This window comes from Leptopilina heterotoma, unplaced genomic scaffold, assembly GCF_015476425.1.
Source record: "Leptopilina heterotoma isolate Lh14 unplaced genomic scaffold, ASM1547642v1 Lhet_234, whole genome shotgun sequence".
In the NCBI taxonomy this organism is placed as follows: Eukaryota; Metazoa; Arthropoda; class Insecta; order Hymenoptera; family Figitidae; genus Leptopilina; species Leptopilina heterotoma.
Window position 1 is genome coordinate 419,650 of NW_025110951.1, and position 136,771 is coordinate 556,420.

General features: G+C 29.8%; 6 protein-coding genes and 1 long non-coding RNA gene across 13 annotated transcripts; 5 read left to right on the forward strand and 2 right to left on the reverse strand.

The window, feature by feature from the left end:
• Positions 1 to 282: 282 nt before the first annotated feature.
• LOC122502543 lies at positions 283 to 54,536 on the forward strand. Its single transcript, XM_043612655.1, has 2 exons — positions 283 to 873; positions 53,755 to 54,536. Exon 2 carries the CDS (start codon positions 53,800 to 53,802, stop codon positions 54,196 to 54,198), a length of 399 nt encoding a protein of 132 aa, XP_043468590.1. The 5' UTR covers positions 283 to 873; positions 53,755 to 53,799; the 3' UTR covers positions 54,199 to 54,536.
• LOC122502557 (flocculation protein FLO11-like) lies at positions 9,336 to 40,049 on the forward strand. Its single transcript, XM_043612672.1, has 3 exons — positions 9,336 to 9,368; positions 10,089 to 10,329; positions 36,751 to 40,049. Exons 1-3 carry the CDS (start codon positions 9,336 to 9,338, stop codon positions 38,292 to 38,294), a joined length of 1,818 nt encoding a protein of 605 aa, XP_043468607.1. The 3' UTR covers positions 38,295 to 40,049.
• Positions 54,537 to 56,411: 1,875 nt separating the features above from the next.
• Positions 56,412 to 59,360, forward strand: LOC122502544 (28S ribosomal protein S5, mitochondrial). Its single transcript, XM_043612656.1, has 6 exons — positions 56,412 to 56,701; positions 57,212 to 57,304; positions 57,552 to 57,908; positions 58,121 to 58,351; positions 58,440 to 58,639; positions 58,873 to 59,360. Exons 1-6 carry the CDS (start codon positions 56,629 to 56,631, stop codon positions 59,266 to 59,268), a joined length of 1,350 nt encoding a protein of 449 aa, XP_043468591.1. The 5' UTR covers positions 56,412 to 56,628; the 3' UTR covers positions 59,269 to 59,360.
• A 3,744-nt stretch (positions 59,361 to 63,104) lies between these two features.
• On the reverse strand, positions 63,105 to 106,454 carry LOC122502563 (baculoviral IAP repeat-containing protein 6). Of its 7 annotated transcripts, none has more exons than XM_043612688.1 (37): positions 106,177 to 106,454; positions 101,335 to 101,654; positions 100,443 to 100,687; positions 98,087 to 98,426; positions 92,973 to 94,554; positions 90,696 to 90,873; positions 90,069 to 90,287; positions 89,277 to 89,709; positions 88,903 to 89,047; positions 87,587 to 87,737; positions 87,001 to 87,225; positions 86,340 to 86,871; positions 84,557 to 84,727; positions 83,720 to 84,016; positions 80,458 to 80,754; positions 80,079 to 80,290; positions 79,771 to 79,927; positions 79,275 to 79,466; positions 78,832 to 79,046; positions 78,293 to 78,546; positions 77,701 to 78,073; positions 75,579 to 75,717; positions 75,289 to 75,448; positions 74,570 to 74,945; positions 74,201 to 74,330; positions 73,916 to 74,083; positions 73,364 to 73,762; positions 72,242 to 73,208; positions 71,196 to 71,906; positions 70,109 to 70,665; positions 68,772 to 69,975; positions 66,261 to 67,970; positions 65,897 to 66,117; positions 65,545 to 65,784; positions 65,240 to 65,428; positions 64,645 to 64,779; positions 63,105 to 63,529 (listed from the first exon to the last, which is right to left on the reverse strand). In XM_043612688.1, the coding sequence occupies exons 1-37, from the start codon at positions 106,352 to 106,354 to the stop codon at positions 63,218 to 63,220; spliced, it is 14,334 nt and encodes a 4,777-aa protein (XP_043468623.1). In that variant the 5' UTR covers positions 106,355 to 106,454; the 3' UTR covers positions 63,105 to 63,217. The 7 variants fall into 7 exon arrangements, with proteins under 7 accessions (XP_043468623.1, XP_043468619.1, XP_043468622.1 ...); XM_043612684.1 differs by having other exon boundaries at positions 74,201 to 74,357; XM_043612687.1 differs by having other exon boundaries at positions 75,579 to 75,720.
• A 1,783-nt stretch (positions 106,455 to 108,237) lies between these two features.
• LOC122502550 (elongation of very long chain fatty acids protein 4-like) lies at positions 108,238 to 111,424 on the forward strand. The gene is made up of 4 exons (XM_043612665.1): positions 108,238 to 108,450; positions 110,039 to 110,307; positions 110,608 to 110,910; positions 111,040 to 111,424. The coding sequence occupies exons 1-4, from the start codon at positions 108,405 to 108,407 to the stop codon at positions 111,208 to 111,210; spliced, it is 789 nt and encodes a 262-aa protein (XP_043468600.1). The 5' UTR covers positions 108,238 to 108,404; the 3' UTR covers positions 111,211 to 111,424.
• LOC122502551 lies at positions 110,223 to 114,899 on the reverse strand. Its single transcript, XM_043612666.1, has 2 exons — positions 114,317 to 114,899; positions 110,223 to 110,339 (listed from the first exon to the last, which is right to left on the reverse strand). Exon 1 carries the CDS (start codon positions 114,871 to 114,873, stop codon positions 114,319 to 114,321), a length of 555 nt encoding a protein of 184 aa, XP_043468601.1. The 5' UTR covers positions 114,874 to 114,899; the 3' UTR covers positions 110,223 to 110,339; positions 114,317 to 114,318.
• Positions 114,900 to 115,062: 163 nt separating this feature from the next.
• Positions 115,063 to 116,469, forward strand: LOC122502552. The gene is made up of 3 exons (XR_006301643.1): positions 115,063 to 115,233; positions 115,667 to 115,933; positions 116,066 to 116,469. It is a non-coding gene; the product is annotated as an uncharacterized LOC122502552 (long non-coding RNA).
• The last annotated feature ends 20,302 nt before the right edge of the window (positions 116,470 to 136,771 follow it).

A 136,771-nucleotide genomic window follows, 5' to 3' on the forward strand; every position in this document is an offset into this window, starting at 1 on the left:
CTTTTGCAAAAGGAATATTTTGTGTATCGTAAAAAAAAGATATTTAAATAAATACCGATTTCGCGGTAAAAAAAAACCTGCTTTTTGGAAAATAGTATTGCGCATGCGCGAGCGCCACTTCCGCGTCACATGATTACTTGGATTTTGATATAGTTTTCCGTTGAGTTTATAATTTACTTTATATTTTTACATATTTAGTGTATATTTATCAATTTTGTGAATTATATAAGTTATAATTTTAATATTTAGTCATCAATATTACAGACATACTCATTTGTCTATTTCTCTTTATCATTTTATTCTCATTTTTCTTATTTGTGGAAAATCAGTTGAATTAGTTTGAAAAATACGTTTAAAATGTTAACATTGATCACGTGACCCACAACAAGTGTCATGGCGGACGGCAGTAGATTTGCGTCGCATCAACCACATGTTTGTAGTGTTTAATTTCCAAAAGTAGTGTTTAAATATCAATAAATCATATCGAAAATAGACGAGTAGTGCTTACAGGATTGTGTGAAATTATTTTATTGCTCTCGATTCACTCGATTGTTATAATACAATTCGTCAAAATACGAAACCTAACCTTACTTTTTTTGTCAGAAGAGGAATTCGCAACAATTCGGCCTGGTTAGTCTTTTGTGTCTTTTTCGTCGAACTAAAGGAATTCAAGTCTTAAATAAATTACAAAATTGAGAAAATTAGTAAATTTGTGTAATAAAGTTGCGACAAAATGGATTAAATTATTATTTCTGTCAGCAAAGCGTTGGCACAAGAGCGAAAGAGAATTGTTCACCTTTTCGAATCGATTGATTGTCAATTGTAAAATCTTCAAGTTCTCGTCTGGTTTCGGATACAAACGACATACGAAAGGTAAGAAATACTGTACAAAATTTAGTTTTATTATTATAATCAGTTGCGTTCTTAGCTTGTTTTTCGAATATTTCTTGTTTAATTTATTTTTCATTGGAATATTTTTCATTTGTTACGAATATTATTTTTTCGAATATTTTTCACTTGTTACGAATATTTTTTGTTCGCTACGAATATTTTTCTTTAGAATATTTTTTAATTGTTACGAATATTTTTCTTTAGAATATTTTTCAATTGTTATGAATATTATTGTTTCGAATATTTTTCTTTAAACAACAAAAAATCAACTTAACTCCAAACAGTGGAAATTCTTTATTTCGATCCAAAATTGCGAAAATTCGTACAAACTCATAAAATTAACAGAATTTTCCCCACAATACACACATTTTTTTTCAAATGAAAATTTATACAAAAGAGAAAAGTCGGCAGTTCAGTGATCTAAACGAGCTTCCGGCCATATAATATTGATGGTCGATCCTGTCCTTTTCGAGTCCTTCACTTTTTCCTTAGAGAAATATATGTCATGTCCTTGCTGAGAGCCAAGTGTCGAGACGGCACGCCAAACTCAATGAATATACACACGTCGTCGTTTCAAGTCATTCATATATTATATCCGCAGGTTGCCTCGTGTGCAAACACAAACACACATTCGACATTTACACTATAAACAATATTATATTAATGTTGCGTGTTTCGATACCAACGCATAACGTAAGTAAACGTGCGCGACTATACGCGCATTTACTCTCCAACAATTGCGCAATATTCATTGCTAAAGGGGCAATGAGAATCCCGTTTCTTGTATGCATATTATATATATTTTTTTATTTCTCGCGTTTTTGACTCAAGGCTCTTTTTATTAATTTCTCACTTTTGGGCCATTTATAAAGTACGTATGAGACATTTTAATTAATTTTACACAATTATTAGTTAAAAGTATGAAAAATTCAGATTTTTTAATTATTTTCAAAAGTTTTTAATAAACTTCTTGACATAAATTAAAAATAACAAAATTCTTTGCAGAACTTCAATTACTTTTGGAAATTTTAATGAAATTTTTCGCAAGAATTTAAATATTTTAGTTAAATAAAAATAATCTTTGCCATAATTCAATTATTTTCAAAAATCTTAATAAAATTTTTCGTAAGAATTCAATTATTTTCATAAATATCAAAACATTTGCAGAAATTCAAAAATTTTCAAAAGGTTTGGTAAAAATTTTTCGAAGGAATTCAATTATTTTTTTAATACAATTTAAAAAAAATTATCGATAAAATTTTATTTCAATTCCATGAAAGTATTAAAAATTTTTGAAAATAATTGAATTTTCGGATAGAATTTTAAAAAAATAATTGTTACTGTAAATTCTTCAAAATTATTTTCATCAACTCAATTCAATTATTATTTTCTATATAATTTGTATAACTAAAATTCATTTTTAAATAAATTTTTATTAGAAAATTCTACGAGAATTAAATTATTTAAATACAAAAATAAATAATTTGTTGAATATCTAATGGAATTCCTAAAAAGAATTTTATTATTTATGAAATCAATTAAATTATTGCGAAGAAATTTATAAAAAAAAATTGAAAATAATTGAATTTTCAAAATAAAGAATTTTATCGACAAATTTTTATACTCGTTTTTATATATATAATTGAATTCATTCGACGAATATTAATAAAAAAATGTTTCGAAAAATTCGATTAAATTTGAATTAAAAATAATTGAAATTCTGCGATAAGTTTTATTATTTATAAAAATAATCAAATTTTTAAAAAATATTTATTATTTATGAAAATAATTGAATCCCTATAAAAAATTGTATTGTTTATGAAAGTAATTGAATTTCGGAGAAAATTTTAATTATTTATAAAAATAATTGATATTTTGACGGAAATTTTAAAAAAAATTTGAACATAATTGAATTTTTGCGATGAATTTAAAGTAATTGAATTTCTGCAATCAGTTGTAACTTCTCCAAAATTCAATTTTTTAGAGTTTTTATCTAAAATTGAATTATTAAAATTTTAAACTCATAACCAATTTATTGAAACATTTAATGTTTTTTTTCAAATTGAATTATTACAAAGAATTTAATCAACAAATCTTTGAATAATTGAATTTTTTCCACGAATTTTAATAAAATTACTCAGAATAATGGCATTTTTCGAGGAATTTAATTAAAATTGTATTAAAAAATAATTGAATTCCTGTAAAATTTTTTTTCTTTATGAAAATAATTAATTGTTTGCGTAAAATTTTATTTGATTATTTTTTAAATAATTGAATTCTTTTGGATAATTTTATTAAAATAATAGATATTGAAAATCATTGAATTGAGGAAAATTTTTGAATGTAATTAAAATTTTGCAACAAATTTTATTAGAATTTTTGAAAATAATTGAATTTTGGAGAAGAATTTAATTATATTTATAAAGATAATTGAAATTTTGCAATGAATTTTATGGAAATTTTTGAAAATAATTGAATTTAGGAAAAGAATTTTATTTATTTAGAAAGATAATTGCAATTTTTTAACAATTTAATTTCTACGAAGGATTTTATTAATTTTTGAAAATAATTGAACTTTTGTGAAGAATTTTTGTTAGTTATAAAAATATATTAAAAATTTAAACTAATTTCAATTTTCAGAAGAATTTAAATTATTAAAATTTTTCCAAAATTATGCAAAATTTTAAAATTTGTAAAATAATTAAACTAAATATTAAAATTAACATAAATTGATAAAAATCGAACTGCGAAATTATAATCGCCCATGAAAAATATATACAGTTGAATGTTCTGAAAATAAGAAATATTTTTCAAATACAGAAAGTTATTTGAAAAATATTGATTTTATATTATTGTTTTCAGTATATAAGTATAGGTATTTTCTTCAGTAAGTGTAAAAATAAAATGCATGATTAATATTAATATATATTGTGTACAATAGGCAGCCAAGGTTGAATTCTTTATCTTGAAACATCGTTTTCTTTCATTGTTGATAAAATTTTTTTTCTTTTTGTATTGACTCTTTTTTTTATTTCATTCATTTAGTCGCATGTATTTTTTTTCTTCAATCAATTGTGTTTATTTTTTTACATTATTTTACATTCCTTTTTTTTACTTTTGTATTTTTTTATTTACTTATTCTTTGTTTCACTTTTTAATTTATTTTTTAAATTATGTAAAGAATATTTAATTTATTCTTTAACACTTAATTATTCCTTAAATTATTTAAAGAATAAATTAATTTTTTAATACAAAATAATAATAATAATAATAAAATTTTAAAAAAATAGAAATAATGTTCAATACAGTGGAACGAAAGCGCGAAGCAAGACGACAACAACAGGAAATATTATTGTGGTCCATCGATTAAAGAACAATATTTTCCGTATGTCTATTACACAATATTATAAAATTTTTTTCTTTTTTTTTTCTTTTGCATTTTATTTTATTTCTATCGCATTTTATTTTTCCAATAATGTAAGTCATCCTTCCGTGAATGAGGAAGCAAACGCCTCTTTTCATTCGAGGAAAGGATGATGATTTCGATAGAACGTCGTCTGATGTTTCATGGGTCAAATACAGAGAAGTAGAAGAAAAAAAAGTGCCATATATATTGGGCTAGATCAATTTTTTTTCTCTTTCTTTCGAAAGTGAGCCTGTAATTCAATACTCGGGTGGAGACCTTGAGCGTCTTCCCACACAGGAGAGCGAGTATCACGTGCTAAGTATAGTTCTACATGCCGCCTTATTAGCTTAACTAATATATATAAATTTCTTACTATGACAATACTGTATTGTCACTGGGTGATGTGCATCGATTCTGCTCTGTGATTGATGCATCCCACGTAGCGTTCGGGCAAAATTGCTCGTTTTTATCACATTAAAAAAGAAAAAAAAAAAAAAAAAAAAAAAAAAAAATTGGGTTTCGCTGTAGAAAATTAATTCTTACTTTCAGCCCAGTTTTTGACTAACACCGGTTACATTAACAACATTTTTGACTGAATCCTAACCTTTAAGAGAATTATTTTAGTTTCATTACAATAAAAAAAGAAATTTTTTTTTTTTTGATGTAGAAATTCACTATTAGTAATTTTCACTAATTAATTAGTAAAAATTACCAAAATTCACTTAAAACTTTACAGTATAGGAAATTTTGTTAATTTTCTCGAAAAATTCTATAATTATTACTCGATTTACTTGTTCCATACGCGCGTTATAATTTAGACGAATGTGCATTATTTTTTGAATAGGTTTTAATTTTGTGCTCGCAACTTGAGCTGAGGAAAAATAATAAAAAAAAAAACACGCCCGTTACTTTTGTACGCGTAGGCAAATCTAGACCGCATCGCATTTAACGTCTACGCTCGACATTTTAATCGACAAAATACACTCTATAAGCATATTAGAATTTTACGACAGCCGACTGAAATCTGAGCATATGGTGAGCTTATTATCATTACGTAATAAATTCGAAAACGAGAAAGTCTTTTCGAAAAAGGAGAAAATAGAAAAATAGTATTTTAATACTTTCCCATGAATTGAAAAAATTTGTCAATGGAATCTAATTTTTCCTGAGTTACCTGAAGGTAGCGTCGAAAAGTACTATTTGGAGTTTTTAGAAGTGAAAACGGCATTAATTTGAGGTCTATTATTTCCCTAGGGAGTAAAAAAGTTTCCAGAGAATATTTTTAAAGTTAAAACCTTTGAAAAAAAGTGTTCTGTTAAAGAAAACAAATATTTGTCGACGCTTAGTGTCAATGTCAACTTTAGGGACGTTTTACTCCTTTATTAGAATTAACTAGAAAGAGAAGAAAAGAAAAGAAAACAAATGGGAAAATTGTAAAGAAGGAACGTGATTTTTACACGATTTATAAGAATTGCTGGTATGTGGGAATTAGTGCGTGCAAGCTGAACCAGAAGTTGTTGTGAAAAGTCGGAGTGCATATTCCATTCCCATCGAGACTTAAGTTTAGATTTTAGATTTACCGGAGAAGATCCATTTCACTCGTCTAGATTTAACGGAGTTTCAGGTCTGTATTTCTAACGTTCTTTGAGTATAAAAGAATCACTAGATTCGGTTTTTTCGTTTTCGAAATACGTTTATTTAAAAATACTTAAAAAATAGTGTTCTCTAAACACATGAATTAGTCCCAAACTATCTAATTAATGTTCCTGAAGTTGGCGTCGACAATTATTTTTTTCTCACGAAACCGATAAAAGTAAAACAACGTTTTCGTTGACACTTTTTTAAACGTAAAAACTTAAAATTGTTTTATTCTTTTCTTTTTTTTTTGAAGAAAAATGGGTTTTTGACACTAAGCGTCAACGCTAATTTTAGGGTTATGGATTGACGCTAACTTTAGAAACCTTAATGAACGTTAGTAAAGTAAGCGACGACGCTAATCGTTAACAAATACTTGTTTTACGAAACCGAAAAAAAAACAACACTTTCGTTGACGCTTAGCGTGGAAAACTTTTTTATTTGGTTTTTTTTAGAAATATCACAAATTTCGTTTCTTTTATTTACCATGTAAGTTAAAAATAAGTTCAGAGAACTTTTCTAAACCTAAAAACTTAAAATTCTTTTATTCCTTTCTTTTTTTGAGAAAAAAATGGGATTTTGACACTAAGCGTCGACGCTATAATTTCACGGTGATGGATCGACGCTAACTTTAGAGACCGTAATTAACGTTAGTGTCGTTAGCGTTGACACTAGTTGTCAACAAATACTTCTTTTACAAAACCGAAAAAAATAAATTAACGTTTTCGTTGACGCTTAACGTCGAAAATTATTATTTGGGGGTTTTTAGAGACGTCACTAATTTTGCTTCCTTTATTTACCTCAGAAGTTAAAAACAAACATCGAAGCTCTTTTCTAAACCTAATAATTGTTTTATTCTTTTAATTTTTTGCGAAAAAAAGGGTTTTTGAAACTAAGCGTCGACTCTAATTTGACGGCTATGGATCGACGCTAACTTTAGAGACCTTAAGAGAGGTCTCTAAAGTTGACATCGACGGTTAGCGTCGAAAGCTGCTTTTTGTTATTCTTAGAGAAGAAAATATCAGCTAAATTTGCTTCTTATTTCGTCACACTAAAAATTTCACCTCTTTTTTTACGTCCCTGAAGTTGGCGTCGAAGTTTAGCGTCAAAAAAGGATTTTTTGGCCCAAACGAAAAGAAAATAGTAATTTTTCTTAAATTTTAGGTTATAAAAGAACATTGAAAAATAATTTTGCTCTTCAGGTGAATAAAACAAGTTAAATTAGTGATATTTCTATCTCTAAAAACTCTTAATAATAGTTTTTACGGCTTAGCGTCGACGCTAACTTCAGGAACGTTTATTTCTTACCTAGAAAGGTAAAAAGTTTTTCTAAATAATAGTTTTAATTTCTAAGCGTCGACGCTTAATTGAGGGACATCATTCTTTCATCTATGAAGGTAAAAAATTTATCTAAATAATAGTTTTCAACGCTTAGCGTCGACTCTAAGCGTAAAAACATTCCCTATGAAAACTCTAAATAATAGATTTCAAAGCTTTGTTTTGACGCTAACTTCAGGGACGTCTCTCTTTTACCTGTAAACTTTAAAAAATTCTCTAAATAGTAGTTTTCAATGCTTAGCGTCGACGCTAACTTCAGGGGCGTATTTTTTTAGCTAGGAAGGTAAAAAACACTTGTCTAAATAATTGTTTTAAATTCTTAGCGTCGACGCTTAATTGAGGGACGTCTTTCTTTCATCTATGAAGGTAAAAAATATCTCTAAATAATAGTTTTTAATGCTTAGCGTCGACGCTAACTTCAGGGGCGAAATTTTTTCAGCTGGAAAGGTAAAAAAATTTGTCTAAATAGTAGTTTTAAATTCTTAGCGACGACCCTGACTTCAGGGACGTGTTTATTTCATCTATGAAGGTAAAGAATTTCTCTAAATAATAGTTTTTATTGCTTAGCGTCGACGCTAATTTCAGGGACGAATTCTTTCAGCTGAGAAGGTAAAATATTTGTCTAAATAATAGTTTTAAATTATTAGCGTTGACGCTAACTTTAGGGCCGTTTTTTTGTATATAAAGGTAAAAAATTTCTCTAAATATTAGTTTTCAAAGCTTAGCGTCGACGCTAATTTCAGGGACGTCTTTTTTTCACTCATGAAAGTAAAAATTTTGTCAAAACTACTTTTTGAACCTTAAACCACTGGGAAAATTTTGTCATTCTGTTCGGTTGTCGTAAAAGAAAATTTTTTAACGCTAAATTCAGGAAACTAGTGTTTCTTTTCGGTCACTAACAATAGGTATTGTTGTACATCCGGTAAAATTTAAAAATGTATTTAGCAAAAATATATCTCCGTAGTGCAGGCGAGAATTGAGGTATAGGTCGTGCTAAAATTTTTCGTTCCACCAAAAGCGGAACTACGCGAAAACGAGATAGAAAATTAACATCCGTTTTTTTGAAAGTATTTTCACACACACACAGACACAGGGCCCCGAATAAACAAGTTTCGTTCCTGGTCGCACAATACGAGCATGAATGAAGTATCACGTCTGGCCTGAGGGAATGGCGTCCAAGTGTGGGTGTAGTGGGGGTTCGGTCGTGCCGTCGTCTACCCTAGGTGCTGAAGTGTCGTGGGGCGAGGGGGGCGAAAACATCGAACGAGAAGTGCGCATGCGCAATGTACCCCACCCACAGAAACCATGGAACGAAGCAGCGACATCGAGGAGTTGAGTTGAGCGTAGCCGGCGGTCGAACGCTCAGAAACGTAGAGGGCAGGTCGCGGGTTGGAACTCTACATTGACTCGCAGGGAAACATTTTTTTTCCCTCGCGCCCGTTGTAATAAATTAACCTTTCAAAGTTTCTAGTTTTGTGTTTATATTTCGTGATCCTGATTTCATACTTTCGTATTTTCATACTTTAAGTGTTTTCATACTATCGCATTTTCATTCTATCGTATTTTCATACTTTCGTGTTTCTCCACTATTTCGTGATTTCATACTCTCGTGTTTCGTGAGCACTCTTTCGTTTTGTGTTTTAAGTTTTGAAAAAAAGGAAAAAGAAATCAAGTGAAAGGAAAAACTAGTGAAGTGAGAGAATGGATTAGTTTTTTTTTAAAGCTTTTGTGGAACTGTTTTGGTTCGAAAGGGTGGAGGGCGATATGAACCGGCGAAAGTAGAAAGGAATCGGGAGTGAAAGAGAGAAGAAGAGAGAGGGGGGTCGGAAAGTGGTGAATACGGCCCTGGATGAAGCACAGCGACATGGCCGCCGAGGCCAGCTGAACTTGTCTCGCGCGAGGTCTTAGGCTTACCTCTTTTTTGTTCAAATTACTAGCGGAGAGAATTACGAGTGAAAGAAGAGGAGGAAAATACAAGAAGCTGAAAAGGATTCTGTTAAAGGCTCAAGATTTTCTTCTTCAAGAGAGAAGAGGAAAAAATAGGAGTCGCGGTGAAACGGAAGGAATGAGAAAAGAGGATCGTGGATCTCAAAGTGAGGTGTGTGAGTGGGAATAGAAAAAAAAAAGATTACCAGTGGCGTGGAACGGATTATTGAGAGTCGCGAAACGTGGAAGGAAAAGGGGCGACAGAGGCGCGAGTTACGCACCTGTCGGTGGGGTGCCGCTCACCAAGAGAGAAGAAGGAAGCGGCGGTGTGGGGGGGAGAGAAGATTTTACTTGAATGTTGTGTCGAAGGGGAGGGGAGGGTTAACTCTGTGAGTTTTTGGCGTGCGTGCCTGCGTGCAAGCGCGAGCCTCGTCGAGAGGCGATGCTCGACGAGGACCAGATCGGAGCCCTCTAGTTCCTTCTACTTCTTCTTCTTATTCTTGTTGTTGTTCGGCGACGTTGGTTGTCGTCTTGTTGGTGCAGTGAAGTCTTCGTCGTCGACGCCGTTGCCGCCGCCGCGTGACACGAATGCGGGAGTGCAAGAGAGAGGGAGCTTTGGCCGCTGTACTCGAAAAGAAGATCGAGCGAGCAGGCTATTTCTGCGCCCGTATAAAATAAGCAGTGAATGAAGGAAGACGACTATTCATTGGAGGACAAAAACAGGATTTGTGTCTAGTGCGCGGTTCATTTTTTGAAGCAGAAAAAAAGTTGTTTTTTAGCAGTGGATCTTTGAATTATTTTTGGAAAAGAAAATTGTGTGCAACGAAAAAATTAACGCGGGTGGTGGAGTAGTGTGAAGGACGTTTATTCGGTGTAGTAGGTGCATTAAAAGTGTGGAAGTGTGGATACCTTGGACTGTCCCCCGCCCCCGGCGCTGCCTCCGCGGCGCCCACCTTGGCCCCCTAACAATCTGAGTCCCTCAACGCTGAGGATCCTCGGATCTTCAACATCATCATCATCGGTGCATCAGGTTCAGCAGCATTTGCAGGTGCACGAGCTGCCGTCCCCACCTCCACCGCCGCCGCTGACACCGCCCAACTATCCTGCGCCCCCACGGCCTCCAAGTCGCAACGGTGAGTTTTTCTCTTTATTTTGTTCTCTAGTTTGCATATGTTCTATCCTCTGGTTCTCTAATGTTGGCCAAGCCTTAAGTCATTTGAGAGCAGGAAGATTTTGTCCTCTAATGTTAGCCTAACAGTTAGCCTAAGTTTAGGCCAACATTAGAAGACAAAGCTAAGGCTTAAAAGAGTCATTTAAGAAGAAGATTTGGTTCTTTAATGTTAGCCTAACAGTTACCCTAAATTTAGGCAAACATTAAAGGACAAAATTCTAAGACTTCCGAAGTCAATTAAGGAGAAGATTTTGTCCTTTAATGTTGACCTAACAGTTAGCCTAACTTTAGGCCAACATTAGAGGACAAACCTAAGGCTTAAAAGTAATTTATAAAGAAGATGTTGCCTTCTACTGTTGGACCAACTTTCGGCCAACATTAGAGAACAAAATTCAAAGGCTTCTAAAAAGTTCATTTAAGAAGAAGATTGTGTCCCCCATAAAGAAAATCGGAATTCGAATCAAATCGCAAAAAGCAAAAAGTTACAAATCGTAATCGCAATCAGAATAACTTATCACGCTCATCGGAAATATACTTATCATTCAGGCATTGAGAATTCTCAACGCAACTGACTGAGAAACATATAAAAGTATGGCTCGAAAGATATTACTAATTGCAAGCACGCGCAGGCACTTTGAGAATCACAATTATCTTGATATCATATATGCAGCAAACATGAACTTGAAAGGAATGTAAGATGGCATCATTTACTTTGTCTATATATATTATTGTCGAGGACTTGAAATCATCTTCACAATTCCTTTACAGAGTCGAAAAAATTATAACCATTCTTTACTAAATGCAAAAAGTTTTTCTCTAACTTCTAAAACTCTTCATCCATTTGCGATTTTTTGTTTTTGATATCTTGGTTAAAGATGTTAACTGACGATTTTTGTATTTTTAATAAAATTATAGTTTTTTAAGGATTTCGAATTGGGACAAAACGTATCATTGTTGCACCAATGACACGTTTTGTCCCAATTTGATATTCTTAGGAAAGTTGTGATCATCATCAAAATTAACAGTACCGAAGTGTACGAAATTACACATTAGAATTCGGTTTTTTTGGGTCAAAACCGTTTTTAGTTGACAGTTTTCTTGAAAGTATCTAATTGATACTGAAGCGGATCAAGTTTGATACTAAAAATTTGGATCAATTTTTGATTTGATACACATTTTTGGTATTAATTCGTTACAATTTGATACTATTAAAGTTAACAGTGTTAATAAGTGAAGGTTTGATACACAAAAATTGGTTCCTACTTGTTCTAAATGCCAAAAACTTTTACAGTATGCGACGGCACAAAAAAAATTCTAAAATCGTTTACATCTTGAAACCGAAATTATTTAAAAGTAGCTTATTTTTAAATTTTAAACTATAGGTCAACTATTATAGTTATAACTTATAACAATAGGCTGAGTCATAACTTTAGAACTGAAAATAAGACACAATTTAAAAATATTTTTTTTTCCATCTGTATTTGGGTGAAGAGATTTAAAGTCTAAATTCAAAATACATAAAAAGAAGTTCATTACTGTTTAAAAATTAAAAGTAAATAAAGTAGATACTTATTTAAAAGTAAATGTCAACATCTTAATGTGAATGCAATACTCAGTTCTAAAGCCAAAAATAATACTTTAGTTTCATTGAAAAAAAAAGTGAATGAAATAATCTTTTCTAAAGAACATAGTAATGAACATACGGGAAGACTGTGTGGTATGAATAACTAATTTTGCTGGTTGGCAAACCTCTATATGTGCTGCCAAGATAATTGTGTACTTGTGCCAAGGTTCTATCGAAAGTATTAAAATTTTGAATATTTAATATATATTTAAATATTTTAAAAGATATTTTCCTACTTGGAAAATCTTAAGATTATTGGGTCTTCTTATTGACATGAATATGGGCCTTAATCTTATTCTCCCCTCCTAAAAATGACATTTTTTTATCGTATATTCACTGTGAAAACAAATAAGATACAAGATACTTGAAATATTTTCAAAAATAGTATTTTGAGGGCATTAATGATATTTATTGAAAATTATATTTTATCTCCAAAAACGGATGTCAAATGTTTTAATAATTACATGTTCATTTGGATAATCAACAATTATGCTAGTTACTTATTAATGACGAATTCTTCCGTAATCCGGACTTTACGAGACTTATCGTTAATGATCTTTAAATTTTTCATTGTTTCGTGTTCTATTTTTTATTACTCGAAAAAAACTGGATATTTAAAATAAAGATTTGCCGTGTTTGCACAAAATACGTGAATCATATAATAATTTAATTGATCAAAATTTTTGATTCAATTTGGTATTAACTTGAACTATTTTGCTAACAATTTGATACCTTATGTCCCTAACGTTAGCGTCGACGGTAAGCGCCGAAAACTGTTGTTTGGGGTTTTTTAGGGATAAAAATGTCACTAATTTTATTTCTTTTATTTCAAATGACAGTTGTCGACGCTAATTTTAGGGACATTATTAAATTAGTTTGTTTTGTACTTATTTAATCTTTTATAGTTGTCTTTATAAACTGTATCATGTTTTACTGAATTTTTAGTGAACAAATTACTAAGAATTAGTAAATTTAAAAATTTAGGCTTAGTTTTAAATTTTACTACTTTTGAATTAGTGGGTGACTGTTCTAGTTTAGATTCAGAGAAAAGTTATTGTTAATATCTGGATTTAATTTCTTTTTCTAATTTTAAATATCCAGTTTCCTCCGTGTGTGCAATCAGAGAGTAAACTCTGAGTTATTAAAATAAACCACAAAGTTCTTATTTTAGCCCATTTTAATCCATTTTTGGTTTCTTCGAATTCGAATCAATAAAATTTGCTCTGCGTACAAATATCAGTTATTGGAGATAAAATATACTTCTACTATTTATACTTTTTAAATTTAAATTTGAATTAGTGAAACGTCCACTTATTAAAATTAGAAAAAACTTCCAGTAATTCATGTCACTGAAGTTAGCGTCGACGCTAAGCTTTATCTTGTTCTTCTAGAATAAAAAACTATTCACTTTTTCTCTTAGTTTTTAATTTTTTTTCCCTTCAGTCAAGAAAAATACTTGACTTCTACTTCTGGAATAAAGAATTATAGACTCGTTCGTTTAGAATAAAGAATCATACACCTGTTCTTCTCGAATAAGCGAATAGCGTATTAATTATTCAATAAATTATTATTGAAGCAAACCGCGAGCACACATTGAGCCTTTTGATGTAAGACCAGTAGGTTTTCTCACACCGGCAGTTCATACACCTCTAAACTAGAAAGTAAAGTCTGGCTGGTTACTTATCACCTCAGATTTACAATCGGTTTACAACAGTATCATAATCGACCTTTCACGCAACTATATAATGTCGAAATGTATGTATATATACAACAAATCTCTATACACATTCTTATTAAGAAGGGAATTAAAAGTTTTTATCATTTTTATCCTCTGTAGCAATATACATTTATAGAAAAGTACATTTTGTACTAAAATGCTAATTTTATTTTATCAATTTTTGGAAAAAATAGCACCGATACCGAGGTGGAATTTTGTGAATGTTTCTTTCTTTCTTTTTTTAATGGTTTCCTAAGTGACGACGATAAGTACTCCATAAATCTTGTTTGTCAAAGATGTGGGTGTAAATATACGAATTGAGTATCGTTTCGTGACTTGTCGTGAGTGAGGAAGAGGGGAACGGGGGGAGAGAGAGACTTGTGTGTGACAATGTCGATGAGAGATGGTAGGCAGTGAATGAAAACGTCAAAAGAGATATAGAAAGTTTGTCGAGAAAGTTTTCCACTCGTTTTGGTTTGTGACTCTAATAAGTATAATACGTATTGGGTTGTGCCTCTCTTTTTCTCTCTCTCAATTCTATGAGTGTAAATCGGGCATGATGGTGTGCCATCATGCGCGATTTACACTCATAGGATTGAGAGAGAGAAAAAGAATTATGTGTAGATGTGCAAATGTGCGTATTTAAGGCTATATGTGCTTGTATATGTAAATATGTGCGTATTTGAGTCTACATGTGCGTATACATGTATATGCGCGTATATATTTGTACATGCGCGCGTATAGGTGCACATGTGCGTGCATATAAGTCTATATGTGCATGCATAAGTGAATATGTGCGTATATGTGCATATGCGCCTGTATATTTGTATATGCGCGCGTATAGGTGCACATGTGCGTGCATATAAGTCTATATGTGCGTATATGTGCATATGCGCTTGTATATTTGTATATGCGCGCGTATAGGTGCACATGTGCGTGCATATAAGTCTATATGTGCGTATATGTGCATATGCGCTTGTATATTTGTATATGCGCGCATAAATGTGCATATGCGCCTACACATGTGCATAAGCGCGCATATACGCGTATATGTGCGCATATATAACCGCGAGTGGGTACATGCGTGCTTATATGTGGGGGCACCGATTCTTTCTTGAGAAATTCAACGTGCCACGCATCGACCTACACAGAAACACGAACACACGTACTCCTCTCGATGCCAAGTCGCATGAATGAAACCACGATTTCCACGCTGCCCATATAGGTATGCACGCGCTTCTATGGACCGCTCCTCCTTGGTCGCGAAAGAAATCTTGGGGGCCGGTTTACGAGACGCAAAAGTGTACACGCGAGACGCAGGGCCGAAGCTCCTTTTTATATATATATATGTATACATATATATATATATACATGCAGGTGGAAAGAATCGCTTTGGCATATTCGTGCTCGGCAACTTCGTCTTCTTTTGCGTGGGCGAATCGAGGTTTCTTTTAGCCTCAAGCACATCGTCTCTTGGAACTTGCAAATTGTCCAAACCCAAAGTGGGAATTTATTCTTCGTATTGAACATTTTCAGTGGTTTATCTTGTTTTCTACTCGCAGTCGACTTGGAATTTTCTCAAGTATTCTTTATAGGATGGGGATTATTTTTCACGCTAGTTTGACTCTATTTTTTGGTTTTTGAACTTTTCTCACACCTTCGAATTGGTTTTGTACTCTTTTTGAGAATATTTTACTCTCTTGGCACTGTTTTATACGGTTTGACACTATTTTGACTCTATTTTAGTGTTTTTGAACTTTTATCCCTCTTTTGACACTATTTTAAACTCTTCGTCACTATTTTTAACTCTTTGACACTATTTTAACTGTATTTTACTTTTTTCAAACTTTTATCCCTCTTTTGACACTATTTTGACTCTATTTTGAACTGTTATCCCTCTTTTGGCACTATTTTAAACTTTTCGTCACTATTTTTAACTCTTTCACACTATTTTGACTCTATTTTACTTTTTTTGAACTATAACTATTTAAACTATAACTATCTTTTAACACTTTTTTTAAAAAAACTTTTAACACTATTTTGACTCTATTTTACTCGTATTGAATTTTTATCCCTCTTTTGATACTATTTTGTACTCTTTGACACTATTTTATACTCTTTGACCCTTTTTTATGAACCTTTTACCCCATTTCATACTATTTTGAACTTTTTGTCACTATTTTGAACTCTTTGATACTATTTTCGACTTTTGAGACTATTTTGTACTCTTTGGCACTATTTTGAATCCTTTTGACACTATTTGTACTCTTTGACACTATTTTATGCCCCTTTTACCCCTTTTTACACACATTATTGCGAAAACTCTTGGCAAAATTGAAACATAAAATATTAAATAACACTATAATTTATTGAATAAGAAATTTGAGAGGAAAAATTGTTCTGCGAAGAAGAAACAAGATGTTTCACGTTGTTTACAATATATCGCTCTCTCGTTTAGCCTCGAAGGAGGAAATTGTTTATTTATAAGACTACGGGTCGGTCGATCCACCTCACGATTAATTTATCAGACGGTTTCAGGAGTAAACGAAATCAGACATTGCAACGCCCTTTTATTGTTAAATTTAAGGTTCTACAGTTACTGATGTACAATTGGCAAATTTCTTTCATGAGCGCATCTTTTATTTTTATTTTCAAATATCATTCATATATTGTTAACATCAAAGAAATTGAATTCACAACTAATTGAACTTTAATATTTTGTTTGATTTCGAATCAATTCGGTTCAAATTTGAGTTTAACTTTTTTTTTCCATTTTATATAGTGTCAATTTGATCAAAATTTTGGTTTAATCATTTGATCTATTTTAATGTCAATTTGAACATATTTCGGTTTAATGATTTGATTCATTTTAGTGTCAATTTTGTCCAAATTTTGGTTTAATGATTTGATCCATTTTATTGTCAATTTGATCCTAATTTTGGTTTGATGATTTTATCCATTTTAGTGCCAATTTGATCCAAATTTCGTTTCAATTCAAAATTTTGTAACAATTCGGTTCATTTGGCATCAATTTTTGCTTCAAAACATGGTACCATTTTGATACAGTTGGATATCATTTTGAGCCAAAGTGATACCACCTTGAGTCAACTTGGTACCATTTTGAGTCACTTGGTAACATTCTGATACAGTTTGGTATAATTTTGAGCTAAATTGGTACCATTTTGAGTCAACTTGATATCATTTTGACAGAATTTGGAATACTATTGATAGTTTGTCTACTATTTTGAGTCAACTTGGTATAATTTTGAATTAAATTGGTACTATTTTGAGTCAACTTGATACCATTTTGATACACTTTGGTACCATAGTGAATCAACTTGGTACCATTTTGACTCAACTTGGTACCATTTTGAGTCAACTTGTTACAATTTTGATACAGTTGAATATCATTTTAAGCCAAATTGGTACAATTTTAAGTCAACTTGATATTATTTTGACAACATTTGGTATAATTTTGATAGTTTGGTACAATTTTGATAGTTTAGTATAATTTTGATAGTTTGGGTACAATTTTGAGTCGTCTTGGTTATATTTTGACCGGATTCGAATTTGTTTTAAGAAAAATCGTAATCTACACTTGGTGGTAATCGGGTATGATTTTATAAAACGAGGAAAGTAATTCAAGACCGAAGTTATAGAGAGTGTATACGGGCATGCGCCACAGTATCAATGTTTGCCAACCCCGTTATCTATATTCCCCTTCGTCCTGTCTTGTTACGTTCTTTTTCTAAATTTTCTTCAACATCTTTCTCGTATCTTTTTCCCTATTTGCCTCTTCTTTTTATACTCAAATAGCCCATTTTTGTATGTGAATCAAAATTTTAATACTCCCTTGCTCTTCTAATTGCTTACAGATATTTATTCTTCCCCCTCTTGAAATTTTGTTTTAAGAATAAGAAATCCACACCGTCTGTGAAGAAATTTCTCTCTCTCTCTCTTTCTTTCTTTCTTTCTCTCTCTCTCTTTATTTTTTGTTATGTATCTCTCATTCTCAAAACAGATATGACCACATCGAGAAAAAGTTTCTCAACTTATCTCTCTTTTTGAACGTGACGATACGACGATCCAAATACTTTGCTAAAGTGGAAACAACTCCGGAAGAGTGTGTCTCTAATAGACTTCCTGTTTTTTTGAATTTTTAAAAAAATTATTATAAAAATGAGAATAAAAGAAATTTTTTATAAACTCCAGTGTATTAGATACTTGAATAAAGAGGAATTATATTTCAGTATTCTTTGAAGGAGTATCTTATTGATGAGAGATATATTATTGGGAAATAATTCTCGGTTTTTCAAAAGCACGCGCTTTTTATCAAGTTCCAATAATAATGTGTTCGTGCTAAAGAAACGGTGGTGACCATATGCAAATTGTGCGAGCGTAACCAATATATTGTACACGTATACGTTATGTAAAGTTCAAGCCGGACGAGCGAGTGACGCTGACCTATAAATCATTTTAATTGTACGGGAATTTTTTAACAAATATTTTATCTTTATTTACTGTTTATTCGACTATCGAGAGTAGACGCGAACATACGATAACCGGAAAAGTAGTATAATTAAGTGATTACAGAGTAAATATTGTTGTTAATGACGAGAAATAAAATTGAGATTAGCTCTTCATCAATGAGCGAACTACTTCTTTTTTGTCACCGTTGAATTTCACATTTTATGTTGTCTTCAAATTTTCGCATATACTGATTTTTGGTTTAGTTTTTTGATTGTTAGCTTTTAAGAATTTGAGTTTAGTTTTTCATAGTTTATTTTTTAAGTTCATGTACGCTTTTTGTCTCAATTTGATATCCTTCGAAAAATTGTGTTTATAGTTTAATTTTTAGGTTTATAGTTTAATTTTGATAGTTTACAGTTAATAGTTTAGTTTGTATAGTTTATTCTGTACTTTACAGTTTTTAGTTTACAGTTTAGTCTGTACTTGACAGTTTTTAGTTCACTGTCTTTAGTTTAGTTTGTACTTTACAGGTTTCAGTTAAGTATTTTTTGTTTAGCCATTAGTTTATAGTCATTTAAAGCTTAGCTTTTAGTTTACTGTTTAAAGTTTAGTTTTACGTTTTAAGTTTAAAGTTTAGCATTTACTTTACAGTTTAGCTTTTAGCTTCTAGTTTAACTTTTAGTGTGCAGTTTAAAGTTTATCCGTTAGTTTGCAGTATACAATTTATTAATTTTTAGTTTCCAGTTTATAGTTTAGCCTCAAGTATGCAGTTTGAAGTTTAGCTTTTAGTTGACAGTTTAGCTTGAAATTTACAGTTTAAAGATTAGCTTTAAGTCTGCAATTTGAGAGTTTAGTTCGCAACTTTGAAATTCATCTTGACATTAACTGAGGATTTGATGTCATTCGTGAAAGTGCCGGCGCCGCTACTGCGAGATGCGCTTTTGAAATTTCCTCCTGCATACGCATAAAAGAGCCAAAAATAGTTTTTTTGACGTGTGTTTGTGTACGTGTTCAGTGGTGCCAACCGCCGTAGTCGCGTTGAACACAGTGGGTGTAGGGTGTCATACGCGTGCACGCGGACGAGTATATTCCAATAGGTATGTATGTACGAGTGGGTGGTTGGTTGGTTGGTTGGTTGCTTTGCTGGCTGGCTCTTGGTCCGTTGGGTGGGTGGAGGAGGCCCCCCAGCCATATGGCGTCCACATTCCATCTCGAGTGAGCTGGCGGCCACAAGACGACAGAGATGGAAAGAGGCAGAAATACACAAGCAAACGAGAAAAGAGCAGACACACAAACAGTTGGGACGAGTCGGTTACCTGCGCGCAAGTTCGGCGAGAAACGACCTTTCCTTGGGACCTCGACTCACCTCAAGGGGGAGCTCTTTAAAAAAACCTTTTTCACTCTTTTCTCTTCTTTCTCTTTTTCACTTTTTTCTCCTCTTTCTCTATTTATTCTTTTTTCTCTTGTTTCTTTATTTTCTGTTTTTCTCTTTTTCACTTTCCTTTGGTTAACGAGGGAAAGAAGTAAAATTAGTGACATTGTGATCCCTGAAATCCTAAAATAACAGTTTTCGACCGTATTGACGATAAAATAACAGTTTTTGACCCTATCGACGCTTAAATAACAGTTTTCGACCCTATCGAGGTTAGCGTCGATCCTATCGACGCTAACCTCGATAGGGTCGAAAACTGTTATTTTAGGCTTTTAGGGGACATGATTTAAAAAATCGCTTAGTTTCTAAACTTAGATTGAAGTTTTTGAAATAAATTTATTTCACATATGGAATATTCACGAACATTAACGAACTGCGATCTTGTAATCGTCATTGCATTCAATGACAACTGACGCAGTCGCATTAGAGGTTTAATGTTGATTCACAATTCCCTGCTCCTCGTTGCAAGCACGTAGTGTGTTTCATTTCACTCGCGCACTAAAATTATCCGATTACAAAACTATTGAAATTCACAGCCACGGTTATTTTTTTGGCCATTTAAATCCAAAGCAAAAATAACATCTCAATCATATTTCTATAATTATCCAATTACCACTTTTTTTTGCACTTTCCTACTTTTTCCGCAATATACTCCAAATAGGAAGTAAAGCAATTATTGTTTTTCTTTAAAACTTTTTCGTAGCTACAATATATTATATATATATATATATATATATTGGAGGGTAGAAGAGACCGACGTAGCACGCACGCACGCATACCGCATTGGCGACGTCTGGAGGATATCCGGTGTTGCGTGTCCCTTCAGTAGTACCCTTTACTTTCAAAAAATTTTCTCACTACTCATATTCCATCTCTTGCGCGAGTACCGGTACTCTAACCCTTTCTTTTTTTTGTATATATAAAAGTTCTCTTTCTCAAGGATATGGGAATTTCTATTTTTCAAGTATATAAATATATTATAAATATATCGTATAGTAGTCGCAAAAGTGCATGTATACGAATTCACATGTTTTGAATACGAGATTTATTTTGAGAACAAGGTCGGTAAGCAAAGATTAAGAGAGAATTGTAGGGGCACGTATTATTACTGCATATACGTGAACGCTGAGATGCTTTATTGTTGGTTGTTTACTGACTGCCAGTTGGTGCCTACTATATGCTCTGAGTTAGTAGCTATTTACTTATTGGTTGCTAATTGATACTAATTTGCAGGTATTAACTATTAATTAGCAACTACTACTACTGCTAATTAGTATTACTACTACTATTTAGTATTATTAGCACTACTATTTAGTATTTCTGCTACTAATTGATATTACTCAGTACTACTGTTACTACTTACAACTACTGGTAGTAGTTATTACTACTGGTAATTATCAGTTTTAATTAGCAGTTCCTGTTAGCAGTTGGTTTGCAGTTGACGAACCCCCTCCAAGAAACACAGAATCCACCGATTTTGGACCACTAGATTAGAAATATTATTATCATTTCGAAGATATTTAAACAAGATAGTATTTAATCAGTCGTGAGTATACGCAAGATCTTAAATAATATTTTATCGTTAACTACTGTCGACGTATGCATAACCTTTTAACGAGTGTGTAAGTGAATAAAGAATAAGAAAGAGGAAAATTAGGAGTAAGAAAGAGGGAGAAGGAGGAGAAAGAGTAAAAAAGAAAGAGAGGGTAAGAGTAAGATAGAGAAAGAGAGTAAGATAGAGAGAGAAAGAGAGTAAGGAAGAGAGAGAGAGAGAGAGAGAGAGAAAGAGAGAGAGAGAGAAAAGCATAGAATGACGATGAGGATTTATAGTTGGCGTTCCTTTTATCTTTCGACACCGCGTATACACACAGGCGTGCGTGTTTTCTTTCTCGCGTGCGTAACGGCGATGCCTTTGAATGATGATGATCGTCCCGAAAGTACGTCGACCGAACTCTGCGCTGTGGCTGCTTCACACGCCTTCGGGGCTTACACTCCAACATCAAGGATATTCACCATACATGGCAATAATGTCGTCACGGTAGATTTGCCAATTACCTTAATTCATCCATTAAAAGTTTCTATAATTCCCTCTCTCAATGTACTCATTTTTCCCTCTTAAACTGCTGCTGTCTGTAGAATCACTTCTTTCCTACGCACGCCTATACTTCCGGATGCAGAAAACACCGAAACAAATTTGATGATTTCTTCTCCAGATGAAGAAAACATGAATCGATTGCCATGATTTCTTCTTTATTGGGTAGAAAAAAAAACAATTTTAGTCATTTCTTCTTTGGATGAAGAAAACACGAAAAGAGCCAGCGACTTTGGGTCCAGAACTGGCTAACTTCGTCAGCCAGCCCTGGACCCAAAATCGCTGGCTACGAATTCGCGCCAGTGTGTATTGAACGATTCGGCAAACCGTCAAGTAGTGCTGTATGTGCGCACGTATGTTAGTTTGTGGTTCGGTTTGTATTTGTGTCCCCCTGCCAGCCGGGGTAAATAACCGCCCATACGGGCTCTCTCGGGTAGCGGGTAACTGAGCCTCTCTCTCTTCTCCTTGAGGCCTCCACGAGTGAAAAGTCTGTAAACTGGCAACAGTGTTGGTGAACGTACGTGCGGCGAGGCAGTGCAGTGTGTGCGTGAGCGCGTAACCGCGGGAGCACCACACTCACACACACAATGCATACAACAACACCAACAGGTCGCCACTGACTGGAATCACGCTGTCACACTGCGTTCAAGAAGCCTCCTTTACTATACTTCTCTGGCCACTTGGCTGGTTACCCCCCACACTCCCTGCCCCCTTTGGTCCCGAGCCTCCACTCGTTGGGGCCCATAAAACCCCTCGTTCGTTTCACTCTCTCCCTCTTCCTCTTTTTTCTCTCCTTCTCTGTCTTTCTCGCTCTTTTTCTCTCTTTTCTCTTACTCTCCGTCTTTCTCTCTTTTTTCTTTCCTTCTCTGTCTTTTTCTGTCTTTTCTCTAACTCTCGGTCTCTTTCTCTCTCATGCTCATTTCTCTCTCTCTCGCTCCTTCTCTCTCTTTTCTCTTTCTCTTTTTTCGTTTTTCTCTTCCTCTCTGTCTTTCTCTCTCTCTCTCTCTTTTCTTTCCCTCTTTCTAAAAAGAGTAAGAAAGACAGAAAGAGAAGGTAAAAAGAGCAAGAAAGACAGAAAGAAAGAGGAAAACGAAAAAAGAAGAGAGAGAAAAGGAGCAAGAAAGGCAGAAAGGAAGAGAAAAACGAAAAAGGAAGAAGAGAAAAAGGAAAAAAGAAGAAAAGAAAAGAGTGAGAGGGAAAAAGAGTAAGAAAGACAGAATGGAAGAAAAAAGAGGAAGAGAATAGAGCGAGAGGGAAAAAGAGCAAGAAAGACAGAGAGAATCTTTGACGTATACGTTACACTGTAGTTTTTGTATTCAATCTTCAGCACTTCTTGATCCTAAGCAATTTCTGCATTCTGCAGATAAAAGCCTTTAAATACCTTGAGCCACAAATGGATTCTATTAATTGTCATCACTGTCAAGTTGGGACTCCATCTCTTGGGTTAAATAATTTTCTTCCAATTAAAGACAAAAATGTAGGATTTTTCCTGAAAACAGTAAATCACATGTCGTACAAATAATCTTCGGGGCCCACGCATCGCAGGAAGCATAAAGTTGTGAGGAATGAAAGAAGGATGAGAGAAAAAAAAGGAAAAAAAAGAGGGGGACAGAGATCGAAATGGAGATAGGGGGCACAAGTAAAGAGAGAGAAAGAGAGAGAGAGAGGAAAGCTTGGAAGGTGATGAGGTAGAAGAGGATAGGATAATCGGGAGAAGAAGAAGGAGAGGTCGCGCGTTATTTTAGAGGTTGCTTGCGGACGTGAGGCGCGAGGAGTCGCCAAGTTTTTTGCCTTTGCTTCTCTCTCTCTCTTCTTTTTCGTTTTTCTTCTTTGTCTTTTTTTCTTTCTTTCCCTTTCTTTTTTTTCTCTCTCTCTCTCATTCTTATTTCTTCTTCTTACTCTCTTACTTTTCTTCTTTCTCTCTTCTTTCTTCTGCAATTTTTCTATTTTTTCTTCTTTCTCCATTTTCTTGTTTGTTTTTCTCTTTTTCTTCTTCTCTTCTTTCTTCAGCATTTTCTGTATATTTCCTTCTTTCTTCTATATTTTCTCTCTTTTCTTCTTTCTTCAGTAGTTTCTCTATTTTTCTTCTTTTGCTTCTACATTTTCTATTTTTCCTTCTTTCTTCAGCGTAATCTCTATATTTCCTTCTTTCTTCAGTATTTTCTCTCGTTTTTGCACTTTCTTCAGCGTATTCTCTACATTTCCTTCTTTCTTCAGCATTTTCTCTATATTTTCTTCTGTATTTTCTCTATTTTCCTTCTTCCTTTTTCTATCTGTTTGGAATCAAACGAGAAAGAAAGAGGAAGAAGAAAAAATAGAGAAAATGCACGAAAACGAGAGAAAATGCTGAAGGAAAAATAGAAAAAATACTGAAGAAAGAAGAAAAAAGAGAGAAAGTGCTGAAGAAAGAAGGAAATATACAGGAAATGCTGAAGAAAGCACGAAAAAGAGAAAAAATGCTGAAGAAAGAAGTAAAGAGAGAAAATATAGAAGAAAGAAGAAAAAATAGAGAAAATGCTGAAGAAAGAAGGAAAATAGAAAATGTAGAAGCAAAAGAAGAAAAATAGAGAAAATGCTGAAGAAAGAAGGAAAACACAGGAAAGCAAACAAAAAAAAGAGAAAGAAGAAGAGGCAACGAAGAAAAATATAGTGAGAAAGACAGTGAAACAGAGTGAAAAAGAGAAAAATAGTAAAAAGGAGAGAAATTGAGTAAAAAAAACAAGAAAAGGAGCAAAAAAGAGAAATATAGTAAAAAAAAAAAGAGAGTGAATGAGAGAAATAGATTAAAAAAGAGAGCGAGAGAGAGAAAAAGAGTGAAAAAACAAAAAAATTAATTGAAAGAGAGTGAAAAAGAGAAATAGAGTAAAAAAAAGAGAGCGAGAGAGAGAGAAAAAGAGCGAGTCCAACCCCACGCGGCGATTCACGTACCAGATGTTCTCTCCCGTCTCATCATCAGGGAGAATCTGTCCTCTCTTTTGGTCGCAGAATAGAAAATACAGAAGCATCACTTGTCGGCCTCTTTGATCTGCGTCTCGTAGTTCAACTTGTTATTGCTCAACGATTATTTGCTCTGTGCTCCTTAAGTGTCTCATTTTGTGCGAGAATTTTGCGAAACCCTCGGGAGAATGTCACCGAAGAAAGTATTCACCACAAAAGCTATTTAGTGTTCTTCAGTCCTTAAATTCCTCTATTTCTGATGATTCCAAATATTCTAGTCATTTTTTCTTGAAATTAGCTGTCGAAAGTTGAAAGTTAGTATTTTGCCAATTTTCCTTAGGTCGAAAGTCGCATACACGTTAAGCTAAATTCAAAATCAAAAAATGATTCAAAAAGTAATTTAAGTTTGAATTTTTTGAATTTTGTTTGAAATTCGAAAACTCTGCTGGCAATGGGTAAAAAGGTAGTGAATCGGATTTGCGAGAGAAGGTAAAGGATATCTGGTGCCTTTGACCAGAGAGACTGTTTACATACTTGAGATGCGAGACGGAGTCTATGTTTTTCGAATGACTCGTAAACACCATCATGTTTCTTGGCACACAGCTTCTTCGCAAAACTCCTACTACTACAACTCTACTACCCGGCAAACTTGGCCAAGAGATCTCGTTTGGGTTCTCTGAGGAAGCATTTTGATGTTTCGACTCGTATTAGACAGAATTCTGGGATTAACTAATCTCGGCCTGTCTTGCTATTTGGGGACCGCAGGTGAAGGACCTGAAGATTCGAGAAACGCTTTCCATCATTCCAAATTCGTTTGTCAGCCAACAACAATTTTTTTTTTTTTTCAAACAAAAAAAATCCTCTTTTATGGGAGAATGACATTTTTTCGTATTATCAATTATTTATTCGTGATTTCTTGTAATCTTCGTGAAAACCCTTTGAACTTTCGTAATTTCTCAAAAAATAACCCTTAGGGTTTTTTTTTTTTTAAAATCACGAAAGTTTGAAGGGTTTTTTTTCAAGGTTTTAGGATCATCTATTGACATCCGAATGGAAATTAGTGATGATGAGCATTGAAAAACCATGATTTGACACCCAGGTGTACACCCAGGCTAATTCTTAGGTTCACACCTTGATTTATTCCTGGGTTCCCACCTAGGCTAATTTTTACTTTCACTCTTAGGTTCATTCCTAAGTTTACACCTAGGATAATTTTTACAATTACTCCTAGGTTTATTTTCAGGTTTGCACCTAGGCTTATTTCTAGTTTTGAACCTACGCCTATTACTCGTCTTACTTCTAGGTTCACACCTAGACTTATTTCTAATTTTAAACCTAGGTTCACTCACAGGTTTACACCCAGGCTTATTTCTACTTTTACACCCAGGCTTCTTGGTAAATTTACTTCTAGGTTTACACCTATAGCTGTATTCCTAGTTTTACCCCCAGATTAATTCGCAAATTTACTTTTAGCGATTTACTTTTCCAAGCTAGAAATTATTTGAGCTATAAATGATGTAAACCGCTTTGAAGGGAAGACTCAGAGTGTCGGTTCTAGTCTGCAGATGTTTAGTTCAAGAGTCGCGGAGCCAGCAGACCAAGCAAAGAGTAGTGAACGAATGAAACGAGCGAAACCAACAAGCAGTACCGAATTAGTAGTTTTCAAAACCCTGTGCATCGTTCTCTAAATTAAAAAAATATTAGTAGGGGTTTTTTTTTTAATTTTTAAAAGTTTTTTCAATAATTAAAAATTTGCAAATATTAATTCGCATGGTTCCTGTTTCGATGTGTCTTATTGAGGTACCCACACAAACACTCGTCTCATTCTCGATGAATGAAGACAAGTTTTCTTTCTTGTTGAGTTGTAATCGGATCCGTCAAGAAGTTGATAATCAATCCATCAATTATGTGAGAGAGTTTCAGGACCTCGGGAGGTGGGCAGTAATGTAGTTTACCAATAAGGAAATCGAGCGTCCCTGGGAAAAGCTAAATATGGCGAACAGGCGAGATCTCGAGTAGTGTGTTCTCTCTCTTTCTCTCTTTTTCTCTCGTTAGAGAAGAACAAAGATAGAGAAATCTCTCTTTCTCTTTCCTCTCATAGAGAAAAAGAGAGAGAGAGAGAGAGAAATCTCCTTCTCTCTTTTGTTTCAGAGACAAAAAGAGAAAGAAAGAAAAGAAGAAAGAGACAAAAACAGAGAAAGAGAGAAAAGAAGAAAGAGACAAAAAAAGAGAGAGGGAGAAAAGAAGAAAGAGAAAAAGAAGAAAGAGGCAAAAAGACAGAAAGAGAGAAAAGAAGAAAGAGGCAAAAAGACAGAAAGGGAGAAAAGAAGAAAGAGGCAAAAAGACAGAAAGAGAGAAAAGAAGAAAGAGGCAAAAAGACAGAAAGAGAGAAGTAGAAAAAAGAAGAAAGAGAGAAGTAGAGAAAAGAAGAAAGAGAGAAATAGAGAAAAGAAGAAAGAGAGAAAAAAGAAGAGAGAAACAGAGACAGAAAGAGAGGAGGAAGGCGAAAAAAGAGAGAAAGAGACAGAGCTGAATGGAGACACTGTGTGTGCGGAAAAAGACAGGAATTACAACAGAGTGCGTGAGAGAGATGGAGCTAATCATGAATGAACGTTTGCACGACAAAGATAGAATTAACGAGTGGGATAAATATAGAACATCGTAGCATGCCAGAAGAAGATGTCCTATACTGGTCTAAAGACGCTACTATACAACATTTGTGTCTCTTCTCTAGATAGAAGAGAAGCAGAAACACACACACACTCTCTTTATAAGATTGAATCGATTCTGCGCGCGAGTCGATTTCGAGAGTAAGGAATCCGGACTATCAGGGTCGAAGGTCACTTGAACAGCTACTGGGTACGCAAGAGTACTGTTACAATGAGCCGCGAGCACTTCTTGTGAATGAATTGATATTGTTGCTGTTGTTATTCTAGCCATCGCTCTGTACTTATTTTTCTTTTATAACTCGCGCTCAATTGCAGTATCATTCTTGGATTCTTAATTGACTTTTGGCATCGCCGATTGGCCAAAGACATCTCTGGACTGTTTTTCAGTTATTTGTGTTCTGTATTTTGTTTCGTTATTTCTCTAGTATTTTCTGTACTATACTGTCCCTAGATTAGTTTTAGTTTCGTGTTTTCTCTATAGTATTTTCTGTACTATGCTGTCCTTAGATTACTTTTAGTTTCGTGTTTTCTGTACTATGCTGTCCTTAGATTACTTTTAGTTTCGTGATTTCTGTACTATGCTGTCCTTAGATTACTTTTAGTTTCGTGTTTTCTGTACTATGCTGTCCCCAGAGATTACTTTTAGTTTCGTGTTTTCTGTTTTATAATGTTTTCTGTACTTATGTCCGGAAAGTATTTTCTATACTGTTGTCTCTTAAATATACTGTCAATTACGTGTTTTCCGTAGAGTATTTTTTGCAGTTGTCCCTGGAATATTTTTAATTTCGTGTTTTCTATAGTCCGTAGAGTATTTTCTGAATAGAATCCAGAAACATCTGTATTGTTTTCGGCAGAGCATTCTTCCTCCAACTCCGTAGAGAATGGATTAATAAAAGATATGTCGGATTTTGAACCCAATTGCCGATGGGTCAACAACCGATGGACTTCATCGCTACTGGAAAATATTGTTCGAGGCCAAATGAAAGTTTGGGCATTCTTTCATGTTTTGAAAAGTTCATCTATACACTAGGATTCTTTAAATTCTTGATAAAATAGTTGTTTAATTTCGTCACTCGTGCTTCAATCAATAACCTCCTATCGCTACGAAAATCGGAATATGTTGTGTTGTAGTTGTGAAAGAAGCTCTAGTTGTGCTATTTACACAAGAATATTAGTTGTGCCATTTGTAGAAGAAGAAGAAGAAGAAGATTAGGTGTGCTGTTTACGGATGATGATTAGTTGTACCATTTACAGAAGAAGATTAGTTGTGCCATTTACAGAAGAAGATTTCTTATGTTGTTTACGGATGAAGATTAGTTGTGCTATTTACAGAAGAAGATTAGTTGTGCTGTTTACGGATGATGATTTGTTGTGCTGTTTACAGATGATGATTTGTTGTGCTGTTTACAGATGATGATTTGTTGTGCTGTTTACTGATAAAGATTAGTTGTGCTCTTTACGGATAAAGATTAGTTGTGCCATTTACAACAGATGATGCTGTTTACGGATGAAGATTAGTTGTGCCATTTACGAAAGATGATGCTGTTTATGGATAAAAATTAGTTGTGCTATTTACAGAAGAAGATTAGTAGTGCTGCTTACGGATGATTAAAGAAAGATTCAATATTAAAAATAGAATTCTTAGTTTGCACTTTTGCATCAGGGGTGTTACCACCCCTGATGTAAAAGTGCAAACTAAGAATTCTATTTTTATAATTCGAGATGAGTCAGAGTAGAAAGTAGTTCCAAACTCTTTGGGAGAAATTATTTCTTCTTTTTTTCTGCAAATCAAATAGTTGTACAGTTACTATTCATTGTAAATACAAAGAACTATAAAGTCATGTTCGATATACAAGGACCCTGATGTCTTCTCATATACGTTTCACCTATAAGATTGAAGAGCAACTCAACGAGTTTACCTGTTTGCGCGTGCGCCGATTGCGGCAGTCGACCTTCCTGTGGGCCTTGCTACACAATACAAAACTAAAAACATTGACTTCTTTTCTTTTTCATCTCTTTCAATAAACGTCTCTGCCTTTTTTCTTCCTCCTCCCCTTCTTCTTCTTCTTCTTCTTCTCTGTGGTATTTTCTTCCATCTCTTATTTGTTTCTAAATTTTACGTTTTTGTTGTTAAAAATAAATTAAAAATGGGTGAGTGTTAAAATTGCCTGAGTGTTAAAAATGCGTGCGAGTGTTAAAAAGATGTTTGTACAGAAATTTCTCGTGATCTCTTTGTGTACGCCATTTGAAATACAATCTAGCCACTTTCTCGATAGACTTGTATGTATAAGTTCCACTCGGCGCAAAATGAGTTTTCGTAATGTAGGTCGGTAACGGTTGTAACAGTAGCAGTTGTATATAACTGCGATTCAATAATCATACGCTCTCGGTTTCAAAATCTTTTGTTCCAATGTACGTGATGCTGTGAATTTCATTTTGTCAAGTTGAAGTTCCTCCTTTCTTGTTTCGGTCAAGTTCGGTCGTTTTCTAACCGAATTTCTTTAGCGTCTTGTGCTTTCTTTTTACGTCTTTTAGCGTCATTTTCTCTATTTTTCTCAGTTTTCAGTGTTTTTTCTCTCTTTTTAAAAATGATTTCTCTATTTTTCTTACTTTTAGCGTTTTTCTCTCTCATTTCACTCTCTCAGCGTTATTTTTTTTTAACTTTTTAGCGTCTTTTTCTTTCATTTTATATCTTTTAGCATAATTTTCTTTTTTTTTAGAGTCGTTTTTTCTATTTTTCACTCTTTTAGCAGATTTTTATTTTTTCCCCATTTTTCGCGTCTTTTTTAAATTTGTTCTCTCTTTTCAGCGTCTTTTTCTTTCTTTCTATAACTTTTGGCGTCATTTTTTCTAATTTTCCCATTTTAGCGTCATTTTCTATTTTTTAGAATCGTTTTCTCTATTTTTTACTCTTTTAGCGTCTTTCTCTCGTTCGGCGTTCTTTTTTGTACTTTTTAGCGACCTTTTCGTTCTTTTTATATATTTTAGCGTCATTTTTTCTCTTTTTATTGTCGTTTTCTCTATTTTCTCTTTTTGATCACATTTTTCTCTTTTCTTCACTTTTAAGCGTTTTTTCCTTCTTTTTAGCTTCTTTTTCTATTGTTTCTCTCCTTTTAGTGTCTTTCTTTCTTTTTTACATATTTTAGCGTCTTTTTAATTCTTTTTAGCGTCTTTTTTTCTTGTCTTTAATATTTTTTTCCCTCACTGTTTTCTTGAATGTATCAGATTGATACATAAAATTTAGATCAATTTTTGATTTGATCCACATTTTTGTATCAATTTGTTATTTCCTACTTTTAAGTTAACACTTTTTTACTGAAGAAGACGCTAAAAAGAGGGGAAAAGAGAAAATGACGTTAAAAATAGCTTTAAAAAACGCTATTTTAGCGTCTTTTTAAAAGAAATTTTTTTTAAAAATAGCTAAAAGACGCTATTTTAGCGTCTTTTCAAAATAACTAAAAGGCCCTATTTTAGCGTCTTTTTAAAAGAAATTTTTTAAAAATAGCTAAAAGACGCTATTTTTAGCGTATTTTTTCCTTTTTCCCCTTTTTAGCGTCTTTTCCAGTAAAATACTCGTAAATTTCGTAAAAAAGAGAAAAAAAGACTTTTTGAATTTTGAAGAAAACGACTTTTTCTCTTATTTCGCCCTTTTTAGCGTCTTCTCTAAGTAAAATACTCTTAAAACTTGTAAATCGCTAAAATCCGCGCAAAATTTAAGGTTATGTTTCGCCTCGAAATAAAAATGACAGTTTTGTATATTTTAAAGAAAAAAAAAAAGAAACACTGAGAAGGAGATTTCCCACCGCTTAGCTCTCTATCTTTATAGCCAGTGTACGATGTCGATTATACAGTCTCTCTATCTCTCTCTCTCTCTCTTCTCTTTCCTTCTTCCCCAGTGCTATGAAATATCTCTCTTTGAAGAAATTGTGATGATGAGTCGCGTTTCGAATCTGCCGCCGAAAAATAATGGTCGTTGCAATGTCGTCATCTCGTCACACTATTAAAAAAAAGAAAAGAAAAGAAGAAAAAAAATAGGTGGGGGCGACACGAATGTACACGCAGTGGTAATGCTTTCATTCAACTCGAAACTTGAATGATAGCTTCCATCCATTCATAAAAAGCTCAAGGCGCACGATTACTTCGTGGAGAACTCGGCAGATGGCGCCAGGTTCCTGCCTCCCTAGCTTGATACACCTCTTTTCCTTTCCCCCCCCTCTCACTTTTGTGACTCGCCTCACATCCTCTTCTCCACCCATTCCTCCCAACCTCTCCTCTCTCTCTCTCTCACTCGACGTCGACACTAAACTCACGAGTCAGTCGCCTGTCGGCTGTTGGTGTGCGTGTTAATTTTCAATTCTTCACTCGCTAAATTCCACTTTTTTTTTTCTTATTTCTTCTCTTTAAAAAAAGTATTTTTTTTTTTTTGAAAAGTCTTCATATTGGACAATAAAATTTTGAAATTTAGTTACTTTTGCCATTCGTGTCTGGTTTTGAGAAGAAATTGTATCTATTATTAAAGTATTCTCGTGAAAGGTGTGTCTCGTGTGTGGTTGGGAATAAAAAAATATATTCTTGTAGTTCTTCTAGTGGTACAATTCAGGAAAAAATTCTCCTCTCTAGTCATTTATTCCGAACATTGTGAAATTGGTTTTTTTTTTGTATTTTTAAAAAAACAAGTTGTAGAATTATGAATTTGTGTTGTTCATGGATATAAAACACTGTTTTGGATTAATAATTGGCTCATGAATTTCTCGTAAGTAGTTTTGTGAAATATTTTGCGAAAAAAAAACGAAGAAACTAGGAATTTAATAAGAAAAAAAGAAATAAAAATTAGGTACAAATTATTTTCGGATCCAATCGTAAATTTTTAAGTTTAAAACGTTCAGTTTTGAAAGATTTTTAAAATTTTAACTGTTTCGAATTTTTAAAACTTTCCTGAAGTTTTTAAACGTCACTAAATTTAGCGTCGACGCTGAAAGTCGAAAAAACTAAAATGAAAAGGAAACCTTTTTTTTAACTTTTAGGTTCAAAAAAAGTGCCGTGAAATTATTTTTAACTTTCGTGGTGAATGAAAGAAGAGTGAAGTTAGTGACATTTGTGAAAACCCCAAATAGTGTCGACGCTAACTTCAGGGTCGTAAAATTTCAATTTGTTGAAAATATTTAAAATTTTAGCTGGTAAATTTATTTATCAAAAACTGTTTGAATTTTAACATGAAAAAATTATTTCGGTTGTTTGAAAATGATTAGCTCTAATAGAAATGCTTCATTCTCAAGGCTAACTTCACAGTTAACTTAATATTTATCCGTTGGGTAAAAATTATTTTCAAATTCAATAAAAACTTGACTTTTAAGTGCTGATTTGTTTGGATTATTTCGAAAATAGGGAATTTTTTCCTAAATTTCAAGTAAATTTTGAAATTAATTAAGGACCCTGAATTTAGCGTCGACTGAGTGTCGAAAAACTTTTTTTCTCTCAAAAAGTGAAAAGAAGAAAACAGTTTAAAGTTTTTTAGGTTCAAAATGTGCACTGAACTTATTTTTAACTTTCTTTTATAAAAGAAGTGAAATTATTTGCAAGTTAGTCGAGACGCTAGTTTTTCCCATTTTTAGGTTTTTTCCTTCAAAAAAAAGTAAAAAGACTAAAACAATTTGAAGTATTTAGGCTCAAAAAGTGCGCTGAACTTATTTTGAACTTTTTTTTAATAAAACAAGTGAAATTAGTTTAGAATTTTACCCTAAATTAGCGTCAACGCTATTTTTCGCATTTTAAGGTTTCTTTTTCTCAAAAAGAAGTGAAAAGAGGTGAATGAAAGAAGTGAAATTAGTAATATTGACATTTGTAAAAACCTTGAGCAATAATTTTTGACGCTAAATCGTCGACGCTAACTTCATGGCCATAGTAATTACAAAAATACTCTCTAAATCCGAATTATCGAAATTTCACGGATTTCCAGAGATAATTTCAAAAATGTCAATTCTACTGAAGAGTCAGTGAAAATTCACTAATTTCCAGCGTGTAAACGTTAATTAGTGCTTTACTTATCGCTTTTTTAAAGATTTATAGATACATAATTACAATTTTTACTAAATTTAATTTAACTTTTAAGTAATAAGTGAACTCGGTAAATTTGAATTAATTAATTAGTAATTAGTAATTAGTAATTAGTAATGTTCACTAAATCCGCACTATTTCATTAATAAACCACTAATTCAGATTTAGACAGTACAAATTGTAACAGGCCTGAATTGTAATAAAAATTGAATTTCAAGAAGAAATAAATAAATTCCGTTCAGAACTTTAGGATCATTGATATAGTTAAGTAATCGGATTGAGTCAAATAAATTTTTTTCCACTGTAAATTAATACTATATTTAAATTTAAAAAAGAAAGATTGAAAAACACTTGCATTGACATGCACACAGACTGCTTTCGAAGGACGAGAGACAAACCGACAGTCAATAAAGACAGACAAGAGATTCATTCGTGCAGAGATTGCACCGTTATGAAGAAAAAAAAGAAAAGAAAGAAAGAAATAAGGTTTATGAACGGATGTTCTGTTCATTGTTTTATAAAGCACAAGACGATAAATAACAGTGAGCATTATGATAAATCCGTTGATTATATCAACGTGGGTTGACGTAATTAAATTCAGAGATCAATGCATTACGTAAAATGATGTCGAGATTTGGGTGTGCATAATACTATTTTCAGAAACAGAGTGGGCGTTTTGTTGGTTCGTCTGTGCAACCGTCTCACTCTCATCGTCTTCGTCGTCTTCGTTGTCGAAGACGAAGACCAAGACGACGACGATCACGATGCCGTCTCGATCGTGAGATTCAAGTAATGCTTTTAAAACCCAACGGTTCATCCAATGGAGTAGGCGCCCAGGAGTCCGATGAGCGCCCACGCGTAGACGCCAGTCTAGTTTGATCGTGATTCTCCTCGTTTAACTTTAGGAATTTCACATTCTAATTCAGTTATAGTTACTTTTTTTCTTTGCTTTTATTCTCCCGAGGGAGTCGAAGAAATGCTTCCTCCATCAGAAGTATTTCTTCTGCTGCGAAACTAGATTCAAAACATGTTTTGGTTTTGGTCCAGGCTCTTCGATTTTTGATCCAGGTTTGTCGATTTTGATTTAGCTTCTTCAATTTTTATGCAGGTCTTCGATTTTGATTCAGGTTCTTCAAGTTTGGCCATTTTGACTTAGGTTCTTCGATTTTGATTAAGCTTTTCGATTTTGATCCAGGTTTTCGATTCGATTAGCCAAAAACGCAGTTGTGTCCACCATCAGCAACAACTTCCCATCCAGAAAAATTAAGAAGCTCCGATGCAGCACTCCTTAAGGCCCCACTCTCCAATTAAACAAATTTCATATCTTGCATAATTAGATAATATCTAAATCGAGACCAACTTCACAGAGAGGGCATTTAACAGCATGTGGGGTCTTGAGCGTCTCCACTAAACAGGTTCACTATCATCGTCCATCAGGACAAGCTTTCTACTTTAAGTTCCCTGCATTCCCGACATGTGTGCAGATATATAATTCTTATTAATATATTCTCGAATTGAAAACCGAGAGTTGAAAATTTCGATGTGATCTCTGTGTGAAAGAACATTTTTATCGCAAGGTGCTTCATCGGCTAGTCGACGAGAAGAAGGAGAAAAGGCAAAAAAAAAACCTGACGTGGCTTCTTGGGAATTGTAGGTTACCTGTTGTCGGGATTCTTCTCTTTTTTTTGACAATGAAACGAGATCAAACGAACCTCCCAAGTATAACCATCTGTCCAATATAAGTTGGCTTGCGTGCATCTGCTTCAATTCTTGAAAAAAAGAATCTCATTCAGAATTCGAACTGACTTTACCTGAAAGTTCGCCTCTCCGAGACATTCTTTTGTCGAATATTATCCGCGCCCGTCCCCTCTCTCTCTCTCTCTCTCTCTCTCTCTCTCTCTCTTTCTCTCTCTACGATTGTATAAGATTCTTTCGACGAGATATACGTGCAGGCATGTCCTGCGATTCTTACTTCTTTACAAAGAGAGAAGAACGAGTAACGAAGAGAGAGAGAGAGAGCCAGGTCATCTCTGTCGCGCGATCACTCTTGGAATCTGCTTTGCCTCCATTTGTATAATGTTTTGAACGCCGGATGCATTCACACTCGGAGAGAACAGCGATACTTGTTATTTATTCCGTTTCCTATAATCTGATTCTTGGTGCTTTCTAAATCTGCTTTTGGGATCGGGTTCTTTACGCTGGTTACGATTTTTACTCTGCTTGTGATTTTCACACTGGTTAGGATTCTTAAACTGGTCGCACATTTGATTCTTATTGCAATTTTTTACTCTGGTTACAATTTTCACACTGATTACAATTTTTACATTGGTGACAATTTTAACAACTTCTTTACTTGTTCGAATGCTTCTAATTAGAGTATTTCTTTTTTGAATGTTCGGTAAGGTTTCACTTTGGACGGTTCTTTACTTTCCTTTACAATAGACACTTATTTAAAAAACTTACTTTAACTTTACCCCTTAACTGCCATGACAAAGATTTTGGCCGTCAAATTTTTGCACATTTTACAGTGAATATATGATAACTAGCCGTAAATTAATTAAATTATTGGCTATTTCAGTGAAGTAAATGCATTATGATCCTCCTCAACATTTAATACCCATCAGGATCTTCCTAAACATATAATGCCCATCAGGATCCTCATAGACATTTAATGCCCATCATGCACCTCAACAATTAATGTCCATTATGATAGGTATTAAATGTTTATAAGGATCATAATGTCTACTAAATGTTGAGAATCATGATGAGCATTAAATGTTTAGGAGGATCATGATGGGCTACTCCTCCTAAACATTTAATACCTATCATGATCCTCCTAAACGTTTAATGCCCATTATGAACCTCAACAATTAATGTCTATTATGATGTCCATTAAATGTTGAGGAGAATCATGATGAGCATTAAATGTTTAGGTGGATCATGATGGGCTGCTCCTCCTAAACATTTAATGCCTCTCATGATCCTCCTCAACATTTAATACACTGTTAAAAATCTGACCCCAAAAGATTTAAATGATGTTATTTCAATCTAGCAATGGTGAATTCTTGCATTTCATTGGTTCAAAGTTTTCAGTGAATCTAAAATGAAAGTATTCACAGTGTACCTATCATGATATCGATAAACATTTAATGACTATCATGATAGACAATAATTGTAGTGGAGGGCATTAAATGTTTAGGAGGATCATGATGAACTAATGTTCATCAGTATGAGTAAATGCAGTAAATGTTGAGTAGGCTCACGACGGGCTAACGCCCATCATGATCCTCCGCAACAATTACAGCATTTACAACCGATTTATCATTACAAATCATCTTTAATGTTTCATGAACATTATCTAAATGAATTTTCGTTTCGTTTGTTTTAGGTGGGGATGAAGCGCGCGTCGCGAGGGCGGGAGGAAGCGGTCGCGGAGCACCCTGCTGTACCCTCGCTAATGGAACGCCGTCGCCAAGAACGTTACCTCCTCGCGCGGGCTGGGCAGTGCGTACGACAAATCCAAGCCACACAACGCCATTTCTGCCAGCAGCAGCATCATCATCAACAACGACATCAGCATCTGCAGCAGAGGCTGCAACACAATGGGGTAGCGAACGAGCATTGTGTTCGCCGCTCTCATCAAAGAGATTACCAATTCCGAGTCCAACGACAGCAAGGTCAGACACATCCGCCACGAACGCGAACGTCAGGCAGCACAACGACAACAGTCTCCTTACGAAGCGTACCTTAGCTTCTCCCGGTACAACCACAAGAAGCTACCGTACCGACTGTACGGTCCCCATGTCGCGGACTGCAGCATCGCCGCCATCGCGGCCGCCGTCCTCCGCCTCAACCAACAGCAGTCTGGCCCGCGTACACGGCCACGATCACACCCGACCACTTCCGCCTCCCCGACTGCCGGACACCACGGCCCTGCCGAACTTCACACCTCTAACCATACCCCTCGCGCCACTCTCGTCCTCCAACAGCTTCAGAAGCAGAACGCCCGTCACGAGTGTCACGACGAGTTCGTCGCGAGTCCCAAATGGCGACGCCACCATCGACACGGGCACCAGCACCACGAGAAATCGCTCCTCGAACGAGTCACCCAGGAGTGCGGTGGGCGAGGTGACGCTCACGGTGCCGCGGCCCGACGGCGACCGCATTGCCAACGAGTACGTCGAGACGCCCTTCAGACCGATCCTCCTGCAGACGCAGGGCCGGACGTTGGCCGACGCCCAGAAGTGTCCGAAGACAGAGAGGCGGCTGCAGCAGCAGCAGCAGAAGGCCGCGCAGTACCACAACAGTCAGCGGCACCGGCGGCAGAACCACCTCCTCCAATCAGCGGCGCCGGTTGGGAACAACGCAATCACCAAACAACCAGTGTCCTTCACCAAGGAGCCGGCCAACGCCCTCGGCTCGCCCAACTCCCGCAGCACCGACTCCACCGGACTCTCCATCATGTGCGACTTCTGCGGACGCTGTCGCTGCGAGTCCTGCCGGGAGCCTCCACCTCTGCCCAGCCGCTGGCTCTGCGACAACTCGTGCTTCTGCTCGGCGGAAACTGTGCTGGACTATGCCTCATGTTTGTGCTGTGTTAAGGGTTTGTTCTATCATTGTGCCGACAGTGGGAGTGGCGTCGAGTCGGAGAACGGAAATTGTGCCGACGAGCCGTGCTCGTGCACTGGCTCCAGGAAAACGGCCCGATGGGCCTGCCTCGGAGCACTCACTCTAGTGCTGCCCTGTCTACTGTGTTACTGGCCCTTCAAGGGCTGCGTGGCGGTGTGCGAGGCCTGCTACGCCAGGCACAAGGCTCAAGGCTGTAGGTGTGAACCGACGACGCTGGGGAGGCATCATCCCGGCGTTGGTGTATTGAGAGACTCAAGGGACCCTGAGAAACGACTTCTCGATCCCGTAACGCCCGAGCTGTGAATTCTGTCAAAAGTGAGTGGTTGTTTTTTTTTCTTTTTTTTTTTTGTTCCAAGGATTCTGTGAAAATTCGCGAGTGACCAAGACTTTGTCTCGAGTGTTTTTTGAAAATGAACTTTAGAAACGAATTTTTTAAATGAAAGTCGGTGGGACAGTGTATTGAAAGGAGGTTAATTGTCGGAGAGCAGTGTTTTGAATGGAAGTTATTTGTCGGTGGGACAGTGTTTTGAAAGGAAGCAATTTGTCGGAGAGTTGTATTCCGAAATGTAGCAATTCCTCGGAGAGCAGTGTTCTGAAAAGAAGTAATTCGTCGGGTAGCAGAATTCTGAAATGAAGTAATTCTTCGGAGAGCAATGTTCGAAAAGAAGTCAATTTCTCGGAGAGCAGTGTTCTAAGTGGAAGCAATCCCTGGGATAGCATTTGTAAGACATGGGGTCAAGTCGTCGGAGAGCAGTGTTCAGAAAGAAAGTAATTCCTCGGACAGCAGTGTTCTAAAAGGGAGCAATTCCTCGGAGAGCATTGTTCTAAAAGGAAATAATTTCTTGGAGAGCAGTATTTTAAAAGGAATTAATTTCTCGGAGAGCATTGTTCGAAAAGGAAGTAATCCTTGGGATAGCAGTTGTCAGAAATGGGTCAAGTCGTCGGAGAGCAGTGTTCAGAAAGGTAGTAATTCTTCGGAGAGCAGTGTTCTAAATGAAGCAATTTCTCGGACAGCAGTGTTCTATAAAGGAATTGATTTCTCGGAGAGCAGCGTTCTACAAGAAATCAATTTTCTCGGAGAGCAGTGTTCGAACAGGAAGTAATCCCTCGGAGAGCAGTGTACCAAAAGGAAGTAATCCCTCGGAGAGCATTGTTCTAAAATGTATCAAATTTCTCGGAGAGCAGTGTTTTAAAAGGAATTAAATTTCTCGGAGAGCAGTGTTCGAAAAGGTAGTAATCTCTCGGAGAGAGGTGTTCAGAAAGGAAGCAATCCCTCGGAGAGCAGTGTTCAGAATGGAAAGCAATTTCTCGGAGAGCAGTGTTCGGAAAGCAAACTGTTTTTGGCAGTTAGTACAAGAGTTGTTGCTGTTGTTGCATTTAACACGAAACAAAAAAAAATATGATCCGATAGACTTTTTTTTTTTGATGTTTAAAAAACACGAATGTAATGTTGAAATATTTATTATTCTCAGCAGGCGTAAAAAACAAAAATAGTACAGGGAGAAACACACCAGGAATACGCGCGATTCGTATGCGATGTGCCCCCAACCCATCCCCCCCCCCTCGTATACTCTCTCTAACGACAAAAACGTTTACACGCATAGATAGTCTATATTTTATAAATATTATAAATATTATATATGAAAGAAGCAGAACTAAAATTATATATTGTATATTACATTTGTATAAAGAACAAAAAAACTTTTCTACAGTTAATTTATTCGAGTGCGTATCGCGAGTATAATCACATGGCAATGGAGAGAGAAAGAAAGAAAGAGAGAAAAAGAGAGAGAGAAAATAAAGTAACACTCTTGTTGTTAAATCTCAAGAGTTTTGGCGAGATTACTTGGAGTCTTGAATTTTTTTATAAAGATCATTGTGGTACGGGGGAGGAAAAAGTTGATTTTTTTACCTTCTTTGAGGTGCGTGAATTTAGCGTCAAAAACTATTTTTTTGGTTTTAAGAAAAAATTATTTTTTGTGTTTATACTTTTTTCTTTTCTCTTTAATTTTTTTAATTTTTACGTTCTATTTTTTAACATTTTGGAAACTTTTTAACTACCAATTTTTAACATTTTTAATTATTTTTAAAAAATTTTTTTAGCTTTTACTTCTTTTTAACATTTGTTTTTATATTTTTAACTTTTACGTCTTTTTAAACATTTTACTTACTTTTGCACTCTATTTTTATTAAAAATAAGTGAGAAGGTAAATTTTTACCTTATGAAAATAGTTGACAAACTAATTGAAATTCAATTCAAAATTAAAAAAAGAATTGAAATTTTATTGGATTAAATTCAATTATTATTGATTAATTGAAGCAAAAAATAATTTAAATTCAATTCCAAATATAAATAAATTGAAGTTTTTATCATTTAAAATTGGAATAAATTCAATTTTATAATTGAACAAAAAATTAATTGAAATTCAATTTAGAATTTATTAAATTGAAAAATAATTAAAATCAAAATGAATTAAAATTTAATTCAATTAATGTTTAAATAATTTCAATTCTTAAAAATTGTACGTAAAAAATAATGGAAATTCAATTAAAAATCAAAATGAATTGAATTTTTATCGATTCAAAATTGAAATAAATTCAATTTTGAATAAATTGATCAAAAACAAAAATTTTTAATTTAATTCAAAATTAAAATGAATTGAACTTTTCGTTCAGTAAAATTTGAATAAAGTTAATTTTTAATTAACTGAATGGACTAATAGTGAAAATCAAAATTAATTGAAATCTTAATCAATTGAAATTTGAATAAATTCAATTTATTGTTGATTAATTGAAGCAGAAAATAATTATAATTCGATTCAAAATTAAAATTAATTGAATTTTTAATCACCTAAAATTGGAGTAAATTCAATTTTAGATTAATTGAACCAAAAATAATTGAAATTCAATTCAAATTGAAAGTTAATTGATTTTTTTAATCATTGAATTTTGAGGAAGAAGTAGATTTTTTTTTCCTTCCGCAGTAAGAGAATTTTTTTTTTTTTTTTGCTTCCGATGTAAGAAAATATTTTTCGACGCTAATTTCACGAGGCCTTTTTATTTAGTCTGTTACCCCACTCTACTCTAGAAGAGCAAAGTGTACGGTACCAGCTTTGACAGAAGCTGTATTGCAACCGAAACTAATCATCTCGTTTTTTATGAAATCCGCAAGAGAGCAAAAAAAAAAAAAAAAAAGATTTGATAAAAAACGAGCTAGGTCAAGTTGCTCGGCCCCCTTTCTTTTTCGTTCACAAACTTATTCCAAGTATCTCATTCACTCGGGAATGTGTGTGCGTGTTTAGAGGGTAAATGCAAAAGAAGCGTGTGTGTAAAAAATGAAAGAGAGAGAAAGAATAAACAGAGAGGATCTGAGGGAAGGAAATGACGGTCGTGTTGACTCTATTAATTTTTTTCCAGTATTATCTAGTCTTGCGAACGTTTTGTCAACGTGAAACTGAAAATAGGCTTCTATCGACCAAACGCGAGTGCAGAAAGGACGAAAAAAAAATAAAAAAAAAGGAAGAATATTTTCGTCGAGCCTTTCTCGCAAGTCGGGGTCAAATATATATTTGTATTGCGCGAAGCTGTGAATGTTGTGCGCAAGATTCTGACTTGTAAATGCAAAGCCAATGTGCCGAGCATATATATAAATATATAAATATATATATATTTTTTTTTGTAATAAATTATCATACGTATTTAAAAAAATGAAAAAAAGAAAACGAATATGTAATTCTAATTTAATAAATTATTCTCCGTAGGTCTCTCACGCTTTGGACTAAAAAGAATAAAAAAAAAAAAATTCGGACTGAAGGGACTCAAGCTTTAGAAAGTGTATATGTGTGAATGTGGATGATGCGATCGTTGCGCCACCCCGTTGCGAGAAAAGCCCCACCTGAGCGACAAAAAAAAAAGAAAAAAAAAGTGCACTAATTATTTCTCGTTTCGAATTGTCGAAATTTTTCTCTTTGCAAAATATTTACTGTATATCCTCAGAAATTATAAACAAAAAAAATTTCTCTTTCTAACAATAGTCAAGCGTCGATAGTGAATTGATGAGCTTGAAAAATTAGGTGGAGCAGCGCATAACAACAAAAACAAAATACAAACTACTATACTCTGTATGCGGACATGTTGATGTATAAAAATAAAAACTAGTTAGGTAGAGTCCAAAAACTTGAACGGCGAGATTTTCAATCGCTACGATTGTTTTTTGTGTCTACAAATGTTCCTCTTTTCAATAAACAAAATTTAAATAGAAATAAAATTTATATTATTATTATTAATAATATTAATAATAATAATAATTCAATATATATATTCAATAATATATAATAATTCAATTCCAAAATTAATTGAATTATTCAATTGAAAATTGAATAATTAGAATTCAATTCAAAATTAAAAAGAATTGAAATTTTAATCAATTCAAATGTTTAAAATTCAATTTTAAATTACTTAAAATAATAAAAAATAAATTCAAATTTAAAATTTAATCAATTAAAATTGAATAAATTCATTTGTCAATTAATTACAGTAAAAAATAATTACAATTCAATTCAAAATTAAAATGAATTGAATTTTTGATTATTTAAAACTAGAATAAATTCAATTTTCCATAAATTGAACAAAAAATAATTTAAATTCAATTAATAATTCAAGGAATTGAAATTTCTATTAATTAAATTTTGAATAAATTCAATTTTCAATTAATTGAAGTAAAAACTAATTGAAATTCAATTTAAAATTGAAAAAGAATTGAAATTTAATCGATTAAAATTGAAATAAATTCAATTCTGGATTAACTGAACTAAAAAAATAATTGAAATTTAATTTAAAATTTAAATGAATTGAATTTTTTATTCATTAAATTTTGAATAATTTCAATTTTGAATAAATTTAATTTTAAATAAATTAATTTAATTAAATTCAAAATAATAGAAATCAAAATAAATTGAAGTTTGGAAATAATATCAAGAGACAAAAATAACAATTTTTTCCCTTCGAAGTTTTCTGTGAGCAAAAAAATTAAGCAAAAAAAGAAAAATAAATTGAGCAATAAAAAGTAGAGAAAAGGAATATTTGTTGAGACTAACAATTTTTACAAAGCGAATCATTGACAGGCCAACGAGATTTCTGTTAAACAGAGAAAAGAAAAAAAAGAGGCTCGCCGAAAGAAATGAACCTTCTATTTAGCTTTTAAGTCCTACACGCTCTGTATATGTCTTGTAAATATATACTTGAAAAAAGTCGACTAAACGAAATTGTCATTCACATACCAATTTCTTAGCTTAAGTCCATAATAACATTTTAAGTCTGCGAATGCCAAGAATAAAACAAAAAACAAAAAATATAGCATATGAAACAAATTATTGTAGCAAAGAAATTCTCTCCTTTCTTTTATTTTTCAAATTTTTAGTTTTAGTCAATGTTTAATAGACAAAAAATCGTATTTTTTACATAAATAAAAATAATTTATACTATTTATTTAATATTTACACTATCGTTCATTTTTTTCTCTTTTCAAATTACTTTTACTACAATATTTAATAATTTAATTTATTTTCCAAGTATTTTAAAATTATCTTTTGGTTTTGAATTTATATTTATGGGATATATTTATGGAAATTTTATTTTCTATATTATAATTTAAGTTTATAATTTTTATTACTACTTTTAAAAAGTAAGTATAAAAGTAAGTATAATATTATTATTTTATAAATATTTTTGTTTTATTTTATTAGGTACTATTTTTAAATTTTTTGCTTTTTTATTAGTTTTTTATACTTTTTTATATTACTACAATTTTATATACTTTCTTTTATTATTATTATCATTTTACTTATATTTAATTTTACTATTTTATTTTACTTGTTTAATTTTATTATTTTATTTTACTTACTTAATTTTACTATTTTCCTTACTGATTTAATTTTACTTTCCAACTCCTGGAAAGGAGATTGTTTTTATTACAACTATTAAAAAAAAATTGTTTTAAACTATAAAAAAAATTGTTGATAAATAATAATATTTATCAACAATTTTTTTTTATTTTTATCCTTATATTATTTATTGAGAAAAAAACTAAAATGTCTAAAAATGATTTAGAAAAAAGGATTTAACTTAAATTTTGTTCGTTGGTTGTTTTGCCTTGAGCGATTGTAAAATTGATGGAGGCAAGTGAATGGAGCTGGTTAGTTTTCGGCGAGGAATAATCTTCATTGAAATCTAGGAATCTGACCATGCTGGCTTTTGAGTCTGTCTTGAATCCCGTAGAACGAGGAGCATGAGAGCGGACGTGACGTGGCTCTTCAGTTATATATCGTGGCTGGCAGGGTCCCTTTTATATACACACTCCGATCCAACATGTATACGTGTATCCTCTTGCAGAAAAGGCCTCAACAAGAAAGAACGAGATAATCGAACGCAGAGAAAAAGAAATCTTCATGGCAGGAATTGAATGCCAAGAAACGTACTTGGGTGTCAATTATTTCACTTTTTAAATATCACAAAATTTTAAAAGAGAAAAAAATTTAGCAAACTTAATGACTATTTAATAATTAAAATTCAATTCAAAATTAAGAATTGAAATTTCCATTCATTAAATTTTGAATAAATTAAATTTTCTATTAATTAAAACAAAAAATAATTGAAATTCAATTCAAAATTATAAAGAATTGAAATTTTAAAAACTCAATTCTGGATTGTTTCAAATAAAAAAATTAAAATTCAATACAAAATTAAAATGAATTGAATTTTTAATTATATTTAAAACTAGAATAAATTCAATTTTCCATTAATTGTAAAAAAAAGAATTCAATTCATAATTAAATGAATTGTGATTTTAATTCTTGAAAATTTTAATAAATTAAATTTTCAATTGCTTGAAGTAAAAAATAATTGAAATTCAATTAAAACTTAAAAGTAATTGCTAATGTTTATCATTAACATTTGAATAGATCCAATTTTAAATTGATTGAAGTAAAAAATAATTGAAATTCAATTCAAAATTAGAAAGAATTAAAATTGGATTAAATTCAATTAAAAATTAAAATGAATTGAAATTTGAATAAATTCAATTTCGAATTAATTGAATTTAAAAAGTAATTGAATTCAAAATGAATTGGAATTTGAATAAATTCAATTTTCAATTAATTGAAGTGAAAAATAATTGAAATTCAGTTCAAAATTAGAAAGAATTGAAATTGGAATCAATTAAAATTGAATTAAATTCAATTCTCGATTAATTAAAGTAAAAAGTAAATTAACGAAATTTTTATCCATTAAAATTGTAATAATAGTCAATTTTCGATTAATTAAAGTAAAAACTAATTTATATTAAATAAATAATAAATAGCAAACTTAATAATAAGCAGAAAAGCATAATAATAATAAATAGTGAACTTAATAATAGTAAATAATAATAAGCATAGTAAACTTAATAATAAATAAAGTAAATAGTGAATTGTCGCGTAGGAGCATTTGCCGTAAGGTCGAAAGTCGCTTGCTACATAAGCGACTTTCGCCTCAACGGCAAATGCGACTCGTTCTTGCGACGACAGCAGAGTAATAAATAAATAAATACAAATAAAAAATAATAAAAGATATTTTCAGGTTCAAAAAGTAAGCGAGGAAAGAAACTTGGGTTATTTCTTTTCTTTCTTTTTTTAAAATAATGATCATAAATAATTATTGCCTGTTGAATGTATATAGTGCGGATTTGTGGGGAGAGAGCGAGCCGACGATGGTGGAACCACCGGAAATGCCAGTTAGGCGAGCGGACTGCATCCGCTCGAGTCGGGAATGGATCTATAATGGTGGATAGTGCAGCCTCCCTTTTATAGAACTGCACCGTGTTTCACGTATATATACAACAGCCTCTGATCACGAAGTCCCTCGAACTAAATCGGTCTTGTCCGAGGAAAATCGCAACATTACGAATATCGTTTCACGGAAGTCGGAAACCGGTTCGGTTCGGTTCGTCTATGTATTTTTTCTAATAGCAATGTTTTGAAATCTCTTTTATGATCCATAGTTTTGAAATTTTGATCCTAGTCCACAGACATAATATGAGATAAAAAAGTTGAGGACAGAGTCAAGCTTCAGTTTGCTACCAACCGGAAGTTGATATCTTAAATACTTGAAAGGTTATTGTCATTTCAATGATGTATACAAGTTTACATGTTGAAATGTTAAAATCGCTATAATCATCAATAACGTTCTCAAATTTTGATCCTAGTTCTTACGCGTAATGAGATAAAAGTTAGGGATATAGAGTCAAGCTTCATTTTAGGACCAACCGGAACATATCATTACTTTCTGCGAAACTTTTCAAAAACTCAACGAAGTAGCATTAACAGTACGCAAAACTCTTGTTCGCAAACATAATTATGTTATTACAACAACATAGTATTAATTAAAATTCAAACATTCAAACAATCGCTGAAGAAATAGATCATTAAGGAACATTTATAATAGAGACAAGTTCAAGAAAACAGAAAGAGAGATGTAAATTATTCAGTTGGTTTCGTGATGGCATTTGACAATAAGCTGTCTATATAGAGATGCTCGAAGAAACGATGAGCAAAGAGGCAGAGAGGAAGGGGGCGGGGAGGGAAATGTTTCAAAAAAAAGGTGACGAGCGAGAAGTGAGGTGGAAGGTTGATCAGAGAAAGAGATCCCTTCGAAGAAGTTTCGTTTCTTCGAAAGAAGGGAAGACGAAAGGGAACCGGCTTGTTCTGTGAAGATACAGAGAGAGGAGTGCGGTGACAATGCGCACCGATGGACGTCCAAACGAGAGAGAACTGCTGCGGTTTTTAAAGAAGAAGAAGAAGAAGAGGAGACAGGTTCGCATGAAATCGCGCAAGCAATTTCGAATTCTTTCACGGCGTCGCGTTTAACACCGACTCCCTTTTACCCTGCTTTGACCGTCTCACTTTTTCTCTCTCTCTCTCCCCTTCCCTTAATACTTCACCCGATCATTAAAATCGCGATAAATTTTATAATCATCCGTGGTAATTAAAACACTTTTCTGTCGCATCATCCACGTGGCGGATTTTCCAAGGATATCAAAATTGAGACAAAATGGGGTTTTAGAAGCTAGAACACTAGAAGCTAAGGCTAACTAGCTAAGCCTAACTAGGCTCTTTTTTTAACCAGCAGTTCATTTTTTATTACGAACCATATTCAACTTCTAATGACTGACTCATATATATGAATCGAGCAAGAGAAAATGTTTTCAATGAAATGTTTAGTTACTACACACACACACAATCGCCTTCGATAGACTTTTTATTAATGAAAATTGGGCCATGAGCCAACTGATCACAGACAACGTCTATCAAGTGACAGCTCAACGGGCGTTATTTATAATGACATACACAAAGTATATATTTGATCCAGAAAACAGGATGTTGTGCTTGATTTCGGCATTGGCGGAAGTAAAATAGAGAACATAAAAACCAACATCAAGAGAAGGGGAATTTATATCCTCTCTACAACTAAATAATTTTATCTCTTTCCCAAACATCTACTATATCAATAATTCATTTTCAATTACTCACAGTTCTTCTATCTCTCACTTTTATCGTCCCACACCGGAAGTATTTCATACAAACGAATGGAATTTGACCTCATGACTTGACTCACACGACAACTCATCCTCAGTTGAATTTTGTATTTTAATGACGTCCAATAATCAATGCACCTGCAATATAAGGAAAAATTAAAATTAAATCCAAGACCTGTCCGAAAGTATATTTGTTAAAATGTGATAATGTCTTATTATAGTCGCAAAAAGATTGCTAAAAAAAATTGGTCAAAAGGATGGCGAATTATTAATTAAATATATTGGGACATTCCAAATTATTATTTAAACTAAATTCTATTTTAACCGTCGATATCTAATTTTTTCAAAATTTTGACCCCTTCCCCCTTTTAAGCGTTACGTAAGATATGGTCGATCCCTAATCGATAAGATAACAAACGGTACATAAAATAAAAGACAGATACATAACCTATAAAAAAATAAAGTAGATAAGATAAAAAACAGGAGATAAAATAACAAATACTAGAAAACATAACCTACAAATAACAAAAGTAGATAAAGATAAGGTTAGGAAACAGTAGATAAAATAACAGACAGTAGATAAAATCACGGATGAAATAACACATAGTAGATAAAATAACAGATAGCGGATTTAAAAAAAAACTAAATAATAAACAAAGTACGGAAATAAAAGGATTTTATATAATTTTTATGATTTTATATAAATTTTATATGATTTTATATAAATTTAATATGATTTTATGATTTTACATAAATTTTATACGATTTTATATAAATTTTACATAAAAATACCTTCTCATGTAATGTGAATAATATAAAACTAAATAAAATGAATATGGTGAATTTAATATTTCATCAACAGTGTTTATAATTATTGGGAATAATATGATTTCGCGAGAAAAGCATATAAGAGAGTATATAGTAGTAGAACGAAGAGAAGAGAGTAGTCTCTCAGTTCTGTTATACGTTCTCTTCATGGCAACCGTGTGGCTCGTGGAACAGAGGAGTTATTAAGTAGCGGATGCGACGGGCTAAGAATAAGAAGAAAGAAAAATAACCGCTTACCCGCTCTCGGTTGTCACGTGACCGGAAGTACTCCCCACTCCCATCCACATCCCATGGTACTCCCTTCTCTCTATACGCAAAAAGAACGATGAAGATGACCTTGCCTCACCCTCTATCAAGTCAAAGAGAGACTTCTTTTTACATCTCTTATACAAACAAAATATTTAATATATATATATATATATATATATATATATATATATATATATATATATGTACCAATTTTCCTCCTGTTAATAATTTCCACTCCCCCCCCCCCTTCTTCCTTGACTGTAAATAATTAATTAAAACTATAAATTCTGTTTTCTCTTCACATCGGGTATTTTAATATTTTATGATGTCTTATATTTCAGTATATAGGAGTATAGAAAATTTTTGACATCAAATGAATAGGTATGGGACCTATTTTAATAGGTATGGTACCATTTTAATAGGTATGGTACATATTTTAATAGGTATGGTACCATTTTAATAGGTATGGTCTCTATTTTAATAGGTATGGTACATATTTTAACAGGTATGGTACCATTTTAATAGGTATGGTACCATTTTAATAGGTACGGTACCTATCTTATTTTTGGAAACTTTTTTCTGAATTGGAGTTTATAGAAAGAAAAACGACACGGAATGACGTGGAGAAATTATAATATGTATATATATAGAGAAGGAGAGAGAGAGAGAGAAAAGAGTTAGGAAGCAAAAGGGAGAGAGAGAGAAATACGTAGAAAGCTAGTATCTATCTATCTTTATCGCATGTGTCTCAGTGAGTCCTTCTCTCGGTGTATATAGCACCCGATGTTTTCGCGTCGAGGCATGCGCCAAGATCTATATTAAACCCAGCAAAGAAGCAAACAGTCGCTCGATTGCGAAACGACTCTTGATATTTTCGTGCGGCGGCAACAAGTAACTGCTTCCGGTCCAAACTTCCCCCAACATTCACCCCGCCCGCCGTCGCCGCCACAGTCAGAAACTAATCCCCCAGCCACCCACGCATTCGTCAGGCCACAACGCTTTACAAACTAACACACACCGACCATTATATATTCTCTAATATATATTTGAAAAAAGTATTCTAAAAAAATTTTTTTATCTTTTATATACTCACCCAGAATGTTGCCACCATATTCATCCTTTAATGTTGTATCAATTTTGACTATATGATAATATGTGACGCTCCACTGTGAAAAGGATCCTAACTTCCAATTAAGATTAGGCACTGAGCCTAATGTTATTTGGGAGATTAGGTTCCGTTCACCGTGTAGAGTCACGTTTATAGTCAAAATGCTTCGAACCATCAAAAACCTGCTGAAACAGAAGAAAAAAAAGAAAAAATTAGTGAAGTGAATACTAACAGTACCTAAAAGAACTGATACTAAGATAATTCACCTAGATTCGGCTAAGGTCCTGGTGGCATGTGGACTAACCAAAAAGCTTCATCAGTAAGAAAAGGATAGACATACATTTGTCTTTTTCTAACTAATAGGATTAATAGTTAATCCGAACGGCACCAGGACCTTTACCGGATCTTAATTATCTTAGCTGACAGCGAGGCTAAAAGTAACAAAATGGTTATTAAAAATAAATATTACCTTAAACAGTAAGAATAGAAGTTAAAAGTAAATAAATAGTAAATGTAAAAGTTACTTACAATAAATTACCAAACGCGTTTCATCGATCCCATTCATTTCCAATTTCGCCTATATATACTTTAATTGACATCCAATTTTCATAAGCATTCAATTTTTCCTTTTTTATATTCAATTCCCATCGTGCTTGGTAAATATCACGATTTTCTAAAAAGAATTTGTTTAATCAGCATTTTTAATAATAATATATACACAACTTTGAGAATCGAATTGCATTACAATCGGTATGTTTCATAAGAAATCGATCGCTGTAGAAATACCTCTCTTTCTTCTTCTCCATCTCCTTCCTTTTTTTTTTTTTAATGTATCGAATACTGCTGTTGTTGTATATATATACCTATATATACTCGCAAAGACAATTTCATTGAAGACATTTCGCGGAATCCAAGAGGCAACTTCGAGTTGTGCCACGTTTCTTTAATAACTCACACGGTGAATGAAGTGAATATATATCTTGCACGTCATGTTTCTTGTCTGTAAATGAAAATAACGAGCATTATAGTTTATTGCAAAAAAAAAAGAAAGAAAACGAACGAACGGCAAAACAAAAATCTTGAGTAATTTTTTCCTCGAATTTTATAATTCCAATTGCGAATGAATATCTTTTTTAAAATATTCTCCTCGTGTGGTTTTTATTATTTGATTTTTAAATTATAATTAAAAAAATCCAATTTTTCGTATGTAAGGTATATAAGAATATGTTAAATAAAATATTTATTGTAGGCGGTGCGATTGAGAAAGTCAGAAAGCGCAGTGGACTTCTGCGCATACTATACTCTTAGCAACATGCGCAGAAGTCCATTGCGCCTTTCTGACTTTTTCGATGCCACTGCCTACTCAAGAGCATATGTTGTTTACGTACCCCAACTATCTAAATTACAACTCCTTTTTCCACTGTGCGCATTACTTTAAAAATTTATCAATTAACCTTATTGTCAATACACATACTAAAATATTCATATATTTGTGCGCATGCGCTTTTTAATATTTACAATATCGCTTAAAATTGTACTGCAAAATTTTTTACACCGATTGCAATCACAGTAAAATTATTGAATTTTTTCTTCTTAAGAATAGAATGAGCCTTCGCAAAAGAGGGTTATAGGGAGGAGAAGGGGCAACTGACCAGGTGTGCGCACGTGGGGAGACCCGCTTCGCGCCCACGCTTCTTCGCTTCGAGAGAGGCTTTACGAGTTCTGTGAAGTCCCCTTCCCCCTCCCCGCCTCTCATCTCGTGCCCACATCATCAGTCCCCTGCGACCAGATCCACTTCTTCCTCCATACTTATTTTGCATTTATGTACCACTGCAACTAAAGGGACTTTTGGTCAATATATTTAAAAGAATACAAGCGCGCAAAATACCATCGTTGCCTCTTATACTGACGTTCGTGCCTAATATCCGCCCTAAACCTTAAATAATATAACTAACATCCGCCCATAATCCAGTGATTAAAAATTTATCAATTAACCTTATTGTCAATACACAAACTAAAAAATATAAATGCACTCTAAAGAAAAGTAACTCATGAGCAAAAAAAGTTTTAGGTTATGTTTCGCGTATCTCCATAGAACTTGAAGTTAATTTTTAAAAGAGAAAACTAATAAAATTAATGATATAATTAAATGTAAATGCTACATTAAATGCATAATGCATACCCTGTCTATATAATAATGAGAGAAAAAACTGAATGCATATAACGTTTGTTTATATATATAGGTAGTGTAGAATGCAATTTAAATTTAGTTTTGTGCAATAAAGGAAATCAGAGGGCGGATAAAAAAAAAGAATTCCATTATAAATATGTTCTGGGAAAAAAAGTACCGCTAGTCCGCCGATCGGAAGAATGTGCCCCCTGTGTATTTAATTATAAGGAGTGTAGGCGCGAGGGAACTGCAAGAGATTAATAGAATAATGAAGATTATTGTGCGCTTTATATACACATTTTTCTTTTTTCACAATTCTCGCGAGTATTTTGTGCCTCATTTATGTTCATAAAATATATATATTCTTACTAATTCAGCTAGGACGTACAACTTAGTGTTTAGTTATTAAAACATAGTATATTACGTTTTAATATAACTAAAATTAAGTATATAATTAAAATATACTTTTTTGTTTTTGTATTGACAATAAGGTTTAATATAACAAATTTTTAAATTTGCACGACCGAATGATCATTATACAACCCTTAGTTGGTTCTGCGTGATGCCAAACTTTTGTGTACTGCATATCAAGTTTAACTCACCCAACTGCGATTTTAGTTATTAAAACGTTTTAATATAACTAAAATTAAGTATATAATTGAAATATACTTTATTGTTGTTTGACAATAAGGTTAAATATAAAAAATTTTTAAATTCACACGACCGAATGATCACTATACGTCCTTTACTTGGTTCTGCGTGGACTCCAAACTTTCGTGTACTGTTTATCAAGTTTAATTCACACACTGCAATTTTTCTGAAATAAATAAAATACAGAAACTATTAAGATAAAAGTGACACAAACATAACCTAAAAATTATTTACCTCTCTCTTTGGAGCGCAATATAATTACCATTTATTATAAAGTAATGAATAGATTTTAACGTAATAACTCAGGGGAGAATTGATGGATATGAAAACAAAATGAGAAATATGAAACGAAGGGATAAATAATTGCCGTATATGGATATGTTGGAGTATAAATGTTAAATGTGGGGGGAGAATAAGGGAGTCAGGACGATATGGTTGAGTGAAGGGTATATACCGGAGGCTGGAGGAAAAGACTTTGCGCGTGTAACGCGTGACCTTGCCAAGGTCACGCAGCTTGAAGAACAATGCCCAGGTGCAACAAACTTGGTTCGTATTCGGGCCCAAGGCTCTCGACCTGTTTCAAGTCCTCTGAAATTATCAAAACTCTCTCTTCAAAAAAAATAAGACAAGTAAACATAACTTAAGAACTGAGAACCTCAATACCAAAAAAATTAGTTAAATACGTTTATACTGTTTTCTACTGACTTTACTGACAATTAGATGATTAAGACGTTTTTTTAGGTTAGGTTACGAGGCATAGAAAAGATCTGGTAATTTCGGGCAGTTTTCCACTTTACCGACGTAGGGTATAAACGTCGATAAAGTGGAAAACTAACAAAAATTACCAGGCATGACGTCATAGTCACTCGAGCAAAAAAAGAAAATCTTTCTCAAACCTAATAAACGATAACAATAAAAATAAAGAAGGGAGAGTGTTAAGAAAAGAAAAAATTACGTAATACGAAAAATATCTTACACTAAAAATATATCCCCTTTCTTTTATGAACTCCTTTAATTGCGCTAATTTCTACACTCGACTGGAATTAATTGTGTCGAGTTTCATTATATTTATACGTGTGTATAACGAGAACTTAGTTTGTATAATAGTAATTCCAATTGTTTCGTGCTAAAAAAAACTTTTAGTAAACAAGCCAAAGAGAAATGACGTATTTTTTTCTTTTTTTTGCAGGAAGCTGGTCATTAACCCACTTGGAAGAAAGAAGACCAGGAAAAAATGTTACACTCAATGATGGAAGTGAAAAAAAGGAACATGGCAATACAAATGAGGGATATGGAAATAAGAAGAAGAACTGTGGAAATAAGGAAAAGGAATATTGAAATACGAGAGAGGAATAGCGAAATAAATGAAAAGAATACTGAAATACAAGAAATGCTTATGAAAATAAAAGTAAGGGATATGGAAATACAAGAAAGGAATATCAAAATAAAAGAATTGAATATCGAAATAGAAGAAAGGAATATCGAAATACTAAAAAGGGATTTAGAAATTAAAAAAAGGGATTTAGAAGTACAAAAGAGGAATGTGGAAAGAGAAAAGATATATACGGAAATAAGAAAAAGAGGAGTGGAAGCACTGAAAAGGGCTATGGAAATAAGAAAAGGACTTATGTGATCATGTAAAAAAAAATAAAAAATATCTAATTTTGATGGAAAAAAATATCTAATATTGAATAATGTACTCGGATGTAGAATAAAAGTAAAATATTATGTATTAATATATAAATAAAATTAAACTTACATTTGTGATTGCTTTTTCTTCTTCTTCTTCTTTTCTTTTTTTGTTCCTTATTGGGGAGGTAAATTTATCTCTCCTCGGTCAATTATCGCTAATCTCTCTTATTTCGTAGAGAAGTGCCTTTTATATCTCATGGCATCTTCCTCAGACTTTCTGTCGGCTATTTAAGAGTCGTAAAACTCGGTTGGTCACTTGTTAACCCATTTTGAACCCTGGGGAACGTGAGATATATCATCTCTCGTACAACGGCACAAGTAATTTATACTGCAAATCCAAGAAAAATCATTTCTATATAATATAATAACTGTCAAATGTGGGGAAATTTGGAAAATAAAGATTTCTTTACATTAAGAAAGCAATTTTTTTAAATTAGTACTTTTCAAATAATTTTAATTTGACGGTCAGTTTTTTTTTGTTAATTAAACATTTAAATTTAACTAAAATTATAGGTTATGCTGAATTCTAGTTTAAACTAAAAATCCTAAACATAAATAATTACAATTTCTTAAAAATCTGTTGCAATTGTATAAAAATTATTTCAATTTAAAAAAAGAAACGTTTATTCGATTTTAGGTTATGTTAACTTTAGCGCGTCTATTATCTTCTTATTACTCTTTTTTCCTTTTTTTAATTTTGTTTTTCAAATTCTAACATAACCTATAAAATTTCGCTGTTCTATTCTCAATTTACTTTGATTTAAAATTCCTAATTTCTAATTAATTAATTATTCTTTCTGTTCTAACATAACCTGTAAATTTTTGTTTTTTTTATCGATTTGACTTAGTTCCCTTTATAATAAGAAAGACCTTTTCTTTTTTAATTTTGCTTTTCTCGATTTTCTATAATTGTTTTTATTTTAACGTAACCTATCAATTTTTGCTGCAAAATCATCGATTTACCTTTATTTCTTTGTTGATAAAAAAATCCTATTATTTAAATTTTGTTTTTCTAGTTTGCCAATTGTTCTTATTAATTTAACATAACCTAAAAATGTTTGCTACTGCTTCATCATCGATTTACCTCCATTTACTTTATTAAAATTAAAAATTTCTATTCCTACGTTTAATTTTGTTTTTATTATTGTTCTTATTCCAACATAACCTATAAATTTTTGCTGTTTTATGATTTATAACCAATTTACCTTGAATTCATTCGTTTCTTAATTAAAAATCTCAACTCCTTTTAAATTTTGTTTTTCTCATTGCTAATTATTTTTCTTAGTCTAACATAACCTATAAATTTTTACTGCTTTATTTACTTTACCTTCATTATTGAATCCTTTGATTAGAAATACCCATTGCTTTTTAATTATTTGTTCATTTTATTTTTCTCGTTTTTCTAATTGCGTTCTTCTCATTCTAACATAACCTATAAATTTAAATGCAGTGCTCAACTCTTTCTCTACATAAAACATCACATTTCGAATATTGATTATAGTAATATTATAGTTTTGTATTATTTTTCTATTCTTTTCCATTTTCCTAGTTCAAACAGTAAAATATCAAAATTTGGCTAAATTCTGTTTCGATTGTCAAAATTGTCACCTTAAAAATATTGCAGGAAAAACCCTTTTTTTGTATGTAAATTAATTAATAAAGTTTTTGATACCTACTTTTTTGCAGTGTAAAACGACAATTTTGTATATATATATTGCAACAAACCACAACATTTATTACATAACTTACTTTGACGAGACCCGGTATATGTGTGATACCCGCACCGGAAATGCGCCCCCACTTCTTCTCGCTACCACCCCTTTCGGCCCTCTGTGACCCTTCCTTCTATACGTTCTATACACAAGATTCTGAGGCCCCTGCCGGCTCACCGCCAGATTAACATAATTTAATTTGAGCAGTCCTTTTTAAATAGCAAAAAAAATTTCTTTTTAATCATAGAGAAATTTTTTCGTGAAAAACAGATTTTTTCTTTCGTTTTGTTCAATTTTTTCACCTTTTTCTTGTAAATAATTAAGCAGTAAGTGATAATTAATAAAAGTGAAGTGAGTGAAATTCAAATTCAAATATACTTCCGTTTTTACTCGCCAGAGTTTCCAGGATTGCAACCTTTTTTCGCGCAGTGTTACCAACCAACCGTTTCGTAGTCAACTTCATTATCTTCGATAACAATAAGACTTGTTTTTTATCTTTTTTATTTATTAAATTATTAAGAAGAATAAAACGTGATTTGTTAAAAAAAACTAAAAATGTTAATTTACAATTAAATCCCACCACTGGGTGAATAGCGTTTACTGTTTCAATCAACTTTTGTAAATATTTCACAAAGACGAAAATTAATAATTCAGAAAAAATGGCATTTCGTATATTACGATTTTGTGGTCAAATAAATCAATCTATAAATAATATTCGTAGTCTAGAGATTCGTAAGTAAATATTATTATTTAACAAAATAAATGTTCTTTCTCTAAATAAAAAAATGTTGCAGTTAATGAAATTCGGTCTTTGGTATTTAGTAACCTAACCTCAAAATTATTTTATTTTGCTTCTTTCTCTCAGAAGGAATTTGTCAATAATATTAACGTTTCTTATTAATTTTTCTTAGTTTCTATTTATTTTGCTTTCGAATCCTCTTTCTCTTTATTTAACTATTTTATCTGCTGTTAGAAATTAGAAATTTAGTAAAAAAAAAACCGTATAATACATGTCAATTTTGAGGTTATAAATGCAAATTTCGAAAAATATAAAAAATAATATTAGTTGCATGTATAATTTTTATATAAAAATAGAAAATACATTTTTTAATGTTTTGTACAATATAATTACTATATATTTTTTACAAAATGTATTAATCGTAACCATTCTAATATAAAAATTTTATAACATAAAATTTCGTTTTTTTCTAACACAAATAACATTTTTTTTCTTTCTCTCAGGAAAAATGTGTACTGGACTAAAATCAGTACAATTATTATGCCCGCAAATACCAATAAAGTATAATCAACGAAAATCATCATTTTTCCAAAGCAGTAAGTAAAAGAGAAAATATTTTTGTCAATTTTTTTTGTATTTAGACAAATTTTTTAAGTGGAAAAAATTCTCCCTTTTTTTATAATGAAATATATAAAACTAAATAATAAACAATTATTAAAATATTAAATAATATTAAAATTAATATTAAGTTGATATTAATATTAAAATAATATGAAATTAATATTAAAGTAATATTAATTAATATTAATAAAAATATTAAATAATAATAAATAATTTTTCCAGAGTCTGGTGAGGAATTATGGAAATCGGTGACAAGTGTAAGTAATGCGGGTAGAAGAAGAGGTCGAGGTAAAAGGGGCTCTCTGTCGAAATTGAGAAAAAATTTAAATTTGGGCCAAAGAATTGGTTTTGGTAAAAAGCGAATGTTATGGCCGGGTTTAACTGGTCCAGTGGTGCAGGGAAAATCTCTCGTTTCACAACAACGATTGCCCGATCTTGAGGATTTCGAAAAGAAAATTATTGAAATACGAGACGCTGGAAATAAATTCAAAAGAACTAAGGTTCATCCCCTCGATCGTGGTTGGACTAGTGCGAAAATGGGCGGAAGGAAAATTGGTCCACCAGACGCCGATAATGATGGTAACAATATTTTTTATTAATATTTGCGAATCAGAAAATTTATTCAAGAATTTATTAGTTCAATCTAATTAATCTACTTTAGTTAAATTTAATTAATTTACTTTAGTTAAATTTAATTAATTTACTTTAGCTAAATTTAACTAATTTACTTTAGTTAAATATTTAATTTAAATATTAACGTACTTGTGAATAATTATTTTCCGTTTATCAAGAATCATTCGAGGGATTCGAGACAATTGTCCTGGAGAGTAAAATAACTGGACACATGACGGGAAATATGGGGCGAGTTAGAACATTCTCGTGTTTCGTGGTGACTGGAAATGGAAACGGATTGGTTGGCATTGCTTTGGGAAAATCGACTGACAGTCAGGCGGCTATAAGAAATGCGAGAAACAGCGCTGGAAAGAAATTATTTTACATTCATCGATACAATGAGCATACAGGTAATAATTTAGATCTCAACTTGAATATTCAAATAAATTCAAACCCTAATTTTAATTTCTCTTTTTCCTTCTTTTTTTTGGGGGACAGTTTTCCACGATTTCTTTACACAATTCAGCACTTGTAAAATATACGTGAAACAAAAACCGCCCGGCTATGGTTTAGTTTGTCATCGTGCAATTAAAGCCATTTGTCAAATGATTGGCATTAAGGATCTTCATGCAAAAATTGAGGGCACGACCAACACTCAGTCGCTGACAAAATCCTTCTTAATTGGACTATTGCAGCAGGTATTTGTTCCTTTTTTCTTGACTCAATTTTTTTCGTTTCATTTCATTTTTTTATTTATTTCATTCTATTTTCCAAAAAATAGAAATCTATTGTTTAAAAATAGAAATTTGTTTTTAAAACATAGAAATCTATTGTTTAAAATAGAAATCAGTGTTTAAAAAATAGAATTTTTTTTTAAAAATAGAGCAAAATAATAAATTTAATATTAAAAACAAAAACTTTTTTCATTTAGAAAAACCATCAACAATTGGCGGAGGAAAAAAAATTGCATTTAGTCGAATTGAATAGGAATTTGGGCTATTTTCCGAAAGTTGTGGCCAGCCCGTCAGTGATAAGAACCGAGAAGGAAATTCCATCCACTGAACCAATGGATTTCACACAATTTGTAATGGGAGGAAGATTGAAATTGGAAAGAAAGAAATATCCACCTTTCTATATGAACGAGCCCGGTTGGTATTTTCATTTAATGAAACAGGAAAAATTACGTAACATGGATGACGTGAGAATACAATTGAGAGCCGAATACGGTGAAATTAAAACTTTTATGACCGATAAATATCCCGAAGCAAGACCACAAAATTGGTGTAAAAAGAAGGAGGAGGAACCAGTTGAAGAAGAAGAAGATTAAGGAAGCGAAACTTGCAACGATTTTTTTTTTGTTTCTTGTTTCCAAATGTTATTATAAATATATGAATTAAAAAAGTTTAGTTAAATTCTAAATAATTTTTTTTTTAAATTTACCTAATATTTCTCTTTCTACTAAATCAGGTTTACTGGAAAAATTCGATTTTGTCTTTCCCTGATTTTAAATAAATATTTAATCATTATTATTTTCCCATAGGAAAATTTTTAAATTTGAAATTCTTTTGAAAATTCTTTTCTTTTGAAATTCAATAAATTTCTAAGAATAATTAATATAAAACATGAAGAAATTAATCACTCCGAGTCTTTGACTCGGAATGATCAATTTCTTCATGTTTGATATTAATTAAAGATGACCGAATGAAAAGATTATTATTTTATATTATAAGAATATCGTTACTATAACTTCTTCAAAATTAATTTCATTATTTTCATCATTTCAATTTAATTACTATTCTCTAGAATTTTTCATTAAAATTCTTCTTTAAATCAATTATTTTTAATAATTCTTGCTTTTTTTTAGAATTTTCAAATTTATTTGTACAATTTAATTTTACGTGAAATCTCGATTATTCGGAAATTCTTCAATTAAATATTTAGAAAATAAAAATTTGAAATAATTTAAAAAAAAATTCATATTAACCTTTTTAAAAAATAAAAAAAAATTCTACAGAATTGAAAGTTAAAAGTATGAAAATTTTCAGATTTACAAAAAATTTTAGTATGAAACCTTTTCAAAATTCAATTATTTCTAAAAATTCACGCTATACTGCTATTAATATTCAATTATTCACATCTTAAATACAAAAACAAAAATAAATGTATGGAATAATTGAATATTTCTTAAAATTGAATTCTTATAAATAATGTTATCAACAAATTTTTAAATAATTGAATTTTTTATACAAATTTTAATAAAATTTTTAAGAATAATTGCATTTTTCGACGAATTCAATTAAAATTGCATAAAAAAATAATTGAAATTCTATGATGAATTTTATTATTCATGAAAATAATTAAATTATTGTGAAGAATTTCGTAAAAAATTTTGAATACCAAATCGATTTTTTTCGAAAATATTTTATTATTCATGAAAAAAATTAAGTTTTTTAAAAGTATTGAATCAAGTTTATTTCTTATTAAAAATGTTATTAATTTTGAAAAAAATTGAAATTTTTCTAAGAATTTTATTGAAATATTTCAAAATAATTGAGTTTCTGTGAACAATTTTATAAATAATTGAATTCCTTCTTAGAATTTCATTCATTTTGAAAAAAATTGAATTTTGCAAAGAAATTTATTATTTTTGAAAATAATTGAATTTCTGCAAAAAATTTAATTAATCTTGAAAAGAATTAAAAAATTTTCTGAGAATGTTATTAAAATTTGTTAAAATAATTGAATTTCTGCAAAAAATTTAATTAATTTTGAAAAGAATTAAAAATTTTTTGAAAATTTTATTAAAATTTTTTTAAATAATTGAATTTCTGTGAACAATTTTATTATAATTTCTAAAAATAATTGAATTCTTGCAAAGAATTCTTATTCTTATTCTTAAAATAATTGAATTTCTGCAAGAAATTTTATTAAAATTTTTTAAAATAATTGAATTTTAGTGAAGAATTTTTCTACATATTTATGAAAATAATTGAAATCTTAAGCAGAATTCAAATTTTTCAAAGATTTGAATTTGAAATTTTTTCAAAATTCAATTATTTCTAAAATGCCTATTATTTGTAACTTCTTAAAAAAATATTCAACTAATTTTAAAAGAATTTGAATTAAAATTCTTTAAAAAACTAAGTTCTTTAAAATTTGTAATTAAATTAATTAAAAATTGAAATTTTCTAAAATTTCAAATTGAAACCTTTTGAAATTCATTTATTTGCAAAAATTGTAAACGCAACTCTTTTAAAATTCAATTAATTTTTAAATATTTAAGTAAAATTATTTATTAAATAATTTCTAAGTAATAATTTTATGATAATTAAGTTTTTTAATTAAGAAGAATTAAGTTATTTAAAAATGAATTATTGTTCGACATAGAAAAATTTGAAGGTTTTATATTAGAATTCGTGTCAATTTCACAATTTAGGACGATGAATTCTAAAAATTTCTTTTTACTAATTTTTTTGCTAAATAATCGTTTTTTTCTAAATTCAAGAAATTTCCCTAAAATTTCAGATAATAATTCGAAAAATCCCAACGTAAATATTTCCAATAAATATAATATCAATATTGCGTGATAATAGTTTATTATAAATAATTAATTATTAACATAGTTTTCTCCGTTCCAAGCATTTTTTAAATCACGTCACAGCGTTCATCATCGTTTTTAACCGGAGTTCATGCGTCAAATACGATACTTTTTTTTTTGTATGGAGCATTCTTGCAATTACTTATATTTTTTTTAAATTATAAAGACATATCTATGCATATTTACTGCTCTCGTACGCGTCATGCGTGCACGTGTGAGTGTATGCGTGTGTGTGTGAAATACGAAGATTATTTACAGTAATCGGTTTTTTTTTTTTTGTTTTTGTTTGTATTGTTTTTTTTTAAACGTTTAATGGCGCTCTCACAATCGTCGCGTATATCTAAATAATCACACACTATCTACATCGAATGCACTTTTTCCATTTTGACACTCTTATTAACAAAAATAAAAAAAAAATTAAAATAAAAACAAAGAATTGAAAAAGAACTTTTTGAAAATTTGAAAACTTGAAAATTAAAAAAATAGAAATTAATAAAATGAAAAAATGAAAAGAGGAAAAAAGATTACGTATATATATAAACAAAACATAAGTACGCGCTCAAATTTTTCATATATATATATATATAAATCTTTCTCTTATTCACTCACTCTCTCTCTCTCTTTCTTTCTCTCTTTCTTGATCTCGTTTTTTCTTTTCTTTCAGAAAAGGAATAAAAATTTTCTTAAATCATTTTAAAAAAAAAAATTCTTTGCGCAACTTTTGTAAAAAATAACAAAAACGAACATTAATTCTTTTTTTTAAAAAGAAAGTACAAAAGATAAACACAAACTTGCTTTACAGAGGAAAACAGGAAATTAATTACTTCAAGTAATTAAACTTTTCTTTTTAATTGACTCGATCTTTTCGTTCTCTAAATTTAAAATGTTTCACGAAAATGATCTTGACTTTTTGATTGACGCATTTCAAAAATCGACTCTTCTCTCTTTTCGCGAAAAACAAAATAAAATAGGTATGTAATTGAAAATAAAAAAAAATATGAAACAAAAAGAGACTAAAAATTTAATTTTGTATTTTTTCCCCAAAGAATTAAAAATTTGTCCAAAAGATACAAATTCACTTCTGTAGAAATTTTCAAAATTTGAATTTCACCGAATGAATCGATTAAAAATTAAAAGAAAATTTCCACTGGAAAACTTAAAAGAGGGGGGAAAATTTTTGAAAACTTATCACGATATACGAAAAAGAGAGAAAAGTTTTCTGAAAAATGAATTTTGCAATAAATTTTCCTCCAGTCATGATTTTTTTTTTAAATACACACAAATAGCGACAAGAAATAGAAAAAAATTGTAATAATAACGAAAAAATCTCTCACTCAGCCTCTCTTTTTCTCTCGTCAGTCGATTTTTTTTCACTCACACTCATTGAAAACAAAAAAAAAAGACAAAAACTCGAAGAACGTGTCAATAAAAATCACACATCAATTTTGCTCATCATCGAAAGTTTGAAATCTTCAAATACTCTAGAAATTCGATTTCTTTCTTGTTTTGAAGTTTTTTTTTGACAAAAAGGGAATTCAAGTCAATTTTGGTTTTGTTTCTCTCTCTTTCTCTCTTTAAAAAAAAATAAAAAAAAAAAAACAATGACCTCCGTAGGGTAAAACACTAGTAAATAGACTTTTTAAAATGTCCAACAATCTCATCAACTAACACTCATTAGCTATTCGCACACTTTGGAAACCATCTTCTCCATTTCGACGTCGGTGTCGATCTCGTGATGAACGAGACTCGCGGCACTTGCAGCAGCGGCGGCGGCGGCGGCATTGCTGATGGAGGCGATTGGATTATTGTTGTGGGGTGCGCTTATGGCAGTTGTCGAGGTAACAACTGACGATGGAGGCGAACTTGGTGTACCTGGTGTGCCTGAGAGTTCGATTGGTGAGCCAGGCGATGGCAGCGGTTCCACTAGATCCTCCAGTCCGTCTGGCGTTGGCAGTTTATTTAGTTCTTCTCGCAGTAGCCTATAGTGTCGCTGCAGGGCAAAATTTTCATGTTTTTTGGGGTTTTTCTTTTTTTTAAATTCCGAAATTCTATAATCTATCTTCTATTTTTCAAGGTGGCTATTTCTATTTTTCACTAGCGTTTCATCTTCTGATAATACTTCCCTTTTCGATTAAATTTTCCCAGTAATTTTGATGATTTCAAAATCATTTTTTTTAAATTTCTAATTAAAACTTAAATTTCTAATTAATTAAGTAAAGTTTTCTTTTCTCTAAGTTTTACCCTATTTTTATCTAATTTTATTTTTCAGATTTCTGAACAAGAATTTTTGTTCTTTTTTAATTTCCGTGTGTAATAAAAAATTAGTCGAAGAATTTAAATCAGATTTTCAATTATTAAAAAAGGAATTTTCGCTTTTTTGTAGATATTCTTCAAACGTCGAATTTATTAATATTGTAAACTAAATATTTCCGAATAATATTCGGATGGAAGAAACGCGAAAAAATAATTTAAAAAAAATCCATTTATAAAATTCAAATTCCCATAGTTGGTATTTAAACATAAATAAAATTGAAAAACAAGATAAAGATCAGATTAAATGGAGTAAAAAACAAAATTTTAAATAAAATAGAAAATAAATTGAAAAATAAAATAGAAAACAAAATAAAAAATAAATTGAAAAATAAAATAAAAAAAGAATACAAAATAATAAGTAATAAATTTTGTAAATAAATGTATTAATAGCGTTTTTATCATAATTTATAAATTCTCGCTTCTAAATATAAATAATACGAAAAGGAAAAAAAATACGAAAAAAAGTACAAAAATAATAAAAATACCATAAGAATAAAGTACGAAAAAAAATACGCAAGGAAAAAATACCATAAGAAAAATGTACGAAAAAAGTATACAAAGAAAAAAATACGTTTATCAAATTTTGCGATAAATATGAAAATAAATTTAAAAATAAGTTCTTTAAAAATTCAAGGTTTATATATAAAAAAAAAGGAAAGTAAATTCGTGTCTCTTTCCATAAAAGAAAAAAGAAAACATGATTTTTTTTTGAAGACGCTAGCCACCCTGAATTTTTATATTAGAAAAATACATTTTTAAATGTAGAAATTTAGAATTAATTTTTTCACTTACCCTTAGAGCTAGAGCATTCAGGGAAATTGTTCTGCCTGATCTTCTATCAGCCCCATGCATTTCCATGTCTCGTATCCATCCTTCGATTTGTGCGACAATTTCATGCCTCTTAAGCCAGAAATGCGTGTGTATTACCTGCAAATTAATTTTTATTAAAAAAAATTTTTCAAAATAGTTAAAATAGTATTTTTACTCATGTAATTTTTTCTGTTTTATATTATCAAACTTTTGTTCACTGTTACTATTTTTCTTAAATACAATTTAGATTTTAGATCGACTTTAAGTCGCAAAAAAAGTAATTTTTTAAAATTAATTACTTTTCAGAATCTTTAATTAAAATTTTTCTCTAAATCTATTTTATTTTGAATAAATTTTTTAAAATTCTTTAAGAATTCAATTAAAATTAAAAATTCAAATTCAATTTAAAATTAACCAAAATTAAATCCTTCTTGTTAAAATTAGAACAGTAACTTTTCAAATTTTTAAGGTGCGAAAAATTCAAGGTTTTTATAATATTTTTAAAATTGACCCACAATAAATTATGATTTTATTTCCTACTGGTTTAAATTTTAAAACAATTTAAAATTTTCCATACCTCTTTAAAACAAGGACACGGATTTCGTATTTGGTCAAGCATTGCCCATTTCGCAGTGGCTTGGCAAATATTAGCATTATATTCTTGACTAGATTGAGCGCCACTGGGAGTTCCCCGAGAACGCTCGTATCCTGGCTCGTTGAAATACGGTTCCGAAACCAGAATCAGTGATTGAATTGATACTAAAACCTGCAAAATACATAATAATATTAAATAATTAAATATTGACTTATCTTATTAAAAACAAGAAATAAATTCTATAGAATTCAGAAATATAAATATCAGAAGATTGATTTTAATTTTACCTGGAGAAAACTGCTAGTGTGAGCGTTCCATTTTTCTTCAGGACGACCGTGCCAAGTATTAAGAACACTGAGGCACACTTTACCATCATTGTATAGGTTTGGATTAAATCTAACGGTACGACAGCCAGTTGTCTCTAAATTAATCATCATTGGACTGTTTGGATATTCCGCCGGGAAATAGACATCGAACTCAAAGCAGCCATTCGCGTAGGGAGTTTCTGCTGGTCCGGTTATTAGCACCTGTTGACGAATTTTGACAAAATTTAAATATTTTACAATTTTAATTTTAACTAATTTTGAATTTTAAATATTCAAAAATCGAATTAAATGGAAACAATAAGAAGAAATTTACCTTCATGACATCTAATCTATCGGTATCACATCTGACAAAAACGCTGCTACTGTAGGAAAGTGGCAGTGCCGTAGAAAGGGTGACAGCCTCTTGTGCCAGTCTCTTGACTCTCGTTGGGTGACTTCGCTCACCAGTTGCTCTCATATTCGATTCAAAATGATACGAAACCGCAAATTTGTACCCTCCACCGTCGGGATTCTCCGTTATCATTTCGAATGTATCTGAATATTCAAAATTAAGGAAAATTTAATTATTAACCAACTTATCAATTAATTATTTTTAAATTATTTCCTCAAAAAAATACAATTACTTTTGAAGTGATTTCACTTCAAATTCTGAAATTCGAAAAAAATGATCATCTTACCGAATTGCAGTCTCTTCATAACCTCCAGGTACCTCTGCTCAATGCTCCTCAGCGGCAACTCGGGAGCCGAAGGACTCGGTCCACCTCTCTCGTCATTGATTCCCGTGAGTCTCGCCGTCGCATTCTCAACCACAGTCGAACTCTCCTGAATATCCGAGATCAAAGTCGCCAAACCCTCATCGTCCTCGGAATGTTCCGGATACTTCGGCGTGCTCTTCTTACTGCCCCTCGTTCTATTAATCTTATTCATGTAGGTGTCGACACAAACCCTCATGCTCGACAGCAGCGAGACGATCGACGGATCCGGCGCCTTGTCGCCACTGGGAAGCAGCAACGGTGCCAATTGATACGAAAGCGCCATCGCTCTCAGCAATTGCAGCACAGCTCGGTACAGTGGAATATGTCTCGCCATGTCCAGCACCGAGTCATTCCGCAAGTACGACGACAGAGCCGGTATCAAGCACGACGTCGAGAGCAATTCCGGAAACTGTGCCGGAAGTTCCTTCTGCGGTTGATCGCCAACTCCAATATAGCTCGCGAGTACTTGGAGAAGAACCGTCACGTGCTCCTCCTCGGAGCGTTGTCTCATCAAAGCCTGCTCGACGTTCCAACTTTGCGCCGTTGATCCGGTTCCAAAGCCCGTTCCCTTCGCCCAGTAGAGGTGGGACTTGTCATCACTTCGTCCGGACTTGGTTTCGATTTCGCTCTGTCCGGTCTGGTGGGTAAAGATCGCGAAGCAGTTCAAGAGTAAAAGGACCGCCCCCACGTCGATTATTGTCCTTCTCAACAGAAGGCCATCGTCCGTCGTCGGCGGCGTGTCCTCCAGGAGTTGTTTCAACACCTGAAACGGAAGCGTAGGCAGAGAGGCGGCAATAGGCGAGGTCAGAATCTCCCCACCCTCTCCGTCGTCCGTCACTCCCAGGGCCAATCTCAACAAACACTGCGCCCTCTTCCTGTCCCTCAGCAACACCTCCGAGTACCCCGGCAATCTCAGAAACAATCCAAACGCCGTGAGCGAGTGCGGAGGGACATTGGGCGTCGGAGGCGCGACTTTCGTCTCCGCCACAGGTCCTCCCTCCTCCAAATCGTACTCGTACTCATTCGGCTCGATTTTCACCCACTCGGTGTCGGTCTGCTCAGGCGATGGTGATTTCTCCACAATCGCTGACGGTCGTCCCGAGTCCGGATAGACCAAAGGCAAGTGCTTCGCCAGGACAGCGAGACCACCGCCCGAGCTGAACACCTCCAGTGATGAATCAATGCTCGACGAGTGATTGTAGAGCGGAGATGTTTTCGTGAGATCCAGGTCCTTGGTGTCCTTGCTTCGTTGACGGAGGATCAGGTGCAAACAAGGATCGGAGAGGGAAACACCAGAGTCGGCAGTGAGGGAGAGTAGCTGAGCTATTGTCATGTCGGGCGGCAGAGGAACGTTGGGATGTGACGAGTGTATCAGGTACTGTTGATTGGAGACGTTTGCGTGACTTGTCGCGGCGAGATTGCTAAGGGATTTTGACGATGACGAGGATGAGGATGAAGTGGCGTCAGTGGTGAGACGAGACTTTCGAAGCATCGGGTGTGGAGCTCGTGCTTGCGAACGATTTGACGCTTCCTTTGCTCGCTTATCCTTCGCCGTGTTACCGGCCGCGACGCTCAAACTCCCGGCGACGAGGGACATGTCAGTTTCCCAGAATTCTTTCGGATGATTCATTCCTAAAAAACAGATTATTTATTAATTACTAATATTCCTAAATTTCATAAGGAAATTATTCATTCAAGAAGAACAAGCGACAAAACATTTATTATATAGATGAGAAAAAAATTATTCTTTCCGAGTCAAAGACTCGGAGTCTTTGACTCGAAAAGAATAATTTTTTTCTCATCACAATTATTTTCAAAAATTCTAATAAAATTCAATTATATTCATAAAAAATAAAATTCTTCCAAGGAAAATAATAAAATTCTTGGGAAGAATTCAATTATTTTTATAAATAGTAAAATTCCTAGGAGAAATTCAATTATTTTCCAAAGTTTTAATAAAAGTTCAATTACTTTCAACAATTTTGATAAAATTTTTGAGAGAAAATTATTTATTTTTAAAGTTTTAATTAAATCTTTTCTATTCATTTCAATTATTTTCAAGAGTTTTAATAAAAATTCAACAATTTTAATATAATTCTTAAGAATTTAATGAATATTATTGAAAATAATAAATTGATTTAGAGAAGAATTTTAATTGAAAATTCTAAAAAATAATTGAATTTTAGAAGAGTTGTAGTAAAAATTTAGAGAATTTAGCTAAAAAGTTAATTTCCAATTTTTGAAAATTTCAATTGATAATATTCAACAACAATATTTTAACACTTATTTTAAAGTAATTATTTAATTTTCGAATAAAAGTTCAAAATTCTAAAAGCAGAAAATTAAGAGAAAATCTAGAAGAAATTAATACGTTTTTTTAGCCTTAAATTCGATCGATGGTCTAAAATGAAAAAATTCTGAAACAAAACTCACCGCTTGTGCTCGCTTCACTTCCTTTATTATTCGGCAGCAAAATCAAGAGCCAAGTACCAAACACCTGTTGCAAAATATCAGCGACAGTCGCCTGCGTCGACATGTAAAGTAACTGATGATAATGTCCAAGTGGATGTGCCGGATGTGGCGGTATCACTGGCATATTATAATTAACCACAGTATTTGAATTTTTCATCGGCGTTTCCGAAGTCACCGAGACAAGAACCTTCTCGCCCTCGAGTAAAAGTTGAAGAATCAATCGTCTTGTAAATCCCGAAATTCCATGTAAATAACGTACATTCGGCGGCGTTCTGTGCTGTAGAATCACGTCAGTCAACAATTCAGCCAAAAGTTTCTGATTAGCCGGATGACACCAGCAACACTTGGACAAGAATTTAATCATCGCACTCTCCAACGTTCCATAGGCGAGGCTAGTTTTCGAATTTCTCGACAACGACGTCGAGGGATTTTCAATTGGTCGATTACTCAACAACGACAACAGCGGCAACCAAAAATCACTTCCCTCCTTGCCGAGCCAATCTCTCATTCTACCCTCGGAGCAAACCAACGATAAAAATTCCAGTACCACCGCAATATTTTCCGGTTCCGTCATACAGAGGCCGGAATGATTATTTTGTTGCGTTTCCCCAGCAGCAACTTTATCATTATCAGTGAGACGTGCCTCGCAATTATTCTTTCCCTCCAACGACGATTGACGATTGAATTTCGCCTGTTCAATGACACAAAATTCCGTGATTGTATCAATTAAAAATGAGGGAAGTCCCTCTTGAATGAGTTTTTCGATAATTGTCGGCGAACGGGATACGGCGGCAATTGTCAACAGTTGGCCCTCGCTGAGATTGAGATATCGATTCTCGGTGAGCATGAGACTCGCTGTGAATAGCGTTTTTGCGTTAATGCCACTTTTCGTGTCGTCTGTTTGTATTTCCGTTTCCTTTGTGTCGTCAGAAACTGACGCCGAATGCTGCTGCTGCTGTTCGTCACCACAATAAACTGGCACGAATATTTGCAGTCGTTGAAAGAGCATGAAAAATGCGTTTGGTTGAACGTGACAAAATGCACAGAGAACTGAGTCGACAGCTTCCTTGAGAGCCGAATGTGGATCCAGAACTAGGGTCCATTGAAAGAGGGCGTCGAAGAGACTGTCCGTTAGGAGATTTGATAAATTGTACTTCGGCGGTTCCTGAAAATCAAATGTTAATATTTAGCTTTATTTTTTCATTAATCCACTAGTTAAAAAACTTTTAGGATAACTTTTGATTCAAAAGCCAATAAAATAGTTTTTATTGAAAATACTTGATTATAGTTAAACTTACCAATTGTGACACTTTCCAAATAACAGACGAAATGCAATGAATATAAACAGCCGGCGGTGATGAGCTCTGCGATTGCGCTTGATTCGAGCAATTGCGGGCGACTTCCTCGAGCCACTCAAGCACCGCAGCCATACGTGTCGCGCAATGCGTGTCCTGAGAGCAGCAAAGTTGCTGCAACAATTCAATGACCATTTGCACTGTTGATGTCTCCTGATTCGAAGTGGATGCCTGAAAAAGCGTCGCTGATCGATTGTTTAGAAGCAAATTAATCAGCAATAATCCCAATTCTCGAGAATGCAGTCCTAATTGAAATAGAACACGTTCCAGATTTGATGTGAATAGAGAAGGCGCCGGTAGGAGTAGAAGATTACAGCACGATTCAACGAGTCCCTCCACTGAAGCAGCGGAATTTAGAACCTCTTCGGCGAGTCGCGCATTCATTGCACTAACTGACAAACACTGATGCAATAATCGCAGCCACCCTAGACTTTTCTTTGTCAATTGCTCCTCGTCCAGAGATTCGATTGTTGATTTCGTATCTCCAAATGCGGTCGTTCCTGAAAAAATAACAGAAATAAAAATTTAAAAACTATTTTTGATTTTGATTTCAATTCCAGAATTGACACAAAAAGTTACTTAATTTGTCTTTCTCTGACTTTTTTCCTGATTTCCAGACAAAATTTGCACTTTTCATCTGAAGAATATTCTGATTAACTCTAAAAATTATTAGACACTCAAAAAAATGTTCTATTACATTTATTTACGAATTTCATTAATTAGAAAATTATTCCAAAACATAAAAAAGTTCTTTTTTAAATAAATATTTAATTAATATTATTTTTCAATAGAAAATCAGATTTTCAAAACATTCAAATTCAAATCTTTTTGAAATTCAACAACATAAAAGAATATTTATTATAAAACATGAAGAAAGCGATCACTTCGAGTCTTCGACTCGGAAATTTGCGAACAAGTAAATTTTCAATTCAATTTCAATTCAATTCTAATTCAATTTTTACCAATAGAGAAAATAGAAAATAAAAGAGTAAATAAAATAATTTGCCAACAAGAAAATAAAAGCCCTTACCGAGAATTTGAATGTTGCTCAAACTAATATCCGGTGAGTCTTTCGGTTTATAAAGTCGGACGAGAACGGCAGTGGCGACTTTTGGTTGAGAAAGAGTAATTTTAATGAAAGTCAATCCAGCAGTTGACATTGGTGGACAAACGGGAGTCATTGCTGAATTTGCTTCGCGTGCAATTTCTAAAGCGACGGCCGAAGGACACGTCGCCAATGAAGTGACGTGTGGTTGGAGTTCAACTTCCTTGAGTAAAATTGCACATTTCAATGTTATCGTGAGATCGACCCATGCCTCGTCCGGATAGAAATGATATGTCCACGCGGCCGTTCGCGTTCTTCTCTGTGGCGTTGGACTCTGTATTAGAACATCGGCCGGCTGTGCTGTTGAATTAACCCAAGTGATTGTTCCAAGTGGTGCGAAATTCACTAAACCACTACCGCTACTACTGCTGCTGCTACTTCCACTTGACGAGGCGATATTTGGTGTATTTGAAAGATGTTGCATGACGAGGGCGATAACACCAGGTGACGCGTATCCACCCTCGTTATTTGCCTTACTCGATTTCACCAGATTCTCACAAAGTACTTTAACACCTCCCATTCCGGTGAAAATTGCCAATGATGTTTCATTGTCGAGAACGCGGAGAATGTACCAGAGAAGTGGCTCTGAGAGTTGCATCATTCCCAGCTGACGACTTAATGTCGATTTTCCACATGCTGCAAATAGAGAAAAAATTTTAAGAATCAAAAATAATTTTTTTTTCAAATGTAAAGGCCTCGGATCGACTGTAAGTCGAGATCTCTTTGAAAAAGTCATATTATCCTAGGCTTGAACAAGCAAAAATGATTAAAGATAATGATAAAGATTAATTAGAAAGAGATCTACTTTTTCTAATTAATTAATTTTAAATTAATAAATTAAATTTTAATCTACTTTTAAGAGGGTGTCTAAGTCGATTGTATTTTTTCATTGAAGCTCAATCTAAAAATCCAATATACTTAGGCACAAATTCTAATGAAAAAAGGAAAATGAAGAAAAGATTCTAACTTACAAGAAGCAAGGTACTGATTAACAGGATTCAACACCAAAGTAGGACTGCTCGCCTTCTTGGTGAGTGTCGAGAGCAATTGAAAAGTCGCATCGGGAATTGACGGCGGATCACCGAGATCTGCCGTCGCCTTACTAGCCGAACTATCGCCAAGCAACATAGCCAAAGATGAACCCGTACTATGACCTAGTGCACCCAACAATCTCATCATCGTCGGCTCATGCTGCAGAACCGTGTCAGCCACACACGGCACTCTCGGTTTCGGTGTTCCACTCTGTTGTTGCTGTTGCTGCTGCTGCTGTTGTTGTTGCATTCTCATCGACGACGTCTGCTGTTGTTCCGCAACTTTACTCTCGTCCGTCTGCGAAGTGTTCGTCGAAGTCTGCGCCTCCATTTTCCCACTGCTACCACTACCACCACCACCACTTCTCTGAGAATTCACCAGTTCACCAAGTTCCATTTCCGTCATCGAGTCAGTTCGCACACTCCTCACACTCGGCAGTGGCGTTTGAACCAAACGACAAACGAGTTTAATGAGAGCAACAATCAGAGAATCCCAGGAGGCGGGACGATTTTGTCGCGCGTCACCACCAAGAACGCAGGCATAGAGTCCACCGAAGTTATTCGATGGATTCGATGAATCGACGAGTCCACGACATTGGGCCTCGACGCCGTAACCTCGCACATAAGTGGAAACAAGTTCGCTGACACATTCGGTGATGCTCATTGCTGTTCCAAGATCCGTGTGGGTGAAATTTAAATTCAGAAGGGATGTGATTAGTTTGCATTGCGCGTCGAGTGGTCCACGACGAACTGCCAATGGTCCGCCGGGTTGGACCAGTTGATAGACGAGCCAGAGGAGCAATTCCTTCAGGGCATTGCCCAAGGTACTTCCGGGAGTTATTACATCGCACCAGAGTTCCAGGCGCACCAAAAAGTCCTGCAGCGCTTGACAAACTATTGGTCCAGCCTACAAAAAAGTACACAATTAATGTTTGAATTTTTAAATGAATTTGAACAATAAATGTAATTAAAATAATATATTTAATTTTCTGTATCTACTTCAAGAATCACTGTGTCTTATGACTAAAGTTACAAAAAATTAATAATTGCAATGAAACGCACCATTCCGTATTGTTTGTCGGATGTATCGGCATTGAGACCACTTCCAGACAAGAGCCTGAGAAGCATTGGTCCCATATTTCTTTCCTTGACAATGCAACCGGCCATTCCGCCCAAAAGTCCATCAAGTGGTGTACTGCAGTTCGCAGCTTCTGGCGCATCAGTTTGCAACGGTTGATTACTTGCCAGTGTTAAACACTGCAATGCGTGGCACCAAGCTCTCAGCGAAACACAAGAATGCCAAGAAAGTACCGAAATTATCCCCGAAATCGCCGTTGAACTCAGTGGAATAACTGGCGTCAACGATGTGTCAAATTGAGACGAATTACTTAATTCTGTCGATGCGTCTAAATTCAACGTCAACCAGAGTTGCAGAACCAGCTCGAAACTCGTTCCATCTCGCTTCAATCAAAAAAACAAAATCAGTCTCAATTAATTTTACACTTTCTTGTTTTTAATTCTAATTCAAATTTTTTAAATGAATTTTTTTTTTAATCTACTTCTGTAAATAGAAGCCGATTTTTCAAATAAGAAAACTACTTTTCTTTTTCTTACCTGAATATACATTTCGGAAAAAATTTTATCGAAACAACGCGTAAGCATCATTAAACTCGAAGGAACGGTATCATTTGAATTCCAAGTCTCCTGCGTTCGTTCGTTCCAGCCAGGATTTTGCCTCGAAGTGCCCGATTGTGAATTTCGTGTCGAATCCGAAGGAGGAACCTGAAAATTGAGAATTTTTCCAAATAAATTAATTTTGTAATACGTCCCTATAGCTATAATATTAAAATAATTTTTTTTTATTCCCACTTCTGGATTTTCACTCACGAAGAAACTTACGTTAATAGTAGCGTTTAAACTGAGAGGCAAATTATAAGCGCCAAGTGTGGAGAGTCTTCTCAAAGCGATTTCCACCGCAGTTTCAACTCCATACTCCAAACGTGCGTCCACCGCCAAGGAGACAAAAGTCCTAGGGCGAGAAATCCTAGAATTACTCCTTCAGTTAGAAGTATTTTTTAAAAATAACGTTAATAAAAGCATTTCAAATATTTCACCAAAAAAAAAGATACTAAAGAAAGCTTCCTCAATAAGAACCAAAACTAATTATAAAAAAGTTTAATTAATTTTAATTAAAAGTATAAAAAATTTTAAAAAGTTTTAATTTTAAAAAAGTTAAAAAAATAATAATAAAAAAGTATCAGTAAATACCAGGAACTTGAAGACGAAGGATATTTCGGAATGGTTCCGCCTTTTTTCATGATACTTTTTCCACGCTCGAGAATATCGTCAAGATAAATCTCCAGTTCACTGTCGTCAGATTCGAAGAGTGAGGGAAGACTGAAACCATTTGATTTCGAGGTTGACGCATTAGGTGGATTCACGACAATACTGTCCTGTGTATCGTCATCGCCATCCGCAAAGCCCTCGTCGGCGCCCAAAGTGCTCGACGAGTTACTTGTTCCAGCAACCGGTGCCGGTTCCTCGTCATTACTGCCCCTCGCCTCCTCTGCGCCAAGTAGATCGAATATTTCCTCCGACGGACTCGCTTTATGTGCATTTGTCAATCTTGGATACAATCTTCCACCTGGAAATTAACAAAATTGTTGAACCAAAAGAAAATTCCATTTTAAAATTGTTTTAATTTAAATAATTGACATTAATTAATTAAACAGAATTTCGAATCAATTTGAATATTATTTATTTAACTATTTTATTTAATTACGCAAAACAAGGAGAATTTCAATTCTCCTTAAAATTCGATTAGATTAATTTTAAAAACTTAATTTAAATAACTTATTTTCAAGGAAGCTTTCAAAAATAGCTTTTAAGTGAAATTATAAATATATTTTTACTAAATTAAAGTATATTTTGTAAAAGAAAGAAAAAATTAAAAAGAAATTTAAAGGAATTTAGAGGAAAAAATTCACCTTCGAGAAGATCTTGCAGTAAACAGGAAACTGCGTGAATCGACCAAGCAGTGTCCGACGCTCCAGTTGCTAATTTTACGAGTTTTAAAAGTTGTTCCTCTGTCATGAGTTCGCCCAAACTAATTGCAGGTCGCGTGGAAATTACAAGCCTCGCGACTACCTATTTTTGTTACAAATTAAAAGGAAAGAAATAGTAATTAAAAATTAAATCAAAATAAATTTAAAATTATATCGACACTTGTAAAATAAATAATTCTATTAATTATTATTGAAAGATAATAAAAATGTACCTTGCAAGCCAGGAGAAACATGTCCATGTTTGAAGAATTATTTATAATTAAAGCAACGAGTCCTCTCGCCACTGGTAAAACATTCTGATGCGATAGATTTGTCGTGTAATCAACTTCTGGTTCATTATTACTCTCCGTTCTACTGTCAAGAAAAAAAAGTAATTCCTTTTATTTAATTAATTCTAACTATAAAAAAATTACAAATATTTTAATTTCAAACTATAAAAAAAGAAACAAAAATTCAAATTAAAAAATTTTCACCGAAATAGATCGAATTTTTGACACTCTAATCAGAAAACAAATGAAATAATACAAAAAATGTTTTAAATAATACAAAAAAGAATTTAAAAAATTTAACAGAGTTGACACAAAAATTTAAATTTTGTCTTTCCCGGACTTAGGGGCCGTCCATAAACCACGTAGCCCCATTTTTTGGGAATTTTGACCCCCCCCCCTCCCCCCATGTAGTACGCTATTACATGTATTAGCGCCATTTTTTCCTCTTGTCGTAGTCAATTGCTTGACCCCCCCTCCCCCTCAAGAGGCTACGTGGTTTATGGATGGCCCCTTATCCCTGAATTATAGAGAAAATTTTTGACCTTTTCCCTAAAAAATATTTTGATTCACTCTAAAAATGATTAGACACGCAAAAAATGTCCCAATACATTTATTTTCGAATTTCTTTAATTGTAAAATTATTTGAAAACATCAATAACTTCTGTTTTTAAATAAATATTTAATTATGATTACATTTTCACAACAATTAAGATTTTAACTAAAATTAATTTTTAAATAAATTTTTATTACAAAATTCTACGGAAATTCAATTATTTAAATACAAAAATAAATAATTTATTGAATAATTGAAGATTTTTTAAAATTGAATTCTCATTAAGAATTTCATTAACAAATCTTTAAAGAACTGAATTCTTTTGACGAGTTTTAATAAATAATAATTATTTTATTTATTTTTATTCAAATTATTTTAATCTTGTGTTTAAAATTTTTTATAAATATTATAATTTTTATAATTTTTAATCTGAAATAATTGAATGATTGCTTAAAATTTTAATAATACTTTGACAATAATTATATTCTACGGGGCAATTTAATTAAAATTCTATTCAAAAGAATTGAATTCTCATAAAAAAATTTTGAAATTTTTGAAAATAATTGAATTCTTTAGAGAAATTTTATTTAAAATGTATTGAAAATAATTGAATTCTGACGAAGAATATTATTAAATTTTTTAAAAATAATTGATTTTCTGGGAAAAATTTTATTATTGCTAAAGATAATTCAATTCTTGGGAAGATTTTTTATTCAAAAATCTTTTAAAAAATATTAGTTTTGTAAAGAATTTTATTAAAATTCTTGATAATAATTCAATTTCTGGAAAGCATTTTACTAATTTTGAGATAATTGAATATTAAAAAACATTAGTTTTGTAAAGAATTTTATTAAAATTCTTGATAATAATTCAATTTATGGAAAGAATTTTATTAATTTTGAGATAATGGAATTCTTGGGAAGAATTTTATCAAACTTTTTAAAAATAATTGAATCATTCTGAAAAATATGATTTAAATTTTTTTTTAAATAATTGAATCTTGTTGAGAATTTCACTAAAATTATTAAACAATAATTGAATTGTTTCGAAGAAATTTATGGAAATTTTTGAAAAAAATTAAATACCTTAGAGGAATTTAATTATAATTATTTTGAAAATAATTAAATGATTATGAAGATTTTTGTAAAATAATTGAATTTTTTTTGGTAAATTTTATTAAAATTGAGAAAAATTCTTTAAAATAATTAAAAATTTGCCAAGAATTTGAATAGAATTTTTAAAAATAATTGAATTTCGGAGAAGGATTTTATTATTTATAAATTTTGACGAGAATTTAAAAAAAATTTTGAACATAATTAAACTTTTGAACAATTATTTCCAACTTCTCAAAAATTCAATATTTTTTTTGGTGTTTTTAACTAAAATTCTTCAATAAATCCATTATTTTTAATAATTAATTAAATATATATATTAAAAAATTTAACTAATTTCAGAAGACTTTGAATTATTATAATAATAAATTTTAATAAAAAATTGTTTGTCATTTCATACCGTCCACTTGGATGTGTTGGAATTCGTGAACTCCGCGATGAATAAAGTTCATTGCTCATTGAGAGTAAATCCTTGATGTGTTTCACGGAATGTTGTTTGACTGTTTTCTTGAAAAATCGTTCCTGCGATTTTAAAGCAGCCTCGAGTTTACTCGACAATGTCGCCGCTTGCGATGATAATGCCGATCGTGCCTGCGACGTTGCTTGAAATGCCTTTTTTGCTTGCTCAAAATCTTGAAGTTGCTGCTTGTGATGCATTAAACGCTTCTGCAATTTTCTCTTGTGATTCGTGCAACTCGACGATCTATTTGATTTCGAGTATTTTCGCTGCATTGACGATTCCCCATGAATGAAATCCCATCTCGACGAGAGTCCTATTTAAAAAAACGTAATTTAAAACAAATTATAACAATAAAATAAATAAATATAAATAATATTTTTCTTTCTTTTCGAATAAAGGATTAATTTAGTAAATTAGATATATTTAAATATTTCTAATTTACTAAATTCTGTTTAGTTTTTTTCTTTAATTAAACAAAGTGTTTTTGTCATTAATTTTTTTGTGGCTGAGCTCTTTAGAATTTTGCACTGACCTTGTTCTTTGGTTTTCTCATGATTGTCGTCAAGATACTGGGAATGTGAAGCGGTAGTGTCTAAGCACACGGAGAGGAAGAGAAGGACCCAACTAATGAGTGTTGTGTCGAGTTGATTTGAACTGGATTGCTCCCGATTGGAAATTGGGGCCAGAAGTCTACCAAGCGTACGGACCATCGCGTCAATAACCGATGATTTGTTTGCGCCCGTTATCAGTGATTTTCGTCCGAGGAATGTTAGTAAAATGAAGACCCTGTAAAATGATTTCAAGCTTAGAGGAAAAGTCCAAAAATACAACAAATACTAGAACAATATTATTATTTTTCTTTAAATTATTAATACTAAAAAATTATTTTCTACTTGTTATTTTTTCTATTTATATTTAAATTCTTATTCTGTTAATAAAGTGATCATTAAATGAATTTGGGGGTAAATAAAAAAATTAAATTTTCAAAGTATTAGAAAAGCTTTCAAATGGAAAAATTGTTTCTTAATTTTTATTATTTTGTTATTGTTCTTTTTATTTTGTTTTTTTTACCTGTCTTGAGGGAAAATGTGGGTAGACGAGGCCGTGAATAGTGTCGTGAGTGTATTGGCGAGGAAATTTCCCCACCACGGTTGATGTCCGGCCATTCGTGCAAGTAATGCGACGGCATGAAGCTGTAGACGAGGTGCCGGAGTTACGACGCAAATCGATTTGAAAAGTTTCTCGCAAATCGTCGGCGTGAACGCTTCGTACAAAGTTGCCGGAACCTGGACAGAACACGCATTTAAAAAATATTAATTAAGAAGCTACTATTAAATACAAAAAAAAATAATTAGAAAGATATTAATTAAAAATCTACTATTAAATACAAAAAAAAACTAGTTAGAAAGATATTAATTAAAAAAGTACTATTAAAAAGAATAGAAAGATATTAATTAAAAAGAAACATAAAAACTAAAAAGGGTGAGTGATAAATTAAAAGAAAAGAATCTTACGCTTGGAACGGGTCCAATTTCATAAACGGTGTACAATAGAATGTCTAGCAAAGTTTCTCCAAGTATTTTCAATTTATCGCTGGAAGCACTTGCCAAGGAGCTCGATGGCGTATTTCGAGGTCCTCTCCACGACTCCAATCGTCTCCACACTCCACGAACGACATTCAATTGATGTTGGAACATAATGCATTCCTTGAATAAAGAAACATTCATTAATACTTTATAATTCTTTATTTTGTTTAATCATTTAATTTAGTTTATTTATTTTCATTTTATAATATCCTATTATAAAATGAAAATGATTAATTTTAATTTATAAAATAAAGTTAAAGAGAAGAATGACACGAAAATTAAATTAATAAAATAGTTTCTGAATTTTTCAACAACAACAAAAAATTAAAAAAACAATTATTATAATTTCTCAAAAAAATAATAAAAAACGACGATTATTATAATTAAAAAACTAAAATAACTTTTTTATAATTGCTAATTTTACCTGATATGTCGCGAGAATTTTCGCTGATGGTTGTTCCTTGCTCTCTGACGAGTTTTTATTCTGAGAGAGATAATGTTGCATGTGAACGACATTTGGTGTCTCGGTACAAAGAAGAGGATCCAAAAAGCTCTTGAGTTTCTCAGTCGCCAAACTGAATCTGAAAAAAAAACAAGAAAACGACCTTAAATTCAGAACAAGTTTCAAAAAATTGAATATCTTGAATATTGAATATAAGAAAAATTTGAATTTGAAAAATATAGAATTTAAAAAAAAATTATTTTCTTTATAAATAAAAAATAATCAAATACCTGCACTGAACATCTTCGGCAAGAGCCGACAAAATTTGACATTGTGATTCAACTGTCGCTTGCATATTGGCCTCGGTTCCACTGAGACTTGATTGACTTGCCTTCAATTCTGAATAATCCTCACCCGGTAAAATCACCAAGTGACCATAAAACATTCCCAGCGGAATTTTACATCTCGTCACTGTCATTCCATATCTACCAATCATCGTGATCTGTAGAGAAAAATGAAAACAAAACTGAGAATTTTGCAGTTTTCTTTTTTTAATTTTTGATTAAGTTGTATGTCAAACGAGTTCGTTAAATTAAAAAAATATATAATTGTAAAGAAATTATCTAAATTAAAAATTAAATTAATTTTTAAATTCTAAATAGCACGAACCTTAAGATATCTGCAAACCGGTGGTGGTTGAAGATCGCTGATCACGAGTGGTTTATAGCCAATGTCACCGGCAACGGCCAAACGTGTTCCATCCAATTCCTCGCTTTTGTTCCAAATATCAATAGACAACGATACTAAATCAACACACGATGGAATCATCAAATCAGTGAGTAAAACAGACGATCCAAAATCAAGAATGACAAATCTTCTCGCTCCCGAGTGCATTCTTTCAACAACCAAAGCTTGTTGCGGTGGCCAACAAAGTAATCTTCCCCAGGGAAAGTAAATCTCGTCTCTCTGAAAGAGAATTTCATAAAAAAAATTTAATTATAATAATAATAATAATAATATTTATAATAATGATAATAATAATAGAAATAAAAATAATTAATTCATTAATAATTAATAAACTAAAGTATTAATTAATTAATACTAAAAACGTAAAAAGCAGAAATATTTAAAAATAAAAATATTTCACTTTTAAATAATTTAACATCTTTTTCTTAAACTTATCCATTGTCAAATTTAGAGAAGCAAAAACATTCTTTTTGTGTGAAAATAAGCAGGTACATTTTTATAATCACCATAGAAAATAAATAAAAGTTTTAAATTATAATTAAGATAATCGCTGACAAAATAAATTCGGTTCCTTAATGCAAAATTAAAAATTGAAAATATTCAGACACCTCGATTACGAAATACCCAAAAATTTGTTAGTAGTTTTAAAAAAAATAATGTTTAATGATGAAAATTGAAAAAAAGATAAGTAAAAGATGTCGATTTGCTTTCCTAAAAAAAATACAATAAAAAGAAATAAACCTCTAAGAAATAAATTAAAGCTGAAAAAAGTGGTTGGAGAGTTTTTTGCAATATTATTTATACGAAAAAATAAGCTGGATGACCATGTGAAATTAGAAAACAAGAATTGAAGAAAATTGTTTCATTTTTAATATCAAATGGTTCATCGCTGATTAAACAACTAATTGCGTGCGAAGGAAATAATATATTGAATAACGAAATAACGAAATTCCATAAAAAACGGAAAAAAAATATGCAAAATCGGATTTCTTTTTGATTAAAATCAGTTTTTGCAGTTAAATCAGATTTAATTTGAATTAAATTTTTTACATTTTCCATTCACTATTTTACTTTTTTCCACCATTTCACTATTATATATTTATTTATTATTTTGTCTATATACTATTTTTAAAATCTTATTAAACAAACCCGATTTTGTTTATTTAAATCTTGATTTAAATTTCACAGTATTAAATTCACTTCTTCTAATTAAAATCTGATTTTATTTATTTACTGAAATCAGTTTCTAATTCAAATCCGATTTTTTCTTCACCAAAATTAAAAAAAAATCCGCTCAAATAAAATAAAAAAAAGAACAAAATTCGATTCAAAGCAATGGTCTCACAATTGCAGGGTTGCCACAAAAATTTAATTTTGTTTTTCCCTGATTTTCCAGACAGAATTTTAACATTTTTCCTGACACTACAAAAAAATTCTGATTCACTGAAAAAAAATATTAGATTTAAATCTTTAAAATTAAATAACTTATACAAATATTGTCACTGTGACTTCATCAAAATTATTTTCATCATTTCAATTCCATTCAAATTTTTTGAAAATAATTAAAATTCTTTGAAGAATTTTATTATTTATGGAAATAATTAAATTATTTGAAAAATGTTTCATTAAAATTCCATTCAAAATAATTGAAAACCTCTGAAGAATCTTATTATTTATGAAAATAATTTAATTCTTTAGTAAATTTTCATTAAATTAAAATTTAAAATAATTGGATTTTTCTAAAGAATTGTATTATTTATAAAAATAATTAAAATCCTGCAAAGAATTTTATTTTTTATGGAAATAATTAAATTTTTAGGAAGTATTTAAAAAAAATTTTTGAAAATAATTGAAATTTTCAAAAGAACTTTATTTTTTATGAAGATAATTGAATTTTTGAAAATAATTGAAATCCTAAGAAGAATTTTATTAATTATGAAAATAATTAAATTTCTCTAAAGATTTTATTATTTAAAGAAATAATTGAATTTTTCGGGAAATTTTATTAAAATTCTATTTAAAAAAGTTAAATTTCTTTGAAGAATTTCATTATTTATGATAATAATGAATTAATAATAATGAATTATTTAGAAAAATTTTTATCAACATTTTTGAAAATAATTGAATTTTTTTTGAGAATTTATCTAAAATTGTTATTGAAAATAATTGAATTGTTTCGAAAAATTTTATGCAAATTTTTGAAAATAATTTAATTCTTTCAAGGAATATAACAAAAATTTGGTTAGAATATAATTGAAATTTTTCCAAGAATTTTATTCAAATTTTTTATTATAATTAAATTTTGACAAAAAATTTTTTATTTATAAAAAAATTTAAAATAATTGAATTCTTAACGAGAAATTTTAAAAAATGTCTGAAAATAATTGAATTCTTCAGAAGAATATGATTAGTTTTTAAAAATAATTGAATCCTGTTTGAGCATTAAACTAAATTTTTTGAAAATAATTTAATTGTTCCGAAAAATTTTATGGAAATTTTTAAAAATAATTGAAATTTAACGAAAAACTTTGCTATTTATAAAAAAATTAAGAATAATTGAATTCTTTTAAAAAAATTGTTTAAAATATATTTGAAAATAATTGATTTTTGGCGAAGAATTTTGCTACATATTTATAAAAAATTTAAAATATTTCAATTCTTATCAAGAAATTTTAAAAACATTTTAAAAATAATTTAACTTTGCGAAAAATTTCATTACTGTGGAAAATAATTGAATTCCGAAGAATTTTTATTAATATTAAAATTATTCAAAATACAAAGTTCTTTCAAAACTCTAATTAAATTCATTTAAAATTGAAATTTTCTAAAATTTCAAATTTAAATCTTTTGAAATTGATTTATTTACGAAAATTGTAAACGCAGCTCATAAAAAGTTCAATTATTTTTGAAATTTTCAAATAAAATTATTCATTAAATAATTTGCTTTTAATAAAATTCCCTGACTTCTCCGTAACGTCCCCGATGAAATTCTACATTCCCTAACTTTTCCCTGAATTTTCCCGATTTTCCTGAAATTGTGGCAACCCTACAATTGTAAAAGAAAAATAATTTTCTCTTTTTGTTTTGTTTTTTTTTTTTTTGAAGAAACGAAGCAAAAAAGGAAGAAAACAAAAAAAGAAATAAAAAGGTAGAAAGTTTTTATCCACGTGAACAAAAAAACTACCTTTTTTGCACAGTTGTCTTCGTTTTTGCTCGTCGAGGTACCAATATTCATACCCGAGGATTTTTCTTTAGCAATAGTTGAATCTAACACGTGGGAGCTATCATTTTGAAGAATGTGCCAGTATTGTGCTTCATCGGGCATACTAACTTCGTCACTGATTGACCGATCATCGGGCGTCAGCGAAAGATGTACCGTTGGCTTCTTTGTTATTTCAGCTTTACAATGATTTATTAAATTGCCATAGAAAGTTGTAAACTTAGCCTGAAGATCTGGTCCGAGCGAGCCATCATCCAAATTCTATAATGGACAAGGATTCGCAACGATATTTTTCTCTTTTTTTTCCTTTTGCTTTTTCATTTTCTTATTTTCTTATACACAGAGATACTCTATAACTAATCTACTAATGTGCTCCTTAATTGACTAAATTATTATATTTATATAAATAATTCGTCACAAAAATCGATAACTAAATTTTATTTTAATTATTTATTATAAAAATAAAAATGTTTCGCAATTTTCTAACCGGGAAAAAGAGAACCAATCTTGGAAATTCATTCTTTCATTAACTTTACATTTATTTTTCAATCAATACTAATTAGCTGAAGCAATTAAATTCATTAGCTAATTAAAATACTTGTTAATGACCGAAATAATTAAATTTTCAAGTTTATTACCTATTCTCTTCTTCTAAATGAACGAAATTAAAAATTTTATTAATACTTCTTTGCGAATTTGAAATGCGCGCAGCATTTGGTGTAAGTTTCTTAAATAGACGGAATTTTGTGTCGCTATCATTCGAGAATTGCGGTAAAATTGAATTTTAAATTATTAACTTACATATGAGTGTTGAATTATTTTGATTCCAAGACCAGAATTGAAACCACTTCCTGGATGTGGACTGTCGTAAATGATTGGCGCCATATTCACAAGATTGTTCGCTCCAGTGTCGATTTTTTCCATTTTCGTTCCGTCCGAAGCGGCGTGACACGTAAAGTGCAAGGGCTCAACCTTTTTATTAATTACATTAATTAAATTAATAAATCATTCAAGTTAAAACATATATCGTCCATCTAATAAATCAGTTGCCACAAATTGAGTTTTTCAAAAAATTAGTTTAGCAAAATTGTTAATTAAAAGTATGGAAAATTTAGATTTTCAAATATTTTAATTTGAAACCTTTTCAAAATTCAAATATTTCTACAAATTGCAATTATTTATAACTTCTCCGAAATTCAATTATTTTTTTAGAGTTTTCAACTACATTCATTCTCTAAATCAAATATTTTTAATAATTAAATATAATCAGGATTCCTACGGAAACCCGAATTTAAAATTCCATACCTTTTCCATGATTTCCAGGTCAAATTTTTACGAAATTCAAGTGGAATTTTAAATCTAATTTCATTATTTTTAGGCTCTTTAAAAACACTTTACTTATTTAATAGTCTCCGCCCTTTGGTAAAAAATCTAAAATTATCAAAAATTCGAAAAAATTCAAAAAACCGAATTTCTTAAAATTCAACATTTTTTCCTCTTTTTTATGGGATTTAGCTTCATTATTTTTGTGCTCTTGGAAAATACTTTACTTATTAATTAGTCTCGACTTTTTGGTAAAAAATCTAAAATTGTCAAAAATTATCAAAAATTCAAAAAACCGAATTTCTTAAAATTCAACATTTTTTCTCCTCTTTTATAGCATTTAGCTTCATTATTTTTGTGCTCTTGGAAAATACTTTACTTATTAAATAGTCTCGACTCTTTGGTAAAAAGTCTAAAATTCTCAAAAATTCAAAAAACCGAATTTCTTAAAATTCAACATTTTTTCCTCTTTTTTATGGGATTTAGCTTCATTATTTTTGTGCTCTTGGAAAATACTTTACTTATTAATTAGTCTCGACTTTTTGGTAAAAAATCTAAAATTGTCAAAAATTATCAAAAATTCAAAAAACCGAATTTCTTAAAATTCAACATTTTTTCTCCTCTTTTATAGCATTTAGCTTCATTATTTTTGTGCTCTTGGAAAATACTTTACTTATTAAATAGTCTCGACTCTTTGGTAAAAAGTCTAAAATTCTCAAAAATTCAAAAAACCGAATTTCTTAAAATTCAACATTTTTTCCTCTTTTTTATGGGATTTAGCTTCATTATTTTTGTGCTCTTGGAAAATACTTTACTTATTTAATAGTCTCGACTCTTTGCTAAAAAATCTAAAATCTTTAACAGTATTGAAATTATAAATATTAAATATCAGTTTTAAAACTAGTTGAATGTCTGCGAAGAATTTTTTTACTTTTGAAAATAATTGGATTTTGCTATTTATAAAAATAATTGAATTTTTGACGAGATTTTCGTTAAAATTTCTTGTAATAAAAATTTTTATTATTTTTAAAAATAATTGAACTTTGCAAAGAATTGTATTAAAATTCCTGCAAATAATTAAATTTCTGTAAAGAATTTTGTTATTTAACAAGATAATTGAATTCTTTTGCAGAATTTGGTTATTTTACCAGATAATATTGTATTCTTTCGCAAAATTTTATTATTTAATAAGATAATTGAATTCTTTTGAACCCATGGCAATTCTGGAAATTAAATAAATAAAATAAAAAGAAAGTCAAACCTCGAGAAGTCCTTTCATGCTATGATTAGCGCTCAATGTCTTGAGATAAAGTTTACTCGGCACAATTGTTTCACTGGAATGTGATGGCAATGTGAGTAAATCTCGCAAATCAATCGAGTCCTGTGAATGATTCGATGTCGTTGTTGTAATTGACGTGATTGTTGGCTCGCCGGAAACTGCGCTCGCATATGTCACTGGCGTTGAACTGAATTTCGGCGGCACCGGTGGATCCATATCGAATAATTCCGTTTCAAACGGCGAATTATAGAGGCCAAATCTTGTCGCCAGCAATAAATGATGTGGATTAACACGATTTGACATTTCCGTTGCAATTTGTTGCATTAGAGTTATACATTGTTGAGCGATACTGTGATTACGATCGAGTGGCAATAATCGTGTAATGAGAATTGCAAACCAACGAAGAGAGCCGGCCCATTGTACATTGACAATTGATGGTAACAATGTCACGCAAACTGCAAGTACAGCCTCCTCAAAGGAATGTGGCAATGGATCGTCTAAATTGTGAAGTCCTCTGCGAAAAAAAAGTAAGTAATTGAATATTTTACACAATTTGGGAAAAATTTCAGAAAAAAACAGAAAAATTTTTTTAAAAAAAGAAAAAGAAGAGAAAAAGGAAGAAGAAGAGGAGAAAAAATCTTACTCGCTGCACAAGACGATGAGTTTTATGCACTTGTGTGAAATGCTTCGTCCGGCATACAAGAGACAAGTGCGTAATAAAACTGAAAGTTTTGCTTGAACACAGCGCACAGTTTCCAGTTGCATTGCCTTTGTCTCGACGCTATTTTGACAGGTTCGTAGTCTCGTCAGTCGTATTGCCACCACCCAAATAAGAATATCAAGAGCTATCGACTGCGTAATTGATGACCTGAAATTAATTTCAATCAGCATAAAATATTAATTTTTCTTTTCTTTCTTTTTGACAAAATCCATTTATAATAAAATAAAAAAGAATAATCCACAAGTTTTGAACGCTGAAATGAACGAAATATTTGTTTTATTAAAAATATTTTTCTAATTACTAATTGCAATAATTGCTTAAATTTTACATTAATAAACTTTATAATTAATTTTTATGATAGTGACACAAAATTATTGCAGCGAAAACTTCATTTGAAGAAGAAATAAATAAATTCCGTTCATTTGAAAGTTCATAACTTTAGGATCATACAAAACACAATATAATACAATAATATAAAAGAAAACATAAATTAATTATTTGTACTCACTTGTCTGTAGTCTGTAGACAAGCGACAGACAGAAGATTATTGATAAACTGTTTCGATTCTAACATTGCACATCGTTGTATTCTCTCGTGTGGAATATTTGTGGGCAAAACTTTTCGCACGCTTATCGAAATTTCGTGAATCCAATCGCAACCTACAAAAGAAGAATTTGATGATTTAATGTCAATTCTTAAATATAATTTTTTTTCTTATAATGATAATATAACTTCAATTCTAAATTTTTGCGCGAAATTCAATTATTTTGTTAATTTTAATTTCAAACTCTAGAAAAATACATTTAAAAATAATTTCTAAAAGTAAAAAATAAAATGTTTAAAGAATACAAAATTTATTTTAATTACATTTGACAAAGTTTGCAAATTGGAAATTTAATTTAATTATTCGAAAAATTTACTTAAAATTATATTAAAAATAATTGAAATCCTGAAAAGAATATTAATATAATTTTTTTTTTGATAATTGAATTTAAAGGAAGAGTTTTCATTAAAAAATTTTCTAAATAATTAAAGTTCTGCAAAGAATTTTATTATTTTTGAAGATAATAATTGAATTTTTGCCAAGAATAATGAAAATTATTGCATTCTGGTGAAAAAAAAATTATTCATAAAGATAATTGAATTTTTGGGAAGAATTTGATTTTAATTGTTAACAATATTTTAATCTTGTTGAGAAATTTTACTAAAATTATTGAAAATAATTGAATTGTTCAGACGAAAATTATGAAAATTTTTGAAAAGAATAAAATGCTTACGAGGAATTGAATTAAAATTTTAATGAAAGTAATTAGAACCTTCTAAAGAAAATTATGAAAATTTTTGTAAAATAATTGAAAAATTTTCTATTAATTGCAATTTAGTACAATTTTTTGGAAAATAATTTAATGTTTTCAAAGAATATTTAAGTAAGAATTTAAAATAATTGAGTTCCTTTTTTGAAAATTTATTATTTACGAAAATAATTGAATTTTAGCGAATAATTTTCTTACTTATAAAAGTAATTGAATTCTTGGCAAGAATTTTCTTAAAAAATTTTGAAAATAATTGAATTTCAAGCGAAGAATTTCATTTTATGCAAAAATAAATTAATTTTTGCAAAAAATGTTCTTAAAATTTTTGAAAATAATTGAAATTTGCAAAGAATATTATCAAAATTGTTGAGAATAATTTTTTGATTTCAATTCTATTAGCGAATGTAATGTAGTGCAAATTTCTCAATAAAAAAGAAAAAAAAACTTTTCGTGTCTCAAAATGAATACGAAGTTTATAGTTTTTTTTTTCAGAAAAAATTAATAAACTTACCAATGTAGGTATTTAATTTTTTCGATGCATTCGCTGCATATCTCTCAACACTTGCTCCTGGTAACAGTGGTCCAGCCTCGTCAATTCTCAATTTTTTCGAGGTCGGCGGTTTTGATTCCACATTCATTCTTGACTTTGAACTTGTCTGAAATTTTCGGAAATTATTATTTAGTCATCAATTTTTGACAAGTAGAATAAGAACCTAACTAAATAAAAATTAAGAAAAAAACAATTAATATACCTACTCTCTAAATTTAGAGAGTATATTAATAGTTTTTTTTAAATAGAAATTTAAATTAGTAAACATTTTTACTAATTAAAATCTAGAGAGTCGAAGTTATGAAAAAAAATTCGCAAAAAAGAAAAATACTCACTCCATCTTTAATAGGATCCACGAGCGCCTTGATATGAACCAACAAAGTACAAGAGGAATTTGATTTTGCTCGAAATAGTTTTGGACTGGTGAGTGTCGCGCAACCGGAATGATCCGAAAGATCCATGCAACGTTGCAAATTAATTGGACCACAAAGAATTTCCGTATTATGTTGACGTTGATATTCCTCGGTCACCACTGGATTATCACCCTTCTGATCTATTCCAAGACTGAAGTCTATCCTCTCGTCAACCGATGTGATTGGAGTCTTATGATGACCAATACCGAAAATACTTTGTTTCAATAGTGTCACTTGAATTGCCGGCAGTTCCGGACACGGTGAATGTAAATTAAATTTCACATCGACATGTCCCACGACACCCGATGCAGTTCTCGGTAACGTTAATTCGAAAATGTGCTCGTCCCACGTTGACCTGCAATTAAAAAATAAAAAGTAAAGAAAAACTTAAAAACTTTGATTTCAATTTTAAGTGACATTAATTATAATTAAATAATTACTAAAATTTATTCAAGACTCAAAAAGTAATTAAACATTTTTTTACTAATTACAAAACTTAATTAAAATTTAATGAAAATACTTTATTCATTAAGAAACTTTATCAAATTAGAATACTTTGGTAAATAAAAAACTTTACTTTAACTAAAAAAAAGTTTTATAATTAGAAAACTATTTAATAAAATGACCCCTTAATTAGAAAATTTTGTTAAATGAAAATTAAAAAAAAAGTATTGAAATATTGAAAAGACTGAAAGATAAGTTTTCGAAACTCACGCATCATTTTGTAAACGCCAAGTCCTCGTGTGATGTTGATCCTCGGCTTGATGCAAATGTTGTGGATAATGTCGTTGTCTTTGTGCTTGCATCATTTCACTCCAGCAAGGCGGAACGTTTGCTCTGTACGCGGGCGAGTGTTTATCAAACTTTGTCAGTTCGTAAAGTGTCTTCAAATCGGCGTAGCTTAAATTATTCCTGTGCGCTATAATCGGTTCCCTGCAAAAAAAGCACAACAAAAAACATTTTAAAAACATTCTTTCCACTTCGAAAATTGAATTATTTTATAATTATCCACAAATAAATTAATTAAATTAAAACAGTAAAAATAAATTTCTTTTTGAACAACGAACTAAAATTAAAAATTTATTAATTCTATGCGAAAATATGAGTAACGATCGAAGTAAAAAAAAATAATAAAAAATAAATAGAAAGATACAAATATAAATAATAAATAAGAAACAAAACAAAAAATAAAATTATAAGTAAAAAAGAAAATAATAAATAAAATAAAATAATAAAAAATAGAATAATAAATAAAACACAAATGATTTTTAGAAATAAAATATTCGTTATTTGAACGTTCAAAAATTATGGAGCGTAATTCGATAAGAACTGAAAACTTACTGATACACTGTGGAAGACGTTGAAGTACTCGGTTCGGTTCGTTCATTAACGCAGCTAATTTCAGTGATCATTTTCAAATCTTCTGTTTCTTCCATTTCTTCTGGTATTTCATCCTCTTCTGTCGTTGCAAAAAAGTGAAGTGCTCCATTACTCGTACATGCACACAACCTTTCTAAACCTTTGGAAAAAAATATTTACTTTAGCTTCATATCTTGGATTTAAAAATTTTTTTTTGTACTTTAACTTATTACCATTACTATTTACACTCAACAATTTTTGCTACTTCGCACTCGTTAATAATAATTGAAATTTTAATTCTTCATGATTATTTTTAATCATTTCTAATTCGCACTCGACAATAATAATTTAAACTTTAATTCTTCATGATTTTTTTTGTTATTAAGGTAAATTTTTGAAAATATGTAACCAAAACTATTGAAAATAATAGATTCTTAAAAAATAATAATAAATTCAAAAAATTAGTTTTTTAAAAATATTTTTAAATAAGTTTCCAATTAACAATTTGATATTTAGTAAAAGTGTTTGAAGATAATTGAATTTTTTAAAACAATTTTTGGAAAATATTCAAAAATAATAAATATTTCGAAAAATTTTAACTAAAAAACTAATTTTTAGGAGAAATTTAATTAAAAATTATAAATATCATTGAATTCTAAAAATTTTTTAATAATAATTGTAAAAATTAGATTTTTTAAAAAATTATGTATGTAATTGAAATTATACGTCATAATTAAAACTATTGTAAATAATTGAATTTTAACAAGTAATGAAAAAATTCTCAGAATAATTTTGTTGGAAAATATTTTAATATAATTTTAATATAATTATAATAAAAAATATTTTATTATAATTTTTTGAATCTAGTTATTAATTTACATTTTCAAATTTTAATACTGACCATTTTTCATTATAAATTTTTGAGAATTCAATTATTTTCAAAATTTACTATTAATAGTCTTGAAACTTTAATTTTTAGAAACTTCAATTGCAACTATTTTTAATAAAAATTAAAAAAATGTCAATTGATTTAAAAACTTTTGAATTAAACATTATTTCAAAACTTTAATTACCTTAAAATAATTATAAAAACAATAATTATTAAAAATTTTGACTACATTTATAAAAATAGCAATAAAAATCGAAATAACTTGATATTTTTTTACAAAAAAATGGTATTTTTTTGCAATATTTAGAAAAAAAGTCAGAGATACTGTAAATAGTTAATTTTTAAAAAATTACAATAAAGCAAATATTCCTAAAAATAGTTTTTTTTTAAAATATCTTAAAACAATTTTTAATAAATAATATAATTTTTAGTTAGGTACATGTAATTGAAAAAATTTCCAATTAATTAAAATTTATGAAAATTTTTGAACAATAATTAAATTTTTTCGAAGAATATTTGGAATATAATTAAAAAATGTTCTATTAGTAAAATTTATAAAAATTTTTGGAAAATAATTGAATTTTCTCAAAGAATATTTGGAATATAATTGAAAAATTTTCTATTAGTTAAAATTTAGTAACATTTTTTTAAAAATAATTGAATTTTGACAAAGAATATTCAGAATATAATTGAATAATTGTCTATTAATTGAAATTTGGTAAAATTTGTTTGAAAATAATTGCATTTTTTAAAAATAATAATAGGAATATAATTGAAAAAATTACAATTAATTGAAATTGAAATAAAGAGTAAAATATTCTTTTAAAAAATTAGATTTTTTAAAAATTAGCAATGTTTTTTTCTATTTATTTGAATTTTCGAAAATATGTAATTGAAAAATATTGAAATTATTTGAATTTTAAAACATAAAAATATTCAAAGAATTCCTTTTTTTAAAAAAATATTTTAATTTTCATAAATTTTCCATTTGAAGATATTTTATTATAAGTTTCCAGAATTCATTTATTTTCAAAATTTGCAATTAAAATTCTTTAAAATTTTTATTTTTACCAATGGTAAAGAAATATTTGAAAAAAATCAATTATTTTCAATTAAATTTTATAAAAAGTATCCAAATAGTAGTAAATTGTAAAGAAAAGTAGTAAACAGCAGGTTTTAGTAGATGAGTGCGAAGCTTGCAATAATATTAATATTAATATCAATATTAATATCAACAGTGTCCAGTCAGGATTAAGAAAAAAATTCCCTGACCGGTGGACACTTTGATTAATATTAATAATAATAATTTTAAAAATGTATATTAAAAAAAATGCAATGCTTCTTCAGAGGATAAAAAAATATCGACTTACTAGTGCAATAAGCAGCCGAGACGAATTTCTGTCCCTCCAATCGAACTCGTGCCACAGTCTTCAAATTATTTAAATTCAAAATCCGCACAACTCCGTCCTTGCAAACCAATGCAATTCGTCCAAATGGCTCGCCCCTTTGTACCGCTTTATTGCGATTCTTCTCCTGAATCGGCAGCAAAACATGTTCCACTGGCGTTTCATCTGCTGACAATTCTTGCCGGACAATTGGATCGGGCACAATTCTCACAACTTTATCATTAAAATCAAGCGCATAAATCAATAAAATAGCCTTATCGCTATCATCCTCATTTCTCGTCTCACCATTCGATAAACTTTCACTCTGCGTCTCATTATGGTCCCAATACATAAAACTTTTTTGCGGAAAAAATTCACTCTCCTCATCGATATCCATACGAATTGTATTCGACGTCTCATTCTTCTCCATTGGCGACAACGCAACATACAAATGCCGCCCGTCCTTCGTTGGCGCCGTGTAAGAAATTCTCATATTCTCCGGCGCATCAATTCTCACACTTTGAATAACACTCGGCTCCATTTTCGTCGTCGTCGTCGTCGTTGCCGTCGTTGTTGTTGTTGCTGTCGTCGCCGCCCCCGTTGACGAAGAAGTTGTTGTTGTCGTTCCCACAGTTGTCGTTGATTTAACTTCTTGTATTTTCTTCGAGCATCCAACAGTCTCGGAATTTACAGCCGTAAATTGCTCCTGACCATTGATTGGATTGAAATTTGCATCGAATGTAAAACCTGGCGGCGGTACAAGTGGCGTGGGACAAATTCCATTTGACGACGATGCCGTTAATGGTGTTGTTGGAAAAATATTATCAAAATGCGTTCCAACCAACATTTCTGAATCGACATCCTCAACAAGATCCTCGAGGAGAAATTTACTGAGAAATAATTCCTGATAGAGACTCTCTTGTCTACCGTCATTTGAACTTGTACTCGTGCCCGTTCCCGACAATGTCTTCTTTGATTTCGCCTGTTTTGCCTCATCTTTCTTGGGTGGCGCCGGTGGCACTGCCTTGTGATGAAAATCGCATAAAACTAAATAAAGCATTCTCGTTGGTTGATATGATGAATCACTGGCAACTTTCATTATATCAATGATTGTTTGTCGATCGTTCGCGGCACTATTCACGCTGTTCATTGCTTGAACGAGAGACGAGGACGATGCTAAATCTGTTGACGAGGCCCAAACATTCTCGAGATTTCTTGATTGTGAGGAGTGACTGCCAGTGACGAGAATTCCTGATATTAAACATGGTCTTATTTGTGTGTCAAATGATGATGATGTTTGTTGTTGCTGCTGTTGTTGTTGTTGTTTTATTGGAATTGATGTGGCGAGATTATCGCTTAATGTTTCATCGTTTGTGATTTTCGGTGGACCAATTATTGACAGTGATGTTAATTCAATTCGATGTGATACTGATGATTTGTAGTAATTTAATGTTGTTGCTTCTGTGTCATAGCCAACTGATGCGTCCATTGACATTGCAAAAAATTGCATTGATTGTTTATTGTTGCTTTCTTGATCACTCAAGGCAATGTAGAAAGAGGCCTCGCGCTAAAATTTAAAAAAAAAGTTTAATTTTATTAAAATTTTTGAAATTCAAAAAATTTTGGACTTAACAGTATTTTTTTATTTTATTTTACTTTTTCTTTTAAAAGAAAAATTTTTCCTTTAAATAGGTTAAAAGGTGAATTATTTTCTTTAAATAGGTTAAAAGATGAATTTTCAACTAAAAATAGGTGACAAAAAAATTATAACTATTATATTTATAAATAAAATTAACTAATTAATAATTATATTTTATTTTCAAACGTTTTTCTAAAATTTTTCAAAACAATTCAATTATTTTTTCAAATTTTAATAAAATTCTTTGTAAGAATTCAATATCTTTCGTAAATAATTGAATTCTCCGCAGAAAATCAATTATTTTGCTTCCTCGTGAGGAAGCTTTGTAGTCGTTTAATTTACAAAATTTTTAAAAATCCTTTTAACAAATTTTCTTCTATATGGGACTATGTTATATAAGACCCTGAACAATTGTCCGGATGTATGTATGTGTATGTGTGTGTGTGTGTGTGTGTGTGTGTGTGTGTGTGTGTGTGTGTGTGTGGATCCCGATTTTTGTGAACACGATAACTCGAAGAGGTTTTAACGAATTTGGCTAAAATTTACCAGGTATATTTATCCTAAAAATATCTCGAAATGGATTGATAGACTTTAAAAAATTCTCAAAAAAAAAATTTTTTTTGACTTTTTTCTAAAAAAAATTTTTTTTCAAAAAATTTTTTTTAAGTTGGTTATTGAAGTTAATAAATAATAAAATCTTATTCTTTGCATCAAGACGAATCGATTAGTATATAAAAAGTATAAATTGTATGAGAATTTGCAGAGTTAATCACAATTAAAGCTGAAAAATTCGCGTTTTTATCAAAAAATGAGTGCTTTCCGCAAAATTATGTTGCCGTATAAGAAAATCTTACTCATTTATTTCTAAAATCTTATTCTTTGCACCAAGACGGATCGATTGGTATATATAAAGTATATATTGTATTTAAATTTATAGAATTAAAACCAATTATAGACAAAAAATTTGCACTTTTAATAGAAATTCATTTTTTCTTAAAAATCATGTTGCTGTACAATAAAATGTTATTATTTATTGAGAAATAAATCAAAAATCTTATTCTTTGCATCAAGACGAATCGATTGATGTATATAAAGTATATAATCTATTGAAAAATATAGAATTAATTACAATCAAATTTGAAAAATTCACTTTTTTACTAAAATTTTTTTTATTTATTTAGATTCATATTACTGTTTAAGAAAATTTTATTCTTTCTATTAAGACGAATGCACTTTATTTTATAAATGTTAAATTGTATTAAAAGTTATTTAAAAATTAAATATTCTTATTGTTAATGCTTCCTCCACGAGGAAGCAAATTTTTTTTGCTGATCGTAAAGAGGAAGCAAAATGTTCATGTAATGAACATCTGGATTTACAACTTGTTTAACAAAATTTTAATAAAATTCCTCAAAATAATTCAATTATTTCTTTAAATAATAAAATTTTTTGCAGGATTTCAATTATTTTTATACAAATAAAAAATTTTTTTTCAGAGAAATTCAATTATTTGGAATGTAATTTTAATAAAATTTCTCTACAGAATTCAATTATTTTTAAAAATAATTGAATTGTTCGCAAAAATTGAATTAATTTAAACAGAATTTAAATAAAAATTCTGACAAAATTCAATTATTTTAAAAAGAATTTAAATAAAACTTCCTAAAAAAATTAAATTACTTTATTAAATAATAAAATTCTTTGCAGGATTTCAATTATTTTCATAAATTTTAATAAAATTATTGTCTCGAATTCAATTCACTTTATAAATAACAAAATTTTTAGCAAAAATTCAATAATTTAAAAAATTTTTTTAATAAACTTCTTAAATTCTTCGTCTAAAATAAAATTTTTTGAGAAAGATTGAAATTCTATTTAAAATAATTGAATTCCTCTGAAGAATCTTATTATTTATGAAAATAATTGAATTCTTTAGAAAATTTTTTATTAAAATTACATTTTAAATAATTGAATTTCTCTGAAGAATTTTAATATTTTTCTTAGATTATTTAAAAATTTTCATAAATTACAAAATTCTTTGAAGAAATTTAAGTATATTTATAAATAATAAAATTCTTCCCAGAAATTCAATAATTTTCAAAAATTGTAATAAAATTCTTGTCTAGAATTCAATTATCTTTATAAATAACAAAATCTTTAGCAGAAATTCAATTATTTTCAAAAATTTTAATAAAATTCTTCTCAAGAACTCAATTATTTTCATAAATTGCAAAATTCTTTGCAGGAAATAAATTATTGTCAATTTTTTTTCTGTTTTTAATTCAATTTAATTAAATAATTAATTAATTAATTCAATTTTTTTTCAATTCAATTCATCAAAAATTTTAATAAAATTCTAAGCAATCATTAAATTATTTCAGATTCTAAATAATGAAAGTTATCAAAAATTTTTTAAATTTCGAAACAAAACGCGGAAATAAAAAAATTTATTTTTGCTTTTAAAATAAATAACTGTATTTCGCACTAATAAAAATTAGTTTTCTACATTAATTTACAAGTTACCATTTTTATGTTTTTGTGATGTTAAATAATTTACAAAAAATTAAATCATGATTTTTAATTCAAAACAATAATATTGTCTAACTATTCTTTGTTAGTATTTAATTTTCAAAACATAAGATTTTAAAATTCAAAGAAACATGTGAAAATAATTATTATCAAGAAAATTAGGAAAAATTAACATTTCACAGAAATTTTGTTTCAAAATATGTTATAAATTTTATTATATTTTCAAATTTTGATAAACTGTTCCTAAAATATAAATAAATAGAAAAAAGTAGACAAATTAAAGTTTAAAACACTTGATTTGTAAATTAATTAAAATAAAAAATTTCTTCTGTTTGAAGTTTGGAAAAATTGAAATTCAGATCAACTTAATTTGAGCTTAATTATAAATAAGATGAATTTCAGAATTTAAAAGATTAAAAATTTCGAAGATTTAAATTCAGAGTCAATTAAGATTTTAATCGATGAAAGTTTCGAAATCTTTAGAATTCTAAATTTATTGACATTAAAATGAATTAAAAATTTCTAAAGACTAGTTTTGATCGAAAATATTATAAAAAAGTTTACAAAATTGATGAAATAGGTGAAAATAAACGGAATAGGTGAAATATGTAGCAAAATTTAAAAGAAGGTGAAAAACGCAAAAAAAAAACTACTAAATAAAAAAAACGTGTTAGAAACGTTTCAGAAGCAAAGAAACACTTTCGAAACCAAAAAAGATTTTAGAAGCAAGTAAACATTTTAGAATCAAATAAATATTTTGGAAACAAAAAAAAACATTTTAGAATCAAATAAACATTTTGGAAACAAAAAAAGAAATTTTAGAAACAAATAAACATTTTAAGAATGTTTGATTAGATAATTTCGATTAGATAATTGATAATAAAGAATAAAAAAAAATGTATTAAAATAGAAATCTTATTATTGCAATTACCTTGAGTTGATTGCGAACATTCCAAACACTAACGAGGCCGTTGTTTGTACCCGTGGAAACGAGACCGGCGACATTTGTTGTGCCGATTATTTCGACACTCCCATCTGAAATTTGAGCGGGCGCTGTTGCGAGAGTAACCGACAAGGGTACATTTTGTGTGTACTCTCCCTTGACAAAGGGACACGACGGTGTATGTCGCTCGTGTTCCGACCATGGCTCATCAGTTGGTTCCCAACAAACGAGGCAAACATTGCAAGTGAAGCACATTGCCCGATCATCGCCCGTTGAATTTGGCTGATGATAGAATCCCGCCTGTGCCATTTGATCGGGAAATGCCCATCTGTAAATAAACACCATTTTTTTTTTATTTTAAATTGTTCCACTTTTCAATTAATTGCTATTATTATTATTCAATTATTACTTTTCAATAAATTAATTTATCGTGTTCGATTACATTTACACATTCATTTTGATTCTGATTCACTCTAAAAATTATTAGATACTCAAAAAAACATTCTATTACATTTATTTACGAATTTCTTAAATTGTAAAATTATTCGTAAACATCAATAAAACTAAATTTTTAAATAAGTATTTAATTATTATTTTTCCATAGGAATTAAAATTCTTCAAACATTTTTAAAATTAAACAACTTATAAGAATATTATTATAAAACAAGAAGATATCAATTACTCCGAGTCTTCGACTCGAAGTGATTGATATCTTCATGTTTTATAAAAATTTTAATTTCCATAAAATTTTTCAAAAAAAAAATTAAATTATTTACAAAAATTATAATAAAATTCGTTGCAAGAATTCAATTACTTTCATAAATAATAAAATTCTTCACATGGTTTCAATTATTTTTAATACAATTTTAAATAAATTTCTCGAAAAATAAAATTATCTTCAAACATTTTTTGCAAGAATTAGGTACATTTCACAAATTATTCATTATTTTTCACAATATCCATTATTTTCATAAATTATAAAATTTTTCTGAGGATTTTAATTATTTATAATACAATTTAAAGTAAATTCCTAGAAAAATGGAATTATTCTCTTAATTGTTTTGTAAGAATTTAATTACATTTCACGAATATAATTAAATTCTTCGTTGAAATTCAAATATTTTCACAATTTACTTTTTTTAATAAAAGTTCTCAAAAGAATTCAATTATTTCAAAAAAATGTAATAAACTTCGATGCAGGAATTCAATTATTTTCATAAATAATAAGATTCTTTACATTATTTCAATTATTAAAAAAAGAAATTTGAAAAAATTCATTCCGAGAATTCAATTACTTTCATAAATTAATAAAATTCTTCACAGGATTTCAATTATTTTTAATAAAATTTTAAGTAAATTCTTCGAAAAATGTAACTATTTTCAAAAATTTTATTAAAATTCTTCGAAAGAATTCAATTATGTATTTTTAAAAATTCATGCTTTAATGCTTTTAATATTCAATTATTATCTAAAATTTTAACTAATATTCATTTTCAAATCAATTTTTATTGGAAAATTCTACAAGAATTCAATTATTTACATACAAAAATAAATAATTTATTGAATAAATGAATGTTTTTTGAAACTAAATTATCATAAAGAATTTTATCAACAAATTTGAATTTTTTCGAGAAATTTTAATAAAATTTTCAAGAATGATTAAATTTTTCGAGGAATTCAATTAAAATTGTATTAAAAATAATTGAAATTCTATGATGAATTTTATTATTCATGAAAATAATTGAAGTTTTGTAAAAAATGTTATTATTTATGAAAATAATTGAATTATTGCGAAATTTGCTTAGAATTTTATCAAAAATTTTTTTTTTTTTTTTTGAAATAATTGAATTCTTTTGAAAAATTTTATTAAAACTGTAGATATTGAAAATCATTGAATTAAGAAAATTTTTTTTGAAAATAATTGAAATTTTGCAATGAATTTTATTAAAATTTTTGAAAATAATTGAAATTTGAAGAAGAATTTTATTATTTTTAAAGATAATTGAATTTTGACGAGAATTTTTTTGTTATTTTTGAACATAATTGAATTTTTTGCGAAGAATTTTATTACTTTTGAAAATAATTGAATTTCTGCAATCATTTGTAACTTCTCAAAAATTCAATTTTTTCCAGTTAGTTAAATAAAAATCCCTGACTTTTCCCTGAATTCCCTGATTTCCCTGACCTGTGGCAACCCTGGTGTAATAATTTTATTTCCTCTGAGAGTTTTTCCATTTTTTCTAATTGCCACAGGCAATTCTAATTTTTCTGATCTGGGAGATTAGGAAAATTAGAATAGAATTGGGAGTAAAATTGAAAAAGGGGTAAAAAAATTGATTTCTACCTGTAATTCATGTGGGGCCATTTGGAAAATGAATCTCGCCGGGCAGCCTCGCTGAACATGAGGGCCCTATCAACAGGTCGTCCTTCTATGCTGACACTTGGCATTAGGCCGTTGAGTCTTTCGTTTATTGCCGAGGCGATCGGCAATGCCGGAATGTGCCTCGTTTGTTTCTTCAATTCCATTACTAATCCAGAGCACACCAGCTTCAAAGCTCCGTGTGGCAATTCCAAACATATTGTGTTCCACTAGAATCGTACAAAAAAAAAAAAAATTTTTCAAAAACCAAAAAATGCAATATTTGCAATATTTGGAAAACAATATTTGTAAAGTCAAAAATGTCACAATTTTTGAAAATAAATCGAAAAAAGTTTCAATTTTCTAAATTTCCCTGACTTTACTAACAAAAATTTTGTTTTCCTGACTTTACTGACATGTGACCACCCTGAATAAAACAAAAAACGAGTTTTTTTATTTTCTAAATACAAAAAAAAAATAAACAGTTTCATTTAAGTAATATTTTGTACTTTTTTTTAGAATTAATAAGTTCTAATATCCTTTCGTATCACTAAATTTTAGCCTTTATCTTGTAAATTTTCTCTAATTAAAGAATGTCAAGGGGAAAAAATTCTCATCCTCTAATTAGAGAAATTAATGTATATAATTTAGTAAGTATATAATTTTTTTCATTCTAAACCAACTTTAATGCATTCTTAATTTAAAAAAAAATTCCCTATAAAAATCTATAAAATAATAAGCCTCTTTTTTTTACTTTTTCTATAATGTGATTAAAAAAAAAGATTAATTACTTAATGTTCCAATAGAATTTTTTTTTCTCAAAATATTAAAATAAATAAATATTAAATAAGAAAATTTCAGTTTATTAATTTGTTACCTTTTGGGCTTTGATACCCCTCTTTTGGCTCGTGTGTCCGGAATGAATTTTGGAGGATAATTCCTGAAGGACCTCCTGCAGATGATCTGCCCCAGGCAGTTCTATGCAACGTAGACATTGATAGAGTAAAACAGCCTCGGAAAGGAGAAGTTCTAATTTTATAATATCTTCGCTACGAATTACTGGTGTCTGTAGTATTGTGTCCAGTAAAAGTACTCCATTATAATCACTTCTAACGCCGATTCCTCGACCGTCTGTGTATAATATTTTGTCGATTCCATCGGCTAAATATGTGCCCCGCAATTTTCCACCAGCTTTATCTGGAAAGAGGAAATTTTCCCCACGTTAATCACTTTTCACTTGAAAAAATTATTACACAAATCAAAAAAAAAAAAAAAAAAAATACAAAAGGAATTTATTAAAAATGTTAATTACTCACGAAATAATTAATTACACGCTTAGGAAATAATTAATAAATTAGAGAAATTAAAAATAATTTATTGCACAACTTACAATTAATTATATAACTATTAATTAATCATATAACTAATACAAAATTAATTAATTATAGATATTTATACGGAATTCAATTATTTTAATAAAATAATGGAATTCTTTGAAGAAATTTCATTATTTAAAAAAGAATTTTAATAAAATTTCTCAAAAAATTCAAGTATTTTAAATGTAATTTTAAAAAAATTCCTCTAAAGAATTCAATTATTTTTATAAAAAATGAAATTCTTCACAAAAAGTCAATTATTTTAAATAGTATTTTAATACAATTTCCTAAAAAATTCAATTATTTCTTTAAATAATAAAATTCTTTGCAGGATTTCAATTATTTTCATACAAATAATAAAAAATTTTTTTAGAGAAATTCAATTTTTTTCAATATAATTTTAATAATATTTCCCTAAAGAATACAATTTTTTTCATAAATAATGGAATCCTTCGCAGAAATTTCATTATTTTCAAAAGCATTTTAATAAAATTTCCCAAAAAATTAAATTATTTCTTTAAATAATAAAATTCTTTGCGGGATTTCAATTATTTTCATAAATAGTGGAATTCTTCGAAAGAATTTTATTATTTTAAAAAGAATTTTAATAAAATTGTCCAAAAAATTTTATTATTTCTTTAATTATTATTAAATTCATTGCAGGAATATAATTATTTTCATAAATAATAAAATTCTTTGCAGGATTTCAATTATATTTATAAATAATATAAAATTCTTCAGAGAAATTCAATTATTTTTAATGTAATTTTTATCAAATTTCTCTAAAGAATTCAATTATTTTAAATAGTATTTTAATACAATTTCCTAAAAAATTCAATTATTTCTTTAAATAATAAAATTCTTTGCAGGATTTCAATTATTTTCATACAAATAATAAAAAAATTTTTTAGAGAAATTCCATTTTTTTCAATATAATTTTAATAATATTTCCCTAAAGAATACAATTTTTTTCATAAATAATGGAATCCTTCGCAGAAATTTCATTATTTTCAAAAGCATTTTAATAAAATTTCCCAAAAAATTAAATTATATCTTTAAATAATAAAATTCTTTGCGGGATTTCAATTATTTTCATAAATAGTGGAATTCTTCGAAAAAATTTGATTATTTTAAAAAGGGGCCGTCCATAAACCACGTAGCCCCATTTTTTGGGAATTTTGACCCCCCCCCCTCCCCCCATGTAGTACGCTATTACATGTATTAGCGCCATTTTTTCCTCTTGTCGTAGTCAATTGCTTGACCCCCCCCTCCCCCTCAAGAGGCTACGTGGTTTATGGATGGCCCCAAAGAATTTTAATAAAATTTTCCGAAAAATTTTATTATTTCTTTAATTATTATTAAATTCATTGCAGGAATTTAATTATTTTCATAAATAATAAAATTCTTTGCAGGATTTCAATTATTTTTATAAGTAATATAAAATTCTTCAGAGAAATTCAATTATTTTTAATGTAATTTTTATCAAATTTCTCTAAAGAATTCAATTATTTTCATAAATAATAAGATTCTTCAGAGGCATTTAATTATCTTAAACATTGAATTTTAATAAAATTTTTCAAAAAATTCAATTATTTCCATAAATAATACAATTATTCATGGAAATTTAATTATTTTACAAAAATTTTAAAGTATTCTTTATAAGAATTTAATTATTTTTAATGCAAATTTTTAATTTAATTTCTCGAAATATTCAATTATTTAAAAAATTTTTAATGAAATTCTTTGAAATAAGTTAATTATAATAAAAACTTTTCATAAAATTCTTCCCAAAAATTCAATTACCTTCATAAATAATAAATTTCTTGGAATGAATTCAATTATTTTTGAAGATTTTTATTTTTTTTACTTCTTTTAACTTTTATTTTTTTTATCAAAAAAATTGTTTTGTTTATCAAAAAGATTAATTCTTAACAAAAAAAATGTTCAATTTTAATTATTTTTCATCCTTTTTATAGTAATTTTCGAAAAATATTTAAATAGAAAAAAATGTCGTTCATTTGAAAGTTCAAATCTTAAAATTATGGTTTTTAATTCAATTTACTTGTATTTATTATTAAACGGTTATTAATTATTAATTATCAAATAATAAATTATGATTGTATTAGATAATAAACAGTTTAAATAAATAAATAATTTATTATTAATGAATAATTGATAATAATTAATAATAAAAATAAACATTGTAAATTACAATAAAAAACTTAAAAAAAACAATAATCGCTGTTTAACTACTTACAATTTAACTCAGTAACAAAATTCACGTAAAAATCATTTTGTTGCCTTCATTTATTTCAAATTTCATTTATTTTACAAGTTTTTCAATTGTTTAAATCCAGAATAATATTATTTGTTACTATTGTTATAATTGAAATTAAAATAAAAAAATTGTTTTGATAAAATGTTTTTAATAATAATTCTTCTTATTTTCTGAAATTTATGAAACATTTAAAAAATTTTCTGCAATATTTTATAATAAACTTATTATTAATGAATTTAAAATAGAAAAAAAAATTAGTTTGAAAAAATTTGTTTTTAATAAAAATTTTACTTATTTTCTAAAATTTATGAAATATTTAGAACATTTTCTACAATTTTTATAAAATTTGTTAATATTATTTATTTATAAAATTGTTATTATTGAAATTAAAATAGAAAGGAAATTTTTTTCGAAAAATGTTTTGTTTTTAATAAAAATTCTTCTTCTCTGAAATTCATGAAGTATTTGGAAAATTTTCTACAATATTTAAATAATAAAATTGCTCATTCAAAAGTAAAATAGTCAAAAGTGCATTTTTAGTGCTTTAAAGAAATAAATAACTCATTCTATACTTAACAGTTTCATTATTAATATCTGTTCAAGTTACATAAATTACGGAAATAGTAGCTCTCAAATGTAGCGTTGAAAAAAAATGTTCAAAAATACGAAATTTTTTCACTTTTTTCAATTCATTTTGCAATTTCAATTTATTTAAAAAAAATTAATTCTAAACAAATATTTAATTTTAATTATTTCTTCTCATTTTGTATGAAATTTTTTCGAAAAATACATAAGCAGAAAAAAATTATCCTTCATTTCAAAACATCAGGAAAAATAAAAAAAGCTCGTTTTGCAAATATTTATTTTTCTGTAAAATTTAAGAAAATAACTTTTATTCTTAAAATATTATTTTTATCATTTCAGTATCAAAATTTAAGAATTTAAATTTTTTTTACTATTTTATAATTTTTATTAATTCATTAATTTTGTTTTTAATTTTTTCAGAAGAAATTCTCTTAAAAAAATTAATTTTTTCACTATTAAAATTGATATACAAACACATTTGATTTCATAATATTTAACTAATCTAGAAAAAAAATTGAAAATTATTTTTCTGACGCAATATTAATGTTAATTATCCTCAAGCGGAGTATTAATTAATCAACTTAGTTGTTATTATAAAACTATTTATTATTGACAACAGTACCAATTTCACCGCGTAGTCTCGCTCATATTGATTTTAAAACAAATTAATAAAAAGCAATAATTACGTTTAATTATCCGAATATGTCGTTTAAACATTTATATCAAAAATTTCCTATCATTCTCAAATAAATCGAATATATTTAAAAATTCTTATTTTTCTACACATTAAAATAGTTTTGTATTCAATTTTTTTCTTCAAGATTAAATTTTGCAAATTTTTGTTCAACGTGAAAAAAAAGAAAATTTATTATCAACCTCATATGGAATAAAGTAAAATTTCACAAAAATCGTTATTACGTTTTAAAACGACAAAGGAACCAAAGATTTTCTTTAAATTGACCAAAAAAAAATGTTTACAACATTGACAAAAAAATAAATTTCAAAAACAAACGGGAAATAAATTATTTTTTTGATTTTTCTTCTTTGTTTAATTACCTACGGAAAAATCGAAAATAAATTTTTCGTTCGGTTTTTTCAAAGAAGTGAAAGAGAGACTTGTCACAATGAACCCTTCCATTGACTGATTCTCCGGGGGTAAAAAGAAAAAAAAACCAAAAAAATAACTTCAAATCATCGTTGAAATATTATAAAATATTTTATTAGCTAAAAAAAAAGTGTGCCGTAAAAGAAAATTTTTGCAAAATCCGATAAAAATTCTCTAAAGAAATCTTTAATGGGCTGACATTTTTTTAAAAGAGTGTGTGTTATAATATACACAAGGAAGGAGCGGAAGGCGACCTTGAACATGACGATTTTGCGTGTGAAACTGTAGACAAGTTCCAAGGAATTTAATCATTGTCGATATCTAAATATCAATGATATTGCCATTTTGGAATAAATAAAATTTGTTGCCATTTACCAGACAGAAAGCTGCGTTGAAGAATCAGTCCTGAGTTGACATCAAAAACGCACACTTGCGCATTCCCAGTAGTTATCAGCACCACATTTAAATTCGGATGATAGATTATGTTTTTGCACTCGCAATCTAAATTAAGATAACCGTCTTCCTTTAATAACCACGTTTCATCATCGGCCATTGTTGCACATGCAAATACGAGGTCTCAAAAAATTTTTCTAATACGCGAGAAAATCACGAGAAACATGGCGTACCAATCACCGCCATCTTTAAGTAGATACAACGTCACAGTGCCGATTGAAGTTAGCCGCATAACACAAGCGAGATATATCGATGATCATCACTCGAGAATTTAAATCGAGAATTTAAATTTGAAATCAGATATTTTGACTTTTTTATTGTTTTTAATTATTTATACTTGTTTATTATTAATTTCTACTTACAGATCGTTTTCACAAACCAAAAACGTTATTTTGAACTACCTAATTTTTAATCTTCAGTATGTTTCTAGATTTTAATTATTAATACACAAAAATTCCGCGCATTCCCCCTTAGGAGTGTGAAGTAGTTTGTGAACGACCCTTTAGTGTTTGTTTTATTTAAACATAACCTAAAAATGAATTTTCAAGACTATCAGGTAAGTAATTTTTAATTTTTACTAAAGATCCTAAAGATTACTAAGTATTATTATTTATTATTAAATTCTAATTTGAAATTCAATCATTCGAGCTGGAAATCGCTTGGGAAAAATCGAAAGAAACGTGAGTCTTGTCAAAAATACATGGAAAACAAATGAATACCTACAGATTCTGTCTTTTTTTCTTTTATGAAAGGAGAAATTCTCGAATTTAACACTAGGTAATGAATAATTAAATAAAATTAGTGTTAATCAACGTGTCTTATAAGTAAAAAAGAAACACTAAATGGTAAGAAATTATATTATTCTTATTCTTAAGTTTTGAAACTATTCTACATATAAACTTGCATCCAATAATGACGGGTTGCCTACACACAGGGGCTGGAAACGTAAATCGCCTCTTTTTAATTTTTTCTATTATAAAAATGATTATTGAAATAAAATCATTTGACTGGAAAATAAAATTATTGAATTATTTCAAAAGTTTAAACGCTATTATCTTGATAAATAAAAAAATTCTTTACGGAAATTCAATTATTTTTATAGAATTTTAATAAAATTTTGTGGAAAATTAAATTATTTTTATAAATAATAATATTTATCACAAGAATTCAATTATTTTCATAAATAATTAAATTTTATTTATAGGAATTCCAATTATTTCCATTCTTGTCAAAATTTTAATTATTTAAAATTTAATAAAATTCTTTGAATGAATTCAATTATTTTTAAAAATTTTAATAAAATTCTTCAAAAAGTTTTCAATTATTTTCAAAAAATTAAATAAAATTCTTTGCAAAATTTCAATTATTTTCAAAAGTTTATCGCAATTCAATGATTTTTAATATTTATACTATTTTCATAAAATTTATGAAAATAATTTAATTATTGAAAAAAATTTTTGAGACAATAATTTTTAAATTATTATTTAAATTCTTCTCAGGAATTCAATTATTTTAAAAAATTTATTTAAAATTCTTGAAAAAGTTTTCAATTATTTTTAAAAATTTAAATAAAATTCTTTAATATATAATAAATTTTAGTAAAATTTAAAAATTAAATTTCTTAAAAGAAATTAAATATTCTCAAGAGTTTTTTTTCCAAACGTTAAACTTTAGTATTGAACATTACTTATTGTAATAATAATAAAAAAATAGTTTTAAAAAAACACATTTTTAGGGACAAAAATTTTGTTTTAAAAAAAAAATAATTTTCTGAAAATTAAGCTTTTAATTTCCACGTTTTCCAAGAAAGTTTGCTCGCGAATATTTAACTTATAATTGAAATTGGAAAATTCATTGTCAAAGTGTAATTATATTCCAAGATCGTTGGAAACATTGTAGTTGAAGTTTTTAAAAGAATAAATAACAATAGGTCAATTGATTATTTAACCTGAAAATAATTTGAATTATTCAATAACTCTACAACTGAAATTATTTTTTTAATTTTGTTACACGTTTTAACTTATGACAGATTTCTATATCAGTCATTATTGATTTCAATTGATACTTAGTTTGTATTTTTAGTTTTTACTCTATTATTATTATTTTATTTTATTTAACGGTTTTTTTGTTTTTTTGGGGGGGGGTTCAAAATGGGTTTAATGGATACTTTTAATTATTATTATCATGACTTGGCAGGTAAGAATAATTTTTTTCCTTATATGTCAAAATTCTATTGTTGAAATTAGGTTTTTTTTGGTTAAATTTGAAAAAATCACCTAGGGAAAAATTTATTATGAAGCAAAGAAAATTTATTTGAACCAAAAGTAAAATTTATATTTGAAGGAAAAAACCTTTATTTGAAGCAAAGAAAATTTATGTTCGAACCAAAGAACCTGTAAAATCTGGAAATTTTAGAGAATTTTATAAACCTTGAAAAAACCTGAAAAAGTCAGGGAATTTTGATCGAAATCCTGGAAAATTGTTGTTTTCTAATAAGTTATTGTGTTTATTCTTGAAATTTGATAAATTTCACTTAAATATTTCAAAATTAATTCAATTTTAAAAGAATTGCGTTTACAATTTTCATAAGTAGATGAAATTTAAAATAAAAATTTTATATTGGAATTTAATTATTATTTTCATAAATAATAAAATTCTTCGCAAAAATCTAATTATTCTGAATACAATTTTAATAAAATTTCTCTAAAAATTTTAATTACTTTCAAAAGTTTAAATAAAATTTTTAAAAAATTCAATTATTTTCACAAATCGTATAATTTTTCACCAGAATTTAATTATTTAAAAAAAATTTAATAAAATTCTTCCCGAAAATTCAATTATTTTCACAAACAAAATTCATTGCAAAATTTCAATCTTTTTAAAAAATTTTTAATTCTTTCATGGAATTTAATTAAAACTGTATTAAAAATAATTTATTTCTTATAAAGAATTTTATAAAAAATTCTTCAGAATATTTGAATTCTTTCGAAGATTTTCATTAAAGTTTTAAAAATAATTGAATCTTATTGAGAAATTTTTTAAAATTTCAATAAAAAATAATTAAATTTCTGCGAAAATTTTGTTACCTATTTATGAAAATAATTGAATTCTTACGAAGAATTTTATTAAGAAATTTAAAAATAATTGAATTTCTGACAATTTTTCTCAGGAATTTAATTATTATAGAAAAATTTAATAAATTTCTTTGTAAAATTCAATTATTTTCATAAATCACAATATTTATCAAAAAAATTCAATTATTTTCAAGAAATTTATTAAAATTCTTTGCAAAATTCAATTATTTAAAAATTTGTTGATAAAATTCTTTATGAAAATTCAATTTTAAAAAGCATTCAATTGTTTAATAAAATATTTATTTTTATAGTTAAATAATTGAATTCTCGTAGAATTTTCTAATAAATATATTGATTTAAAAATGAATTTCAAATTAAAATCTTTGAAACATTGAACTTTTCATTCTTTTAATTAAGAATTCTATAGAATTAATTTTTCTGAATAAGTTTAATGGATTTTTTTTTAATTATTTGAAGTTTTTAATTTCTAATAATATATTTAATTGAAGAATGTCAGAATAATCGAAATTTCGTAAAATTAAATTGTAAACAAAAGAATTTGATAATTCACAAAGAACTTTTTCAAAAATTATTTTTAAAAAATTGACTTAAAGAAGAATTTTTCTCTGGGTGTAGACAATTTTTGAGAAATAAATTTATAAATATAATAATTGATTTTAACGATAAGTAAATATATTTATAATTTTTAGATCCACGAATGAGAGATCGATTTCTATTAAATAGCATTTGGTATCCTATTGTAATACTATCAATATATTTTTTTATTGTACTAAAATTGGGACCAGCTTACATGAAAAATCGTGCAGCCTACAAATTAAACACATTTATTAAATGTTTCAATATTTTTCATATATTTGCGAATGCTTACTTGCTGATAAACATAAGCTCCTGTTATCCATTTCTTAAAGTTTTAGAATGTCGACCGATTATTTACAATACGGATCATTGTGGTATGCTGGTATGGTATTTTTCCTACTTTCCTCTCATGCACTAAGAAAACATCATCATTATCACCATTATCATCATCATTATCATCATTATCATCATTATCATCATTATCATCATTATCATTATCATTATCATTATCATTATCATTATCATTTTTATAATTCTCATCATCATTATCATCATTATCATTATCATCATTTTTATCATTCTCATCATCATTTTCATCATTATTATTATTATTATTATTATTATTATTAAATATATTAATATTATTTTTATTATTATTATCTAATAGTACTTATTATTTCAGATAGCGAAATTGACATACTTTGCAATATGGTTAAAACTTATTGATCTCACCGAAACTGTTATTTACATATTGCGAAAGAAAAATAATCAAGTTTCTATTTTGCACCTCTATCATCATACAACAACTTTCCTAATAGTTGTAGTTTTTTCAAAATATTTAACATCTGATGTTGTAATGTTGGGTCCAATTTTGAACGCTTTTGTTCATGTGATAATGTACACTTATTATCTTCTTAGTAATTTTGAAGGACCAATTAAACAAAAAATTATGCCTTTCAAACGTTATCTGACCCTTTTGCAAATGGTAAAAAAAATATATTTTTTTTTATATAAATATAGAGTTTATTTTATTATAATGGCTTCATATTAGAAAATAATAATTTTTAACATGTATTTTACGAATAATATTTAATAATGAATTTTTAATTTTCAGGGACAATTTATCATTGTAATTGCACAATTTTCATTGGCTTTAACGTATAAACACTGTGAAGTTCCAAAATGGGGTATCATTGTAGGATTATTAAATTATATTTTCAATTTCTGTTTGTTCTATAGTTTTTACAGAAAGACTTACATTGACACGAAGAAGAAAAAAGTTTAAAAGAGAATATTGATTTTTTTAAAAATAATTTTACATAATTTAATTACTGTATAAATTTTTGCATAAAAAAAAATAAATGTTTTAAATATTTTCTCTTTACAGAAATATAAAAAATTCATTATCAAAAGTTAAGTAGTTTACCGTATTGTTTTTTAGCGGAAATAAAATCAGCTGATTACTTTTGAATAAATAAATAATAATGAATAAAATGAGATATTAATTTTAATTAAATTATTTATAGTACATTAACCCCTTAACAGTCCATGGCCCATATATGGCCACGAAAAGTCGTGCCACCTTTGCGTCTGTGGCCATATATGGCCATCTCAAAAAAAAAATACTAAACATGATTTGATTTTAGTAGCGAAGTACATACTACTGTTTTTGGGGTCGCTGAATCCGAATCTGAAGTCAGATTTAAAAAATTCAAAATGGCGGACCCAAAATGTTGACTTCGAAAAATAAAAAAATTTCAAATTCGCTTTAAACTCGTTACTTGGGGGGTTTTCGGGGTCTCTGATTACAAATATGATGTCAGATTTTTAAAATTCAAAATGGCGGATCCAATATGGCGGATAATTTCAAGATTGATGCGATTCGATTAAAATTCGTTTCTCAGGGGTTTTTGGGGTCGCTGAATTTGAATTTGATGTTCGTTTTACAAAATTCAAAATGTTGGATCCAATATGGCGGATAATTTCAAAATTTATGCGTTTTGATCGAAATTCCGTTCCCGGGGTTTTTTGGGGTCGCTGAATTCGAATTTGATGTTCGTTTTTCTAAATGCTAAATTTTGGATTCAATATGTCGATCAAATTTTTTGAATGTTGACAAATTTGTCTAAAATGTTTACTCAGGGGTTTTTGAGGTAACTTCATATTTTTTTCGCATCAATCTTGAAATCATCCGCCATATTGGATCCGCCATTTTGAATTTTGAAAATCTGACATCATATTTGTAATTAGAGACCCCGAAAACCCCCGAGTAACGAGTTTTAAGGGAATCTGAAAAAAAATTTTTTTTTGAAGTCGACATTTTGGGTCCGCCATTTTGAATTTTTTAAATCTGACTTCAGATTTGGATTCAGCGACCTCGAAAACCCCCGAGAAATGAATTTCCCTTAAAACGCTTTAATTTTAAAATTATCCACCATATTTGGTCGCCATATTGGATCCGCCATTTTGAATTTTCAAAAATTAACCTCAAATTCGAATTCAGCGACCCCAAAAACCTTATATATGATTAAATCATATTTTTTTGTAAACTTTTTTTTCGGACCGTTTTTGGACCACAAGCGATTTTCAACTAGACTGCGAAGGGGTTAAAGATATGTTATATATATAAATTTCTATTGTAATTGTACTCATTTTGTTAATTTTATTTTTGTTTCTATACTTTTTGTATTTAGAATTTTGAATTTCGCGGGAAAATTGGTTTTAAGTTTTATCGACAGTTGTTGGCGTGTCGCTTTTGTGATTCCCCTCTGTGTAGGGGAAAGGTGTACGAGATGATCCCCTGGGGCAAGACGATCCTTTTGAATTTTGGAGAGCCTATTAGCGCCACTTTTTAGGCAAATACGGTAATACGTTGCCAATGACATACCTATGAATCAGTCAAACTGTCATGACAACACGCGTCATTAAAAAAATTCTATTGGAAAAAATAAAAATTTCATACTTTTGATCTAAGGACAGCTTAACTTTGGGGCTTAGATAACTTTTGTTGTAATAGCTGAAATTCCATGTTTCTTGCACTAATAGGTTTTTTCCCTTAGGGGGATCATCTCATACACCTTTCCCCTATCACTGCTATACAGTTAATAGTAAAAAATTCTGGTGTATTAAAACATACTGAATGTAATTTTACACAGCAATATTATAGGCTGAACGTAGTAAATTTACTAAGTTCCAAAGTAATTTTACTATTTTTAATAATTTTACATTATACGACTATGTAATTTAATAGTTTTGTGTAAATTTACTACGTCCGACGTAGGAAAATTTGATCACTATGTCCAGCATGTGATATTACACTCGTCTGTTTTTATATGTACTTTATTGTAAGATGTAAGTAATGTAAGATTACATGCCGCGTGTATTTTTCGCATGCTCAAAATAAACTGAACTGCCGACACCGACATTTTGCCTTTGTTCTCATTCGAATGTTTTTGTGTTTTTATTAGTATATATTTTAGTTTTTTCAATTTATATAATTTAATTATTTTACCATAATCCATAAGTGTTTATTCTCCATTGGATTTAAGCGTAAGTTCTTGTTTTTCATTAAAATAATATTTAAAAGTATATTTAACAAGCATGCCAGTATTTAGGTTAGAATTAAAAGAAAGACAAACTTTTTATAAAATTGTCACACGAGGTATTTGTAATATTATTTATCATCGTTTTATTAATTATTTTTTATATATATAATAAAATTTTTAAAATCTGAATTTTTTTTTACAGAGAATATACGAAAAACAATTTTGTTTATTAAATATAAAGAACAGAAGAAGAAGAATCTGAAGAAGAAGGTTTTTTTATTTTTAATTATATACATATATAAATATATATTATATGAAAAAAAATAAATAAATATTTTTAAACCAATTATTACGTACTTATACGCTTTTTATTTTTGTTTCACAAAAACCCCCAAATAAGTAGAATGTAAATTTACAAACAAATTGCAATAATACCAAATTTTTAGGTTAAATTGCACGCATTAGTTAAATTACATGCGGCATGTTTTTGAACAGAACGCTATATCTGAAGCAACCCATTTTAACATTGAGCATGTAAAATAACATGCAGGTTATGTCAAATGATCAGCCATTTATAAAATTACACGCTTGACGTAGTGATTTAATTTTCCTACGTCGGACGTAGTATCGAGTCACTGCACCTTTACATTCTAGTTTATTTATTGCATCAGATAATTGTTTAAACTCTTCCTTTGAATGAGTAGGGGTTTTCGGCACATTTTCCTGTACCACATCTTTAATAAAAGGAATTTTATACCCCTGAATAGTGTTTAAAATGAACTTATCCTGTGTTATTTTTCGCCATTTGTCAAAAAACAGAGATAATCTACCTGACACTTTACTTACATTTACCGGCGATCTCGACCTCTCTGGTTCCTGTATTTCTGCCCATCCTGGCGACTCCTGTAGTTCCCCCTCATTGCTCCGGATGGGCCTCTGTAGTTTAACTGTCTAGAAGACGTGGTCTGACCAGAACTTCTGTGAGGCAAACGTTGGAATCTATACGGCTTATCAGTGGCGAACTTGTTGATAGGGGCATTCCTCCCATTCGAGGATGATTTAATGACAGATCTGCTGTCTTTCTCTACCTCACGTGCCGCTTTTAGTCGTTCCGAGAGTTTTTCTCCGAAAAGTAAAGATTCGATTGGCTGACCCGCTGTAACATCTTCTAGTAATCTATTAACATTAGGAGTTATAAAAGCACGCCTTGTAATTGAAATATTATAATGAGCATCCGCCAATATTCGACCTGCATCACTCATAAAAGCCACAGCAGTTGCATCCATGCTCTTTCCTCGATTTAACTCGTTTGATAGGGCCAGTCCAATCGCATGCATCGCAGCTCCTATCTTCTCCTGAGCTTTTACTTGGAAATTATCTTTCTTTTGAGCTTTATCAGTCATATTGCGCTTAATTTCGGAATTTACTACAGGCGGCTTTAACGATGGGAAATTTTCGGGTAGAGAGTACTTTTTTAATGTACAGTAGAACGTACGAATGCCTTCCCCCTGAAGTTGCTGATAGAAATTGCATAAGTACGGTGCAACTTGAAGTTCTATAGTCTATGCTTAAGCAACTGTCATAATAATGAATGTCATCATTGGTCATCAGTACGCAATGTTTATTTTGATTAAATTTTACCACTCTTCACTTTTATATTGCAAATAATTATTTACAATTAATTCCGAGTGTGAATTAATTATAAAGTGTTGCGAAAAAAGTGCTTTAAATATCGCAAGGAAGAATTACGCAGTTAATTACAGGTAAATATAATTTCTGAGTATAATATATGGGTTACACTTTTCCCTTTTTAAAAATAGAAAATGTTTTTAAATTTATACCACAATTATAATAAATTTTTATTATAATTGTAAAAAAATAGTTAATAATATAATTATTATTTAATTAATAACTAAAATTAAATTAAAATTACTTATTTGTCTGTTGGGTTGCTGCAAGTGATTGATAAAATGAGATTCAGGTTAACAATAATAATGACATTTAAAATACACGTGGGATTTTTAAAATTATTTTAATTTACTAATGAGAAGAAATTTAACAACTCTCAACTATTATTCAAAGGTTTATAATATAATAAACAATTTCATGTAAGAATTAAGTTTTGACATTTCGGAGAGTAGAGAAATATTTGAATCCCTAAAAAGAATTTTATTATTTACAAAAATTATTGAATAGGAATAGAAACATAGAAGCTGCACTGTAACGGGAGCGTCAAAACCATGAAATATGGACTATATGGTACGACTTGGAATGTGAATCGAGAAAACATCTTTCCCGGAATTGACGGATTTAATAACAGCCGTGGAGAAGACAGGTGTCGGTGCTATGGAAATTGTCGCTATGGATATAAAATTGTGAAAAATTGCTCGTTGACTTAGTTTTCATGCAGTTGGATTTGAAATTAGATGATTTCATCAAAGTTTACAACCATTTCATCAAATTGTTGAGTATTTTTTTATATTTTAAAATTTATGTTTGTCCAAAAGTAGTCTTTTTGTATTTTATTTGTCTTTATTTTATTTAAATATTCGTTTTTTATTTTTATTTAAATAATTGAAAATTTTTCTGCTTTAGTGTTATGCAAAGCTGCCAAAAAAAATGCGTTGTCATTGGTCTTCAATTAGCGGGTGAAGAACATAATACACTGAAACAATTGGAATGAGATCACGGCGAAACGATTATTTGAGAAGAATTTTTTCCTTGAAATCGCATATAACATTTAAAAATGCCACAAACAACAACTGTTAATCGTTATGTTGCCTACAGCGATAATGACGATAAAATGTCAATTTCCAATTGTCCTCAAACACAAACTCGAAAGAAGAGAAGAGATGGTGGTGACAATGCAAATCTGATATCACAACGTCAAATATCTCAAGAAAGAAGAAAATCAGAAAAAATTCAATTATAGACTAATTAAATAATTAAATATGATTATTTATTGTTTTCAAAACTTTAATAAAATATTTTCAGTACAATTTTAATTGAATTCCACGAAAAGTATAATTATTTTGAAGAAGTTTAAGAAAATTCTTTTCAGAAAATCAATTACTTGGAAAAATTTAAATAAGATTCTTTGCAAAATTTTAATTATTATGAACATTTTTGATTACATTTTTTATGACAATTTAAATATTTTTAATATAATTTTAATATAAAAAAAACTTGGAAAAATACAGTTATTTTTGAAAATTTTAATTAATTTTTAGTAAAGTTTCAATTATTATCATAATCTACTCAATTAATAATTAGTTTTTAGAAATTTATATAAATTCTTTTATAAGAATTCAATTATTTCAAATTCAAAATAATAAACGAAAAAATCTCCTTTTTTGCATAGAAAAAGATAATAATTAAGAATAAAATTTTTTAAAAATATTTGTTCAGGTTTAACAGTGTCAGAAATGCAAAAAAATAAACTACTGAAAGCTAGAGTTGTTTATGCTAGCGCAAAGGGAGCATCAAAATCACGAAGTATGGCCTGTGAGGTACGACTTGGAATGTGGTTGGAGTTTCACAGATTTTATAATAATCGTATATGAACGGATATGGACTTACGAAAAATTATTGTTCGTTAACTTAGTTTTCATGAAGTCGGATTTGAAATTTAGGAAATTAGCTATCACATGATTGTTCCGTCAGATTGGTGAATTTTCTTTCTATCTTAAAATTTATGTTCATCTAAAAATAGTCTTATTATACTTTATGTGTCTCTAAGATCTACCAGGATTCAGGGAAATATTGAATTATATTTTTGTGAATCGATTAAAACAAGTTTCTTTTAATCATCACATTTTTTAATTTTTCGATAGCTAGTTTTAGGATAAGATTGAAAAATTGAAATAGAACCAGTTTTAAGATCAGATTGAGAACTCGAAATAGGACCAGTTTTAGGATCAGATTGAAGACTTTTATTGAGGATTTTTAATAGGATCAGATTCAGGACTTGAAATAGGACCAGTTTTTGGATCAGATTGAGGACTCGAAATAGGACCAGATTTAGAACTTGAAATAGGACCACTTTTAGGAGCAGATTGAGGACTTATAATAGGACCAGTTTTAGGATCAGATTGAGGACTCTAAATAGGACCATTTTTTGGATTAGATTGGGGACAATTAATTGTTATTGTTTTTATAAACTGTACTTAAGGTTATAAATTTTAATTTTTTTATGTGTTGTGCAATTTTTTGTAATTGAGAATGTCGAGAATGAAAATAAACTAAAAATAATGAATTTAAACATCTTTTAAACAATTCGTTTTGTTAATTTTTCAATTTACTGTACTAAAAACTTGAAATTTATAGTTTTTTCTTAATTGTGTAATTTTTTATAAGTTAAACACTGTATTGTAATCGAAAAACTAAAACTTTTTTTTAATCATTGTTTGAACATTTTATTTTGTTAATTTATTCCAGGTATGTGTATTTAATTTATATTTATTTTTCAATAAATGGTTTTTAATTTTTAATCAGCAGTATATGTATGTTTTAGTCATGAAAAAATTCACAATTGTTAAAGAAATTGACATTTCTAACCCTTAGTGGTTACATGAAAAAATAGCAACAATTAATTATTTAAACAATTTTAAAAAATTAATTTTTCATATTAGTAGTTGTTTTACTCCTAAATTAAAATTGCACAATTGTGAAAAAAGTTATCTCTAAGTTAAAAGTTTATCAAGAAAATATACTTTTCCTGGCGCTTGCCATAGTTTGATAATAAAAAAAATAATCGATAAAGAAGCTAGAGAATTACAAAAATTAATTCCAGCCTTTTCCCATACTGTTCCTGACGAGTGCGATAGTTTGGAAATTAAAATATTGTTCATAAAAAGGCTAGAGAATCACAGCTATATATCAATTCCAGCCTTCTCCTATACTTTTGCAGACGAGTCCCTTGGTATAAAAAATCAAAGAATTTAATTTATTTTTATTTATTTGTAAATCAATTAAAATCATCATTTAACAAAATTTTTAATTTTTTTTGCGCTTCTTATCTCTATAACATTCTTAAAAAATGAAAACGTTTCCAAAAATTCTTGGTCGTCCAGTGATTTCATGTTTTTTCTCGAAATTATACAGTATTTATTCCGGATTTTTTTATACAGTTCTTGAACTTTTCCGCCTGTAAGGTAAATATTAATTCGTATTAATGATAATAATAATAATGTTAATAAATTACCTATAAAGAATAATAAATCTTTTTCTAACCTTTTAACCAAACATAACTGCGTTCGGTATTTTTTATGTAGTTTGCAATTTCTTCGAATGCAGTTGTAATCATTCGATTACGGTTGCTAAACTTCGGAATCTCAAATTTTTTATCATATATTATCTTTTGCTTTTTCATTTCTTCGCCAAGAAGCTTTAATAACTTTTTGTCCTCCATTTTACAATTTTTGACAGTTTTTTAACAATCTTAGGTTAAATTATATTAATGCAGCTTGAAGTTCATAACAAAATTTTAAGACAAAAGAGCAACAAAAGTTAGGCGCCAATTTTATGTCTTTTACAGGGAGCAAGAAAAAAATTTTAATTTATTAGTTATATTTATTTCGCCTCTAGGCGAAGAAATGAAAAAGCAAAAGATAATATATGATAAAAACTTTGAGATTCCACAGCTTAGCAACCATAATCGAATGATTACAACTGCATTCGAAGAAATTGCAAACTACATAAAAAATACCAAACGCAGTTATGTTTGGTTAAAAGGTTAGAAAGATATAGGGGAGAGTCGGCAGTGGCGGGACACGCTTTATTTTTTTAGTATATCACCCATATTTTCATGAATATTTAATCCGCATCTACGAAGGCAGAAAAGTCAAGCTGCGTGGAAATGAAAATACGGGCAAAGTCCAGCAAAGTCCATCAAAGTACAGAATAGTATGGGCAAAGCACAGTAAAGTACGGCTAATGAGCGTTTCCGATACTTTGAAATGTGCATGGTTAACAAAGATATTTAAAGTACGGGGACAGTTCCGCAAAGTACGGGATCAAGAAAATAGGTATGGGACGGTAAATATAGTTTTTTTTTAAATAATAAATATGAAAATTGAAATTCAGAATTTTTGGAGTACGGTAAAGTACGGGAAAGTACAGCAAAGTATGGGAGAGTAAAAAAATAGTTTTTTTTTTTGAAATATTAAATATGAAAATCGAAATTCGGAATTTTTGAAGTTCGGCAAAGAACGGAAAAGTGCAGAAAACTATGGGCTAGCAAATAAATGGTTTTTCGTAAAATATAACCTCATAAAATTCAATTTTGGAATTTTCGATTTTCGTAAAGAATATGTCAAAATGTGTAAGAGTCCCTTTTACTCCAAAAAATCATAATTTTATTTTCTAATTTAATATTTCAAAAAAAACTCATTTTCAAATCTCCCATACTTTGCTGCATTTTCCCGTACTTTTCCGAACTCCAAAAATTCTGCATTTCGATTTTCAAACTTAATATTTAAAAAAAATGATTTTTAAATTTCCTATACTTTACTGTACTTCCCCGTAATTTGACGAACCCCAAAAATTCCGAATTTCGATTTTCATATTTAATATTTCAAAAAAAACTATTATTTTCCTCTCCCATACTCTGCTGTACTTTCCCGTACTTTGCCGAACTCCGAAAATTCCGAATTTCGATTATCATGTTTAATATTTCAGAAAAAACTACTTTTTTTACTCTCCATACTTTGCTGTACCTTCCCGTACTTAGCCGAACTTCAAAAATTCCGAATTTCGATTTTCATATTTAATATTTCAAAAAAAACTATTTTTTTACTCTCCCATACTTTGCTGTTCTTTCCCGTACTTTGCCAAACTCCAAAAATTCCGAATTTCGATTTTCATATTTAATATGTCAAAAAAAGCTAATTTTTAAATTTCCTATACTTTGCTGTACTTTCCCGTACTTTGCCGAACTCCAAAAATTCCGAATTTCGATTTTCGTATTCAATATTTCAGAAAAAACTATTTTTTTACTCTTCCATACTTTGCTGTACTTTCCCGTACCTACTTTGCCGAACTCCAAAAATTCCGAATTTCGATTTTCATATTTACTACTTCAAAAAAAACTATTTTTTACTCTCCCATACTTTGCTGTTCTTTCCCGTACTTTGCCAAACTCCAAAAATTCCAAATTTCGATTTTCATATTTAATATGTCAAAAAAGCTAATTTTTAAATTTCCCATACTTTGCTGTACTTTCCTGTACTTTGCCGAACTCCAAAAATTCCGAATTTCGATTTTCATATTTAATATGTCAAAAAAAGCTAATTGTGGACGTCCACATGAAAAGGGCCCATTTTAGTACTATTGGAGTTATCTATATGGGCGTATTCTTGGCAAAATTTGGAAAATTTTGAGTGGTCTTAGAACTTTTTTGGTTGAAAATTCGCTGAGTTACGGAATTTCAAAGATTATAACGCCAAAAACTTCATTTCGAGAAAAACCGAATTAAAGATTGCGATACCAACTAATTGTTGTATCTCTGGTTCTTATTGGAAGTTATTCAGATAAGAATTGTTTCCAGTTCAGGGCACCTTGAAGATAAAAATCCAGCAGGTTTTTAATTTTTAAAACCACCCCCTCCCTTTAATTAAGTAATTAATTTAAAAACCGGCAATATGGGCCCTTTTCTAAAAAGGACAGTTTTTCTATTAAAAAAAACATTTTTATCCCACATGCACAAAAATGGCGCTTTTAGATAGCTGACGACAGGGAGTAAAGTCACTCATTTGTTCGACCATATGAAAATGGCGTCCATTTTCTCCCAAGAGGCAAACATAACAGCTGATCCCATGCGTTATTTTTGCCCTTGGGAGGAAAACGGCCGCCACTTTCATATAAGTCGAACAAGTGAATGACTTTTACTCCCTGCCGTCTGCTATCTGAAATCGACACTTTTGTGCATTAGGAATAAAAAATATCGTAAGTAACACGGGAATAAAGGCAGCCAATTTGTTTACAATGATTTTTGTGACACTCGTTTCGGTCTCGGGGCGCCTACGGCGCCCTCGACCTCCACTCGTGTCACAAAAATCACCGTAAACAAATGGCTGCCTTTATGCCCTTGTTGCTTAATATACTATTTTTTACAAAATTAATGATTAAGTAAAATTTTATTGTGTCATTTGAAGAAATAGAATAGATAATAGACTTATTTAAAATTTTTTAACAGTCTCTATTATGAAAAAATTGACGCAATATTAAAATTTTCATTTCGACAATTACGAAAAAAAGATTCTAACATCAATATCTCTGGTTCTTCTGGAAAGTTATTCAGATAAGAATTGTTTACAGTCCAGGGTACATAATAGATGAAAAACCAATAAGTTTTAAATTTTTAAAACCTTCCCCCCTCTTAATTTTGAAAAATTTCGTACTTAAGTACGAGAAACCGACAATATGGGCCCTTTTCTAAAAAGGACAGTTTTTCTATTAAAAAACCATTTTTTTCAGGATTAATGATTAGGTACAACTTTATTGTATCATTTGAAGAAAAAGAATAGATATTAAACTTATTTGAAAACTTTTGACAGTCTCTATTATGAAAAAATTGACGAAATATACAAATTTTCATTTCGATATAATTACGAAAAAAGACTCTAACATCAATATCTCTGGTTCTTCTGAGAAGTTATTCAGATAAGAATTGTTTACAGTCCAAGACACCCTAAAGATGAAAAATCAAGAGGTTTTAAATTTTTCTACACTTCCATTTTTAAAATACGGATTACTTTTGCAAATGACCGACAAAATGGGCCCTTTTCATTTTTCTAAAGAACCAATGAAATCAAACAGTTAAATTATCGATAAATTAATAAAAACCGCATTATTCGACTTGTCAAAAGATGTAGATTGATAATAAAAAATAAAAAAAAAATTAAGAATTTGCTCAAAAATTACTAAATTGCGATTTTCTCGAAAACTAGAACCGACAATATGTGAACCTTTTCATGTGGACGTCCACAATTTTTAAATTTCCCATACATTGCTGTACTATCCTGTACTTTGTTGTAAAAAACAAAATTGTAACGCTTCTTTCTACACTATTATTATAAAGAAACTGAATATGAAACATTAATAAGAAGCAATCATTTATAAATCCAAAATAGTTCTGAAATTATAATTTTAAGGTTTTTTGTTTTTTTTACGAAAAGTATAACCAAAAGTTATAATTACTGTAATTCGAATAATCTTTTTCATAACGGTAATAAAAAACACCCACGCACCCTGCTTCGCGGAGCAGTACATTATGGGTTTATTGTTAATATTTTTAAAAATAAATCCACAAAAAATTCAAAAATGAAGAGTGGTAAAGAAATAAACTGAAAAAAATAGTTCTTTTGTTTTTATTTCTATTCCTTTCATCATTTGTTATTTTTAAAACTATTTTCAAATGTCACATTTTCGATTATATTGACGTCAGAAACGAGCACGATATATTTCGAAAAGGAAATTAAAAACAATTAGAAAATTTCTGATCAATTGAAAATGGAGCGCAATATTTATTCAAATTTAAGTGGTAAGTTGTATACTTTTTAAATTAATAATATTTTAATAATAATAAGTAGGGTAAATACACCATAAATACCGAGTGTGTTCCATTTTTCGATATCACCATGGTGATAACCAAAAATATTGCCTAAAATGTTTAATTTATTTGTGGATATAATATTAAACTATTATATTTAACATTTTTACACTTGATAAGCATAAAACTAATCAGTTTTTGTATTTAAATTAATACTCCATTTATAATTCAAAACAAGAATTTGTTGACATGAGAAATAGGTACACCCTCGACAATTGGTACGTTCACCCTATAATAATAATTATTATTATTATTATAATTATTATTATTATAATTATTATTATAATAATTATATAATAATAATTATTATTATAATAATTATATAATTATTAATAAAATAATTATTATTATTATAACAATCTGTTTGGTTAACTGTGTTGTAAGATATTTTTATTAAATTTTAGAAGCATCGCGTGGGATGATAATTGGCATGCATCAAGCAGGAAGGACAAATGCGGAAATAGCTCGAGACATGCACTGCTCAATTAAAACAGTCCGACTGTGGATAAATCGGTACGCACAGTCCGGAATCTCAGCTTTGGGTGACCACCGGAAGTTTAACCATCCGCCCAAAAAGACCACCCCAGCGCAGGATGAGGTAATTCAGGAGTATTTTACAGAACATCATCCATTTTCTTCAACGAGCCGGTTCGTGAACGCTATGGGTGCCGATATATCAAATGACACCATTCGAAGAAAGCTTAATGAAATGGGCCTTCGGAGCCGACGCCCAGCTTTCAAGTGGACGTTAACGGAAAACCATCGCGCTGAACGTCTCGCCTACGCCGAGCAATATCGTCACGAACGAGAAGAATTTTGGTCTAATACTATCTGTGTTGACGAAAAATCATTTTCCACTGCAGAAGATGGTCGCACTCGGGTGTGGAGGAGCAACTCAAGCCGGCTCCGAGAAAACTGCGTTGTCAGTAAAAATAAAAGCGGTCGAATTTCATGCAATTTTTGGGGCTGCTGCTCCATTCATGGAGTCGGAGTTTTACTGGACGTGGGCCCTAGATTTAATTCTGCAGCCTACGTCCAGATATTGGAAAATGACTTCCTGCCCTACATCAACAGATTGTTCCCCGTGGACGAATATGCTGAAATTAAAGTTATTCAAGATAACAGCCGTATTCATACGGCTAATCGAACGATGAATTGGTTCGAGCAGCATCCACGGATCACATTGCTTCCACATCCTCCTTACTCGCCAGACCTCAACCCCATTGAGAATGTATGGGCAAGGGTGGTGAAAACATGGGAATCGGGAGCTGATCGAAACTTAGAGGCCTTGGTTGACCACGCCTTCAGAAGTTGGGAGGAAGTCAGTCTGGAAGATGTTTCCAACTCAATCCTGTCGATGCCAAGACGACTACAGGCTGTCATCGAAAATAACGGTGGATGGACGAAATATTAGGCGTTTGTATTTCAGCAATTAAAGAAACTTCCTTATTACATTTCTTTTAGTTTTTTTTTACTTTTAAAAAATGTACATTTTTATAAGTATTATTCAGTGCCTATCAATTTGAAGACCCGAGTTCAACTCTTGGCAAATGCATTTTTTTCTTCCTCGTCCGGTTTTTTCTTTCTCAATCTTATTTTAAAATGCATCAACAAGTACTGAACGTGATACTGAAACTAGTCCTCAAAAAGTCCTAAATGTGATCCTAAAACTATTTCATGTTTTCATCATTATTCTCGACGTGATAAACTAAAATTATCTTTTCTGTTACGTAACTTAAGTTACGTATTAAAAATTTACACGTGTAATTACACGTGTAGATTTGGCCACATGTAATTACACGTGTAATTTGTACTTTGATACTTTTTCAAACATTTCTAGAATTATTACACGTGTAATTACACGTGTATTTTGAACTTTGAAATTTCTAGAATTATTACACGTGTAATTACACGTGTATTTGGAACTTTGAAATTTTTTCAACAATTTCGAGAATTGTTACACGTGTAATTACACGTGTATTTTATACTTTGATACTTTTTCAAAAATTTCTAGAATTATTACACGTGTATTTTGAACTTTGAAATTTCTAGAATTATTACACGTGTAATTACACGTGTAATAATTCTAGAAATGTTTGAAAAAATTTCAAAGTTCCAAATACACGTGTAATTACACGTGTAATAATTCTAGAAATTTCAAAGTTCAAAATACACGTGTAATTACACGTGTAATAATTCTAGAAATGTTTGAAAAAGTATCAAAGTACAAATTACACGTGTAATTACATGTGGCCAAATCTACACGTGTAATTACACGTGTAAATTTTTAAATTCAGCTATTTAATAACAATAATTTCCTAATTTTATTATTTAATTATAGTGTAAGTAAATATATTTTCAAAGTAAATTCTCGATTTTATACAGTTAGTTCATTGTAAATACATTTAATTTAAAATAAGACTAGTGTATCATTTTAGAATAAGATTTTGTTGTTTAATAAATACAAATTATGTTTATAACGTGTGTATTACGTAAAATAGTATTTTTGTTTCATATTGACGCAAAAAAGTAATCAAAATTTGTACAATTAATTTGATAATAGAACTTTAGAAAAGGCGGTTCAAAAATTGATACTTTTCCCTTTCAGCAAATTATTTTTAAATAAAACAGGATAAAAAATTTAAATTACTTAGTCAAGAATTATTAAGTCAATTTTATTAAATCTTCATTTTGTTAAACGTAACGTAATACAATATTTGTATAATCCTACGTAAATTTTTTAATTGAAAAAGAATTTTAAAATCTTCATTTTTTTAAAATTATTACAAAATTTAGTCACAAACTTATTAAATTCTCCTGTTATAAATTTTTAATACTTTTATCAGTTACAAAATATGCAATAAAATTATATTATATTACAATCACGTATTTAAAAAGTAATTGAAGACTCCTCAAGAATAACGATCTACTCTCTAAATTTGAATTATAAAAAATATTTACTAATTCGAATTAGTGACTAAATTTTTGCTTGTAAATTAATAAATTTTACTAATAAATAGTCATTTCTACTAAGTTTTTAGAGAAAACTTCATGGAAAAGTACTTAGTCTATAAAAATAAACTAAAATTAAAAGAACTTTGCAAAGTTTTATTATACTAATTGTTTTATTTTTTTATAAGAACAGTCGACTTGAACGACAAGGATCTTCAGCATTTTGTGTTCAGAGCAGTCGTAAAATATTTTCAGTCGAAAAATCTTCGTGGAAAACTACTTAGCCTATAAAAATCCACTAATTTTGATAATTTTTAGGGTTCCGTACACCATAGGTGTACTGACGGAACCCTTATGAAATCACTCGTGTGTCCGTCCCAGCTACGCAAAATGGGCTGTCCCCCCCTTAACTTTTACAAATCTCAACCTAGTGAGCTGAAATTCGGTAGGGATCTTCAGTTTTAAATGCAGATTACAGGAAAAATATAGCGAACCTGATCGGTGGAGATATTTGGGAACTAGAAGGGAAAGAAATTGAATTTTTTCGAAAAAATTACAAAAAATGACCCTGTCCCCCCCCTTTAACTTTTACAAATCTCAACCTGGTGAGCTGAAATTCGGTAAGGATCATCAGTTTTAAGTGCAGATTACAGGAAAAAATATAGCGAACCTGATTGGTGGAGATATTTGCGAACTAGGAGGAAAAGAAATTCAATTTTATCGAAAAAATTGCAAAAAAATGACCCTGTCCCCCCCCTTAACTTCTACAAATCTCAACATTATGAGCTAAAATTCAGTAGGGATATTAAGTTTCAAGTGTAGATTACAGGAAAAATATAGCGAACCTGATTGGTGGAGATATTTGGGAACTAGAAGGGAAAGAAATTGAATTTTTTTCGAAAAAATTGCAAAAAATGACCCTGTCCCCCCCCCTTAACTTTTACAAATCTCAACCTAGTGAGCTGAAATTCGGTAGGGATATTAAGTTTCAAGTGTAGATTACAGGAAAAATATAGCGAACCTGATTGGTGGAGATATTTGGGAACTAGAAGGGAAAGAAATTGAATTTTTTCGAAAAAAATTGCAAAAAATGACCCTGTCCCCCCCCCCTTAACTTTTACAAATCTCAACATTATGAGCTAAAATTCAGTAGGGATATTAAGTTTCAAGTGTAGATTACAGGAAAAATATAGCGAACCTGATCGGTGGAGATATTTGGGAACTAGAAGGGAAAGAAATTGAATTTTTTCGAAAAAATTGCAAAAAATGACCCTGTCCCCCCCCCTTAACTTTTACAAATCTCAACCTAGTGAGCTGAAATTCGGTAGGGATATTAAGTTTCAAGTGTAGATTACAGGAAAAATATAGCGAACCTGATTGGTGGAGATATTTGGGAACTAGAAGGGAAAGAAATTGAATTTTTTCGAAAAAAATTGCAAAAAATGACCCTGTCCCCCCCCCTTAACTTCTACAAATCTCAACATTATGAGCTAAAATTCAGTAGGGATATTAAGTTTCAAGTGTAGATTACAGGAAAAATATAGCGAACCTGATTGGTGGAGATATTTGGGAACTAGAAGGGAAAGAAATTGAATTTTTTCGAAAAAATTGCAAAAAATGACCCTGTCCCCCCCCCTTAACTTTTACAAATCTCAACCTAGTGAGCTGAAATTCGATTGGGATATTAAGTTTCAAGTGTAGATTACAGGAAAAATATAGCGAACCTGATTGGTGGAGATATTTGGGAAATAGAAGGGAAAGAAATTGAATTTTTTCGAAAAAATTGCAAAAATGACCCTGTCCCCCCCCCTTAACTTTTACAAATCTCAACCTAGTGAGCTGAAATTCAGTAGGGATATTAAGTTTCAAGTGTAGATTACAGGAAAAATATAGCGAACTCGATTGACGGAGATATTTGGGAACTAGGAGGGAAAGAAATTGAATTTTTTCGAAAAAATTGCAAAAAATGACCTTTTCTCTCCCCCCTTTGAACTTTTAGGAATCTTAATCTATATGTAATAAAAATACATAGTGTACCGAATTTCAGCTCAATAGGTTTATATATTTAATATTAATCAATTATATTTCTTATATATATTTTTTTTATAAAAAATGAGTTTATATTTGGTGTACGGAACCCTTGATCTTAGGTAATGCGAGTGCAACTCGCACTTGCCCGATTTTTTTTTAAATATCAAAGGTCACTCGAACTGTAAGGAATTTTGATATTTTCAATTAGTTTTAAATTGTCACTAGCTCAGAAAAAGAGGAAAAAGAGAAAAACTAGCAAGAATAACCTAAAACTATGAAATTAGTCATTTTGATAAATTTTTTAATATCAAAGTATCACTCGAACTGTAAGGAATTTTGATATTTTTTCGAAAAAATTGCAAATTGTCCCCCCCTTACTAGTTAGAAAAAAGTTTTAGGGATAAAACTAGAATATATTATATGAACAGAAGGGAAAAGGAATTTTTTTTGATAAATTTTTGAAATGACCCTGTCCCCCCCCTTAACTCTTTTGAATAGGGATATTAATTTCCTAAGTGTAGATTACTTTTTGATAGCGATTTTTTAAATATCAAAGGTTTGGTGGAACTGATATTTGGAATTTTGATATTTTCAACAAAATTTTGATAATTGTCCCCCCCCTTTAAATATCTTTTAAATCAAGCTGAAATTTGATATTTTTCAATAGTTTAATTGTCACTAGCTTAGAAAAAGAGGAAGGTAGAACTCAAGAATAAACCTAACTATGAATTGATATTTTGATAATTTTTAAATATCAAAGGTCACACTTTTCTCTCCCCCTTTTGAACTGTAAGGAATTTAATCTATATGATATTTTCGATTTCAGTTAAATTGTTATATTAATCAATTATATTTCTAGCTTTTTTTTATGAAAAATGAATATCAAAGGTCACTTGGACTGTAAGAATTTTGATATTTTCGATATGTTAAATTGTCACTAGCTTCGAAAAAAGAGGGGGAGGTAGAAATGTCAAGAATAACCTAAAACTATGAAATTGATAATTTTGATAATTTTTAAATATCAAAGGTCACTTGAACTGTAAGGAATTTTGATATTTTCGATTAGTTTAAATTGTCACTAGCTAGAAAAAAGAGGGGGAGGTAGAAAAAGTCAAGATAACCTAAAACTAGAAATTGATAATTTTTGATGAATTTTTTAAATATCAAAGGGTCACTCGAACTGTAAGGAATTGTGATATTTTCGATTAGTTTAAATTGTCACTAGCTTAGCAAAAAGAGGGGAAGGTAGAAAAGTCAAGAATAACCTAAAACTATGAAATTGATAATTTTGATAATTTTTTAAATATCAAAGGTCACTTGAACTGTAAGGAATTTTGATATTTTCGATTAGTTTAAATTGTCACTAGCTTAGAAAAAGAGGGGAAGGTAGAAAAGTCAAGAATAACCTAAAACTATGAAATTGATAATTTTGATAATTTTTAAATATCAAAGGTCACTCGAACTGTAAGGAATTTTGATATTTTCGATTAGTTTAAATTGTCACTAGCTTAGAAAAAAGAGGGGAAGGTAGAAAAGTCAAGAATAACCTAAAACTATGAAATTGATAATTTTGATAATTTTTTAAATATCAAAGGTCACTCGAACTGTAAGGAATTTTGATATTTTCGATTAGTTTAAATTGTCACTAGCTTAGAAAAAAGAGGGGGAAGGTAGAAAAGTCAAGAATAACCTAAAACTATGAAATTGATAATTTTGATAATTTTTTAAATATCAAAGGTCACTTGAACTGTAAGGAATTTTGATATTTTCGATTAGTTTAAATTGTCACTAGCTTAGAAAAAAGAGGGGAAGGTAGAAAAGTCAAGAATAACCTAAAACTATGAAATTGATAATTTTGATAATTTTTTAAATATCAAAGGTCACTCGAACTGTAAGGAATTTTGATATTTTCGATTAGTTTAAATTGTCACTAGCTTAGAAAAAAGAGGGGAAGGTAGAAAAGTCAAGAATAACCTAAAACTATGAAATTGATAATTTTGATAATTTTTTAAATATCAAAGGTCACTCGAACTGTAAGGAATTTTGATATTTTCGATTAGTTTAAATTGTCACTAGCTTAGAAAAAAGAGGGGAAGGTAGAAAAGTCAAGAATAACCTAAAACTATGAAATTGATAATTTTGATAATTTTTTAAATATCAAAGGTCACTTGAACTGTAAGGAATTTTGATATTTTCGATTAGTTTAAATTGTCACTAGCTTAGAAAAAAGAGGGGAAGGTAGAAAAGTCAAGAATAACCTAAAACTATGAAATTGATAATTTTGATAATTTTTTAAATATCAAAGGTCACTTGAACTGTAAGGAATTTTGATATTTTCGATTAGTTTAAATTGTCACTAGCTTAGAAAAAAGAGGGGAAGGTAGAAAAGTCAAGAATAACCTAAAACTATGAAATTGATAATTTTGATAATTTTTTAAATATCAAAGGTCACTTCGAACTGTAAGGAATTTTGATATTTTCGATTAGTTTAAATTGTCACTAGCTTAGAAAAAAGAGGGGAAGGTAGAAAAGTCAAGAATAACCTAAAACTATGAAATTGATAATTTTGATAATTTTTTAAATATCAAAGGTCACTCGAACTGTAAGGAATTTTGATATTTTCGATTAGTTTAAATTGTCACTAGCTTAGAAAAAAGAGGGGAAGGTAGAAAAGTCAAGAATAACCTAAAACTATGAAATTGATAATTTGATAATTTTTTAAATATCAAAGGTCACTCGAACTGTAAGGAATTTTGATATTTTCGATTAGTTTAAATTGTCACTAGCTTAGAAAAAGAGGGGAAGGTAGAAAAGTCAAGAATAACCTAAAACTATGAAATTGATAATTTTGATAATTTTTTAAATATCAAAGGTCACTCGAACTGTAAGGAATTTTGATATTTTCGATTAGTTTAAATTGTCACTAGCTTAGAAAAAGAGGGGAAGGTAGAAAAGTCAAGAATAACCTAAAACTATGAAATTGATAATTTTGATAATTTTTTAAATATCAAAGGTCACTCGAACTGTAAGGAATTTTGATATTTTCGATTAGTTTAAATTGTCACTAGCTAGAAAAAAGAGGGGAAGGTAGAAAAGTCAAGAATAACCTAAAACTATGAAATTGATAATTTGATAATTTTTTAAATATCAAAGGTCACTCGAACTGTAAGGAATTTTGATATTTTCGATTAGTTTAAATTGTCACTAGCTTAGAAAAAAGAGGGGAAGGTAGAAAAGTCAAGAATAACCTAAAACTATGAAATTGATAATTTTGATAATTTTTTAAATATCAAAGGTCACTCGAACTGTAAGGAATTTTGATATTTTCGATTAGTTTAAATTGTCACTAGCTTAGAAAAAAGAGGGGAAGGTAGAAAAGTCAAGAATAACCTAAAACTATGAAATTGATAATTTTGATAATTTTTTAAATATCAAAGGTCACTCGAACTGTAAGGAATTTTGATATTTTCGATTAGTTTAAATTGTCACTAGCTCAGAAAAAGAGGGGAAGGTAGAAAAGTCAAGAATAACCTAAAACTATGAAATTGATAATTTTGATAATTTTTTAAATATCAAAGGTCACTCGAACTGTAAGGAATTTTGATATTTTCGATTAGTTTAAATTGTCACTAGCTTAGAAAAAAGAGGGGAAGGTAGAAAAGTCAAGAATAACCTAAAACTATGAAATTGATAATTTTGATAATTTTTTAAATATCAAAGGTCACTCGAACTGTAAGGAATTTTGATATTTTCGATTAGTTTAAATTGTCACTAGCTTAGAAAAAAGAGGGGAAGGTAGAAAAGTCAAGAATAACCTAAAACTATGAAATTGATAATTTTGATAATTTTTTAAATATCAAAGGTCACTCGAACTGTAAGGAATTTTGATATTTTCGATTAGTTTAAATTGTCACTAGCTTAGAAAAAAGAGGGGAAGGTAGAAAAGTCAAGAATAACCTAAAACTATGAAATTGATAATTTTGATAATTTTTTAAATATCAAAGGTCACTCGAACTGTAAGGAATTTTGATATTTTCGATTAGTTTAAATTGTCACTAGCTTAGAAAAAAGAGGGGAAGGTAGAAAAGTCAAGAATAACCTAAAACTATGAAATTGATAATTTTGATAATTTTTTAAATATCAAAGGTCACTCGAACTGTAAGGAATTTTGATATTTTCGATTAGTTTAAATTGTCACTAGCTTAGAAAAAAGAGGGGAAGGTAGAAAAGTCAAGAATAACCTAAAACTATGAAATTGATAATTTTGATAATTTTTTAAATATCAAAGGTCACTCGAACTGTAAGGAATTTTGATATTTTCGATTAGTTTAAATTGTCACTAGCTCAGAAAAAAGAGGGGAAGGTAGAAAAGTCAAGAATAACCTAAAACTATGAAATTGATAATTTTGATAATTTTTTAAATATCAAAGGTCACTCGAACTGTAAGGAATTTTGATATTTTCGATTAGTTTAAATTGTCACTAGCTTAGAAAAAAGAGGGGAAGGTAGAAAAGTCAAGAATAACCTAAAACTATGAAATTGATAATTTTGATAATTTTTTAAATATCAAAGGTCACTCGAACTGTAAGGAATTTTGATATTTTCGATTAGTTTAAATTGTCACTAGCTTAGAAAAAAGAGGGGAAGGTAGAAAAGTCAAGAATAACCTAAAACTATGAAATTGATAATTTTGATAATTTTTTAAATATCAAAGGTCACTCGAACTGTAAGGAATTTTGATATTTTCGATTAGTTTAAATTGTCACTAGCTTAGAAAAAAGAGGGGAAGGTAGAAAAGTCAAGAATAACCTAAAACTATGAAATTGATAATTTTGATAATTTTTTAAATATCAAAGGTCACTCGAACTGTAAGGAATTTTGATATTTTCGATTAGTTTAAATTGTCACTAGCTTAGAAAAAAGAGGGGAAGGTAGAAAAGTCAAGAATAACCTAAAACTATGAAATTGATAATTTTGATAATTTTTTAAATATCAAAGGTCACTCGAACTGTAAGGAATTTTGATATTTTCGATTAGTTTAAATTGTCACTAGCTTAGAAAAAAGAGGGGAAGGTAGAAAAGTCAAGAATAACCTAAAACTATGAAATTGATAATTTTGATAATTTTTTAAATATCAAAGGTCACTCGAACTGTAAGGAATTTTGATATTTTCGATTAGTTTAAATTGTCACTAGCTTAGAAAAAAGAGGGGAAGGTAGAAAAGTCAAGAATAACCTAAAACTATGAAATTGATAATTTTGATAATTTTTTAAATATCAAAGGTCACTCGAACTGTAAGGAATTTTGATATTTTCGATTAGTTTAAATTGTCACTAGCTTAGAAAAAAGAGGGGAAGGTAGAAAAGTCAAGAATAACCTAAAACTATGAAATTGATAATTTTGATAATTTTTAAATATCAAAGGTCACTCGAACTGTAAGGAATTTTGATATTTTCGATTAGTTTAAATTGTCACTAGCTTAGAAAAAAGAGGGGAAGGTAGAAAAGTCAAGAATAACCTAAAACTATGAAATTGATAATTTTGATAATTTTTTAAATATCAAAGGTCACTCGAACTGTAAGGAATTTTGATATTTTCGATTAGTTTAAATTGTCACTAGCTTAGAAAAAAGAGGGGAAGGTAGAAAAGTCAAGAATAACCTAAAACTATGAAATTGATAATTTTGATAATTTTTTAAATATCAAAGGTCACTCGAACTGTAAGGAATTTTGATATTTTCGATTAGTTTAAATTGTCACTAGCTTAGAAAAAAGAGGGGAAGGTAGAAAAGTCAAGAATAACCTAAAACTATGAAATTGATAATTTTGATAATTTTTTAAATATCAAAGGTCACTCGAACTGTAAGGAATTTTGATATTTTCGATTAGTTTAAATTGTCACTAGCTTAGAAAAAAGAGGGGAAGGTAGAAAAGTCAAGAATAACCTAAAACTATGAAATTGATAATTTTGATAATTTTTTAAATATCAAAGGTCACTCGAACTGTAAGGAATTTTGATATTTTCGATTAGTTTAAATTGTCACTAGCTCAGAAAAAAGAGGGGAAGGTAGAAAAGTCAAGAATAACCTAAAACTATGAAATTGATAATTTTGATAATTTTTTAAATATCAAAGGTCACTTCGAACTGTAAGGAATTTTGATATTTTCGATTAGTTTAAATTGTCACTAGCTCAGAAAAAGAGGGGAAGGTAGAAAAGTCAAGAATAACCTAAAACTATGAAATTGATAATTTTTTAAATATCAAAGGTCACTCGAACTGTAAGGAATTTTGATATTTTCGATTAGTTTAAATTGTCACTAGCTCAGAAAAAAGAGGGGAAGGTAGAAAAGTCAAGAATAACCTAAAACTATGAAATTGATAATTTTGATAATTTTTTAAATATCAAAGGTCACTCGAACTGTAAGGAATTTTGATATTTTCGATTAGTTTAAATTGTCACTAGCTCAGAAAAAAGAGGGGAAGGTAGAAAAGTCAAGAATAACCTAAAACTATGAAATTGATAATTTTGATAATTTTTTAAATATCAAAGGTCACTCGAACTGTAAGGAATTTTGATATTTTCGATTAGTTTAAATTGTCACTAGCTCAGAAAAAAGAGGGGAAGGTAGAAAAGTCAAGAATAACCTAAAACTATGAAATTGATAATTTTGATAATTTTTTAAATATCAAAGGTCACTCGAACTGTAAGGAATTTTGATATTTTCGATTAGTTTAAATTGTCACTAGCTCAGTAAAAAGAGGGGAAGGTAGAAAAGTCAAGAATAACCTAAAACTATGAAATTGATAATTTTGTTAATTTTTTAAATATCAAAGGTCACTCGAACTGTAAGGAATTTTGATATTTTCGATTAGTTTAAATTGTCACTAGCTTCAGAAAAAAGAGGGGAAGGTAGAAAAGTCAAGAATAACCTAAAACTATGAAATTGATAATTTTGATAATTTTTAAATATCAAAGGTCACTCGAACTGTAAGGAATTTTGATATTTTCGATTAGTTTAAATTGTCACTAGCTCAGAAAAAAGAGGGAAGGTAGAAAAGTCAAGAATAACCTAAAACTATGAAATTGATAATTTTGATAATTTTTTAAATATCAAAGGTCACTTGAACTGTAAGGAATTTTGATATTTTCGATTAGTTTAAATTGTCACTAGCTTAGAAAAAAGAGGGGAAGGTAGAAAAGTCAAGAATAACCTAAAACTATGAAATTGATAATTTTGATAATTTTTTAAATATCAAAGGTCACTCGAACTGTAAGGAATTTGATATTTTCGATTAGTTTAAATTGTCACTAGCTTAGAAAAAAGAGGGAAAGGTAGAAAAGTCAAGAATAACCTAAAACTATGAAATTGATAATTTTGATAATTTTTTAAATATCAAAGGTCACTCGAACTGTAAGGAATTTTGATATTTTCGATTAGTTTAAATTGTCACTAGCTTAGAAAAAGAGGGGAAGGTAGAAAAGTCAAGAATAACCTAAAACTATGAAATTGATAATTTTGATATTTTTTTAATATCAAAGGTCACTTGAACTGTAAGGAATTTTGATATTTTCGATTAGTTTAAATTGTCACTAGCTTAGAAAAAAGAGGGGAAGGTAGAAAAGTCAAGAATAACCTAAACTATGAAATTGATAATTTTGATAATTTTTTAAATACAAAGGTCACTCGAACTGTAAGGAATTTTGATATTTTCGATTAGTTTAAATTGTCACTAGCTTAGAAAAAGAGGGGAAGGTAGAAAAGTCAAGAATAACCTAAAACTATGAAATTGATAATTTTGATAATTTTTTAAATATCAAAGGTCACTCGAACTGTAAGGAATTTTGATATTTTCGATTAGTTTAAATTGTCACTAGCTCAGAAAAAGAGGGGAAGTAGAAAAGTCAAGAATAACCTAAAACTATGAAATTGATAATTTTGATAATTTTTTAAATATCAAAGGTCACTCGAACTGTAAGGAATTTTGATATTTTCGATTAGTTTAAATTGTCACTAGCTTCAGAAAAAGAGGGGAAGGTAGAAAGTCAAGAATAACCTAAAACTATGAAATTGATAATTTTTATTAATTTTTTAAATATCAAAGGATCACTCGAACTGTAAGGAATTTTGATATTTTCGATTAGTTTAAATTGTCACTAGCTCTAGAAAAAAGAGGGGAAGGTAGAAAAGTCAAGAATAACCCTAAAACTATGAAATTGATAATTTTGATAATTTTTTAAATATCAAAGGTCACTCGAACTGTAAGGAATTTTGATATTTTCGATTAGTTTAAATTGTCACTAGCTTAGAAAAAAGAGGGGAAGGTAGAAAAGTCAAGAATAACCTAAACTATGAAATTGATAATTTGATAATTTTTTAAATATCAAAGGTCACTTGAACTGTAAGGAATTTTGATATTTTCGATTAGTTTAAATTGTCACTAGCTCAGAAAAAGAGGGGAAGGTAGAAAAGTCAAGAATAACCTAAAACTATGAAATTGATAATTTTGATAATTTTTTAAATAGTCAAAGGTCACTCGAACTGTAAGGAATTTTGATATTTTCGATTAGTTTAAATTGTCACTAGCTCAGAAAAAAGAGGGAAAGGTAGAAAAGTCAAGAATAACCTAAAACTATGAATTGATAATTTTGATAATTTTTTAAATATCAAAGGTCACTCGAACTGTAAGGATTTTGATATTTTCGATTT

Coding starts and splice junctions, on each gene's coding strand:
- LOC122502543 (XM_043612655.1), top strand. CDS start 53,800: ATGTTACACTCAATGATGGAAGTGAAAAAAAGGAACATGGCAATACAA.
- LOC122502544 (XM_043612656.1), top strand. CDS start 56,629: ATGGCATTTCGTATATTACGATTTTGTGGTCAAATAAATCAATCTATA. Junction 56,702..57,211: donor TATTCGTAGTCTAGAGATTC/GTAAGTAAATAT, acceptor TCTTTCTCTCAG/GAAAAATGTGTACTGGACTA. Junction 58,640..58,872: donor TAATTGGACTATTGCAGCAG/GTATTTGTTCCT, acceptor TTTTTCATTTAG/AAAAACCATCAACAATTGGC.
- LOC122502550 (XM_043612665.1), top strand. CDS start 108,405: ATGGGTTTAATGGATACTTTTAATTATTATTATCATGACTTGGCAG. Junction 108,451..110,038: donor TTATTATCATGACTTGGCAG/GTAAGAATAATT, acceptor TATAATTTTTAG/ATCCACGAATGAGAGATCGA. Junction 110,308..110,607: donor CGGATCATTGTGGTATGCTG/GTATGGTATTTT, acceptor TTATTATTTCAG/ATAGCGAAATTGACATACTT.
- LOC122502563 (XM_043612683.1), bottom strand. CDS start 106,354: ATGGCCGATGATGAAACGTGGTTATTAAAGGAAGACGGTTATCTTAAT. Junction 78,547..78,831: donor CACATTTTCCCTCAAGACAG/GTAAAAAAAACA, acceptor ATCATTTTACAG/GGTCTTCATTTTACTAACAT. Junction 65,429..65,544: donor ACACTAGCAGTTTTCTCCAG/GTAAAATTAAAA, acceptor TGTATTTTGCAG/GTTTTAGTATCAATTCAATC.
- LOC122502557 (XM_043612672.1), top strand. CDS start 9,336: ATGAGAAAAGAGGATCGTGGATCTCAAAGTGAG. Junction 9,369..10,088: donor ATCGTGGATCTCAAAGTGAG/GTGTGTGAGTGG, acceptor GTGCATTAAAAG/TGTGGAAGTGTGGATACCTT. Junction 10,330..36,750: donor ACGGCCTCCAAGTCGCAACG/GTGAGTTTTTCT, acceptor CGTTTGTTTTAG/GTGGGGATGAAGCGCGCGTC.
- LOC122502551 (XM_043612666.1), bottom strand. CDS start 114,873: ATGACTGATAAAGCTCAAAAGAAAGATAATTTCCAAGTAAAAGCTCAG.